We start from the raw sequence: 138521 nt of genomic DNA on the forward strand, positions 1-138521 counted from the left end.
AGAATGCCCTGCGCTGTAGCCCACTTCCTGCTTTTGGAGCGGTCTCCAGTCCGCTTGGTGTTCACATTCAAACCGAACCTGAGTTCACTTCAACCGAACCCAGACTGAGGACCAGAGGTCAGAGGTCGACTAGCATTCACACCTGACCAACCGGACTGGAGTCGGATTGAAGCGGACTCAACAGGCCCGGTGGGAATAATCCACCCTCAACTGTCCAGACATTTGCTGTAATTTTTTAAAATCCATTTTTAAGCTATAAACACAAAAGTTTCCCATAAATTATCTTGAGGAATGAAGTTCAGAGCTGAAAGTTTAGTTAGCAAGCTAAGTACTTCGCTCTATAAATATTTAATGAGCAAGTTAACAATTTAGCTTTAAATATTTAGCTAGCTCAACACAAGAGCTAGTAACTAGCAAGCTACATATTTAGTTAGCAAGCAAAATATATACTTAAATATTTGAGCTAAATATTAAGCTACATATAAATAGTTAAATATTTAGTTAGCAAGCTTGATTATTTCTATTAATATTTAGAGAGGAACCTAAATATTTAGCTTCAAACTAGATATTTAGCTGCGGCTAATATTTAGTTAGCTTTGAGCTAGCTAAATATTTTGTCTTTGACGATTTAAATAACCCAAATTATTGCAGTTGATTTTTGACCTGGCAGCTTTAGAAATGTCTCCTCTTTCTGCCTCCTGCCTCTGAACTGTGTTGGATAAATGAGCTTTAAAAATAAAAAGCAGTGAAGTGGAAGGAAACATCTCAGGTCGACTCTTTGCTCAAAGCAGAAATAAACAGACACCAGCAGCTGTTGGTTTATATTTATTTGGAAACAACATTTCTTTCACTTCTACTGCGACTCTTTGTTGCACCTCGGATCATAACATGATAGTCGTTTTAATTCCACAGAACACCGTCACAAGAGACACCCCTCTAAATGCACGTTTACCTTTTTTATATCCTTTTTTCTGTATAGTTGTCATTCATATGCAATGACTTGTGCTTTGATAAGAGAAAGAGACATCATTGTTGTCATGATACATGAGAGGGAGAATCAAAATAGAAAAAGAAGTCGTACGAAGAGGATATACTGGTTGAATACACACTGATACAGAATACAGACACTCACATTGCAGCCTGCCCGACTCGGCCCAAACGGTCCAGAACTCAAAAAAAACTCGCGCCTCTTTAACCACAACTGCTCCCTTCTTCTCCTGATTCTAGTTTTTTGTAAGTACACCATTGTTGCCTTGCAACAAATTCACTCCCTGCTGGTGAAGCAGAGTTTGGCTGAAGTATTGCTTGAAAAACGGGGCTGTGCAGCAGAGCAGTGCAGGATTATTACTGCTGAAGTTTTCAGATTCAGTCACCAAGAAACAAACGACGGATCAGGAGGAAAAAATAAGGTGCATCGTCAGAACGGCTGCAGGTTGAAGTTGGAAGAGGCGCGTTGCTGCTGCAGACGTCCCGGCGTGTTTGTGACTGGAATGTTTGGTTGTTTCCTGTTTGGATGCCAACAGCTGCAGAGCGAGGAGCGCATCACACAAACGTCATTCAGTTCATGCGCCGAGCAAATCGCCAAAATAAAAGCTTCAAACCAGAGCTGCACGATACGTCCAACCACAACCTCACTGTCAAAATTAAACACAAGTTCAGCTTTTTGTGAACATTTTCTGCACCCACAGCAGCAACAGAGTATTTTTCTCTCCAACAGAAATGAATTTTAAAAGTACATGTTGATGTAAGTTTGGAGTTAAAATAATAATTTCCATCTTTTGGTCAGAAACAATCACCGGCCCAGAGGCCGAGTTCAGCATTATTACTGGGCCTGTTTTTAGCGTTAGCATGTTAGCATGTTGTTACACTGAAGCTGGAGTACACAGAGACAGCTTTTATTTTGAAGGTTTATCAGTTTAGTCTGTTAATAATGTGGAATCGCAATTTTCTATCATCTGTCTGATAAAAACTCGAGTCGTATTTTGAAGGGCTAACAATCCTGTTCCATTATTTGTTAGCTAACTTAATACATTAATCGCACCCCTTTTATTTTGAAAATCAGATATTAGCTTCTGGCTTCTTTCTGTGATATTTTGACTTTTATTTTGTAGAGCTTTATTTTGAAAAGCCAACATGGTCACTTTTTCAGGCCTGATTTAATTCCAGGACCAAATCTGATACAAAGTGTCTGTAAACCAGATCCAGGTTTGATTTTGGGATTTTTCTTCAATCAAAACTGATTTTGATTCTTTAAAAATATCTGCAAGGAATTTTGGAAATAAATTATCTGTATGACTGTAAGTGGGAGTGTTTGTTACTTCCCAGACTAACTGATGAGCTTTAATTCGACACGCTGAGTAGAAGAAACACTGCCACCTGCAGGTGGGAGTTAGCATCACTTAAACTCAATGTTTTTCTTATTTTTAAAGAAAATTTGCAATAAACTCACAAACATTGTTCATTTCAAGGTGAACTTCTGCAATCGCTGGACTGAAACTTTATTTTGGAAGTCCTTGTTGCTAACTCTTATGAGTTACGAAGCACATTGCTCTTTTTTTCAAATTCTGCATGTTTGATGCAAAACTTAACGGATTTCAGCAACAAACTGCTGAAAATATGTAACAGAATAATTTCAATAACGTCACTCCTGCGTGTTGTTCTGCCATCGTGCAGCTCTACTTCAACGTTTAAGTAAAAACTGAAAGTCAAGCAGCGCCAGGCGAAAAGCAGCAAAAATGTACAAGCAAACTACAACAATGAAACTCTAGATGCTAAGTGCAGATATAGTCGTGTGGGATCCATATACTGTATGCATTCATATGCAGGGTAAATATTGGAATACATCTTCAGTCTCACTCTGACTGTATAAATACATAGAAAGCCGTAGTTCAGTGTTCACATCCTCGCCTCATGTAAGCGAAACCCCATGCTGTACATAAAAAAGGAATCCACCACATTTAAGAAAAAATGTACAATTTATGAAACATGGTAACAATAAATAGTATTATAGAATCACTGCTGTACACAAAAAAGCATTTTTTTTATTTCACTCATATAAAAATATGTTTTAGTGCAACCGTACGTAATGGTAATATCCAGAACTTCACATCAACGTTTATTAAGGTGTCCGAAAAATTAAAAAGAGGAAACAGGAGGAGGTTGCATTTCTTACAAAGCTGATATGCAAAAGAAGAGGAGATGCTGTCATATTTACATTTACCTTCCTGCATCCAGAAGCCGAGGCGCTGAAGGAAAGGCACCAGGAAGTCCGGCTGCAGGCCGGGTTACGCGCCGCAGCGTCTTTAAACGTCCAGGCAGGTCGACCTTTGACCCCAAGAGAGAAGCGCTCCGCTGAACAAAGTGTGCAAAAGTCCCACTTCCTCTCTCCGCTCCTGTACTTCCTGTTTCCAGAAACCAAAGCTCCGCCCCCTCGGTTTCAGGACGCGTCCTTCTTCTCCGCCTCCTTTTCGTCCGTCGCCACCCGGGAGTCGGGCGCCGGGCTGGGAGGAAGAGGAGCGGGCGAGGAAGAGGAGGAAGGCCGGAGCTCAAGGCCGCTAAAGTGCTGAATGGCGGGCGGATGCGGGGAGGAGCAGCGCTGCTGCTGCTGCTGATGGGAGTCAGGACACGACGCTGAGGAAGCCAAAGCCGCTCTTCCTCCTTCCACACACTGCGGGTCGAGGCAGAGCGAGGCGATGGCCTTGGTGCAGGTGTGGATGCTCTCTTCCTGCTCCAGCCTGACTCCGCCTACTTCGTCTCTGACTCCGCCCCCCTCCAGCCTCTCCCCTCCTCGCCGCCCCCTCTCGGCGGCGGGCGGCGCCCCCTGCTGGCCCAGCGGCGTGGTGGCGGACGTCGGGACGGAGTGGACCATCTGGATTCCTCCGATGGGAATCATCGGGAACGGCGAACGCACCTGAGGAACAAACGGAAACTTCAAACATTACTGATGTGTTGAAACGGGTTAAAGGTCAAAACCTGTTGGGGAACATCTTTGGAAAAACTGGACCAATAAAATACAAAACTTTTATTTTGAAAAGTTACCAAGAGCTTTATTTTGAAATTCACTGCTTCCTGCCTGGATTAGATCCATTTTGGTTTGTTCACACCAAACGCGTCCGACGCTTCACATTTTGCTTTTCATCGAGCGTCTGGTTTACGTTCACGGTCCGCGGGGAGGAGCGGCGCGGCGAGGGCGCGGTGAGGCAAGGGAGGGGCGAGGGCGCGGTGAGGCGAGGGCACGGCAAGGCGAGGCGAGGGCGTGGTGAGGCGAGGGCGCGGCGAGGCGAGGTGAGGGCGCGGTGAGGCGAGGGCGCGGCGAGGCAAGGGCGCGGCAAGGCGAGGCGAGGGCGCGGTGAGGTGAGGGCGCGGTGAGGTGAGGCAGATGTCTCAGCCCTGGCTGTTGTTTTCTGTTGGATGCGTTGGACGCTCCAAAGAGTTTGAGTCGCGCCGCAGCGGGTCGGGACGCGCCGCCACATGGACTTTGACGGTAAACCAGACGCTCAAAACGTTGGAAACGCTCCATTCGTCACATGGAACCTCGTTATGCAAAAATCTATCCAATGAAAAGTTGGATAAATTTTTATTATGAAAGAGTTTTATTTTGAAAATAATGCATGAGCTTTATTTTGAAGGGCTCTTGTCACTTAAATTCTCTAATGAAAAAACAACTTTTAAAATAATTTAACAATAATTTAAACTATTTGATAGTTTAAATTATTATACTCTAAAAATTATCTTTAAGCTTTATTTTGAAAGCGTGTCATTCAGTTTTACTTCCTGTACTCATGTGGAACCTACTTTTATTTTGAAGCAGGTGTATAGATTTTATTTTGAAAAACCATCATTGTTCATTGTTTCCTGGCTGATTCGAATCCAATTATGTGAAATCTTGTTGGCAAAAGAAAACTATGAAATATTGAGGATTTTATTTTGGAAATGTTCATCAACTTTATTTTGAAAGGGCTAATTGTTGCCTTTATTGATGCTGAATTAAGTACATGGAGGAATTAGGAACTCCAGACTGAAGGGGAAATACCTGGAGTTGTGAGTGGGTTGGAAGATGGCTGAACAGAACCTGGTGAGGCGGGCCGGACTGGAAGCACCGGGCAGAACCGTGGTCCCGTTCAGATGGTGACGAAGAACCGGGACGGAGATCCTGAAACCAGACAAACAACCTTCAGCCTTCCTGAGCGTTTCCTCCGGACGGACAGCTAAAGACTTCCTGAGGTCAGTCAGTAAAGCTTCAGGTGAAAAGCTAATGGCTAATGGCTAACGGCAGAGCCACGGAGTTTGGGCTGAAACGTGATTCTGTCTGCAGCTGCAGCCGGGTTTGAAGAGAAACTCTTAAGAGGAAAACCAGCCGCCTTATTAACCACATCACAGCCGGCCAGGATCCCGTTACCAGGCGGCCGCTCCGTCTCCCATCATCCTCCGCTCTGACACTCCGTCTGAGCCAGACTTCATTCCCTCACCGTCTCTAAACGTTTCCGTCGCCAGATGGTTTCGTGTTCTGCTCTTTGTCCTTCGCACTTCATTCACACGCCGCAGTTAAGAAACTTCAGCTCAGGATTTTATCCTTTAAGGTTTTTAAGCCTTTAGGTTTAAAGTCTTAAGCTTCAGGTTCCTACAGTCACTGAACGCATCACGACTGAACCAACAACTCGCTCTACCGTCTTTCAGGGTGCAGAAAAGTAGATTTGGAAGGAGAAAGCCCAGAGTTTATTTGTACAAAAATATTTTAAAATGTTGCAATTCTTTTCATTTCTCAATATTGCGTTTAAAAATCCCAATAAAATGTACGGACATCAGAGGCTGCAGAAGGAATATTCCTCCAAGCCACCAGATATCCTAACCAGAAAAATCATCTGGACTGTTTCTTGTCTGTTTAAAGTAAAAGCAATAAAAGAAAAATCTGATTACAAAAATGCCAAATACAAAAAGTTAAAAGCTCACAGTGGCAGCAAGGAGAATATATTTCCTCTTGAGAAACAAAATGTTGATGAAACATCTTCAAACCGGATTGTCACAGAGATCATTGACCATCTCAAGATCTTAGCCGGGTCTTTGTGAGGTTTTCCAAGGGCTTAGCTGTCTTGGTAAAGTTTTTGTAAGGTCCTAGCAGGCCGTTGGGGAGGTCTTTGAGGCTTTAATGTGCTAAAGCATGTGATGCAGTGCAGTGGGGTGCAGACAGCTGTGACCACGCAGAGTGAATCCATTTCCAGGTCAGGGCGGTTTATCGTACTGTGTGCCTGGGCGACGTTTGGTCATTTGAAGCAAAGCTTCAACCCATTCTTACAGGAGACTTCAGTCGTTTATCAATCGTCTCATTTGGGTTTTAGTTGGGTGTCTTCCTTGGTTTAGTCTGGTTGTCTTTACAGGAGAACTAACAGTTATTTAAGACTCAGCGCGAAGCAACCAAGACCGGAGTCAGCCAGGACGTCTGAGGTCAGGGTTCGCAGCTGGGGAAGGGTTCAGAGTTCAGGATCAGTTCCTTGCTAAGTGGAGAACTTCAAGTAACAGGATGGATAGAAAACTGAAGCTCTTGATTTCCTACCAACCCTGAAGAGATTTGGGTAATGACCCAAAGAAGATCTGGAGATACAAACGGCTGAAATTCATCCGCGATGTGACGTCTAACTCTCTAACGTTCGCTGCTAATAATCTGCTGGAAACTGGAGTTGGTTTGTTGTGTCTAAAGAAAATAAGTTCAAATGATTCTGTGGTTCAAGGCTAAGAAATCCAAACATGTCCAACGTTTCTCAAACTTGACAATCGGCGCATTAAAGCTAAAGTAAAACATTTTACTTAAAAAAATTCATAAAGAGAAAAATCTCATTATTACCTTTTCCATCTCTGCAGTGGTGCTGCGCCGCCCCAGAGGGAAATCTCCCTGAGCCGCCACCCCCATCTGATGATTGGCCCTCGGGCTCCGGGCCCCGCTGTGAGGACTGAATCAGAAAAACAATCAGACACTTTAAAGGAACATTCATGACTCAACCAGCCAGAATCACATCAATCTAAATCAATACATGCAGTCTGAATGTAGTCAACTATTACATCCATGGTTTAACATTACAGCGTTTACTGAAGGTTACAGGGAGAAACATCCAGAAGAGCTTCAACTCTTCTGGATGTTCAAAAGTCTCTCAGAACCAAGCAGGACCGGAAAAAACCTTCAGAGAAACCAGTTCTGGGGACAACGACAACCAGAACCAATCGACAACGTCTGATCGACCGATGGACAACGTCAACCAATCAACGGTAGACTTTCGGCCATGTGAACCAGGAGTAAAAGAACAAAACCCAATTCTGCTGGGTAACTGCTGTGGAAAAAGTCTTGGAAACTGGCTGGGCTACGTCAACCAGAACCAATCAACCAATCAAAACCAGACTTTCGGGCTTTAAGGTCAGATTGATTCCATCTGGTCAATAATGAGGTAAACATGTTCATTAGGAAGGCATAAAGTTTTCTGTCCTTCTTTGTTTCTTTTAATTCCTAGATAACTTGAGGAAGTTTGTTTGGTGGCCATCTTGACTTTCTTTTAGATATATTTGATGCATAATGCCTCGTTAGTCTATGGAGACAGACACTGATCAATCTTAGATGGTCTGAATTTGTCATAAGCATAAATTATGAAGCTTCAACAGAAACACAGCTGCTGGCTGTCGGAGCTCACCTTTGATGGTAGAGGCCTCGGCGGGGGGACAGTGGCCGGATCATGCCCCGGTGGCGCCCTCGCGGTGAAAGGTCTCTCTTGTAGTCCCTTCCTCCTGGAGACGTTGGGCGTGAGAGAGGGGAGAGCACCGAGAGGTGGCCCCGCCGCGGGGACAGGTCCCGGCGGTATCCTCCCACCCCCAGGTCCCTCTTGGGGGAGACGTGGCGCAGTGGGGAGATGTCCCGCCGAGGGGACAGGTAATGGCAGGTGGAGGGGGACGACGACGGGGAGCCGGGGGACGGGCAGCCGGAGAGGTCCAGGCCGGGCGAGGAGAGGCGGGAGGAGGGCGAGGAGAAGTCCGGAGAAGGGACGGGGAGGTCTTCGTCCATGGAGGAGGAGGGCGGAGCCAGCAGTCGGCTCCGCTCCGCACCTCGATGATGCTCCGCCGGGGCGCGCTCCGGGAGCAGAGCCTGCGGCGTGATCTGGATGCTCGGCACGGTGGTGAAGTACCCGAACAGAGGCGGCCTGCTGGAGTGGCCCAGGAGGTCCGGCGGCCCCTGGTGGGGAAGCTGAGGGGCGCCATGGGCGGCGGCCACAGCTGTGATGGACATCGCCGGCAGGGCGTATGGCTGCGGGCTGGTGGAGCGCGAACGCGTCTTCGGCGTGGAGTCGCCGTCGTAGTCGTCCTCGTCGTCATCTTCGTCGTCCACCTCGTCGCCGTCGTCCTCGCCGCCGTCCGACTCGTCGGCGTCGGAGAACTGATGGTCGGCCACCACGCCTCTGGAGACTTTTTCTGACGACCTCTGACCTTCCTCTCCAAGTTCTTCAAGGTGGAGACATGGAACCAGAAGGAAAGAGGGAAACCGAGGGAGGAATGAAAACAAATGTTTGCATTTAAACGTGCTGAAAGTTTATGTTACATAAAACACCTCTCAGGGCTCGTTCCCACAGTTTTAAACCAATAAAACTCAAAACTATAAAAGCTGTTGGAGTCAGAAGAATCTCTCAACACTTTGGTTTTTTCACCAGACGGATTCCAGCCAAACAACGGCGAAGCTAAAATCCGACTTTATTGAAGAACAAAGCCAGCAGCGAGGCTGAAACTGGATAACCCTGGAAAACAGTGACCCCTGAGTTAGCTTTCTGAACGACGCAGAGCTCTGAATCAGACAAATCCTGTGACTCACCCAGTGGACGTCTGCAGCTCGCCCGTCCCAAAAACCCACTGTGCATGTGTGGGAACGCGTCCCAATTAAACACCGAGCCAAAACACACAGCAGGGGTCACCTGAAATAAAATTTCATTTGGTGGTCTGCATGGTGGGAAATTACAATGAGCTACCAGTCCCACGCTGATTAAATACGGCAGAAACGGCTCGCTCCGCGGCGCCGACCTGAACAGCGCTGCTCAAACACCTGCTCACAGCCAGAGAAGCTGTCTGGCTTTTTAATGCTCACTCCAGGATTTCAGTCCAGGATTTCACTCCAGGATTTGAGATTTTTTCCATTCAAAATTTGTCATTCTGTGGTTCAACATTGGAAACATTAGAGGTAATTTCCCCCACTCTCATGGAGAACAGAGGGAAATGTGCCTTTTGTTACTCACCATATTGATCAGGCTAAGGCAACAAGTTGGTAAAGTAAGAGACACTGCCACCTACAGGCGGGGGTCAGCAGTCACTTAAATCCAATTCCTAAAATTATGCATTAGTGTGAAAAAATGTGATGATCTGCTGATTTTCTGTGATCATGGAGTTGCAGAAAATTCAGTTCCCACATTTCTGACGGTAACACTCCAGTCCAGTAGGTGGCAGTAATTGCCCTAAAGTACTGCTGCATTTTCAGTGTATCGTATCATCTTAATCCAAAACATGTGCAACACTAACTCAGCATTTATCAGAAGCTAATGCTAAAGCGCTATGCCAGCATGGCATTCAGCAGAAGCTAACGCTAATGCACTGTTCCGAAAGGTCTTTTAGCATAAGCTAATGCTAGCGCGCTAACCCCAATTCAGATCATATCTTCCCTTGATAGACTCGGACCCCAGAGCCCCAGTTTAATCATTGCTAGATAATGTATTTATCTTGTTCTCTAAGGGGTATCAGAGTAAAGACAAATGTATAAAATGTTTTAGAATAACCCAGCTTTCATGTCTTTCCTGTTTTACCCCATTTGGGTTTTTCTGCCACATATTTAAAAAACATTTCTTCTTCTAATGGGACGAAATGAGGAAAAGTTTAAGGTGTATGAATACTTTTGCTGTTACTGTAAAAACTGAACAGGATGTAAAAATAATCAGACTAATTTCCAGTTTCATTATCAAGTCACGGGAAGATTAACGGAGGAGCGAACGCCGCTCATCTGTTCAGAAACTGTCAGCGCCGGGAGGGACGGCTGATGAAAATGTATTATTTCTTAATATTTAATGAGGAATCCGATTAACTCGCTCCTTTTTCCTTTGCTTGCCGTCGTGGCGTCTAAGTTAAGTTTCTTTGTTCATCTGAAGATTTTCTACCTCCGTCGTCGGCCTCGCCGTCTTCTACTGACGACATGGAGACTCCCAACTCCAAACACTTCTTCATATGAGCCTTGGACTTCATGTGCTTCGTCAGATTTCCTGAAAAACACAGACAGTAATCCCAAATTACCGACTCCGTCTACTGGTCTTACTGGAAACCAGAGCTAGTCTGGCTGGAAAAGCAGGGAACCTGGGCTGCAATGGAAAAAGACCGCAGTTATAATTTAGGAATGGCACATTTCGTAATCTGATAAGAAAATGACGCAGCTCGGTCTGAACTCGGTCCGGTTCACTGAGCGGTTTGAAAATCCATCAGCCAGACTTTTCATCTGAACTGAAGTCACACCATGAAGACGACAAAAAGCCTTGCAGTCGTTCACCGAACGGCGAGCAAAAGGAAAAACACCTGGCGACGTTTTCCACCAACAAATCATCAAACCAGAAACAGTTCAGGGTCAAATCACAAAATTGACCAGAAATCATTTCTAAAGACAAAATGGATGGTTAGGTCTGTCGCGATAAACAATAAATCAATTAATTGCATGATAAATTAAATTTATTGATTGCATTTTAATTTAATTTATCGGTTTCATCGTTTCTTCCTGCCTTTTTCTCTTCCTGTTGATGATGAATGGATGAAAAAAGACTCGACTCTCCGCTGACCCTCCCTTCTCATTTCCTGAGCGTAACGGAGGAGGGAACTTTATCTAAATTTAATGATTATCGAAGGGTAATACAGACTTCATAATCTGCACTCTTCTGGTTGAATATAGTTTTTATTTCCACTTTGGTTTTATGTTAAGTTTTTATCCATGTGGATTTTTTTCTTAGACTGAGAGTCCATTTTATTTTTGTTTTTGGTTGTTTTGTTCCAGTGTTAAATGTTGTTTTCAAAATAAAGTGTATCTATTTTTGGCAGGAAATCCCTTGGATTATTATGTTATTACCATAACATCAGTTTAAAATGGTCTTCAAACAATATTATTGTTTATCGCAATCATTTCTGAGACAATTAATTGCTCAGCAAAGTTTGAGCCTCTGGTGACAGGCCTAAAAATGGTTGGATTCATGTTGGATGTGCGGTTGGATGTACAGCTCGATGTGCGGCTGGACGAACCTTTGGTTTTGAAGGCGAAGTTGCAGAACTTGCAGACGTACGGCCGGACGTCGGTGTGCGTCCGGATGTGTTTCTTCAGCATGCTGGGCTTCTTGCAGCGGATGCCGCATTCCTCGCAGATGTACTTCCCCCGGCCGCGGCCGCGCACGTACACGTAGTCCTCGTTGGATTTATACCTGCAGGAAACATCGGCAGAACAGGTGAGCCACACGTTTATATTCATGCTTTTATTGTGAAGGGCTGAAGACAGTTTAAACAGCAGCTCCATTTCCTGTTTGTTTTTGTTTTTTACAGATTTAGCGTTAGCAGAACTATTCTTTATGATTATTGTTTCAGAGTTAGTGAAGCTAACTTTTAGCTACCGTTGCCTACCTCTGCTGGTTGCCATGGAAACCACTGCCTTGTCACTCAGGTTACAATGAGTTTGTATGTCGATGTTAATCATTACTGTTGCAGTTTAGTTTTAACTGGATAAAAAATTTACTGCACTAATCACAAACATCACTTTGGCTAACGCTAATACAGTACACCAAACAGAAGTTCATAGAAGCTAATGCTAACATGCTAATCAAACCATGCTGGTCCTCAACAAAGCAAAATGCTCTACAATATGTTATATCGCCCCCAACAGGATCAAATCTGTTATTACACACTTCTCTGAACGGTCTGCACTTAGTAATGTTAAAAACTAATTTCAGGGAAGCTAAGTGCACTAAATCTTTCCAAAGCTAGCAAAAACATGGACGCACTAATTGTTAGCGCGTTAGCATAAGTACTGGTTATTACTAATAAACTATAAACACTCATGCCATAAAATTTCATATTTTGTGAATTGATTCATTTTTATATCCGTTTTTTCCTCCATCAGTCACATGATGGTCAGTCATCGGTGCAGAAACCCCGCCCACCCGGTGCAGCAGTTCCATGCCGGGTGACGAATGGAGCGCACCCACAGAACAGGAGACGATGATCCTGATGAGTCTCAACGAGTTGAAAATTAATTTAAAGTATTTTGAACAGATTTTGGAAGCTAATGTTTATTGTCCATCTGTGCAGATGATGTCGTTATAAGTTTCAGTCAGAAAGTGTAAAACCAGGAGTTTATGCTTCATCTTTTAGTCATATGGACTAAAAGCAATTTTGTTTTAAGATGCAGTGAATATTGTCTTTATGTTAAGATAATAAGCGTTTCCCCCAGAGCGTCACTCAGGTTGATTTTGAGAGAGCTGTGAAAATGGCCGCCTCATGGCGTCGCTTCCTGTCCCGTCTGCAGCAGCTGGAGGTCGCAGCGGGGTCAGAGCTATCGAACATCAAGCGCTCCGTCTGCAGGAAAATACCTCAGGACGGCGGTCTGAGCGGAGACGTTTACACAGCTGTGGCCGGTTATGAAAATGAATTATGAGGATTATTTCATCCTGTTTTATGCGCAGCAGTCTGGAAGATCATGAAGCTGATTCGCTTTGAAAGCAGCTGAAACGTTCAGGTTCCTCTGGGACGTTTCAGCTTCAGGATCAACACTGTAAAACATTACCAAGCTTTTCCTGCCGCAACTCCAAACTAAAGCCTTGATCTGCCCTAAAAACCCATTTCAGGACGAATAACATCAGAATTATGCAACTTTAATCACCATGTGATGCATAAAGAAACATTCTGGGCTCATATGTTTAAAAAGAAAACATCTGTTGGTTTTTCCCACTGAGTATTAAAAATGTTTTTCTATTTCTGAAAAGTGTTTTAGTAGCTAAACGTTGAGACATAAACATCCTTCATGTTTCTCTTTTTACATTTCAACCTGAAATAAAGTTTGTTTTTATTATCTTTGTTAAAAATAATGAATGAAACAAATAAATATAACTATATCATTAAATTAATTAATTTTTATTTTAAAAATATTTATTTTATTTGTCATTTTTATTTCATTATTTACTTATGTAATCAAATGTCTCTATTTCCTTAAACCAACAGAGAGGTGAGGATCATGTTGACAATTAACAAGCTGCAAATATTGTTTTTGTCTTAGAAAAGCTAAGAAATGCTGCAGCTGTTGATGTTAAAACTCTAATGATGGAGAGATCCCACTGCATGTCACCATAAACTGCAGCAGAGTTATGAGCGCTGACGTTCGGTCTGACTGACGCTGCTGATGAGCTTAGCAGGCTCAGATTCTGGCCACAGACGGAGCTCAGAGTCAGACGGAGAAGAGAAGTCGTCTGTTTTTACACCTCAGCGGATCTTTCTCTCTAATCACGATGAAACCGATCAGATCGCGGTTCAATCGGAGGTTATTGGTTCAGTTCTGTTCAGCTGAAAACCAGCAGACTGCTGCGGTTTAGGGCCGCCATTTTCTCAGGCATTTCCACATTTATGCTAACATGCTAATGTGCTAATACTACAGCTAATATTTTAGCTTAGCACTTTGCTACCTTTGGTAGCGTTTAGCTAAACAAAGCGCTAATTTACTAGCTGTTTGACATATTGGTTGACAAATTCTTAACAGTTTAGAACCAAAACTTCAAGAAGTTAGATATTTAAACACATGCTCTTATTTTGAAGTGGGTGAAGAATGTTTATGCTGCAGTTTCCTCTCCTTTTGTTTTCTTTATTTTCTAAAGAATCTGCATTAAGAAAATGTTAATAAACGAACAAATAAGGTTATTGAAGAATTCAACATTGACATGACCAACCAGGGTGTTAGTTGAACAAATTCAAACTAGTGTTTATGTTAGTGCTCTAGCATTAGCACAGTTAGCCTGTCAGTTAGCGGTGGCTACCACTGTTTGTTTCTATGCAGCTGCAGATCTAACAGATGGACCTTTTTGTGTCAAAATCCATATTTTAAACATTAAACAAATAAATTAATACCTTATAAACGACTTTATTTGTTCTTCAGCTGAACATGGCCAGCCTGACAACTCTGTAGGTTGAAATGAGGACAAAGTGGGTTGGAAATAAAATACCCCATTTAAACTCGAGACTTTTATTTTGGAGAGAATAGGAGAGATTTATTTAGATTAGTTTGTAATCTAAACTGTGAAATGCTTTTATTTTATGTTGATATTTTCTACATTTTACTTTGAAAAGACAACATACTCCATTTTTCAGTCCTGGTTTAGTTGCATTAGTAAACAGAATCTTTGACCTTTATTTTGAAGAGTCAACATCCCATTTTGTTAAAACCAGCTTTGAACTAAGGAGAATCTGAACCTACCCGCCCTCGAAGATCTTGATGCGGGTCGGTTCGGCAGCTGGCTGCTTGACAGAGACTTCCTTCTCCACCTGCTCTTCCTTTGAGCGGTCCCATGACGCCACGCCCTTCATCTTCCTCCCAAAATGGCTGACGTCCACTGGCATCAGCTCCGGCTTCAGCTGCAGAGAAAAGGCGAGAGCTGCAGGTTTCTGCTGGCCCGTCTCCATGGCAGCGAGACGAAGACCGCAGGACGTACCTGATCAAACCTCAGCTTCCAGGCCACGGAGGACACCAGCTTCCCAGAGCTGGACGGCGCTATGGCGGCTACGGTGTACATCAGGTCAGTGTTGGTCCTCTGCTTGGACCGGAGCAGAGACAGCGCGGCCTTGGTGCTGAGGTGCAGTGGGTTCGGGTTGTACGAGCTGACGCACCATGAGCTGTAGACGGAGCTGTGGGCGGCGGCCGGGGTGCTGTTGGGTTTGGTGTAGCTCCGGAAGCACCAGCTAACGCGGCTCATGGTGCGCAGGCTGGGGAACTGGAACAGCTGCTGGGCTCCGGTCTCTACAAAGAGCTGCGGCGTTGTGGGTTGCTTCTTGGCGTCTTCGGCGTCGTTAGAGGAGAGCATGGGCTCCGGGCTGGAGCCGCACCGCGGCGGCGCTTCGTCCACGTCCAGCTCCTCCGGGGAGTCCCGCCCACCTGGAACCGGGGAGCGATCCGTGATGATCTGGAGAGGCGGAGTGAAGCTCTCCACACGCGGCACGTCGGACAGGTGAGGAGCTGGAGATCGGACGGGAATGGCGATCTTGGCTGCGACGGGGAAGTCGCTGATTGGAGGAGAAGAAGACATCCGTTCAGAATCGTCAACGGACTCTTCAGTCTTCAATCCTCTTCCTTGTTTCTTGGAAGTGTGCTCGGCTCCGCTCAGCTCCACGGCTCCCATCTCTTTGACTATCTGGCCGTACATCCGTTCCTCCTTCACCCGTTTCTGCTGCTTCGTCTCAAAGAAGCGCTCCAGGGAGCTGGTCGGTGAAAGCATGCGTTTGCTGGCCACCATGTTGGATGCCGAGGCGTCGGTAGTGGATATGGTTCCTGATGTTAGCGACAGCGGGATGCCCGTGTTCACCTGTTGCTCCGGCGGTGGAAACCGCAACCCGGCAACGTCAACCTGCCCCAGGAGGAGGGACAGGTTGAATCCGGCTCCGCTCATCCCTCCTCCCACTCCGCCCGCTGGCTTTCCAATGTTCACAAGCGGAGGAGACATATTGGGGGTCCCGCTGCCGTCCGAGTCCAAAGCCTGCACTCCGCAACCGTAAGAAGCCATCAGCTGGCTAACGCTGGTGTACATAGCGTTGCCAAACGATGGCACGTTGGTTTGGATCCTGACAGGAACCAATAATCCGGGCAGCGAGGCCTGGGATCCAGGGTTCTGCGTGGCAAACACAGGCTGGACCTGAGGCAGCAGCAGGGCGGCGGTGGAGCCAGGCAGGGAGTGTTTGGAGGAGAGCGGGCCCAGGCTCTGCTGCTGCTGGGTCCGGCCGGAGATGGAGGAAGAGTAAATCTGTGAGCCGTCCTGTTTTCCGTCGTACGTCTGCGGATGTCCGGCCAGGCTGCCCTGGGATCGGATGTGCAGCTTCAGGAGTTGCTGTTGAGCCTGGAGGGTCTGCTGTTGCCTCTGTTCGGACTCCTGGCTCCAGAACAGACCCGGCTGGGAGATGGAGATCAGCGGGGCGGCGTTCTGGTACTGGTGGGGTAAATCCTTACTCATCACCTCCAGGCCTGGATGTTCTCCTTCAGATGAGGAGCTCTGGGCCTGGAGGCGATGCTGCTGCGACCTGCATGACAAAACATGGACAATCATTCGTCAAGGAGCCACTAGCATGAAGTAAATCATTCTGGAAAATCCATTCTGTAGATATTCTCACCTTCCATAGATGGGTTCATCTTGCAGGCTGTCTTCACTGATGCTCTGCTGGAGGCTGTGCTGGTGGAACTGCTGGTGGGATCCTAACCCTGTCATCACAACGTAACCAAGTTTTAAATAAAGGAAAAGAATGGCGAGGAGTTCACTTCCCCTGAATCAGAACCTTGTCTGGCTGCAGGTCTTCTGCTGTCTGCCTCTACCTGCTAACAACGTCTAAACATTTTGCCGGTTCTTCTTTCATCAGTTTCTTCCTGCGCTGTCGTCCACTTCCTGCTGTTAGAGCGGTCTCCAGTCCGCTCGGCACTCACATTCAAACTGAATCAGAGTTCACTTGAACTGAACCCAGAATGAGGTTTGGAGGACCAGAGGTCAGAGGTCAATTAGCATTCACACCTCACCAACAGAACTGGACTCTCTAGACAAACGGACTGGAGTCGGCTCAAACAGGGCCGGTGAGAATGGTTACATAAAGCTGGACGACTAATTAGCTTACCTTTGAAACCTCTTGGTTGCACTGGAATTTATTTAAGGGTAGCAGAATATAGGAGCTAGATACTTCTGCATACAACACTTTTCATATTCTTCCATTTCACCATTAGTCACTACTTTGTACTGGTCCATAGCATATCATCCTAGTAAAACCTTGAAGTTTGTTTTGTGGAGTATTAACAGATGAAGACTCTTCATGTGGCCATATTGGATCTGCTTCTAAAATTTAACATGTAAAAATGGGTTTAAGCCAAATTTCTGAGCTTCTATTGGTCCAAGTGACATGACAAGCCCAGCAAAATGTACGTTGCTGCGAGATTTGTTTGAGGATTAATTAGTGGAAAATACTTGCGTATGTAATGTGGGACCGATACAAGGCTCACCTCCGGTACTGCTGGCAGGCCTCTTGGTTCTGCTGGGCAGATCGATGCTGCTGTGTGGAGAACCTGTTGGGCTGGCCCATATGCCATGCTCCAGATTCTCCTGCTTGATTGAAATTTCAGGTGCGACTGCTTCCTGGAGGACTGTTTCTGGATAAACACTCAGCGAAGCCTGTCAAATGTGCAAAAAGGCTTTAAGCAAACCAGCTCACAATTAAAACAGATTATATTTAGATACTTGGATAAATCACTGAGGCCACCGGCCCTGCAACTCTTAGGTCCATCAATGCACCTGAATTAGCTAACAGGACTTTATAGAACGTGAGAGAATGATGAGGTAAGTCATTAGTCATTTAATTCAGCTGTATTGGACCTGGGACACGTCAGACAGTTGCAGGAGTTGCACAGTTTGACCCCCATGACCTAAATGTTACCGGTGAAACAGTAAAGGTTTGATGTTCAGTTGTCATTCAGTTTGAGATTCCAACAAAGAAAAAGTCAAGAGCTAGTTTGACTCTACCTGTCGAACCAGATATCCGCGTCTCCGTTCCTTCATTGCCGATACGCTGGTGTACATCTCGCCTTGCCTTGAGGAAGGCAAGTTTCCATAATCAAAAGATTTGCTGCGCATTTCCGGTAACTCTGTGGGCAACGTGCACGGCGCCTGCTCAGATGAAGATCTCCTCATCTCCCTCTGCTGATGGTGGCTGGAATAGCCACTACCCGGGACGGTCAGAAACTCTGACTGCTTTGCTCCACCAGAGGTCATAGAATCATCCTGAAGCACACAGAGAGAAGATCAAGAACCTCTCCTTAGGGATATTCTGGATTTTGTTTGGCAGCACTTGGAATCAAGCCAGAGGTCCAGGATCAGATCCGGAACCAGTGGTACACTGGTTCAGACCTCACCTGATTAACTGGGACTCCCTTATGTCTATTAGCAAAACAAATACATGCGGTGTTACACAAGGCTCCATTCTCCACCAACCTTTATACAATATCTTTATTCTCCCCACAGCTGAGATTACACAGTGCTAAAATATCTCCTGCATATCTATGCTGATGAACCACAATGTCAACATATCTGTGTCACCAGCTGACCACAGTCCCCCACAGGCACTGAATGTGTGCATCGTATTAAATGGATGGCACAACAAAACAAAAGAGTTGTTTTCTGACTCAAAACTAACTTTTAGCACCCACATTAAGTCAGTGCCTACTGTATGAAGGGTGCAACACAAATAAACTTGGTTTCTGCATATACCAGAAAATATAGCCCTAGTCAAAGTAGGTACCTGTTTAGTTGGTGAGACAGACTTGGGACCCTCATCTCTGTCGAAGGACATGGAGAGAGAGGACGAGTGGGACAAGTTACTCTCTTGACTGGGACTTCGGGAAAGGCTGGTGCAGGTCGACTCAAAGCTCGATTCCCCAGACGAGTGCTCCATGTCTGCAAGACGCAGCCTCTTCTTCTTGGGAGGCAGCTTCTCTGTTGGCATCTGAGACAGCGTGTCGCTCCTCTGTGGCAGCTGGAACTCCTCAACATGCTGCTGCTGCCTCTCAGGCTCCTTGGAGGCAGGAACTTCGGTGTCCTTCTCTGGCTTGTCTGGCTCCTCTGTCACCCTGATCTCAGGGACTTGGATGTTAGGTTGTCGTACCAGTCTCTGTGAGTTGGGATATGGTTGGCCAGGTGAGGCTGCAGCTGAAGAAGCTGAAAGAGGAGCTAGCTCACAGGAAGCTTGCTGATCCATGCTGTCAGACTTGAGAAGAGCAGATTCAGGACTCAAAGCATCTTCAAAGATGTCATTGTCAGACTGCTCTGAGTATTGACTGGATGGGACCTTATCTGCTGACTGGTAACCCGTTTGGTCAAATGACTCTGACTTCTCAAAGGAATTTGGACGAGACACTATGCCAGTATGTTGGATAACTGAACCGCGCGTTGCCTTCCTGCATTCCAAGTCAGGAACTAGCGCAATGTCCTCAGAGCACATGCTGGGACATGTATCAAAGCTGTCAGACTGGCTGTGGGCACTATGAAGAGAGCCTTTGCCTATTGGTGTGGCTCTTGACCCATCAAAACTACCTTGTTTAAACTCATAGTCCCCCATCATCTCAACTGAGCCACTGCAGCTACTGTCACAGTGCCCAGGACTGTCCTCATCATCCCCAACACTCTTCTCTTTCCGCCTTTTCCTCGTAGCTATTTCTGACATGCTGACCTTCGTACCATACGGGCTGTAAGCAATGTTCTCTGGGACTCCCGGGCTACGCTCACTGATCTTCATACCCAGAGATGAGACAAAATTTTTGGCCATGTGTCCGTAACCCTCGGCCTCTCCAATGTGGGCGTCATTGCCCGACTGTTCGAATGCACCCTGTCGTCTGAGTCTGGGGTGACCTGGTGGGTAGAACACATCATCCGGTGCCACCATGTTATCAAAGGAAACACTGCCTCGAATCCCCGGAGGGGCACTGAGGTTAGGAGGAGATGGAGTTGGCATGGAGTTACTCCTTATAAGAGTCCCAGAATCTGATGGTGGCTCCAAAAGTCCTGTACTGCTTTGGCAGGGGCCAGTTGGATACTGCTTGGCTTCTCCACACATTGGAATGTTTCTTGTAAAGGAAACAGGATCCTCCACAATCTTCCCCATGTCTGAAAGAGTCCCTGCCTGCTTTAAGGTTGCCAGGGTATTGGGGTCTGCCCCAACTAAATTTACCGTGATTGACTGTCTCGACCTGGAGTTGGGTCGGTTGTACCAAGTCCGACCAAACATAATCTCTTCATATGTCTTGACGTTAGTATTGGGAGTGCCTATTTGCAGCTCGGCACTGTCAAAGGGTGAAAAGTAGCCTGAGTCTGTGCTGCCTTTGCTATGAGGACTGAGGAGGTTAAGGGACTGGGTCATGCCGGGATCTGAGTTCTGCCCTTCCTTATCAATCAACCTCAGGGCCAAGCGCTGTTTGGCATTGGGGGAGTCATCTAGCGAACGTGCTCTCCCACCTGCCTGTGAACCCAACATGCGATGAGAGCCTTTTATGTCATGAAATGGGGGACACTCCATCCCAGTAGGTGGAACTCCCCCAGGCTTGGGGAAAATGAGGATAGGCACTTTCATTGATCCGATGGGGAGCTCCTCAGCCGAGTCTGCATATGCTGGTTCTGCACTACCTACAACAACAAATAAGGACACAGCAAAAACACAAGATTATAATTAGATTTTCATAACAAATGTAGAAAACTGAAAGGTTTTTGAACCAAATTTGTTTGATTCCTTTTAATTTGAGAGTTGTGTTGTAGAGAATTTACCTCCATTCTTGTCTGCTTCAAAGGAGATTTGTGGGATGGGACTGTCTTTATCCATCAACATAGTGGAGGTCTCAACACCCTCCTCATCTGTGTCCGTACTCTGCTCTCCGTCTGAGGGCACCTCTGCCTCACCAGCTGGGGATGCCTGATCCGTGTCTCCACTGGGGGCCACAGATGGCTCAGATGAAAACGGCACCAGTCCAGCTTTAATGGCGTGAGCGTGGGACTTGCGGTGCTTGTAAAGGTTGCTTTTGGTTTTAAAGGAAAAGCCGCAGGGTATGCATGGATATGGCCGCTCTCCGGTATGCGATCGGATGTGCTTCTTCAGTACACTGGGCTTGGCGCATGCTCGATTACAGTAGGGACAGAGGTACTTCCCAGGCTTTTTTGGCTTTTGCTCTTTTTTGCTGTAGCCCTCCTCCCCAGGCTCAGATCCGGAGTGGGAGTACTGTCCAAACGAGCTTGGTAAACTAGGAGATTTTTGCCTGGGAAACCTCCCTGCCCCATGTGGATGAGTATGGCCTGGATGTCCTACAGGGTATAAGTCATCTGAGGGCAACTGACCAACAAACGGCCAGGCGTGCGGCTCCAGGCCAGGCTGTGGTTTAGCTCCAGAGACGAAGCGCTCAGATTGGGGATGCTGAGGGTACGGCTGGGCCAAATGGAAGTACCCCCTTTGAAAACCTTGTGCAAAAGGTCCTTGGGGGTCTTGGGATGGTGAACCCCCTATTGCCCCAACTGCAGAAGATCCGGATAGCATCTTTGCAGAATTGCCTGGTATCCCATACTTCTGATGGGGCGCTGATCCTCCCGTTGCCCCACAGGGCAAACTCTCTCGATGTTTCACTTCTGGATCAGAAAAAGTGCTCTGTTTTGTGTTTGCAGTAGGCTCAGATGCCCACTTTCTCTCCAGAGGTGCTTTCTCCTTCACGATTTCCTTGGTCAAGCATTTTTGCCCATGGGCAGCTGCTTCCTGGGCCTCCATTTCTTTGAATCTCCTCTTCAGTTTAGTGAGAGAGGAAAGGAGGGATAGTTCAGAGGGAAGGTACCGAAGGGTTTAAAAGGTCCCAGTGCAGCCGAGCATGTTAACTGAACCTTGGAGGGTTGCTAACACGTCTAAACAAACGGAAACAGAGAATCCATCTCTGAACAAGGCTGATTGGAGAGTCTGGGGGTAATTAAAGGGTGAGATGCACACTGCCTTTTCACATGCTGTATTCTCAACAACTTTGTTGTGCATTGCTCTTCATTCCCAATCACAGCAGAATCCTTCAGCAATCTGTAGACGACAAAAGAAAAACAGCAATTAAGAACAGAAATGTTTGAAGTTATGACAAGCTGCTAAGTCAAACACAGCAAAGGGAAAAAACTGTTTGAAAATGGAAAAAACGATGCATAAGCAATATTTTTAACATTCCCCAAGAATCTTTTTTCTTGTTGTTTGGCCAGACATAAAATTTGGTCTTAATATTATGTAACAAGGTAGCCGTTCGCGGTAGGATTTTACAGTGACGATGAAGCGTTGAGGCAGAGTCAGGTGGAAAACAGCAGTTGTTTTATTCTTCACATCACATCAACCAACCAACTTCACAGGTGAAAACTGCAGTCTTAAATAGTCCCAGCTGTGACGGATCAAACCACCTTTAATTCACAGGGGAATCTCAATTCATCAATATCCAGTTATTTAATTAAAATACCTTTTACTAAATATAAACATTTCTATTTACTTTTTATAAATATTTTATGTTTTATCATTACACCAGATGAAACACCACAAAACCCATAAACAATTCCCCCCCCACACACTTTTCAATGGCCTCTCCCAGAGACTATATATGGTGTCTGGACCCCCGGGGCAGCATTTGTCCAAACACCCTGGAGAGGACACAGAAAAGACAGGTGAGTCACTCTACATTAGCACTCCACACCCAACAGATTATGCACAACACATTTGCTCAGTTTTACCCACTAGTAGCTCATTGCTCTGCGTAACAATTATCCTCCCTCCACAGGCAACCACCTCACTCGTCAATGAGGAGCAGCTGTGCAGAGCCCAGAACAAAAGGCTACACGCTAATGTCTAAAAATACTCAATAAATACAATTAAAACTTCTTGTGTGCAAATTGTTACTGATGTGCAAATCTATGATTAAAGTGCAGTGCTAAATAAAGTGCTTGTTAATAAAGTGCAAAAATATTTTAAAATGCAATACAGTGATTTCAGTAAAATAGTCCCAGTAATGAAGATCTCTTCATTACATTTCCTCCCTCCTCTCTTAAAAGCACAGTACCTCAGTCCTCTGACACTCTGGATAAACAGTCAGCAACCACATTAGACTTCCCTGGCTTGTACTGGACTGTGAAGTCAAATGGCTGCAGTGACAAGTACCATCCAGCGATACGGGCGTTGGCATCCCTCATTCGTCTCAACCACTGGAGGGCACGATGGTCCGTCTCTAGAATAAAGTGATGTCCCAAAAGATAATACCTCAGGGCCTCAATAGCCCACTTCATGGCCAAGCACTCCTTTTCCACTGTTGAATATCTTGTCTCCCTGTCAAGCAGCTTTCGACTCAGAAACACCACAGGTCTTCTTTCACCGTCCACCTCTTGTAGAAGGACAGCTCCAAGTCCCACTCCCGAAGCATCTGTTTGTAAGATGAATGGCTTAGTGAAGTCTGGTGTGTGCAAAACAGGATGAGTACATACCGCTTGCTTGAGATCTTTGAAGGCTCGATCACAATCTTCTGTCCAGCACACTTTGTTGGGGGCTGCACCCTTTGTTAGATGGTTCAGTACAGCTGCTCGTTCGGCAAAAGAAGGTATGAATTTCCGGTACCAGCCCACCAAACCAAGAAATCCTCTCACCTTCTTCTTTGTAGTTGGAACCGGGAAGGAATGGATTGCGTCCATCTTCCCCACTTGAGGCTTTATTTTCCCAAATCCAATGACAAAACCTAAGTACTCCACCTCTCTCTGGGCTACATTACACTTCTTTGGGTTAACCGTCAGTCCAGCCAGCCTGATGCGGTGTAGGACCTCCTGCAGGTGAATCAGATGCTCCTCCCAGGACTGGCTATACACCACAACATCGTCTAAATATGCTGCAGAAAATGCTGAAACATCTCTCAGTACATGATCCATCAAACGTTGGAATGTTGCTGGCGCACCCTGTAGCCCAAATGGCATGACTCTAAATTGGTACATACCAAAAGGAGTTTTAAAGGCGGTCAGCTCTCTTGCCTCTGGTGCCAACGCCACTTGCCAGTATCCTTTGCACAGATCCAGCGTTGTGATGTAGCTTGCTGAACCGACTTTCTCCAGTAGGTCGTCCACCCTGGGCATCGGGTACGGGTCAAAGTTGGACACAGCATTTAAATATCTAAAATCTATGCAAAATCTCAGGGAGCCATCTTTCTTCGGTACCAACACAATCGGGCTGCACCACTCACTACTAGACTCTTCAATTATACCCAAATCCCGCATCAGCTTTATTTCTTTTTCCAGTACTGGAACCAACCGCTCTGGTATGCGATAGCTCTTTTGACGACTCGGTGCATCTTCTTTCAGCCGAATCTTGTGTTGAACCAGTGATGTAAATCCTGGAACTTCTTGAAAGAGCTGAGGGTCCAAGAGAGGTTTGATTTTGTCCTGCTTAGTAGGGGACAGATGAGAAATGTCAACCAAAGCACAGTCTGACATGCTTGTTGGAAAAAATTTTTCAGTCACCTCCTCATCCTCAACTGCTCTCACAAATAACTCCTGGTGCACAGGCTCCTGTCGGCTGTGGAACTCTTTCAACAAGTTGACATGAAAGGTCTGATGCTTTTTAGCTCTTTCCGGCATGTACAGTTCATAAACCACTTTACTCACTTGTTTGGTGATCTCATATGGTCCATGCCATTTTGTCAGCAGCTTGTTGTCGCTGGTAGGAAGCAGTAACAGAACCTTCTGTCCTGGCAAGAAGACTCTGTCTCTGGCCTTCTGATCGTACCATGTCTTTTGATGTTGTTGAGCTGCTTTCATGTTGTCCTGTGCAAAAGATGCCATTTCCTGCAAACGCTCTCTCATGTTGATGACGTATGCTGCAATGTTTTCCCCCTCTGGCTTAGCGTCTTCCCAACAGTCCTTCAGTAGATCCAGCGGACCTCTCACTTGACGCCCATACAATAGTTCGAAGGGTGAGAAACCTGTGGACACTTGTGGTACCTCGCGGTAAGCAAATAACAGGTACGGCAGCCATTGGTCCCAGTCAGCACCTGTGTCAGAGACAAACTTGCGCAGCATATTTTTGAGAGTCTGATTATATCTTTCCACTAGCCCGTCCGTTTGGGGGTGGTAAGGGGTGGTCTTAAGTCCCTTAATTCCTAATAATTTATAAACCTGCTGCAATAGTTTGGACAAAAAGTTTGTCCCACAATCTGTGAGAATTTCTCTTGGTATTCCTACTCTAGAGAAAAACTGCAGGAGACAATTAGCAACATGTCGGGCTTTAATGGATCTGAGAGGAAAAGCTTCAGGGTACCGTGTAGCATAGTCACAAATCACCAATATATAACGGTAACCTGTCGAGCTCCTTTCTAATGGGCCCACAATATCCATGCCGAGCCTTTCAAAAGGTGTTTCAATAATTGGCAGCGGTTGTAGCCGGGCTCGTGCTACTCCTCTGCCTGAAGTCAACTGACATTTTTCACAGGAACTACAAAATTTAGAAATCTGGGTATACATTCCTGGCCAAACAAACCGGCTACTGATTCTACTCAGCGTTTTATGAAAAGCCATATGACCTGCCCACGGAATTGAGTGGCCCAGCTCCATAACTTTGTGCCTGAACTGTTGTGGAAGGGCTAATGTTTCACACTGTCCCTTCTTCTGATATAAAATACCTCCTTTGATTATGTACACCGCATCTTCCAGGAAGTCTAACCGGCGCTGATTAGTTCCTCCCAATCCAGTTACTTTTTCAAACCAAGGTTTTAAAGTAGGATCATCTCTCTGTAGTGCACCCAAATCTGAGGGAATGTCAAACTCAAACAAGTTATTTGGCTTAGACAACTGTTCTATCCCTTCATCACCTGAGCCTTTGAATTTCTCCCTTCTTTTCTGAGCTTTTGACTTTTTAGTTTTTCCTAGCCTTGTTTCCAGAGACTCCCCAAAAAAGGGCAGCTCTTCCAACACCTCCTTTGAACTTTGAGCTCTTGTGACTACATTGCAAGGTTTCAATGGTTCTACTGGTGTATCAGATGTAGGACATAAATCCCCTTCATCTCTGTTGGTAAGCACTTGGGGTTCATAGTCTGACTGGTGAATAAGGTCAAAGAGAGTGGGAATATCATTACCAAGTATAACTGAGTATGGCAAAGAGGGAACTACAGCTACTTGTACCAGGTATGTTTGACCTCCCACTGTCAAATACACCTCAGCACTAGGGTAGACATGTTCATCTCCATGTACACAGCTTATTTTAACCCCCACCCCACTTAGCTTTTCTTCTGAGAGTAAGCTAGCACGCACTAGAGACTGGAAGCACCCAGAATCAAGCAAAGCTTCTTCTTTCTGCCCATTAACTAGAACAGAAACAGTGCACACTTTCTTTTCTACAGCCTCAATAGCTGGTCTTGGAACTGAACACAAAAGTGATGGCTTTGATTTAAGGGTGGGGCAGAAGTGTTGTGTATGGCCAAAGTTATTACAGTTGTAACATCTAATATCTTTGACTGAAGACTTGGGAAATGACTTTTTAACATTGGGAGGTCTTTGGGAAGGGAACTGCTTTGAACTAGAAACATTTCTAGTCTGACTTTGACCAGAGCCCTGTTCACCCCCAGTGGACTTACTTGATAGGGCATAGTGAGTCTCTCGGCCAAAATAGGTGCTCTTGCTCCCCTTCCTGGCTGATGTGAAGACCTCCGCAAGAGTAGCTGCTTCTTTTGCCGTCTTCGGGTCACGCTCACGTATCCAGATCTCCAACTCTGGATTAACCATTCTTAGAAACTGCTCCAGAATTATCTGCTCAGATATTTCTTGCACAGTAGATTTATCAGGTTTAATCCATCTTGAAAACAAGTCTTTCAATCGCACATAAAGTTCACGCGGCGTCTCACCTGGTTCAATCTTCAGGCATCTGAAGCGGCGTCGATAAGTGTCAGCAGTGATTTCATATTTTGCCAGAATTGCCTCTTTCACGTTGTCATAGTTCTCAGAGTCAGCCATATCCATTAGAACATAGGCTGTGCGGGCCTTGCCTGTCAGCAGAGGAACAAGACGGACCGCCCACTCATCTCTAGACCAACGACACACCTGGGCCATCCTCTCGAACGTCATCAGAAAATGCTCAATGTCGTCATCCGTGGATAAGGGAAGAAATCTTGGTTCAATTATGGACCTGGAACCATGAGCTACCTGGACATCACCACCATCTGATTCTTCTTCATGTGCTTCAGCTGTTGTGGGTTGAACATGTGCTTCTGATACATCAGGTCTTTCAAGTACAGCATGCACTTGAAGCTGCATTTGTTGAAATTGATGCTGTATGCTTTTCCACCTTTGCTCCTGGCGGGAAAAATCTTTATCAATCTTCAGGTCTCTAGCCGTTTGAGACCGCATAATAGCTTTCACCAACACTGTCAGTTCCTCCAACTTATCTTCAGGGTTGGTCGCTGCCATGGTCACCATTTCAGAGGAAGCTCCAGCTCCTTCATCAGGCTCTCCCTCTTGGCCTAGCTTTTTACCACCTCCGGTCATCATCTTCTCACTGTGGCATGAATGGCACACTTCTGACACCACTTGTAACAAGGTAGCCGTTCGCGGTAGGATTTTACAGTGACGATGAAGCGTTGAGGCAGAGTCAGGTGGAAAACAGCAGTTGTTTTATTCTTCACATCACATCAACCAACCAACTTCACAGGTGAAAACTGCAGTCTTAAATAGTCCCAGCTGTGACGGATCAAACCACCTTTAATTCACAGGGGAATCTCAATTCATCAATATCCAGTTATTTAATTAAAATACCTTTTACTAAATATAAACATTTCTATTTACTTTTTATAAATATTTTATGTTTTATCATTACACCAGATGAAACACCACAAAACCCATAAACAATTCCCCCCCCACACACTTTTCAATGGCCTCTCCCAGAGACTATATATGGTGTCTGGACCCCCGGGGCAGCATTTGTCCAAACACCCTGGAGAGGACACAGAAAAGACAGGTGAGTCACTCTACATTAGCACTCCACACCCAACAGATTATGCACAACACATTTGCTCAGTTTTACCCACTAGTAGCTCATTGCTCTGCGTAACAATTATCCTCCCTCCACAGGCAACCACCTCACTCGTCAATGAGGAGCAGCTGTGCAGAGCCCAGAACAAAAGGCTACACGCTAATGTCTAAAAATACTCAATAAATACAATTAAAACTTCTTGTGTGCAAATTGTTACTGATGTGCAAATCTATGATTAAAGTGCAGTGCTAAATAAAGTGCTTGTTAATAAAGTGCAAAAATATTTTAAAATGCAATACAGTGATTTCAGTAAAATAGTCCCAGTAATGAAGATCTCTTCATTACATATTATTATCAAAGTTTTTTTTTTTACCCCTCCAGGGGGTCTTTTGTGGGCTCTAGTGTCCCTTATATGATAGTAGGCTGACAGGAAACGGGGAAGGAGATGGGGGAAGACATGCGGCAAATGTCGTCGGGTCCGGGAGTCGAACCCGCGACGGCCGCGTCGAGGACTCAAGGCCTCCAAATGCGGGTCGCGCTAACCACTACGCCACCACGGCACGCCCTTATTATCAAAGTTTTATGGAGACCAACAGCATCAAAGGGCACTAAAAACACATAAACGATGCAAACACCAAAACACACAAACACTAAAAACCAAATGCAACAGGAAAGAGCTGCAAGTGAAAAAGTGCTGCAACTGCAGACAACTCGCTTCACAAAATGGAAGTCCTCCAGACCACTAGGGGGAGTCGACCAGCAAATCATACAGGGCCAGAGCCTCAGGAAGAATGGAAGGAAGTACGTGCAAGAAAGAGAAAGTGTGTCATATTGATAAGTATTATATAACAGCATCAGATTTACGTAGTTAATATTAGCTCCTCCAGACTCCCCCTGGTGGTCTGGAGGACTTCTGTTTTGTTTAACAAGTTTCATACTCACTGTTGTTTTTGCTATTTTTGACATTTTTCCTTTTGATTCTGTTTTTCTTTTATAAGTGTGAAACTTTTTCAGAGTTAGCAAAAACACTAAAGCGCTAAGCTAAAATGAGCTATTAGCACATTAGCAGAAAAACTGGAAAGAAACGATAACAGAAACACAAATCTGTAGGGGTACAAATACTTTTTCATAGAAATAAACCAAACCCTGCACATGTGTTCAGTGATTGGTGCAGTTCCACGTTTTTATTTTACTCAGATGTTTTTATTGATTTTTCTGTAATGAGTTTAGTTAACAGATGACACAGAGTTGTAATAAATCATGTTTACAGTGTAAATATTTGGAATAAATACCAGATTTTCTTGCTGCTGAACTTCTCTGCGTCTTCAAAAGGTTTTCAATTTTCTCAGTGAAAACCTGCAGATAGAAAAAATCTCATTAGTTTCAATCGATCATCAGAACTCAATAACCAAACAGCAGCAGGTTTATTACTGTGGCATCGTTTGCTTTGCTCAGAGACAGTGAGTGTGAACTGGATGCCTGATGTACAGAAATAACCGTTCCTGATTGCTCTGTTGGTTCCTAACGCTGGAATCCATCTGTTGTTTTTGCCTTTTCCTTTTCCCCCCACCTTCCCTCCTCCTTTCACTCGGTGAGTCACCGGTGAAAAGCAAACCCACGCTGTTCCTAAAAAGACACAAAAGCTTATAAATAGAGTTGTGGAAGTGACGTTCAAGTGTCATAATGCATGTAGGCGTCCGAAAGGCCGAGCCGAAGATCAGCCATCAGCGCTAGCACCTTTTCCTTCCTCAGAGCCGAACACAAACACAGCAGACAAACACAGGCGCACATGTAGAGACACAGCCTGCAGGCTTTGCTGCAGCCGACAGTGTGTGTGTGTGTGTGTGTGTTTCCGTTGTTTAACGTTTCTTAACCACACCAACACCTGACAGCATAAGAAGAACAAACTGCAGAGCGCACGTAAACATCCCTGCTGAAGCTGCAGTTTTGCTTTGCATTTCCTCATCGGAGGGTTTGAACAGCCTCCCTCACACTCTTATTGCAACACACACACACATACACACACACTGCTCGTAAGGAGGACTTGGTGACGTGTGTGTGTGTGTGTCTTGGGGCCCAAAGTGAGATCTATAAATAGCACCTGAGAAAACATACTTTATTCTTAGCAGCAGGAACGTTAAATTTGGGCAACCTTACACTTTTCAGATGTACTCTACACACACACACGCCTACACACACACATACACACAGCAGAAACACACACATACACACAGCAGAAACACACACACACACGCCTACACACACACATACATACTGTCTCCGGCTTGGATCATGTTTTTATGTTTTCCATGGTGTTAACGGTGAAGGAATGCTGAACCTACAAAACAAACTCTGTTGGCGAAATGAACCAAGATAACCGCTGAAGGTCCAGAACCAGAACCAGAACCAGAGGTCCATTCAGGCTGAGGAGGCGATGTCAGTGACGTTAGATGAGATGAACTTGATGAACTCATTAACAGTTAAAAAAACATTTTTCATCTTCAGTTTTCAGAAACAGAAATGTGTCAATAAACTCTGAAATCTTTGGAGTTTGACGTCGTTATCGATTAGTAATGTCTGATCCAGAAGCTTCTGTCACCCAACTTTCAGATTTCCAACACACCTGAACGTCTCATCAGCAGAGCCACATGAAACCTTTAGATGAAGGAAAACTGATGCAAGTTTCCAAAAACATCAAGAGATTGTTCGATAGATCCGACTGGGTCGCAGCCAGGATTGGACTAGACCAAATCTGTCTTCTGAGGAACAGATTCCAGCGCTGAAACCAAAGATCCAGAGGGGATCAATCAGTTCGGTTCACAAAAGAATCAGAATGACTAAAGTTCAGAACTGATATAAAATATCCATTAAATAGAAAAATAAAAGAAGCCTGTTCTCCGTCGGTCTCCATTTTGAATCCTGACGTCACCAAGCCGTCGGTACCGGAGCTAAAACAGAGGAAAAGGAAAGACAACCGGTTCCGTCTTCATTTAAATGAATTCATTTAAATCTTTTATGCTCCTTTAGTTTTTACTGATTCCTGAGAAAACAATCTGAACTTGAACTTCACCGGGTTCAAAGTTCACCAAATGCAGACGGAGAACTTCAGGAAAGGCGTAAAAACGGTGATATTCATCAAATCCACGGTCTGATTTCTGTCACTCAGCCGACAAATGAATGAGAGGAATTATTACACCAATTTTTCACTAAATAATTACAAGAACTGCTGATGCCATCGTTCACATTGGAGGCTTCCTTCAAAAAACAAATGGAGTGAAAAAGAAACTTTTATGATTCAGGAGATCAGCAGAATCTGTCACACACTGGAGCAGAAATCATAAATAATGGCTTTAAACTAAAAATCGATTTGGAATCGAATCATGAATAGACCTGTTATAAAAACTAATTTATCTGGACAACAAATCATCCCAGAAGTTATCGTGATAAACAATAATATTGTTGTCTTGAAACCATTTTCCAGCAATATAATGATTATAATGGAATAATACATTTTAAAATATCGATATGTTCTGATGAACATTCATCACTGGAACTGGAAGACTTAAAATATTCAAAATAACTAAAGAAAACAACAAATAAAATTAATGATGACGTCTGGAAACAAAAGCAGCAGAATGAAAACTTTTACCATCCAGAAAGAGAAAAACAATAAATCACGCAAATGAAAGAGTTTGTTGTAATTTATCATGTGATTAACTGATTTAATGATTATTGTGACAGAGGCGTCTCCCTGCCAAGTCTTGTAAATGTTGAATTATGCAACCTCCACTGCTGATCTGATCCATAAATGTTGATTCAGAGGCAGATTGGAGCTTTTCTGTTTCCAGCCAATCGGGTCGCTCCAACATGAGCTCTCTCTGGTTTCTATAGAATATTCTTAGGAGGAACTGAATCATGTTTCATTGTTTTTGGTTTCATAATGAAACTTGTGAATGGCCCGGCCTGCAGAGCGAGTGGGAGTGTGCAGTCAGTGAACGGCTTACATAAAGCGTTCTTACGTTGGGCCTGGCCCGGTTCCTGGCGTAGGAAGAGACCCGGCCGCCGGCTGCGTGTTTGCATGCATGTTTGTGGCCAGGTGTGGGCGGTGTGTGTGTGTGTGTGTGTAGGCTGGCAGAGGGCAGCAGGAGACGCTCCAGTTGTAGGCAGGTCAATGCAGAACTCTCACTCTCAGGTAAAAATACTCACAGCAGTTTTAAATAAGCCGTTATTTAACGGAGGGAAACAGAAACAGATTTATTCCACTCTGTTTTCTGTCCATCTGCAGGAGAATTGATTTGACCTTTGAACTCTGGTGTCTACAGGTATCTGATCTGATCAGGAAGTTCCCAAACAAACACACCTGACCCAATCTGGATGTTTTCTGTTCACATAAAAACCCAACATTTCTCTTCAGTTTGCATCTTATCTCCAGTTTTTAGAAACTACAGGAAGTTTATGATGCATAAACTCAACAGAATGTAACAAAATATGAAACTTTTCAGTGAGAACATCCGACGCTTGCAGAGATTTTCCTTTAAGTTTGCAAAAATTAGCATCAACAGTCAACAAATACACTGCAATACCAGTCAGATCATAAAGGTTAGCTGTGCTAATGCTAAAGCACCAAACATTAGGTCATCAGTTCTGCTAACGCTAAACTGCTAAACCGATACAAAATTTGGCAGAAGCTAATGCTAAAACGCTACACCAACATGGTTGTTAGCAGAAGCTAATGCTAAATTCAACCATGTTGAAACCCAACATGGCTAAAAAGTTAGCTCTGCTATTAGCGCATCATTGTTCTTATTTTATGTAATAAATGCTTACAGAAGTTTGAAAATAACAACATATGATTATTTTTAGATTCCAATAAATATAGCACTGTAAGTGACACATAAGGTGAATAATTATAATAATAATCTGTTTCTATCATAACTGAACATGGATCTCTGCTGTATAAATAAAGAATAGTCGAGTTAAGTTCCATCCTGCAGGAACTCCGAGGTTGTTGCATAAATCAGTCGATGCAAAGCGGCAACATGAGATTCAGCAGAACGGAGGCGCTTGCAGGTATGTACAAGTACCCTTGTAAATGCCCTGAGCCTGGAGGCATGAGCGCTGCGTGGGCACGGCCAGAACAAAGGCGCTGTGTGTGCAGAGGAGTGTGTGGGAGGCAGCGCGGTCCTGAGGGCTCCAGGAGCGCCGACGCTCCTTCCTCACTTCCACACGGCTGAATGATGGTCGACACACAGCAAATCCCCTCCGTCCTCGACTCGCTAACAGAGAACGATCCCTGAGCTGTGACTAGCCGTGCCGTTAGTGTTAGCAACCGGCCTGAGCTGCTGTGTGTGTCTGGACCAGAACACCTGGATTTCCTGTTGCACCAAGCAAAGTGGGAACATCTTTTGTGTGCAATCTGTGTGTCGTCTGCATAACGGAGCATATTTATTCCATGTTTCCTGATGACATCACCGTAGACCTGAAACCGAGCCCTGAGGAACGCCGAGATGGATTTAAATATCCTGGACTGAGATAAAAAATGTACAGACTTCTGGACTCATGTCTCAGGCCCAACGACTGATGGACTTATAATTAGAAATTCATTACATCCTCAGAATAGAGACGCAAAATTAAGAGAAAAAAAGTCAAATAATGACAAAATGCTTTGTAATTATTTTTTGTTTAGTTCTCATAAAATTACAATATTCTCATATTATTTCAACTTTATACTCGTAATATCTGAATTTTATTCTCGTTATGTTACAACTTTTTCTTGTAATACAACATTACGTTTTCATTGTGTTGATTTTATTGTCTTACAATTATTGCTGTTATGCTGTGTCTTTTTTATAAACAATCATTGGTAGTTTGGCCTCAACGCTCCATCAAACATAATAACAGACAATCAAATGGATAAAATTCAGTAAATAAATGGAGTTCAGATGAGAAATGAAACGGAAACAAAGAGCGAAAAGCTGAAGAATCCAAACCATAAAAGCAGCAGAGAAACCAGAAGGAACGGCGGAGTGTGGGACAATTCAGGTGAAACACCTGGACCTGTTCAGGAATGAGGAGCAGCTGCTGAAGAGAAACGTCCTGCCAGCTGGTGTCAGGTGCTCCTCACACACACACACACGGACACACACACGCTCAGACACAAAGGCCGGTCTCGTGTTTCTGAGCGAGGCATTCTTTGGGTGGTCAGACGCTCAGTAAATTATTTAAACATGTTACTGATGGTTTCCATTCAGTGATTAACCGCTTTGTACCGCCAGAGAGCGAGCCGGGCCAAGCCAGGGCAGCTGGCAGGGTGTGTGTGTGTGTGTGTGTGTGTGTGTGTCAGAGCCAATCACTGACACACACACACGTCCAATAAAAGCTTTGTTTTACCTGGAGGGACACAGAAGTTATTGGAACAATAAGTCTGGCTGCAGTGAGCGCATCGGGAAGAGCGCCACCTGCTGACGTCATTCAGCCGCCCTCCGTCCAGCGCTTCGCTCCGAAACCAGGCTGGTCCGGTTTGATGAGACCGGGTCACAAACCGGTCTCATCATGATAAGACCAGGATCCGCTCTGAAAAGAGCCCGAGATCCAGATCAGGTCGGATCGGTTCGGTTTGATCCGGTCCAGACTGGGATTGGTCCGGTCCAAGATGAGACTGAGATGTCTAATGTGTTCTACATATCATATATTAAAATAGCCAACATGTGACCAAAATTATAAAAGTTATTTCTAGTTTTGAGTTTGTGGCTTTTTAGCAACTGAGGAATGAAACTGAGTAAAAACCAACGAGTGCCCAAAAACAAAAATTCAATTTGTAAAACAGATTTCATATTGCACTAATTTTGCTGTATTTGAAATACTGTAAAGATGAAAAAGTAATGGTTGTTAAAAAAGTTTTGTTTCAGCATCAATAAAATAATCACCAGACTGAAAATTTGTTTTATTCAATAAACGCCTAGCGTTGCTAATTAGCATCACAGGCAGATTCAAATTAGTGATAACTGTGATGTTTGAAATAATAATCACTGATTAAAATCACATCTGACTAACATTAAAAACACAAATACTTTTACAGCTGGATGTAAATTCAGCCATTAAAGTGTTAAAATGTTTCTTTGTGTTCAAAAAGTTACATTAAATTTCATTTCTACCTGCCTTCCTACAGCTGGACGGCGTTCCCCACGGCTCAGTGTTTGGTTTCCAACCAGAACAAGCTGTCCTGTGGTGACGTCATCAGGACATATTGCATGAATGTCAACAGTTGTGCAGATGACACACAGCTTTCTGTGCTGGTGACTCAGGAGCGTTTCCATCTCAGCAGCACATGAAACATCGAGACCTTGAGAAATCTGTTCAAGGAGTTCAACTCACATTGCATAACAAACATTTTTTTCCCGTTTCATCATATTTTCCATCTATCCATAAAAAGTAGAGCGAGCTTTGGAAGTCTGGGTCAGAGCAAACGTTTTGAATTTTGACTGAAGATCAGCCAAAGTCCAAAGACAACGTTAGAAAAAAAACGTTCAGTTTTAAACGATTACAAGAAATTCTCCGAGGCTGAAGGGAAAAATTATAAAACAAATCAAGACCTGAAGGCCAGGAGTCTGATTAATGAAGTAAGGTAGAAAGCATGGTGTGTGTGTGTGTGTGTGTGTGTGTGTGTGTGTGTGTGTGTGTGTGTGTGTGTGTGTGTGTGTGTGTGTGTGTGTGTGTGTGTGTGTGTGTGTGTGAGATCCGGCCGTCTGCAGGTTCCTGCATATTAAACCTAAAGCATTTAACGGCCTTCTCGGTGCCAGGCCAAATAAAGCGCTGGGCCAATTCCCCCCCGCCGAGACTTTCAGAAATAAAAATAAACTTGGTCAGCAGTTAGATCACAATACCTGCTTTCTTTTTTAGAAAAAGCTGTGTGTAAATTCTGCTGGGATCACATCTGAGAGCTAATTGGATCCAGAACCGTCCCTCCTGTCTGCCGGCGTGCCCTGGAGCAAGACTGCTGGAGGCCAGCAGGAAGCCAAACCAGCGAAGAAACATCTCAAACTGGGAGCTTCGGGGGAAACGTCGCTTCCTGTTTGGCTGAAATCTGCAGGAATATTCCTCCCACTTCTCCTCCGCTTCTATTCCTGCCGCTCTTCCTACGTTTCCCAGAGCGCCGTGGGGGAAGCGTGGAGCGGCGCGCCGTCACCTCCGGGTGATCCGTGTAGGCGGTCGGACAGCTTCCAGCCCCAACGCCGAGCGGCTACCGATCCTGCTGCCTGCTTCAAAAACGCTCAGATTGTTTTTCAGCCGCTGCGAGAAGTCGGTCGTAAACGAAGCTTTTTACACTTTGGACAATTTTCTGCTAAAAGCCACATTAAATCTAAAAGGATTAAAAGCACCGTAAATCAGCTTAGTGCTTTTAGTTGCACTTAAATGTCTACAAATGAATCAGAAAAAATAAAACATCTCAGTAGACTTTATTATATTAGTTAGTTTAAAAAAACGATGCATGAGATTAGATTGGCAGAATCAGAGCTAGGAATGAAGATCTGTGCAGAACTAATCAGCTGATTTCCTAAAGCTAAACGGTTTTGATGCTGCAGAAACGAGTAAAACCAGAAAAATCAGATCTGTGGAATCAGAAGTCCAGGAAATGATCAAACACGAGGATTCCCACCAAAAGGCGACAGGAAGTCCCGCCCCCACTTCCTGCTGGAGCTGCAGGAGGAACCGGAGGAACTCCCAAAAGGTTTTCCCTCTCTGCGATCTTTTATCAGAACTTCCTCCCTCTGTCAGCGGGGGGTGCTGCTGAGACCACTCTTACATCCGATCAGGACCAGAGCTCCGACTGACCCAGGATCCTCCCCAGAACCAGCTGGAGGGAAACACCGGCAGAGGATTCCTGGAAGAACGCTGAGCTTCCTTTGCATGTTTCTTCCTCACGTCTGTCAGTCTGACATCACGACGGACACGAGACAATGGACTCTATGCACACACACACACACACACACACACACACACACACACACACACACACACACACACACACACACACACACAGTTTTACAGCAACTCCGCTGTAAACTATGCTCATGGATGTGTGTGTGTGTGTATGTTTGTTTATACTCTATAATGGGCTCAAATGTTCCACTTTCACCCACAACCCGAGGTCCTTGTGGAAGTGAGGACATTTTTTTAGCTGTGCTAGCTGCTAGCTACGTTTAGCGGTGAAATCCAAGTTTGACTTTTTCATGTCAGTCTGATCTTTTCACCAACAAAAAATTTCATTTGTGCCCCTTCCACATGTGACATGAACCGATGTTTGGTTTTCTTCCATCCAGTTTCTGTTTTTTTCTTCTCAATTTTTCAATGAAATCAGGAAAAACAACAACTTCCACCTCCATGATCAGGATGGAGGAAATTCTGACAGGGATCCTGCGGCCATGTGATCATGGAGGAACAGAAAGTTGTTAGCATGGAAGATAAGGTGTAATACTCTAGAATCTGAGCTAGGGGGAGCTGTAGATAACGAATAAAAGTGGTCCAATAACACAGCCTTGAGGAACTCCACATGTGATTGTTTGCTCTTAAATATTGTATTTATTGACAAACTTTGTGTAGTTAAGTCATTTTAACCTCGTCTGTATAACCTTTGTTTCTAGCTGAACAAATTGAGCGTCGCACGTAATAATTACGATTATTTCACTGAAAAAAACATCCGATCTGTTCCACTTCCATAAGCGGAATTAAATCCGATAGTTTTCAAATCATCTGCAGTCTTAACGGCCATGTCAGTGTTGTTTACAAACATAATTCATTTTACTTGCCGTTTTGTTTATTTAAAATGTCTTTCAGTTCCAGAGGTAAATATTCATCAGAATTTAAAATTTATTGATCTTTCAAAATGCGTTGTCTTATTATTATTATGCTTATTATTATACTGTTATGTTACTGGAAAATGGTCCCAAAATAACAATATGATCGTTTATCACAATAACTTCTGCGACAATTTATATTTGTTATTGTGACAGAGCGCTCCGGCGGCCATCTTTACTGCCGTAAACAGAGCGCTGCGGCGGCCATCTTTACTGCCGTAAACAGAGCGCTGCGGCGGCCATCTTTACTGCCGTAAACAGATCGCTGCGGCGGCCATCTTTACTGCCGTAAACAGAGCGCTGCGGCGGCCATCTTTACTGCCGTAAACAGAGCGCTGCGGCGGCCATCTTTACTGCCGTAAACAGAGCGCTGTGGCGGCCATCTTTACTGCCATAAACCATTCACTCAGAAGCCTAATGTGATCACATTTAATTACTGACATGAACAACGACGCAGACAAAACTCAGATTTTAGCAAAAGAAAATCGCAATTAGGCATCAAGACCTGCTGTGCTAGCATAGCTTTAGCTTTAGCTAAAGGAGGAGGAATGCAGTAACTGACATGAATGTAAAGTCCTCAGTAGGATGGCAGAGTGTGTGTGTGTGTTGAATATAGCGAGTGTGTGGAAGGCGGCAGCAGCGCCGGCAGGTTGCAGAAACAGGAAGTGGGCGTGTGGGAGCAGGAAGTTTTTGGGGTACCGAGGTTAGAGTTTCTCTGACGGAAATCCTCCAAATTTAGCTCCTGTGACGGAAGACGAGTGTAAATCTGTGATCTGTTGCTTCACACGCATCCGCTTTTACATTTAAATGCTAACCTGCGGCTTTCAACGGAGCAGCTTTCCTTTTTTTTTACTCATATTTGCCAACTGCAAGTTTAACTCACAGCAGATTCTGGTGAATAAAATGGGAGGATGGCTTTCCGTAGATTAATAAATCAGGATTTTAAATAGGAAAAAGCCATTTTCGGTTCATCATCGTTCCTGTCGTTCTGTTTGGACCCAGGAAGTGATTTTAGCCAAATTTCTTGATGCTTTACTGTATTTTCAAACTTACTGGCTTTTTTAAATAGTTGTGAAAATATTTTCTTCATTAATTTAATTCAAAAAGCAGAAATCTGTAATATATTCATATATATTCATCATTTATTTCTGCATATTTTTGAGGATTACAGCTTACAGTCAAATTCAGTTTCTCTCTTTTTAAAAATTGGGTAGGGTGGGTTAGGGCTGATTTATCCCAATTATTATCTAAGCAGCTTCAAAGAGTCATCATGGGTGGAAGACCTCCAGTAGCAGTCCGTACTCCAACAAAACAGAAGAGGCCTCTGACTGAAGACTTGCTGTATCATGCTAGTTTCATGCTAACATGCTAGCTCAACACACCCCAGCTGCTGATCCGTCTCCTTTGTTTTTGCTGCTCCTCTGGTTGGGGATGTTGGAGTAGGGGATAAGCAGCAGCCTGAATCATTTTAATGATGTGAAACTCTGAATTTGTCGGGTTTACTGAGCTTAAATTTATTTTTTTCTGCCAAAGATCTTCTATTATAACAGAAGAAATGTTTTAACTTCTTGTTTTTCTTTCTGAATCCACAGGATTCAGGGTCAAAGGTCAGGTGTTTCTGAGATGCTAATCACTTGGGGATTATGACAGTTTGAACTTTTTCTAAACTAATGTAGTTTTCCTGAATTATACATTAAAATGTTTTCAGGTTTTCTTTAAGTAAATCTCCTGAAACTTTTTTTCTCCGCTGCATGTTTCAGTTTGGAGTCTGGGAGCCGTTATGTAACAGATCAGAGTGGCTTTAAACGCATCACCAGAGGAGACCCTGAAGGGCTCCTAACAACCACCTCTGATGACACACACACACACACACACCAGCCTGTGGTTAGCATGGAAACATGATGTGACAGCGTTAGCTAAGCGGTTCCATGTTCTCCTACAGAGGATCCACTGCAGCAACACACTTTTCTTTTCCACCACAGACTCACGTTTCCGTTTGTTAGAGGGAAAACGGCAGAAAGAGGGATGGAGAAGGAGGAGAAGTGAGGAAGGAGGGATGAAGGAGGGATGAAGAGGGGAGTCGGCGTCATGTTGGTGTAAATTTCCAGTGGAAATCAGAAGCTGGTCATATTTTCCACAGAGCTGCTGGGCCTTGAAACCATTACTGAGATCGCCCCCCGTGCATGAGCGTGTGTGTGGTGTGTGTGTGTATGTGGGGCGGGGGGTGTGGTGTGTGTGTGTGTATTCCAGGAGCTTCATTACATTTTCCACAACAGCTTGCAAAATGCAGCAGGAAGCTGAGTTTGTATTTTAGCCAGTAAAATCCTCAGATACCGTTACACCTGGTCGCATCACATCCTGCCGCAAAACACCAAATATGGTCAGCTGGCCAACCACCAGGGCTGGATGGTTTTGTGGAAGGAAAAAAACTCGGAAGTGGGGATTCTGGGAAACCCTCGTCTAGACTCAAGGTTTCCCACCAGAAGACTGGAGAACCTTCATCCAAACTTTAACTAAGCCGTAGAAACAGCATCAGCACAAAAAGCTCAACATTTATTAAAATACTCAGAATAAACGGAAACAAACGGGACGGAATATTCTGTTCTGTTCCAGACCGGACCTGACACTATACAGCAACCAGACCCACCAGCTGTCTGACTGACCTGGACTCTTAAAATGAAACGTGAGTACAGAAATGGTGCTTTTATTTTGAAGGAGCTTTTTCCTCTGAATGCTGGACTCTGTTCATCAAAAATGTCTATTATGGTTGTGGACAAAATGGTGCAATGCTGAAAAACGTCCCTGAAGACGAGAGAAGAAAACTCAGGAAGAGCAGCCGAAGAGAAAAAAGAGGCAAAAGCAGAGAACATAGATGGAAGAAAAGGATCTTTAAATAAACCGACAGATTAAATAACTTTATAAGCGAAACGCCTCCAACACCAGAGCACAGGAAGAGCCTCTCGTACTGAGTTCCACGTTTTTAGAGTCGCTGTGGGCCGGAGGCGCCGAGTGAGAGCGGAGCGGCGCCGACGCATCCAACACTCATCCCTCCAACGCCGCGCTGCGTCCTGACAGAGACCAGGAGGGGCGGCCCGAAGCCAAGCAAACACGTAGAGAAACACGCAGAAACACGCAAAGAAACGCACACAAAAAAGACTAAATATGCAGAAAAAAATCTGAAAAACAAAAAATTCATAAAAACTCATAAAAACGCAGAACGTTTTGGTCTAAAACAAACAATGAGCTCCAGAGAAAAACAAATAACTTAAAAGATTCTGCCAGGAAATTAAGTAAAAAATTTTACTCATGGATGAAAACTGGAAATGTTTAAAAAAGAAAAATAAATTTTAAAAGATTCTGTTTATTCTGAATCAGCTCCCAACATGGGAAAAACAAGAGAACATGCCTCTGAAGAAGAAACAATGAGCCACCAGGTTTCCATGACGACCACCAGATTCTTCCTACCATCACAAACATCAACATGTGTAGCAATGAGCTTCAGTCCGATCAGAACCAGAACCTCCAGCTGGTTCTGATCCAATCAGCAGATTAAAAATCAATCAATGTTCGTCAATAACTGATTTATTCATTTAAACTGAAACGAGGGAAGAGAAACGGATCAACTTTTAACTTATTAACTAAAAATGTAAATAAAATCTGAGTGAAGCAAGTATGAAGATTTATTTTGATTTCTGGTAAAATTACAGTAAAAGTAGAGAAAAATTGGAGAAATGAGTCAAATTTAGAGGAAGTAAAACAGTTTATCAGCGAGTTTAAAGAAAATGGATGAAGAACGAAGGAGAAACTCTCCTCTTCCTCTCCTGCAGCGGAGCAGCAGTGTGTGTTTAGGTGTGTGTGTGCGAGCTGCAGTTTATTCCTGACACAATGGGGGCGGCCGGCTGAATGACTACTGTCCCAAACACCCGTTACTCACACACACACACACACTCGGTACCCGCCCCCGCGCCGTTACATCCGCAGCGCAGCCGGCAGGTGGGAGGTGTGGGTCTGCGCGTCTGCAGCGCCGCCGTGACGAACATCGCAACACGAAGCGATCCTCCAGCAGCACAGATGGCAGCAGCACAAAGAAAACCACAAACTCACCCAAAAACCGGAGCAGCTTCAGCTCAGAGGCAGCAGGAGATGCTACAGCGTGCAGCCTGCTGCAGCCTGCAACCTGCTGCAGTGTGCAGCCTGCTGCAGCCTGCAACCTGCTGCAGCCTGCAGTATGCAGCATCTCCTGCAGCCTGCTGCAGCAGGCAGCCTCCTGCTGCCTCTCTCCTGGTTTCTCCTGAACAGATTCTCCGTCTGCATCCTGCACTTCTGAGCGCAGGCCTCAACACGCCACCCAGACATCACGGGTCATGACACCCCGTCTCCATGGAAACCAGGTGTTTACAGTCAATACAGTACCGGTGGACGCTTGGCTGCAGCAGCTGCGAGGGAATCTGATGAGGACGGAGAAAACGATGGCGGGAAAAAGTCGGAGAATTTCTGCTTCCAGGAAACGAAAAACCAAACAGAAAAACATTCCTGACGTCACGCAGCAGAAAACCGGGAAACTAACGGTGAAAATCCGGGAAACACGTCCAGTTCTGATCCGCAGAGCTCAGACTCATCCAGAACCAAAAGATGAAACATCATTCAGGACAGGGTGTTCAAAGGGCGGCCCGGGGGCCCTCTGTGGCCCCCTGAAGCATTCTGTGGCCCCTCAACCTCAATGCAACTCGATTCAAATTCAAAATGACTTTATTGATCCCAGAGAGAAACTAAATGTTGTAACTTAATAATTGAAATTCTTCAGGGTTGTTGCAGCAAAGATCTCCTGTAGCAGTCAGTGTTCCAAACACAGGAACAACAAACTCCAAAGAGTCAGAAACTGTCTGCTGAACTTTTTAATGTCTTGCATCTAAAATTATTTACATTTTTACGTTAGTTTATTTTTGAGCAGATAAACTTAAAAATGTTTGTTTTAAAAACTTTTTGAGGTTTGAAATCTCTGATTTAGAGGAAGTAAATCCATATCTGCAGCCAGTCTCTGACTGGTCTAAAGGTTTCCAGGTTTGATGAATATTTTCACGTGTTTATAAAATTTTCAACGCAGCAGAAAAATATGTTACATCTGAGACTGGAGTCGTCAATTAAACTTTAGATCTAAATCATTAAATATCAACATAAATAAAAGCTTTAAAGCTACATTTAAAGTCAGACGTATTAAACCATGGTATAAAACTGTTTCAGGAGCGTTCACCTGGAAACCTGCAGGGCGCCAATATGGCAAACCTTTATGTATATAAACGGAGGCAGAGGGCCGAGAGCTCAGCCTTGGGGAACGCCAGGAATAATAATCATAACAGACGAGAAACGATTCCACTCATCTTTGCTTTTTCTGTCCAGAATGGAGGAAATATTCCAAAGGAGGCAGAAAGTTATTTTTGGAAGGATAATTTCCTTCTGGTAAACGGAGCCGCTGTCAGCCGGGCCCGGTCCGGCTCGGCCCGGTTCTGCAGGAAGCCAGGAAGCTGATTTGCATGGCTGCAGCTGATGCACACTTCCTCTTCGGTCTGTAGCTGCTCTGTTCGTCCTGCTGCTCATTTGACTAACATTTCCAAACTTTTCAGCTTTCAGCCACACAATAACCAGCAGCATCAAATATTTACATAAATGCTTAAATAATCAACATTTCTGGAATATTCATATGAAAATGGGAGATTAATACTCTTCAGCAACCAGGAGCAACGAATGATGAGAGCTGCAGAGTAATTCGCCAATTTAGATTTGGTTTTATAATTTGGAGAATTTAAGGATTAAATTCATCAATAACTGAATTTAAAATTAAAAGTCTAAACGCATATGGAGCTCCGCTATTATGGGCTGAAGCTTTACGATCAAATTTTTAATTGGCAGTTCGTGTCTAGGCTGGAAAAAATATATTAAAAAAAAATTCAATAAAGAAGGAAAAAAATAAAGGAAAAGATTTTTTATTTTAGGCTGTGATGTTTGATATGTGGACTGTCCTACTGCGTTTCAGTGATTCACTGCAAACGGCTCTTTATTCCTCTGTATTTCTCTCCATTTCTCTATATTTCTCTGCGTTTCTCTTTATTTCTCTCCATTTCTCTGTATTTCTCTCCATTTCTCTATATTTCTCTCCATTTCTCTGTATTTCTCTCCATTTCTCTATATTTCTCTCCGTTTCTCTGTATTTCTCTCCGTTTCTCTGTATTTCTCTCCATTTCTCTATATTTCTCTCCATTTCTCTGTATTTCTCTCCATTTCTCTATATTTCTCTCCGTTTCTCTGTATTTCTCTCCGTTTCTCTGTATTTCTCTCCATTTCTCTATATTTCTCTCCATTTCTCTATATTTCTCTCCGTTTCTCTGTATTTCTCTCCGTTTCTCTGTATTTCTCTCCATTTCTCTATATTTCTCTCCGTTTCTCTGCGTTCAGCCGCAGGTGAAGCTCATTTCAAACATCGGCTCGTTTAAACAGATCTGATAAAAATTAAGTTGCTACAAAATGACATTTTCATCGACAGCATCAGTTATTAGAGGAAAAACATTTTATTTCATATCTACTGTAAACGTTTCTGCTGCTGGCAGCGTAGATATATCAGAGATAGATGCAGTTCCTCCAGATTAAAAATGATTCTCATATTTTCATGAGATGTGAATCAGAAGGAATTTAAAATAAATGGCGTTTTGTTTGAAGCATCAGAATAATGAGTTTTATTTTGAAGGGAATCGTTGCGGCTCAGTTTTGGAGTCAGACAGGAAACGTTTTCTGGACCTCGGTTCGCCTCTGAGGGTTACCATGGAAACAGAGGACGGCGCCGTCAGCAGCACCTGCTCCCCCTCCGCGCCTCGCCACCCCGTTTCTTATTCCTGCCCCGTCTCTCCTCTCCCTCTAATTACGGTTTGGACCTGCAGAGTTTTTCCTTCCTGAACTTTCTCCAGGTTCGGTCAGTAAACCTGCTGCTGCTTTGCATCGCGCTTTGCATTTCCTCGCCGGATTGTTTGCATGTGAGCAGCTGGAGCCCTCGGTTCTGGGTCGGGTCGGCGCTGAGCTCTGGTCTGGGTCGGGTCTGGTTGCCGTGGTAACTCAGGCCCTGGACTCGGTGCGTGGCGGTAACGGGTCAGTTGTTTTGTCCACTCAGACCAAGACGTTCGTCACTCAGATGGAGGGAAGCCGGGATCTTTGGGTTTCGGATCAGAAACAGAACCCGGATGTTAATGAAGGTGAAACCCAGATGAAGTCGACCCGTGTGAAGAAACGCTTCCTTTCCTCGGTCCATTCAGTCCCTCAGCCGCCAGTTTCGCCCTGAAACCTGCAGCCTGGATTCAGTGACTGAAGCCACAGAATAATTCATGAATATTCACTTTCTCCTGGAGCTGATTTCTAGTTTCTAGTTTTCTCGACCGTTTCGGTTGAACTTTTCCCTCTCTTCCTCATCGTTCCCGTTTCCTCTCCTGTTCCTCCTGATTCGGATCATTCTTCACCTTTTCCCATTTAAAGTTACGTTTCTGTCAGCCGGAGACTTAATTAATCACACGACTCATTAACGAAGTCTCCCCTCCGCTGTTAATTAATCAGCTTTCTGCCTTAATGAACAGTCTAAACTCGTTAAACCTGTTTCACTCTTAATTAGCCGTTAGCTCCGGGGCCTCGCGCCGCGACAGCCTATTAGGCTGCGCGAGCCGCGATGGCGGCGCCGTGGGTGTGTGTGTGGACCAGGGTTTTCAGATTACCTCGCCCTAATGGGGCTGCTCAAATATTTATGGGCAGGAAGCCGAACGGGAGAATGATAGCGCTCAGGGAGACAGCAGACGCCGCGCTGCCTTCAAGTGCGGCTCGTAACTTCCGGAGTTACGGAAGCCCAAAGGCTCTTCCTGCACCGGGCGGACACGAACGAGTCATTAAGGCCCAAACGCCTCCGAGGTTCTGCTGTGGCCCGGTCCAAACCAGAACCAGGACCAGAGCCAGAACATTTCTTTTCCTTCTTTGTCTCTTTCCTTCCAGGAACTCAGCCTTCTTGCGCTCAAACTCACTTTTCCCATCTCATCCTTTCTGAAGCTCACAATGAACAGAACCTACCCTACTAGTCTCCTACCCTCCTAGTCTCCAGGTCGTCTTCAGGCACTGGGTTGCTGTCCTGTGATTGGCTGAATCTTCATCTAAAGTTAATAATACTTTAGATGAAATACTAAAAGTTGTTATTTTAGTTATAAAAGTTTGGAATGAATCATTTCCTCAGTCAGAATAGTTACAGAAAAAGTGCAAAGTATTAAAAACAGTTTTTCAGGTGCAGGTGATGTTTTGTTGCGTCAGACAGGTGAGCCGGTCTGACTGTGTGATGACGGAGGAACTCCCTGATGAGCCGTTACCTCCAGGTGCAGAAGATCCCAGTTCTGAGTGCAGCGCCTCCTCCAGGCGTCAGGAGGAAACCGGAGCGTGGCGTCGCGGTGACTGCGGCTACGCTAACGAGGTTCTGCAGTGTTTTTGGTGAGGCATGTTGGAGGACACAGCGAGGAATCACCTTTAGTCACGTGATGCTAACGTTAGCATGTTCAGGATTAGCGACCAGAGCCGAGCTGCAGGCTAGCTTAATGACAGCCTCTGCTTTTAGTGCAAATCTCAGTAAAAATAGAGATGTTTTTGTAAATATCTCTAGAAATAACAGCTTGTTGTTTTTAAGTGAGGGAAGATGTTGTTTCAACAGTGGGCAGCAACATGTTGGGGAGGGGCATATATTACACATCTGGACACAACATGGGTCATTCTGATACGTTCTCTGGCGTCTCATTAAGCGGACATTACACCGCAGGAACGTCCGCTGACAGAGGAGCTACGTTCTGGTTTAGCACACTCAGCTTCCTGTTTTCATTTTTTAACGTAAATTTTTATTTATTTATAAACTTTCAGTTGAATGAAGTTCAGCATCTGTGCTGAAGTTTTTGGTTATCGACTGTTAGGAATTCTTCAAGTAATTAGACGGTTATATTCCTGGGGTTCTGATGAGCCAGAACCGAGACCCCGCCTCCTGCATCAGGTGCTGCCGGCCCGGTCCGTTTGGACCGTGGCAGGACTCCCTCTCTACGCGGCACATCTGGCAGGATGTTTCCGTCCTGCAGCTGCTTCTCTTTAAGCTTTAATCCCGAACACATCGGCCCATAAACCCGGCGGTTCTTCCGGTCCTGCAGGTTGTGAATACCTCCACAGGTGTGACCGTACGGAACGTCCCGACCCATTTACAGAACACAGCGAGGCGGCGGCACTGCTGATTGGCTTCACTCAAACAGCTGACTCGCAGTTTGATTCAAGTGAGTCAGTGGTGGATTCTGGGAAGGGGCTGGGTAGAGATGACCAGCACTGATGGGAAATACATCAAAACACACACACACACACACACACACACACGCCTTCAGTGGTCATGCATTTTATTGCTCTGGCAACGCTGCAGTGACAGTCAAGCCAGCGACGAAGACTTGAGTTTAAACTGAAGAGACGAAAACAAAGCTTCTCAGATTTCAGAATAAAAGCATGGAAACTCAACGACTGGACATTTTTTAGCCTCTGAATAAAACCTGGGCAGGTTAGCACATTCTCCATTCACACACACTCTGGAAAACCTCCACAGTCTGAATGTAATCATCATTTAAAGACTTCTGCTGCTTTCATGATCACCATAATTCATCCAGACGGCTCCTGCTGCGATTACTTCTTCAACCTATCTGTACCTCGTCTCCTCTGACTCAAACTGCTGCATGTTTTACGGTTTTATATCACAAATATCCTCCTTACTTAATGGAAAAATGAAACCACACAGTTACAGGCGCAGGCTGATGTGGTTTTGGTGGTAAGGGATTATTATGGGATTATTACAGGCTGAAATGAACACCATAAAATCACTTTCTCTAACTTTTAGGACTCAGATGCTGTTTATAGATTTGTTTCTACACAGTTACAGTCAAAATGATCAGCAACAATCTGGGTTATTTAGTCATTTAGTTACTCATGTTTCAAAGCCATACTTTCATTTTTCATTCATTCATAAATTTCATAGTTTAAATTAATATGTAAATGTTTGGCTTACAAACTAAACAGTTAGGAAGCTGAATACATGGACTGAGCCCAAATATTTAACTTGTTAGCTTAGTACTTAACTAGCAAGCTAAATATTTAATTTGCAAAAGAAATATTTATCTCCAAACTAAATAGTTTATTTAGCTAAACACGTAGTTTACTTGTTTCTTATAAGTTTTTACATAGTCGCAAGCTAAAGGTTTAGCTTGGAGCTAAATTTTTACCGTATTTTCCGGACTATGGAGCGCACCCACGAAGTTTTTAAAAAACCTGGAAACTTACATATATAAGCCGCTGGTATCTCCGCCGCTCTCGGTGTTTCACAAGGACAAAGCAGAGGGCTGCGTCCTTAATGCCACACCTTCAACTTAAAAGCTGCATCATATGAACTTCTTCGTGTTGTTTCCATGATGAGGGGAATGAGTTTGAGAACATTTCTCAGTCGTGGTTGCTGCTAGCATGAGCTTGTTCTAAATGAAAAGCAGTACTTTCTTCTTTGATTTCCAATTTTGACTTCCAATGATTCACTTCCTGCTAAAGAGCGCCCCCTGGTGGTTGAAGAAAAATCCACAGAAAAGCCGCACCGGCTACAAGCCGCCTGGTTCAAAACGTGGGAGAAAGGTAACGGCTTAAAATACGGTAGTTTGCATGTTTAGCTCCAAACTAAACACTTAGTTAGCAGTTTTTACATGTAGTTGCAATTACTTTGCATGCAGTTGTTAGCTAAATAATTAGCATGGAGCTAAATATTTATTGTGTAAACTGAAAGCTAAATGTTTAGCTAGCAACTACGTGCAAGCTAATGGCAAACAAGCTAAATATTTAGCTGGCTAGCTACGTTTGGAGCTAAATGTTTTAAAGAGATGCTAAATCTGTCAAACTTCACGTTTGGACAAGTTTTGCCCCTAAATATTATGAAAACGTTTCTTGTAACCATACCTGCCAAGTTTTGGACTTGACAACAGGAAATGTTGCGAACAGGTGCTACTGTGAGAGCGGGGCCGGGAGGGGAGCACGGCGGGAGAGGGAGGTGAAATACGGTAGTTTCCCGGAAAAAACGGGAGGCTTCACAGGTATGGTTATAACCAGATATCGGTCCTGAATTTATTTCCACTCTCTTCCGTAGTTTGACGCCCCTGTAGGGGAAGAGTCGCCACATTTCTGGGCAGATCGAGGGGAAACTCCCGGAAGCTGTGACCCTGAACAGCAGGTCGGAGGTCCATTTTTATTGGCCGTCGGTCTGCGCTCGGCTGGCGGTAACGGGCCGCTGAAAGCAGCGGCTCGTCTCCCTCTGACAGCCGGTGGTTCTCTGTCCCTGGCCCGGTTCTCACAGCCCGACAGCTAGCTTCGTTTTTAGCTTTGAGCAGCTAGAAAAATAACGAGTCTGTTTATCATATGTTCATTGAAAATACTATAGAAAAAAATATGATAGATATAAATATTTTTGCTGCATATCATTCCAATATCTTCTTATTTGTGAATTAGTTTCAAATAAAGGTGTCCAAACTGAGGGGCACAGGCCATTTGTGGCCCCTAGATTGATATTGTTTGGCCCCACAGACTCCAGTTCAGTGGCCAGCAGGTGGTTAATGCTGATTAATTAGAGCAGAATTAATTGGTTGATTAATTTAATTGGAGTAAATATCCTATTTTAAATAATGGCGCACTCTCTTATTTTATTTTCCAATCAGTGAATTTAACCACTGAGAGACAATACAAGATCTTTCTATTCTACTTTTTTCTTTTATTACAAACATCAAAATCTTTTTACACTGAAAAAGATTTGTCTTTTAATAACCGCTTTTTTCACGGTAAATATGATCAAACCTAATTTATTTATTTATTAAACTTGGATAAATACTGAAACATTTTAAATAAATCCTGCTGTTATTACTGACTATTCTGTTAGTTTTCCAAACCAGATGCCTTTTTTTTAATCAGGCAAAGTGCAGAACCGGGTCAGAACATCTGAACTAGAACACCGACCCAGGCCTGGTCCATCAGAACCAACAGAGTAATAATAAAAATGGATCTGATGAAGACGAGAAGCAGAACAGAACCAACTAGAACCGCTTGGATCAGAACCGGATCCAGAAAGGAAGAAATGAGAGAAAATGTGAAAAAATTCAAATAGAAAGAAAATTATTCATCAGAACATTTTATCGAATCAAAGCGATTCAAGATCAGGAACTAAAATAAAACCATCCAACCGTTTATCCAACCTTTCATTAATCCATCAGTACCTAAACCCTGTATAGGTGTCCTCCAGATGCCTGAAGGACCCGATTAGTCAGGTTGTAACTGAAAGCTTCTGGCTCTAATTTAGTGTTTCACTGAAACGAATCCTCTCTATTTTTATCTGAGTGAGGAACATTCCTGCAGCGTTGGTTCATGTTGAAATGCAGACCGAAGGGAACACCCCCCATGTCCCTAATGCCCCCCATGCCTCCACCCCCTAATACCCCTGACTGCCCCCGCTCCGGCCATCTGGGGGCATCCACAGGGCAAAACGTGGTAAAGTCAGGATTACTCCTAAAACGGTCGATGTGTTTGAACAGTTTGACTTAATGTCACATTCCTGGCTCTGTGTGCTGACCCAACAGGACCCAGAACCAATCCAGAACCAGAACCGCTGCTACACGGTGACTACGGCAGGCTGGACTCACCTGCTGCTTCCCGCCCGGCGGCGCCGTTAGTCCCAACAGGAAGTGTCCTTATGGCGCCATCCTGTCAGAAAACAGAAATTCATTTTCAGCTTCAGATGAAAACTGAAATGATTCAACCAGGAATTTTTTTTAGACGTTAGAAAACAAAAAGTTTCCCCTGAGGAAGAAAGCAGCAGCTAAATGTTAGCAGGCGGGTATTTCCATCGGTAAAATGAGTCTTTACAGGCTTTTTGTGAATACGCTGTGTAATTATGGATCATTATTTTTACACATTCATTCTGTCGATGTATTTGTGTTTCTGCTCAGGATGCAGACGAGGAAGTGGCAGGCAGAGGTGTGAAGTGCAGCGCCGCTTCGCTTTCATTCATTTACTGTTTACCATCAGTAAACAGGTGAAAATATATATTAAATAAATATTAAAATCTCCAAAAATCACAAACGTAACAACAGCAAAGTAACATAAACTAATGTAAAGTAACAACCGATCTATAACAAGTAAAGCAACAATAAAAATTGCAAAGTAAAATAAAGTAAAAGAAACTGCAAAGTAACCCAAACCACGGTACCAAGTAAAGCGTCGCTAAGCAACGGATCCAGTAAAATTAAGTTTAGTAGAGATAATCAGAGAGAAATGCAAACTAACAAAGAGCAACATGGCGTAAAATAAAACTAAACTTAACATGATGTACCAAGCTGTAAATAAATGTAATAAAGTGAAAAATATTCAGATTTAATATGTAGAATCTTATAGTTTCAGCTCAAAATGTCATCAGAGAAAAAACATTATTATTATCCACAGATTGAAGCGATCAGCTGATCAATCCAGCTGCTGGATTATATTCTAATCAATCAATAAAGTCTATTATTATTATTTATTATTATTAATAATAATAATATTATTATTATTTAGTATTATTAATATTAGTAATATTATTTAGTATTATTAATGCCTGCCATAACAGCAAAGGCATAAACCTACAATCAAAATAGGAAATTAGGTTTTTCAAACAGTTTTCAAAATAAAATTCTATCAATACATTTGACTTCTTGCATGTTCCACATAAACCATTGACATTTCAAAATAAAAGCATTTAATATTTTATTGCTTACACAGAAGGGGTTTATGTGACAAATTAAACAAAGAATCAAAGATGATTGTCAGCTTTTCAAAATAAATTAGCAAGATACCCTTCAAAACAAAATTACTTTAACTTATTTATTTTACAAGTCTAAAATTTGATTGAGTAGATTATTGCAGGCTCTAGGTTGAAAATGAAAATAAAATCATATTTATTTTGATTTGAAAAATTACAAAGTTCAAATGTGCCCTTCAAAATAAAAGTCTAAATCGTTCCTATCATTGATTCTTAAATAAATAGCTCTAAATTCACAAACTGAAAGGGATTATGTTGCCCTAAATTGAGATTGTGTTGCCTTTTCACAATAAAAGCATGTTATAAATAATTTAATGATTGAAATATTTTATGATAAAATGAAATAAATTAATAAAATAAAACTTTCTTCAAAGTAAAAGTTTGCAAATGGTGGATTACAGCAAACTGAGGTTCCATGTTACTACTGGATCCAAACCAGAGAGGAAGAGGAGATTCTGTTGGCCTTTCAAAATAAAACTCTCAGGTTAGGTTACAGAAGACTGAAGTATGTTCAGCCTGAAGAAAAACGGTTCTGCTTGTCGTCACTTGATTCAACAACAAACGGGTCAGAACACGTGACGACACCAAACAGAACCAAACCCAACAGAACCGTACCGAACCGAACTGGGCTCACAGGCGGATTTTTCCGAGCCGTCCTCCTGATCCAGTCCGCCAAGAGTGAGGCAAGAAAAAACCGTGACTCTGTTTTTCTTCTTCATGTCTGTCAGGGAGCGCGCACACACACACACACACACACACACACACACACACACCCAGTGTGTTTCCATCCCGGCTGTTTCCACAGAGGAAAATCGTCCGTCCAGCTGCGGCTCCCAGATCCTTTTATTACATTTTTCCAAACAAACATCTCTGCTTGTTCCGCGTCGCAACGTGACACAAGCTGTTTTATTGTTATTAAAATAATCGCTGCCCGTCAAAGCAACGCAGGCCTCAAACTGCTGGCAACGCAGAAAACAACTGGAACTTTCAAAATAAAACCATCCGAATGGAAATAAACCTCAGATGTCATCTTCAAAATAAAAGTCTAAATGTTACATAGTTTGTGATTTCTTGAATAAATTGAAACAAACATTACTACAGAAAAAGGGATTCTGTTGCCTTTTCAAAATAAAAGCCTGTTCAGACTTTTGCAAATGTTTATAGCCCTTCAAAATAAAGCTCACACATTCTCTTTAAAAAAGGTTGAAAGGATTCTGTTGGGTTTTCAAAATAAAGCTGGTTCCAGTTTCTAAAAATATCAGTTTTTATTTTTATTGTTATAAATTATCTGTTAATATTTAATTTATCAATAAATGTTAGCTGACGTAACATCAGCCTTAAGTTTTGACTGTCTTGTTATTAAATCGCCGATGGCTTTCCGTAGCTGTTTGGCCTCCAGGCAGGAAATCAGCTGCATGAAAACATGAGGCTCACGAAGAGGAGACATCGCCGCCCCGAAGGCAAAAACACGGAGCTGCTTCGGTTCCACAAGCTCAACAATTCATCAGAAAAATCAGCCGTTAATCTCAGACCTTAATGCTGCAAGACTCAGCAGAGAGGAGCTTCTGGAGCTGAACCAAACGTTTGGAAAACCTAAACACCTTAAACGCACCGTCCACACTGTGAAGCACAGTAGTGGCAGCATCATGCTGTTGGACAGGGAAACTAAATCCAGAACAATCCCGGAAGGAAACCTGCAGGAGACGGGGGTGGAGTTTCACCTTTAATCAGGACAAACAGCCTAAACATGCAGCTGGATGGCCTAGTCAAAGCCCAGACCAAAATTAAACTGAGAATCTGTAGCGAGATTTGAAAACTTTCAACTTCAGTCTGTAGATGTTAAAATAAACAAAGACAAGCAACCAGAGCCGGGTCTAGTCAAAGTTCTGACTCAGGGTCTGAACACGAACACGCCACACTTTTCAGATTTTACTTTGCTTAAAAAGGAAATGAATCTTTTAAATTTCTGACGAGACAGAAAGTGAAAAGGTTTATGAAAGTGTGAAAATATTTTGTTGTTTTGAAAAATAAAGTTGTGAATGAAAGCTAAAAATGAAAACAACGTTGAATCAGGTTAAAGTTGAATCGGGTTTAAAGTTGAACCGGGTTTAAAGTTGAACCGGGTTTAAAGTTGAATCGGGTTTTAAAGTTGAATCGGGTTTAAAGTTGAACCGGGTTTAAAGTTGAATCGGGTTTTAAAGTTGAATCGGGTTTGAAGTTGAATCGGGTTTTAAAGTGCAGCTTCCAGTCGGTTTACTGAGCCGGGATGAAACGAGGTCAACATCTGGAAGACATGGCTGCAGGGGGGGAACATCCAGCGCAGCACTCTGGTGGTTCTGGACTGGGAACCAGCTGGAACCGTTCGGACTCTGGGAGGCTAGCGGCTTCCCGGCCCGCGCCCGGCCCGGCCCGCGCCCGGCCCGGCGCCGCATCGATGTGGGAAAACAAAGACGCAAAGCAGTCGTCCCTTTTTTCCATCATGCTGGGAATCCAAACGGGGAACGATGGCTTCCTTCCCTTCACCTTTAGTGGATCCAGCTCTTCCTGCTTCACAGCTTTTTCCAGCTGCGTCTCAATTTCCAAGACTTAAAACAATAAACCGACCACGTAATTAAATAACCACAAAGTCAACCCATCCACTGCAAAACAACAAAAAGCAGGAAATGCACTGATTTTAGGAGCCAGGCTATAAAACGAGACATTACAGCAAAGTCAAACACGCTACGATGACGTCCTGAACGCTCATCTGGTCAACATTCACCCAGTCAACACAAAACCAGTAAAACCGACCAGTAGCAGAGATTCCAGCCTGGGACTCGGATCCTGCTGCACATCAGCAGCAGGAGGACGGAGTTCAAGCAGCAGCCATTGGACTGGAAACCATCAGGTTACGTAACGAGCCAGCAGGAGGCGCTCATTTAATCACCAGTAAGAAACTCACCAGTTAGCATGTCAGTGGGCCCCATACGTGGGCCAGGGTCCCAGCTGGACCTCACATTACCAGAAAAACATCCAGGACCCATAGGGTCACTTTCTGGGCTAAGAGTTTAGCTTATCTCCTTCCCTTATGGGGCCCATTTATAAATGCTGAGTTGGATTAAACCTGTAGCTAAAAAGCTAACTGCGTAATTAACTGAAGCTAACGCTAAAATGCTATTCTCACATGGTATTTAGGAAGCTAACACTGTAGCATTATTGAAACATATTTTTCTGAAGCTAATGCTAAAGTGCTATACCAACATGGTATTTAACTGAAGCTAATGCTAAAGCATTATTCAAACATAGTATTTAGAGGAAGCTAACGCTAAGGGGCTTTATTTTGAAAGGCCAACAGAATCACTTTTCTCATGTTGTGTAATAATTTACCACAAGAAAGCTAAAGACTTATTTCAAGAGAAAGTAGAGCCCTTATTTTGAAGGGCTTAACATAAAACATAACCAGGAGTAAAACATTTTGTGAGGCACAACTGGAAAAAACAATAAATAAATAAAATCAGCTTTTAACTGAGCGATGTTAAAAACCGATTAAATATTAAGTCTGAAGGGGCCCCATAAGATGGTCTGCCCAGGGCCTCATGTGACCCGGGGTCGCCTCTGCGCCCAGAAGCCGTTTGGTTCGCAGGCCGAGCCGCTCGTTATGAAGCACGGAGAGGCGGCCGCTCCGGGCCCAGACGCACTCAGACCCGACTGCAGAGGAATTTCCTTCTTTCTATAAACTGATAATGGCGTCGCAGCGGGAGCGGAAAAACCCCGAGTGACTGACGAGCCTCGGCGCCGCCAGCGAGCGCCGCTCCCCTGATCCATGCAGGCTCACCACCTGATGGAGGCCGGAGAGGAACCGGAAAACACGCAGGTCACCGGGGTCAACCGGCAGCTAGGGTCAACCGACAACCAGAGGTCAACCGACACCTGGAGGTCCTGCGGCGGGGCGAGCGAGTGTGAAGCTGCACAGCGAGGTTAACTGATGCGGCGTGGAGAGGTGAGTGAGGAAGAGAAGAGACAGGATGAAGAAACTCCATGGAAACCAGAACAGGAAGTAGAAACACAGCAGGAGGAAGAGGAGATCAAAAATGTATTCATCCATCTCTGCTCTTCCTTTTCTTCCTATTTTTCATCCCTCCATCACAGATCTCTCTCTCTCCAGCAAACAAACAGGCTGTGATCTGCTGCCGCTACCTGCTGAGGGTGTGTGTGTCGGTGTGTGTTTTTTAGTGTGTGTGTTTTGTTGTGTGTGTGTGTTTTTTTTAGTGTGTGTGTGTGCTGGTCCTGGCAGCGGCAGCAGCACAGACGGTGTGTCGGGTTTATACCTGCAGAGAGGCGACATGAACGCAGAGCGAGGAGTAAAGATGGACGTCCAGGTGATTCAGCCACCTGGACGCTCGCTGCACTTCAAAACTGAATTTATTCACCAGTTTGATTTTAAAATAAAATCTGACTCATTCATGCAATAATTCAGATGTTTATCGGTTCATTCTTACAGCCAACTAAAAACTAATAAAAACAGCATCTTTCTACATCACAGTTCTTCCTTCTACTCAACCTTCCACTTACTGTTGCAAACATGTTGACAGAAAGTTGAGTGGAAGAAAAAGATGCACAAACTGATACTGTTCATCTGATCAGGGATCAGTTGCTGTTGACTTAAAAACTGAAACAATTTCAGTTGAATTTAGCCTCTAAAAACAAAAATGGATTTTTATCACAAGATGGAAGGTTCACTGCTGCTGCAGGAGGAAGAGGAGGAAGATGATGATGATAAATCATTTTCCTAAAGATGCAAATTAGAGACGGGGCAGGAAAAAAACTGAAATGGACAAGAATGTTAAAGTTTCTGCTAAAAGTCGGCCTGGACCTGCAGAGGCTGGTGGACAAAGCAGCAAAACATCAAAACACACACACACACACCCCTACACACACACTAAAACACACACACACACCAGTATTAGGGAAGCACATTTCACTGTCTGAGAATTTGTGAATGGAAAAACGTTTTTAAGGCGTTTGGCGGGACGGTAGGACGTGTCTCCCCCAGCCTGTCCTCATGTCCTCCAGCTTGTCTTCTTCTTCTGCTGCGCATCCCTCCGTGTCTCAGACACTTCCCAGTCTGCCTGTGTCACTTTATTTCTCCAGATCTGCGTTTCTCTGGAAAGTAAAGAAGGAAAACAGGAAGCATGTTTTCCACGAAGCGTCCGCCGGGAGGCTGTAAAAACTTGTTTTGGTAAATCTGAAGAGGTTTAAAGTTTCCAAACTGGATTCAATCCGGATTCAGAACCGGGAGGTTTAACGTCTTCCGGCAGACAAAGAAAGGGGAAAAGTTACCTGAGGCATCTTACAGGAAGGAGCAGCAGAGGCAACGAGGGAAGCGACACCGCTGGTGGGACGATCAGCTGAGTGTGTGCGTGTGGGTGTGTGTGTGTGTGTGCGTGTGTGTGTCCGATAATTACATCACCCCGGGGCAGAAGCAGGGAGAGACAAGAGGACTAAAACCACCCGGACAGGTCGCTGTGTGTCCGGGCAGAGACATCACCACGACAACGGTGGATGAGGACGAGGAGATCCCTCCAAAACACACACACACCATCACACACACACTCAGAGAAAATGAAAGTAGTGAGATCTGCGTACCGACCTGCCCGGCTCTCCGTCTTCATCACCCGAAAGCATTCCTCCGCTCTGCCGCTCCCTCCTTCCATCGCTGCAGCAACCGACAAACCAACCGGCCGACCCTCTCTCTCTCTCACACACACACACCAACACACACACAAGTTAAAGTCCCATAGCGTCCGACTGCTCCATTCATCCAGCGAGCCGTCCGCCGCGCTGCGTGTTTACATCTGAGTCTGCTGCCTCACTCAGCTCACTCAGCAGCAAGGCATCAGAGAGAGAGAGAGAGGGAGGTCGGAAGTGTGTGAGAGAGAGTGCGTGTGTGTGTGTGTGTGTGTGTGTGTGCGTGTGTGTGTGTGTGAGTACAGCAGAGTGGGAGCCCTAGAGAAACACTCCTCTTGCCACAGGAGTAAAGCCCAGGCGTGACGCAGAGCCAGAAATAGACGGCGGGCCCCGGTGGGGGGGCGGCGCCGGCCAACATGGCGGCACTTTTCAACGACGCAGCGGCTCAGCGAACCGCGTCCTGAACCTGAGCAGGAAGACTGTAGGCTTAATGCAGAAACATGGAAAATACAGGAAATACAGGAAACTTCAACTAGAAGTTATTATTGCAGCATGTTTCTGGCGCCCTTCCAACATGGCGCCCATGTGTAGCTGATAGGTCACACACACGGAGAGACGCTTTCAGACATGAATATCCAGAGATTCAACACAATCCAGACAAACGTTACACTGATTACTGGTGGATTTATAAAAAGTGATCTGTTTGTTGTTAAAAACATTTTAACTATTACAGTAAAAAGGATGAAACTTTAGTGAAAGTAAAGCTCTGACTGCACCTGCAGTGAGCTTTGCTTCACAATCACCTCAAGGCTGCATATATTCCTATTTTTTTCTACCACACTTTTTCCTTCCACTCAACTTTCCTTTAATAAGTTTGGAAACAGCAGCCAGCTTCTGGAGCCATCGTCTCGGAGACGTTAGTGGTTTCCTGCTGGGCGTCTGTCATCATTTCAAGAATACTGATGGAAAGTTGAGTGGAAGAAAAAAGTGTGCTTGAAAAATTGGATTCTAATTTTCTCACAAACAGAATTTTAGGTTTCTGCTCCAAACCAGAATCATCAAAAATTACAGAATTAAAAACAACCAAGGGGAAAAATGCTCTTATAATATTATACAATAGAAACTAATTCTATTTACAATATTTCTATGGCAAATAAATGTTGTCACATCAGTGATGGACACATTTTGCTAACAGTTAGCGCACTTAGCTTCCCCCGTGTTCATTTTGCCAGATGAATCCCAAAGCGCTGATTCGGATAAAGTTCGACATGTCGACGTTTTTTAAGAATTCTTCAAACGTTTAGATCCATGCTTTTATTTTGAAGTGAATAAGGATTTAAGGTTAGCATAGCTAACATTTTAGCTAGCTGCGTTTGTTACTGAGTGAAAACTTCTAAATCTTGTCTGGAGACATTTGAACAGAAACGTTTCGTCTTCTGGCCACAGCATCACGTTTTACAACCAGGCGCTGATTGAACTGATGGGTCATAAAACATCTTCCTAAATCTGGGATTAAACCAAGAAGTATAAAACCAACGACTGATCAGTGAGCCTCGGCTCACAGAGCAGCTGAATGTTTCAGTATCTTCTTCATCTTAGTACATAAATAAACATGGCTCCTGCAGCTCGCTGTAAACGTGCAAAATGAGGACCCGCAGGCCTGCAGTGAACTTTGACCTGTTGCTCTAGACTCTAGAGCACATGTGTCAAACTCCAGTCCTGGAGGGCCGCTGTCCTGCAACTTTTAGATGTGCCTCTGCTGCACCACACCTGAATAGAATAATTAGGTCATTAGCAAGGCTGTGGAGAACTGATCTACACAAGGAGGAGGTAATTAAGACATTTCCTTCCAGCATTTCGTACCTGTGGCACATCTAAAAACTGCAGGACAGCGGCCCTCGAGGACTGGAGTTTGACACCCCTGCTCTAGAGCATTACTAACTTCAGTGTATTCCATGAGCAGCCGGCCGGCCTCAGTCTGTTTGTGCTGCGGACATCAGAATGTTTGCAGAGCGCAGCGATTCTCCGCCGCAGCGCAAACGATGCATCGCCACAAACACAGGCAACGCAGCGAGTTATGAACTATGAAGAGATTGAAACAAAACACTGGAGCTGGAGGGGGCGGGGCTTAGCAGACACCGATATGAGGGGGCGGGGCTTGTGGGAATAAACTTGGTACCGGAAGACCCGAGGCCGGGATTGGAGCCCAGAACCTTGCATCAGAGCTAAAGCGATGCTAATAACTGGAACCGAATCCCAGGTTTGCAGCTGAATTCACAGTTTGTGTCGACGCCTGCGGCTCAGCCCGATGGAAAGTTTCCCTCGGTGTCACTGAAGAGACCGATGATGGCGGCTCGGCGGCCCTTCAGGCCCGTCGGGCCTCCCGGATGACGCCGCAGTCTGAGGCTCCAAACATTCGCTGTTATTTTTGGCCTCGTTTGTGTTTTTCTCCAACTATTTACACAGCTTTCTGCTGCCTGAGGGCCGGGGAGAATTGGGGGGCCCATGGGGCCTGGGGCCCGCTGCCCAGAGGGCCCAGCGGGTCCAGTTCTGGTTCTGGAACCGGGAGACAAGCAGAGCCGTTTCCCGGTTCCCATGGAAACCAATCCTGATTCATTTACAACAAAAACAGCGACTTCAGGTTTCTCTGTTTTCCAACTGTCCCTGAAGTTCCTGCTGCATTCACTGAACCTCAAAAAATGAAACTCTTCACATCTCATCGATCGGCTCAGAGAGTTAATATGGAAATATTTTAATTCTGAATTATGTTTTTTCATCTGCAGGTTGGTGAACGACACCAGGAAACCAGGAACACACACACACACACACCTGTCTGAGCGCCCGTATCTCAGGAAGTGGAGCAGAGAAAATGCGGGATTATTATTATTTTAAAAAAATAATTTTAGTAATTACAAAATCTATTTTTTCAATTTAATCAGATGTGAGTGTTTATAATGACTGTAGCAAAAAATAAAGTAAAACTAATATAAAATATTTAATTGTGCATTTAAAAAATATTGACACTGTATAATAGTTCTGCTGATCCGGTTCCGTTGATCCATGTTTTTCTCCTGCAGATTATTCATCTAAATATCGGCCCAATAAATCTGCACCGAGCCGCACGAGGAGAGAGAAACCAGGTTAGCCTGGGAGCCACGGGGAGACCCAGCAGAGCGTTACGCAACTGAGCCATACCAACACACACACACACACACACACACACACACACACACACACACACACACACAGGCCAGCTGTCTGTTTTCCTCTCCGTCGGACCGGTCTGGTCATTCCAGAACCGTTCCTGCCAGGTGTGCAAGTCGGTTTGGACCAGGAATCTAAACTCTGGTGGAACATGTTGACATATTAGCAGCAGCTGATTGGTCTGTTCCCCTCAGAAACCCAAACGCCTCTGAAGTTCTCACAGAAAAGAACCAATCAAAGCACAAACTTCTGAATTTAATGAAGTAAAGAAACCTGGACATATTTAACACGTTCAAAGAGCTAAAATGAAGGAAAAGAAACGCTTTCAGTTAGGAAACCTGCAAACGTTCCTCATGTTGCACTTTTCCAGAATAAAGTATCGTTCAGAGCAACTGAAGAAGAAGAAATGCACAAAGTTCCTCCTCAGGTGAGATCCAGGTCAGAACGGGACTGGAACGGAGAAAACTACGGGAAGCCGGAATGGACACTTAAAATGAGGATCCATCCCTCCGTTTTGTTTTGCATTTCTGCTAGCTTGGAGCGCACCTAGCTTCCCCAAATTCATCTTGCTGGATAACTTCCAATACGATAATTTACTAAACTGTTTTGTAAAATTTAATTCAATCAAAGTTTAATATCAATGTTGAAGTTTTTGTTGCTGATTGTTAAGAATTATTCAAGTAAACAAAATGTTGATATAGCATTAGCTTCTGCTAAATAGTGTTTTAGCATTAGCAGAACTAATGTTTATGATTAGCGTGTTAGCGTTAGCCCACTGGTCTGAGCTATTTTTAGCTTCTCAAGCTGCATTTTCTTTTTCTGATCCATGAAAAACAAGCATAAATTAGTGAATTTTCAGTGAAACTGAACCTTGATGAGACGAGGCTCCATAACGATGAATGTTGATCATGATGTGTTTCTCTTCAGCGTCTCGGCTAACAGCTACGTTAGCGGTGGAAGCCCATCTAGTTGGACCAGTTGAAGTTTCTGTTCTGTTTCGGTCCAGCTGTCATCCTGCCCCCCATTCCCCTCCCCGCCCCCCACCCCTCCCTCTTACCCCCCTCGCCCCCCCGTGGGGTTTCATGTTGCCGGTGGCAACCGTTTCCCCGTCATGCACACACTCCGGAGGCTCGGCTTACATGAGGAGCCGGGCCACATTATTAGAAGTCCTGTATTGTGTATCGGAGGCTTCCCAAGCATAACAAGGACACACACACACACACACACAGCAGCGTGTGAGCGGGCCGAGCCGAGGCCAGGCCCTCATTAGAGCCTCGGCCTCCAGCACACAGCAGTGGTCGGCTGAGCCGGCGCGAGCAAACAGCGGCTGACGTCGGCTCTGAAAGGTCAGCGTAAACTTCCTGGAGTGCAGCATGCGGCTGTTTGCCCCAAACTAATCCTTATTAACGATAACGAGTCAAAGCGCAAAACACAGAGCCGGTTATTACATAACAGCAACATGAAATCAACACGCCTCTGGCATGCTAACATCGCTAACGACAGAAACAAATAAAGATCATTTTGGTCAATGGATGACATTTCATGACAAAAGCAAAAACAAAAATTAAACAGTATTTTGTATTTTCCATTTTATAGCATAATCAAGTAACTATGTTGCCTTCAGTTGTTATAAAAATGATTTTTATAGAAAATATGACTTGATTTCAAAATTTGTCATCTTGAAATTGGGCCTTTGTCTCTTTAAGAAGCTCCTGCTCTTTCTGAAGCTCCGCCTCCAGGAAGTCACAACATGGCTCCTAAATGTTTTTGTTATCAAAAACCTATAAACTTAGTCATTTATTTTAAAGTATCTTTACCATAGTTTAGCTTCATGTTGCAAGACTCTACTTACACCATAATAATAATAATAATAATAATAATAATAATAATAATAATAATAATAATAAAGCTAGAGCTACAAATAAAACATTAGCTCTGCTATTAGCATGTTAGCATAAATGCGCTCACCACTACATTTCCCTTTGTGTGAACGTACACGCTCCCTTTAGCTGCAGTAACACCCAAAAATAAAATATTTCTATTCTAGTTTTATTCCAGATCTTCTTAGTTTCTTCATTTGTTTCACAAAACTGCTGATTAAAAAGTTAAACAAACCTGCAGCTTGCATGTGATCAGATCAGATGTGTATCAATTTCAGCTTTAATTAATATGAGTGTTTCTATGTACATGCAGCAGATTTTTACTTTACTGCTGCCTCTGCTGTCATTTCTGTCAGAAACCGTATCTACCCCGTCTGTCTGACTCCCTGCATCTAATTCTGTCTGCTAGCTCAGCGCTGCGGCGGTACAGGACGTCGTCCAGCCCAGGCTTGCCCCACCGCCATAAGATCCTGCGGGGGCTTCCCAGCAGAGGCCAGCTGGACGTAAACGTCTCCAGTTTAGAGTTACACCAGCGGAGCGAACCAGCAGGCATGCAGAGCCTCTGATGAAGAGCTGAGTGACGGCACAGCGCAGTCAGTCAGACGGCTAACGTTTCTACTGTCCTTACTGGATCACAGGCTGTTTTCACACCAGTCAACTCAGTTCTACTGGAACCAGAACTCCATCATCTGCTCCACCTCCAGCTGCTGTGGTTCTCTGAGTCAAACCAACATATTCCCCTCCTGGCCTGTGGGGGCGCTGCACCAAGAACCACTGAAGGAAACGACACAAAAACCTCTGAAGACCTCATTTCAGCCAATCAGAACAGAGGAACATAAACGGAGCTCCTGGATTGGCAGCTTTGCAAGCAGCGTCCAGCAGCGTTACTTCAGCTTCCCGACGTGTTTTATCTTGAGATTATTTTAGATATTCTACATAAAAACAAAACAAAACCAACTTTCCACAGGAAAATCTACAGCCCACAAAGCTGAAAACTATTAAAAACTATTATGGATCTATAAGTTTTATCTGACAAACATGTGAAAAAGTCAGTTTGGATCCAAAACTTAAACTTTGTTTGAGACATAAAAAAATATTGATGAATCTAAAAGCCAATCAGGATTTTCTGAGGTTGGGTGAATATTTTTGACTCCTGGTGTTTCTCCCTCTCAGTGGAAGGGAAGGAGCTGCCAGAGCGGCTTTCTGTGTCAGTCAGTCAGCCGCTCGTTAACTAATTAGTGAGCTCGTTTATCTCATTAAGGCCTGATTGATCTGCAGCTGATGGCTGGCAGCCCTGAGAGTCTGCTGCACGTCAGCGGGAGGAAGCTAATCGATATTAGCAACGCGGGGAAGAGTTTAACTGTTACGCAATCTCATTATGAGCCTGAGAACACAGGGGGTGGGGAATGTGTGTGTGTGTGTTCTCTCGATGTACTTTACACCAATGTCATCACAAGGGCAGCGTTCCTGTTGATGTCTCACTCCGTCACTTTTATCTGTCACTTGTCTTCAAATATTTACACACAAATGCGACTTTTCTGCTGAATTGTGCAACAAACTGCGCTCAACCCTTTCGAAGAAACTTTCTCGACATTTTGTCTGTCATGTGGTTGCGTGTCTCTGCGCATACGGGGACAGACATGAACCCGCTAACACTCCCAGGAACTGTTTCTGCTCTCCTCATGAAACCCAAACACTGTAATTTATCTCCATCTCTCCCCCAGCCGGCCCGAGGCTCCCCGTGGGTTTGCGGTGGGCAGAAATGTCAGAGCCGTGGATTCCAGCGCTGGGCAGAGAGGCCGGCTGCTGCTCATCCCTCAGGGCGAATCAGATGGACCGATGATCCGAGTCTCTGGACTTTAAGACGGAGCAGAAGATTTATGGCTGTTTTTCCACCTGATGATCCGGTAGACTCTGTTCGACCAAAACTTCAACATCTGCTCCGTTTTCAGTTGCTGAAACCAACCAAACCCTTTGAGCAACCTGTTCCCCTCCTGGCCTGTGGGGGCGCTGCACCAAGAACTACTGAAGGAAACGACAAAAAGCCTCTGAAGACACTGAGAGCAACTTTCTTCTTCACCGGATGGAAACAAGATGGAGGCGTCGGATTTTAGCTGTTGGAGGATTTCTCTTTAGTCTTTGGCTGAAGACCAGGAGCCATTTCTGCAGCTAGCGCTAGGCTAGCACATTAGCTTAGGTTGTATTTGCCCAGAACGCCCTGCGCTGTAGTCTCGGTAGCTAACCATGCTAAACTTTTTCCAAGTTAGCAAAAAAACTAGAGCGCTAAATATAAAACTAGCTCTGTTTTGAGCTCATTAGCGGATTAGCAGAAGTGTTCCCACCATTGCAGCCACGTAAATAAACGCTTTAGAATTTATCTAGAAAAATTAATTTAAGGGAATCTTAGTGCATTAAACATTGTTAAAGGTAGCAAATCCGCTAAACTGCTAAATGAAAGATTAGATCTGCTACTAATGCATTAGCGGACTAGCGCAAGGATTCCCATCGCTGCAGGCAAGCAAACTAGTGGTTTACAATTGATTCTGAAAACATAATTTATGGGAAGCTAAGTGCGCTAAGCAGTTTTAAAATTAGCAAAGATGCTAAAATGCTAAATGAAAAAAATAGCGTTAACAGCACATTAGCAGAAGTTTGCCTAGCACTGCCGCCAAACAAACTAGCGCTTGTGAATTTATCTACAAAAATTAATTTAGGAGATGCTAAGTGTGCTAAATGTAGCAAAAGTGCTAAACCGCTAAATGACAGATCTAAATATCACGTAGATGTCTGTGGACAGTCACGTGGTCCAACCGTCTGATGGTTCTGGAAGGAGATGGGTTCTGTGTGCTTTGACGGAAACTGAAATATGTAAACATAGAAAAGTGAAACATTTCCAACCAAGCTGCCGTTTCTCTGAGCCGAGTTATATTTAGCTCCTTCTGTGCTCCTGCAAAGGTGGCTTCATTAGTCCTGAGCATAAAACCCTCAGTGGGCCGACGGCGGGCCGGCCTGTTGCATCACAGCCTGGCTTATATAATGTGATGCATATTTGATGCTGCAGCTCAGCAGAAAGCAGCAGAAGCCCAGTGTGTTTCCTGCATTTGAGGAAATGTAGGTTATTTGGGTTCTTTTGGTGAGAGTGGGGCACCTGGGGGTCAAAGGTTACCAGGCAGAACCTGATGAATGTACAGAAACTCCAGTAGCATCGTCCGGACCTGAACTCTTATCTTAGCAGCAAACTCTGAGAGCCCAGATGGACCGAAACCGATCCTGGATGATCTGAATTCAATAACGGACTGGGTTAACGGCCTTACCCTGGATTACAGGTTCATCCACGGTACGAGTGCCAACGAGTCTCAATGAGTCCCAACAAGTCCCAATGAGTCCCAACGAGTCCCGAGTCCCAACGCGACGTAAACTAAATCAGTTTTTATCCCAGCAGGGAGATTCTGCTGCCAGAAGCAGCAACTAAAAGGTTAAAACTAAAATAAATATCATCTGTTCATCCGTTGTGGTTTTATTATTCCCAGTTGAACTTTAGTTCGTCTTCCAGCTGCAGCGCTGCGGTTCTCCAGTTCTCCAGTTCTGCGGTTCTCCAGTCCTGCGGTTCTCCAGTTCTGCGGTTCTGCGCTCCGCTGCAGGGTTTTCTGAAGCGAACCGCCTTAAGATCATTCTCTGTTATCCCACGTTTCCTGAAACTTGTTTCACTTTGATGCCAAGAATCTCTCACTCCATGAAGGAGCTTTACTGCATTTCCATTTCCTGAAAGCCGAACTCATCTGCATACATTTGCATAGATATTTCTGGCATCCCTCAAGTCAACTTTGTTCTTAAAACCCGCCGGGAATTATATGGTGGACAGCGATTACTGCTGACATTAAGGTGGTCCGACATGAAAACGCAGAGCGACTGACGGCTGCGTCTGATCCTCCCTGGCGGAGCGGCTTCTTCTCAGCGACTTGTCATCCTGTCAGCGACTCGCTGCCTGGAAAACACGCCGGCTTCACACTCTGAAAACAAACAGCCGACACATCAGAGCGACTCCTGATTTCACCTCACGCTGCTGCAGATGAAAGGCTGCAACTGGAAACTGAGTCAAAGAGCAACGACAGCAGAGACAAACGGAGTTTATTTGTTTTATTGATTTTATCTGAGGCTTATTTTGGTTTTCTGGGATGAAATTAAAGATGACAGAAAATACAAGCAATAAGAGTGAAGGAGAGAAATTACACAGAAATGATAAAAATGGGGAAATTTCATTTGTTTTGAACTGCAGGACATTTCAGTTTTGTTTACTGAATATTTGCTGCAGGTTTATAAGACTAACTAGTTTATGAACTTAAATTTAACTTTATATAATTTAAGTTACAAACATTTAGGAGTCCACATTACAGAAACATTCAGATAAAGCTTTAAAAAAAACTGATTTCTTTATCATTTCAAAATGATGAATCCCTTAAACTTTTGATTGGTTAGTTTGTTTCCAAGATAATATCTGTAACCATTAACAAATATTTTTACTTTTTTATTGTCCTCAGTCGTCTTTTAGAAAGGAACGTAACAGGAAAAGCAAAAACGAAAGAATGAAGTGAAACGAGTTGGGAAACGAGACTGGAGGAGAAATCGGGGGAAGTATTGAATCCAGAGAGGAGGGATGAGAGCGAGCGAAGGAAAAAACAGGAGGAAGGAGCGGCTGAAAGGACGGAGGAGCTGGAAAACAGGACAAGAGGATGAAAAACAGAGGAAAAGAGACACTCAGAGAGAAAAAGAAAAAAATGACAAGAAAATCTCAACGTTGAGTAAAAATCTATCAAGTAACAAAAGTTGTAGTCGGGATTGAAGGACAGCTAAAGGTGAAAGTTGACAGCAACAAAATTTGCGTTGCCGCCCGCGTGTCACATCTCTGTGTAAGAGTTTGAACTTTGACCTCATTTCCCAGGAAATGAACGGAGATTTAAAGAATATTTAAATCAATGAGTTTCCTTTAAATATATAAAACCTGGAAAACTGAGAATGTTTGGTTTGAAATAATAAAAGTTTTGATATGGGCATCTGTCCAGGGCACCATCAGTAAGGGGCGGGGAGATCAAACATCTTCTGTTCCCTGGATGTGGCGTTAGCTTCTGTTAGCTTCACCTGATTCCTGTCACAGAATCTTTTGTTTTTTTTGCTCCAGTTCCAAGATTATAGTTTCTGTTATTTGAAAGTGCAATGAGAGGAAAGTAGGTAACGAGAGGGAAGACAAAGGTCACCAGGCCGGGAATCGAACCTGCGACGGCCGCGCAGAGGACTGAGGCCTCCTGATGTGGGTTGTGCTCCACCGCTGCTCCACCGCTGCTCCACCACAACATCCCATAATCTGCTTCATTTTAACGGTTTGGAGGCGACAGGAGGAGGGTGCAGATTTATATTTTATACTTCAAAGTTAAACTTATTGATTAATCAGATTAATCACAGTGTGATTAATCTGATTACATTTTTTAATTGATGGACAGCGTTAATAAAAACCTTAAAAAGTTACATTTTAAACATGAAAACCTAAAACCCTCCTGCATCAGTCATCTCTGCTTCACAACAGATTTATTTCCACCGTCTGAAGGCGCTAACGCCGTTAGCATGTGCTAATCCCATCTCCCTTGACTGACAGGAAGCACGAGATGCTAGCCAGCTGCGCTAGCCTTAAGATTTAATGCTCTGAGAGTGAGCTAGCGTGGAGCTAATCGCTCCTAAAGCTCTGCATCTGGGGTTAGCTAGCTAATCCGAGCGACTGCAGGAACAACCTCAATCCGACGTTTTCACAAATATGTCAAACGCAGAAAGTGCATCGTGGGATTAAGATTAAACTGCTGCAGAGAGAAGAGATTTCAGGAGCAGCTGGAGCATTTAGCTGCGGCTAACAGCAGTGCTGAGGTAAACGTCAGGTTTTTATGTAAGAAACTGAGAGACATCGAGTTTCTCTGACTCTCCAGCAGCTTCCTGTGTGAAGACAGGAAATTATGTCATGCTGGTCGGGTCAGAAATATCTGAGTAGCGATTATCTCTGAGTGCTTCACATCCAGGCACCTGCTGCTCTCTTTCTTCCTCTCCATCCCCAAAAATCACAGGCTTCAAACCGACCCGTCCTCCTCTTCCTCCTCCTCCTCCTTCCGTCCCTCATGTTTATAGAGGAAGGGCAGGAAGGGCAGGAAGGGCAGGAAGCCACGGGGCGACACGCCACCTGTTCCCCAACGGGTTGGGAGGAAGAGGAAGGCCGCGAGAGACGAAGGAGCCGCAAGTCGAAACATGAGAGCAAAACGGATCTGGAGCGAGAAGTTAAGAGACTAAAACCAGGAGCAGGAAAAGAACTGGGAATGATGGCAAGAATGGGAAACACTGGGATATATAAAACATGACAGAACAATAAACACAGAAAATAAAGAAGAGAAAAAGATTTCTACACCTTCAAACCTCAACTCTCATTACAACAATAATCACTTTTCTGCTTTTATGCTGTTTCTGATTCGGCATCATCTGCCAAACGTCAAATTATTTTGGAAAAAGATCAAAGACGAGTTGCTAAGAAATGGATATTTTTCATCACTGATCCAGAAGGAAAGCATCTAATTTTAAAATTCCCAGTTATAGGAACACGAGTCTTTCTTTCTAAACACTCGCTACGTTTAATCGTTTAAATAAAAGCTGATTTAATCTCTACTAAGGTTTGTTTTATTTAACATTTTCCATTTTGAGAAAATTATAAACCTGATTAAAAATAAAAACTCTCCATTTATATCACCACCTATGGATGGATAACATCTGTACTGAACTGCAGTTGGGGCCAAACACACTCAGCCTAAGGGCCACAAACGGCCCCCGGGCCACACTTTGGACATCAAAACCTCAGTTAGTTTTAGATCATCATTGATTTTAGTCCATATTTGAACTTTTCTTCATTATTCCTCTGTAACGCAGCGTTTCTGTTTTCGTCATTGAAATGCTTTGAGCTGAAACGAGCGGCTCTGATCAAAAAGACTGAAGATATGGGGGCCAAGAACTGACCCCTGAGGGACACCGTACGTTACCAAACCAACCTGAGAGACACTGACACTGAAATGAGACTCAAGTCCATGACTGGAGTTCAGTCCTGACGTCTGAAAACAGAAAAACGACGGAAAGACTGAAACCAGACACTGGAGAAAAATGTTAAAGTCAAAACAAAAGTTTAAAGACCCTGAAAAAGCCACAAGAACGGCCAACGAAGATTTAAACGGATCTAAAGTCAGACAGTTGTGGGAAAATGGAAGAAAAAATGAAGATCTTCTCATGCAGCCAGAGAGTCAGAGGTCTGACACATGAGCAGACTAATGCATGTGCAAATGCAGAAATGCACACACTCATCCACAGCTTCACCTCGCATGCACACCTACAGAGCATGAGCAGGAAGTGAGCAGGAAGTGAACAGGAAGTGAGCAGGCTGCAGCAGCAAGGAGGTTATTTGCATGAGGAATGATGCGGAAGCAAAACCAAAACTCTTTATTGCACCGCACTGTACTCAGAACCACGATGCACACACACACACCCTCACACACACACACAGAGAGTGACACACACACACACTCTGCTTTCCATCCCATTTGAATGCACAAACAAAGAGCCAGTGGACTCTGGTTGCTTAGAGGAAACGGGAACCAAACTAACTGCTGCTGTTTCGGCAACATTCACATCCCTCAGTGCTATTCAAAGTCTGCTGCTCTGTTATCTCACTCCGTGACTGAACACACACACACACACACACACACACACACACACACACACACGCACACACACACACACACACACGCTCCTCTTCATCAGTACTTCAGATCATAATTCCCGGTTTTATGCCTTGCACTCGCTCTTCATGCGATGCTGTCAAGGGCGCAGCGTGCACCGCTTGTACCAAGCTGTGGTCGCCATGGCAACAGGACACACACACACTTCCTCTTCACCTCAAGGCTTTTTTCTGCCGTCTCCGTCAGAGCGAACGCGTGTCTGCTACCAGAGGAAGCGAGCGTGTGAATGTTCCCAGTCATTTCCCTGTCCGCCCGTTAACCCAGCAGAGACCCGTCTAATTATTTTGTTCGCACCACTTTTGTTTTGTGTTCAGCGGACCAACAGCGGTTACCATGGCAGCCGCGTCTCCATCTGCTTCTTATGTTTTTCCCGTTTCATTCCGATTATTTATTTAACGGGTTCGGAGTTGTTCTGAGCTGTTTATGATCCAGAAAACAGCATCTTGATGTTCAGCCCCATTTCTAGAGTTTACTGCCAAAACAGCGCTGCTTTTTACTGCAGCTTTGGTTCTTTGTGGTCGGATAACTACATAATTGAACAATTTGTCTCGTATTGAAGTTTGGGTCAGTCTGAATACAGAGTACAGTTTGAACTGAAGACCCTCGCTCTGTTTAACATCGCCTGGTTTGAGCAGGATAAAACTAAAAGTCCCATAAGCAGCAGAACCTGACAGGTTTCACTTCTGGTTGATTTTCCGCCTGATAGTCCAGGAGACTCGGTTCGATTGAGGTCCAAACCAACCAAATCCTTTGAGCAACCTGTTCCCCTCCTGGCCTGTGGGGGCGCTGCACCGACAACCACTGAAGGAAACGACACAAAAACCTCTGAAGACACTGAGAGCAACTTCCTGTTTCACCAGATGGAAACAAGATGGAGGCGTCAGATTTTAGTGTTGGAGGATTTCTCTTTAGTCTTTGACTGAAGACCAGGAGCCATTTCTGCTGCTAGCGCTAGGCTAGCACGTTAGCTTTGGTTGGATTTACACAGAATGCCCTGCGCTGTAGTCCACTGCCTGCTTTTGTAGCCGTCTCTGGTCCACTTGGCGTTCACATTCAAACCGAACCCAGACCGAGGTTTGGAGGACCAGAGGTCAGAGGTCAGTTAGAGTTCACACCTCACCAACCGAACCGGTTAAACAGCAGGGTCAGATCATCTTTATGAGTTATTATTATTACCAGAGACGTAGCGCTGCGTTAAAATACTTTAAAGTTAAAAGTATCGACTTAACGTCTAAATGACGTCATCAGGCAGAAAACTAAACAATTTATGAGCAAAAGACTGAAATGAAAAGAAAACATACAAACAAATAACAAGATTCCAAAATCACCAGCTTTAAGCAGAAGAAAAACTTTTCCAAATGAAATCTCTGACCAAAACGTAGAAATATAATCATTAATAACTGAGAGCAGAGTAATAAATGTCTGACATTCTACCGTTTTAAATATTATTCAATAGTTTTCAAATTTACCCCAAAAATTTATTTTTAGATTAAAATTATGGAAAGAAAAATAATTTCACCGCTTTAATGCAGATAAACAAAATAAACAGCTGGAGGTTTTCCCATCACTTTCTGTAACAGGAACCATCCAGATGTTTTCCACATCAGGAAAGTTTTTCTAGCATCTCAGCCAGGAACCCGGCGGGAACACCGGGGGCCGGAGCGTCGCAGCGCAGACCGCTGGAGCACCGGGTCCCGAAGCGCCGGGGGCCAAGGCGCCGGAGGCCCAGAGCGCCGGGGCCCAGAGCGCCGGGGCCCGAAGCACCGGGGCCCAGAGTGCCGGGGGCCGAAGCGCCGGGGGCCAGAGTGCCGGGGGCCGAAGCGCCGGGGGCCAGAGTGCCGGGGGCCGAAGCGCCGGGGGCCCGAGGCCCCAGTGACCGGCTCCTTAAAGGATTCAGAGCATGGCTGGGAAAACTTTCCATCTTAGAGGGAAGGTTTGTCATTTACACGTTCAGCTGTGGTCACACCTCTGATAACGAAGCCAGGCGGTTGTCAAGGCAACCAGCCAGGAGAAAACGAGCGAACGGTTAAATAAACGCCTCGTCTGACTAAAGCATCTGCCATTTTAAATCCCAGTCATGGCTGTTGGTAAAGCTCCTGTAACATTCTCTCTCCTGGCAAATCGTGGCATCATTTCTCAGATTTAATCCAACTGTGGGTTTGAAATAGAGAGCAGATTTTATCCTGGGCATTCAGAGAAAACAAAACCCTGCTGACGTCTGGATCAGCTGATTCTGGCTCCCAGAACGTCCCAAAGAACCAGAAGGACGAGCAGCCAGCAGGTCTTCCTGCTGTGACTGAGGATCTTACCTTCAGCAGCCGTTTTGTCCTGCAGCTCAAACATCCGAGTCTGAAAACACAGAAAGAAACAAAGTTAGCAGTTTGTCCAAACAGTCACAATGATTAGTACATTTAGTTACTGAGCGTTAAATGGTAAAGAGCTAAATGGAAACTAGCTCCACTGTTAGCATAAGAGTGTTTCACCACAATCTGTCTCAGAGCTACAGATGCTCTTCATGCGACTCGTTTTAATCTAGTAAATTAGTTTGAGACGAGCGGCGGAGAAAAAGCCACAGATGAGGAATTAGGTTGGTCTGTGGCTGCCAGGGCCGGCCTGAGGCAGAAGCAGACTTTGCGGCTGCACAGTTTGAACTCAACCAGAAAAGCATCAAAGTTTCAAGAATTTCATTTCCACTCAACAGATCAGTGAGAATTAATAACAATATGAATCATAACATTTTAATTCAACGCTGCGTTTCTAATTAACTGTAAAACAAGTTGATCCAGAACGAACCGTGTGAAACGGGCCCCAGCAGAACTCAGCCCAGGGCCCCAGAGTGCCTGGGGCCGCCTCTGCATGACCATTAAAAACACAATTATTATTTATGTTTATGTTTATTTGGCCCAGGTGATAAAAATCTGAAATCACATCTTCAGTGTTTGATGTTGTGTGGGTGACCTCTGACCCCGTCGTCTGCAGCAGATGGAGGGATTCAGTTTTTCTTCCCGAGACTCGTTTTCTGTTTCCGTTTGTTTTGCTCGTGTTTCATCCTTTGAAGTTTTCTGTCTGTTTTCTTGTTGGGAATAAATGGAAATGAAGAAACTCCAAACCTTCAGGTTTTCACTTCCTCGTGACCAAAAGAGTTTTTCACTTATGAACATGAAATGATCCAGAGACACAAACATGCAACATTTCAGTTCTGTGTCAAAGCAAAACCTGTGAGTGAAAATGAGAGTTCAGACTCGGCAGCAGTTCTGGATCAGGTTTCATATTCGTGGGTTGCATCGATTCGTAGTTTTCATTTTCAGTGTCGGCACCAAATAGCGGCTGCAGATTCTCAGTGAGTCACTGGAAGCTGCTGCTGGCGGCGCGGCATCAGGAAACTTTGTTCAGTTATGAGTTATGATGTCAGATATGTAACAGGTTGGAGCAAACGGACAGAGAAACGTCCCGGAAACAGAAAAACGTCCGGAAACAGAAAAACGTCCGGAAACAGAAAAACGTCCGGAAACAGAGAAACGTCCGGAAACAGAGAAACGTCCGGAAACAGAAAAACGTCCGGAAACAGAAAAACGTCCGGAAACAGATAAACGTCCGGAAACAGATAAACGTCCGGAAACAGATAAACTTCCGGAAACAGAGAAACGTCCGGAAACAGAGAAACGTCCGGAAACAGAAAAACGTCCGGAAACAGAGAAACGTCCGGAAACAGAAAAACGTCCGGAAACAGAGAAACGTCCGGAAACAGAAAAACGTCCGGAAACAGCAAAACGTCCGGAAACAGAGAAACGTCCGGAAACAGAGAAACATCCCGGAAACAGAGAAACGTCCGGAAACAGAAAAACGTCCGGAAACAGAAAAACGTCCCGGAAACAGAGAAACGTCCCGGAAACAGAAAAACGTCCGGAAACAGAAAAACGTCCGGAAACAGAGAAACGTCCGGAAACAGAGAAACGTCCGGAAACAGAGAAACATCCCGGAAACAGAGAAACGTCCGGAAACAGAGAAACGTCCGGAAACAGAAAAACGTCTGGAAACAGAGAAACGTCCCTCCAGCTGGATGGCTGAGCCAGAGACCAACAGGCAGCAGAGAGAAAGTTTGGGAAGCTGAGGAACGGAGTGGTTTGGGTTTCTGAAGATGATCCGGTCGTGACGCAGCGGAGCCTTAGTCAGCATCCTGCAGGAGGAAAACCCGGAGTCGGTTGAGTCATTTGGGATTTCCTGGTTACAAAACTCTGAATTAGCTCCACCGTCTGAGGCAGGAAGCTGAACACAGAGGCTGAGAAACGAGGCCAGAAAAGGTTTCCTTCGTTTTCTACACCTTCATCATCCTCAGCTCATGTTTCCTGTGTCCAGCCTGATCTCCTTCCCTCCTGCAGGAGAACCTGGACTGACGGACCCGGAGGAACCGCTCCGCCTGGCTTCAGCCGGGCCGGGTTCGCTCCCAGTTTGCTCCCAGTTTGTTCCCAGTTTGCTCTGGGTTTCGCTCCCAGTTTGCTCTCAGTTCGTTCCCAGTTTGCTCCCAGTTTGTTCCCAGTTTGCTCCGGGTTTCGCTCCCAGTTTGCTCCTAGTCCGCTCCCAGTTCGTTCCCAGTTCGCTCCCAGTTTGCTCCCAGTTCGTTCCCAGTTTGCTTCGGGTTTCGCTCCCTGTTTGCTCCTAGTTCGCTCCCAGTTTACTCCCAGTTCGTTCCCAGTTTGCTCCGGGTTTCGCTCCCAGTTTGCTCCCAGTTCGTTCCCAGTTTGCTCCGGGTTTCGTTCCCAGTTTGCTCCCAGTTCGTTCCCAGTTTGCTCTGGGTTTCGCTCCCAGTTTGCTCCCAGTTCGCTCCCAGTTTGCTCCCAGTTCGTTCCCAGTTTGCTCCGGGTTTCGCTCCCAGTTTGCTCCGGGTTTCGTTCCCAGTTTGCTCCGGGTTTCGCTCCCAGTTTGCTCCCAGTTCGTTCCCAGTTTGCTCCGGGTTAAATGGAAGCAGCTGAATCCAGATGTTTGCGCCGCTGCAGGTTCTCTCTGCAAACGCCGGCGCTGTTTGTCCGGACGACCCGCCCCGAGGAGTCTGGACCGCTGCCATGGCAACAAACTGGGCGGACTGGGCAGACTGGGACAACGTCTCACCTCTGTTTGACTTAAACACCCAAAGCGACAAATCAAATAAGACCATCGTTCCAGTCGGCCATGTTGGAGGACAGCAGCTGAATATCCAGATGAAAACGGTTTGAGCTCATATTTATTCTTAGTGAGTTTCCTCAGTTTGTTGTGTGGAAAATAATTTTCTTCTCTAATTTGCATCAACATAACTGAGATTGGCAGAAAATCTGGTGAGGTTTTATATTTTGGGATTATTTTAATTACGTTAAACCTAAATAAAGAAAAATCTGTCACTTTGTTTCCTTGTGTTATTAATCTCATAATAAATTTTTTGCTATTTAATTTTCATATTTTTATTTCTGGTTTTGTTTTCTTCCACCAGGTAAATATTCAAACATTTTCCATTTATGTGACAGAAAACATCAAAGTTTTGATTCATATTTTTTACGTCTTTACTCAACAAAGAGAATCAAAATGTAACTTCAGCATTTTTCCTACAAACAAAACAAATACAGATTTAATAACATTTAGAAGATTAAATGGAGAAAATGAAACTGGAAAAATAAGATAATAAATATCAGGACAGAGGAAAGGCTGGTTGCTCTTTGGTGAAGAAGTTGCTGGATTTATTGCTGGTCACTGTTTTGCTGCTGATTTGCCATAAGTTGGTTTTGAATTTTAAAAAGTTGCTACATTTATTATAAGTAACTTTTTCATATAAAAAACTCAAACTTGTCGCAAATCACTCTTTATGTTTTTTAAAAGTAGCTAGCTGTATCACTAGCCACTTGCTGATTTGTCATTAGTTTGTTTTTAGTTTTGAAAAGTTGCTACATTTATTGCTGGTTGTTTTTTTACTTTTAAAAAGTCACTAGGTTTGTTGTTAATTGTTTTTGATGTTTAAGAAACTTCCTAGTTTTGTCACTTTTCTAAAAAAAAGTTGCTACAAATGTTGCTAGTTGCGTTTTGGTAAAGAAGTCACTATAGCAGCCGCTGCACACCTGGCCACGCCCCTCACTGCTCTTGGCTCCGCCCACCTTGGTGGCACTGTGGGCGGAGCTTAAGCTTCCACAGGTTTTACACAAAGGTTTGGGGATTTAGCTTGGTCTTTAAAACTCGACATGTTGGCAGCAGCAGCGTTCAGGCTGAAAGACGAGTCCGTCCGTCAAACTCTGGACCCAAACAGAACCGGCCCGGATCCCAAACAGAACCGACCCAGATCCACACCTGATTACCGTCATCAGGCCTGCTGGCAACTCCGCCTGCGGGGATCCTCGGCCGTAGAGGAGCTGGATGTAAACGCCAGCAGGAAGCGACGCAGAAACCGGCGGCGCTCCCTGCTGAGGAGAATTTTATCAGAGCAGACAAACCATAAATCACGCAAATGGAAATGACTGAGGTTGTTTTAATTTATCATGAGATTAATCGATTTATTGCCTTTTGTGACAGGATCAAGACGTTCCGTCTTTACTGAGCGTCTGACGATGATCGACGCCCCCTGGTGGCGTGGAGGACAAACGTTTTTGGAGTTTGTAGCGTTTTCGTTTTTTTCTGTTTCTGATTTTCTGTTGCATTGTTGTTGTTTTGTCATTTGGAGTTTGCAGCATGTTTGCACCTGCAGGCCACCGTAGTTTTCAGCAAAATCAGAAAATATAAACAAAGTTTAATTTTTTATTTATTGCTGAGGTTAAGTGTGAAGATCTGGGAAATACTCAAAATAACATTCAAAGCAAAGCAAACACCGCAGCAGAAATTATTTGGACATAATTTGGTCCAGATCCAAACCGGAATGTGAGGCAGAGCCGGGATAACCAGAACCAGAACCAAAGGAATTCTGCTGAAGTGAACCGAATCAAATCCACGTTTTCCCCTCTGATAATCTCTCCATATTTATTGATTATTTATTTATTCATTCAGGAATTAAAGGATAGCAATCATTTTGTGTCTGAACCTTTGACCTCTGAGGACGAAACGTTTTCCTTCACTAAAAAAACAACAACTGATCCAACTTGAAGAAATGAGTTAACTTGTCTAAATAAATCAAATTATGTTTCTGTGAATATGTTGGGTTTGTAAAGTTATCGAGTTAAAAACTATAAATAAGTTGAGTTTGACAACTTAGTTAAATGAATTTTTTAAAGTTGTTTCAGGTCTCAGCAGTAGGAGGCGCCGCCTGCAGACTTACACTGTAAAACATTAACAGCTAAAATTTGGTTTATTTAACTTCAGAGAAAAACAAAGTGGGAGTTCAGTTTTCATCGTTTCATTCTGACATTTACAAATGTAACAAACTAAACACTGAATACACACAATAAATATTTAGTTTGTAAACTAAATATTTAGTTTACTAGCTAGTAACATTTAACTAGTACATAGTATTTACTACTAGCTAAATATTTAGTAACCAGATATTTTAAAGTGAATATTTAATTTAAAAAATAAATATTAAGTTTGGAAAATAAATATTTTTATTTAGCTTACTAAGAAAATATTTAGGTTGCTAGATTCATATTTAGTTAGTAAACTAAATATTTAATTTGGAAAATATATATTTTGTTAGCTCAATAAATATTTAATTTTGAGCTAAATATTTAGTTTGAACACTAAATATTTTGTTAGACAACTAAATCTTTATCTAAATATTTATCTTGTGGACTAAACATTTAATTTGAAAGTTCAATGTTTAGTCTGTAAACTAAATATCCAGCATTTAGTTTGGAATGTATGAATAACATGGTGAAAACTTTATGTCAGGCGAAATAAACTAAATGATCGCATCATTTAGTTTTTATTGTGTAACTTCGCAGCAGCGGTCGCTGCTCGCAGCCTCCCCGGCCGGGGCCCCTCTCTGTACGGCAACACGTCATGGAACATTCCCGGAACCAGCCAGCACACCACCCACCGTCCCTCCTGCCTCTCTCTCTCTCACACACACACGCACCCCCACACACGCACACACACACACACACACACGCATGTCTGCATGCTCAGGAGGGAGGAAGGCGCGATGAGAGGAGATAAAGTTCCTCCCATCGGCAGGAGAAACTCCCGCAGCAACTGGAGCCGCGGCGGAGCGGGAAGCAGCTGCAGCTGCTGGAGAATCTGAGGAATGTCACTTTGATGTGAAACGAGGAAATACCGAGCAGAGAGCGGCGGGGTCAGCCTGCAGCCCGGACTCCTCACAGTCAAACTGAAACTCACTGAAGCTGCTCTGCGATTCACAGCTTCCTCTTAAAGCGACAGTTCCCTCTTTCGACGGCAGAACCGCCTCGAACCTGAACGGACCGGGCTCAGTTTATACTACAGACACATTCATCTGGAGTTAAAGCGCCTTGCCCAGGGGCACATCGGCAGGAGACAGGAGGAACTGAACCTCCTGCCACTGAGGCACAGGAAAACAACTCAGATCATTTGTCCTTAAAACGAATAAAATGTGATTTTATTAATCAGGTTCAGTTTTAAAACCACATGAATCAGACGAGTCAAACCCAAAACTAACCTCCACCTCCAAAAAACAAACTGTTCATCAGAATTCACTGCTAGCTCAAAAGCTAGCTGTGCTAACCCTAAATCACTGACCAGAACCACTGGTTCTGCTAACGCTATGCCAGCACAATACTTAGCGAAGCTAACGCTAACATGCTATAGCAGCACAATACTTAGCAAAGCTAACGCTAACATGCTATAGCAGCACAATAGCAGAAGCTAAAGCTACCAAACAGCTGGAAAATCTTTATTCCGTTTATAGAAATACAAAATAATAAAAATGATTTCACCCACTGGGTCAGAACCGGGTTCAGCTGAAAATATGTAAATATTTTAAAAACATCAAAAACATAACCTTTATTTATATGAGAACATCAAACATAAATTTAAAGCTCCAAACGCCACAAACCATAACAGAATCAGATTATTCTGATCTGTGATCAGCTCAACAAATAAACCGAATACATTCAGACAAACGCATCGTTTTCTGGCTCAAGAAACCCTGGAGGTCAAAGGTCAGCTGTGGGTCATTTTAATTTTCTACCATTTCAGATTCTTCTGGATCGTCTGAAATTGATTTTCACAGCAGTTTATTCATAATGTTGAACATAAAAGCATTAAAAGGTTTTAATTCTGTTATTGACGTTTCTTTCTGCTTTCTGAGGTTCTGATCGGGTCCAGACATCAGAACCAGAGTCATCAATAAAAATCAGTTTTCAATCAGATTTCTTCACTAATCACTGAACGTGAAGTTTAAATATTCAGCCACAAGCTGAGATCCTGAACCTGGGAAGGTCATGAACTTTGAACTTTGAACCTGAAATTAATATTACTTTAGTTTGTTTGCACTCAAAATGTTAAAATTTTTAAGTCAGAATAAGGAATTTAAACATTGTAATAAAAACATAAACACTGAAACTGTTTCACCAGGTTTTGATCTACAGGGTCAAAGGTCAAAGGTCGCAGACAAAGCAAAGAAATCTGGTTCAGTTCCTGAAATGGACCAGCAGGAATCACTGGAGTCAATCAGGAAATAAACTGGGATATTAATAATAAAGTCAAACTGATGTCAGAGGTCAGAGGTCAAACTCAGGACCTAAAGGTTCTGATAGCTTCAGTATCAGTCATGGCTTTTTGCACTTTTCCATATCTCCAGGATTTGTTTGTGGCGTGTTCTGATTTCTGCTGGCTGAACTGTTTAGTGCGGCTGGACAGTTTTCCCCAGGAAACAGCGGAATGGCCCTTTAAAGCAGACAGGCTTCAATCAGACACCAACTTCAACAGCGCGACTAAAATCACACCTTTCACTTTTCAAAGCTTGACCTCCTCCAGCATGACCTCTGCCCCCCCCCCCCCCCCCCCCCCCGACCCCCCCACCACCACCCTGCTGCCGCCAAGCCGCTTTGGCTGCTGTGAATTCCTCAGGATGTTACGCAACCCGGGTAATCTGCATGCAGTGAAACGCTGCCCGGGGTATTCCCCCTGCACAGCGCTGCCCTTCCAGGCTAAACTGGTCAGAAAGCGGCGCGGATCGGCTGGCATGGCGCACAAACAGCCGCTCTGCCTCCGCGTTGTGCGTAAAACCCGTCCGGGCAGGTTTGGTTGCTTACCTTCAGCCTGCGCGGAATGACAACAGCAGCAGCCCGCTGACAGTGGAGCCGATCCCGGAACGAGCCCTGGCGGCTCTCCGACAGCAGAAGATGGTTGGTAAAAATCCACAGCGGGCGCAGAAAACAGCGGAGCCGCACAGGAGAGGCGAAGGTTCCGCGTAAAACCAAAGAAAAATGTCCGAAATCCGTTTTTAAAAGGTTTGGTTTCCGAGCAGAGCGGAGCTGCCGGAGCTGCTCTGCTGCAGACAGACACTCAGTGATCTGGCTGTGTTGTGAGCCTCTAGTTGTGTGTGTGTGAGTGAGTGTGTGTGTGTGTCGGGGCGAAATCAGGAGACACACACGCACACACTCTGCTCACACGGGGGTTATTCCAAGCGCCACTTCCCAGAATAGCAGCAGAGAGGAGAGAGAGACTGAGCTGCGGACCGAGAGAGAGAGAGAGAGAGAGGGGGGGGGGGGGGGGGGGTGCACGTGCGCGTGCATGGCCGTGTGTGTCTGAGTGTGTGTTTGTGACGTCATCGGATCCCCCAACGCGCAACCAGGGCAGAGGGAGGGGGGAGGAGGGGCAGTGGCCGAGGAGGAGGCTCTGTCTGCCGGTGCAGAGAGCAGGATTCCCCGGTCACCTCCGGAGGCCGAGCCGCCGCTTCCCGGTTCTTCCCTCCAGCTGCTGCTTCACTCAGCATTAAACACGTTATCTAACAGTTTATGGTTTTAAAAAATAATACAGAAAACTATCATTCAGATCCATTATAGGGGAAGTTAAAATCCCATCTGCATCACTTGGTCAAATTCAGTTAAATTTTACATTTCAGATTATTTAAATATGAAAATACAGAAAAGATCATTACTAAAGAAGCTAGGCGCTATATCCAAGCATCAGTGGACAATTTAGTGGAAGGAAGACATGTATCAGAATATGCATAAATAGCTGTTGGAAGATTTTAAGCTTTAAGTTTAGGGGAGATTCACAGGTTGAGTTACAGAAAAACAAAAACGGAGTTAAAAGGCAAATAAAATGGAATAAAATGTGGTTAAAAATCTGAATCAGCTGGAAACTGTAAGATCAGGATAAATTACATCCCTGAAAGCATCAGAATGAATGATAAAGAATCAGGATTATAATATGATCAGATGGTTTGATGAGTTTCTGACGTTTGGGTCAGAATTTGGTGTAACATGAAGTCATGACTCCACTAAGCAGCTTACTGCGGTTTTAAGGCTGGTGGTGGCAGCATCATGATGTGGAATATTACTGTCAGACACGTTGGGTCTCTTGGTGTCACCTGAGCCTCATCTGCACTCTGGTGGCAGGACGACGCTCCAAACCCCAAACCAAAACGGTTTGACATGTTGGTCCTGAAAAACTGAAGAAATGATTAATCCACGTTCAGAGATGGATCACAATAATCTGGCTGCTAGTTTAATAACAATAATCTGGCTGCTAGTTTAATAACAATAATCTGGCTGCTAGCTTAATAACAATAATCTGGCTGCTAGCTTAATAACAATAATCTGGCTGCTAGCTTAATAACAATAATCTGGCTGCTAGTTTAATAACAATAATCTGGTTGCTAGTTTAATAACAATAATCTGGCTGCTAGCTTAATAACAATAATCTGGCTGCTAGTTTAATAACAATAATCTGGTTGCTAGTTTAATAACAATAATCTGGCTGCTAGCTTAATAACAATAATCTGGCTGCTAGCTTAATAACAATGATCTGGCTGCTAGCTTAATAACAATAATCTGGCTGCTAGTTTAATAACAATAATCTGGCTGCTAGCTTAATAACAATAATCTGGCTGCTAGCTTAATAACAATAATCTGTCTGCTCACTTAATAACAATAATCTGTCTGCTATCTTAATAACAATAATCTGGCTGCTAGCTTAATAACAATAATCTGGCTGCTAGTTTAATAACAATAATCTGGCTGCTAGCTTAATAACAATAATCTGGCTGCTCATTTAATAACAATAATCTGGCTGCTATCTTAATAACAATAATCTGGCTGCTAGCTTAATAACAATAATCTGGCTGCTAGCTTAATAACAATAATCTGGTTGCTCATTTAATAACAATAATCTGGCTGCTAGCTTAATAACAATAATCTGGCTGCTAGTTTAATAACAATAATCTGTCTGCTCACTTAATAACAATAATCTGGTTGCTCATTTAATAACAATAATCTGGCTGCTAGCTTAATAACAATAATCTGGCTGCTAGCTTAATAACAATAATCTGTCTGCTCACTTAATAACAATAATCTGTCTGCTATCTTAATAACAATAATCTGGCTGCTAGCTTAATAACAATAATCTGGCTGCTAGTTTAATAACAATAATCTGGCTGCTAGCTTAATAACAATAATCTGGCTGCTCATTTAATAACAATAATCTGGCTGCTATCTTAATAACAATAATCTGGCTGCTAGCTTAATAACAATAATCTGGCTGCTAGCTTAATAACAATAATCTGGTTGCTCATTTAATAACAATAATCTGGCTGCTAGTTTAATAACAATGATCTGGCTGCTAGCTTAATAACAATAATCTGGCTGCTAGTTTAATAACAATAATCTGGCTGCTAGCTTAATAACAATAATCTGGCTGCTAGCTTAATAACAATAATCTGTCTGCTCACTTAATAACAATAATCTGGCTGCTAGTTTAATAACAATAATCTGGCTGCTAGCTTAATAACAATAATCTGGCTGCTCATTTAATAACAATAATCTGGCTGCTAGCTTAATAACAATAATCTGGCTGCTAGTTTAATAACAATAATCTGGCTGCTAGCTTAATAACAATAATCTGGCTGCTCATTTAATAACAATAATCTGGCTGCTAGCTTAATAACAATAATCTGGCTGCTAGTTTAATAACAATAATCTGGCTGCCAGTTTAAACAGCCTCTGTTTAGAGCAGTTCGGTCACTGGGTCGGTTTTATTTTCTCTATTTATTAAAACACGACCCGATTCTTGTCAGACTATTTATACTCAGATATTTGGTGATGTTGTGGTTATTTTTAAATCAGCTAAAGCTGCTGAGTAAGCATCTTGTGCTCTTTCTTCTGCTTTTTCAGAAGTTCAGCTGTTAGCAGTTTAAACTGCCTGCAGTGTTGGTGCTCACTTCTGCTAATATGCTAATAGCAGAGCTAATTTCTAGCAGAGCTAGCTTTGCCTAAATTAGTTTTTCCTGATAAATTTTATTTTTACTTTTCTGCTTGTAAACATTCAGTCCAACATCTGTCATGAAGTTTTATTTATCTCCTATTAAAAATTATTATTGCTTTAGCATTAGCTTCCACTAAATACCGTGTTAGCATAGCGCTTTATCGTTAGCAGAACTATTGTTTCTGATGACTGCTTTAGTGTTAGCGCAGCTAGCTGTTTAGTTAGGGTTACTACCTTGGGGTAAAAGTTTAAGTTGGCAGTTTGTGGCTGTAATTCACACTGAGTTGTTGAAAATGTTCATTAATGCAGAATAATTTGTGCTGTGATATGAAGCCCGAGTTTATTGTCCTGTTCTGCCTGGAAACAGATGATGCTCTGACCTGGAAGCCGTCCATCCCTCCTGCCTCTCGCTCAGACATCCGTCTGCTCTGTTTCTCTCTGAGCCGGTCAGCCGTAAGTGGATTAGCGTCCGCCGCCTCCCATAGGAGGATCACGGAGATGTGACCTCACCACGAGTGACCCTCGGCGTCCCCATAGCGACGCCGTGGCAACGCAACACTATGGCAACGGAGTGGAGCAACCTCTGATTCAACACTTTGCATCTGCTTTTCATGTTCCCGCCTGCAGCGGCTTCCTGGGAGCTGCAGAGATGAAAAATATGAATCATTAGAAAGTGATTTGATCTCCTGAACTGCTTCAAGAAAAATAAATCTTTAAGTGACTCATTCTGTAACGCTTCACGGAGCTGCTTTTCATTCCTTTATAACAACAGAGCCAGGGAAAAGCTAAACTGTTCATATCTGTGAGCTTTATTTTGAAAGGTCATTTGTTCTGGTCTGGTTCAGATCTCTAATCTGTCTTACAAAACATGAGTTTTATTTTGAAGGGCTGGCTAGGTTAACTTAGTAGTGCAGAACAGCTATGACATATTAAAGCTTTTATTTTGAAAAAAACAGTGTATCTTTCCACAACTATTTTTGTTCCGATGTGGAACTTTACTTTGAAAAGCCAACATGCTCCAGTAGTAATGCTGAACTTGCTTTAGGACTTTTCTATTTATTAAGTATTTTATTTTGAAAGCTAGAAGGAAGACTTGTTCACTGGCAGGTTTAGGTTTTCACTCATGTCAACAAAACTAACAGGGTTAGGAAAGGAGATATATCAGCAGTCGCCTTAAAGAAGGGTCAAAGGTCATCTCCAAACCACCTAAAGTCCAGACAGGAAAACGTCCCAACGTCAGAGAAATGACTTCCCTCTCAGGCTCTACAGGCCTCAGTTAGCAGGTCAAAGGTGAAAGGTCATGACACTGAACCAATATGGCTGTTTTGGACAGTTGAAGGAGAAACTCCTGTTCTCTCTGGAAACAAGATGGCGGCCGCAGCTGATCAGGAACGCGGCCGTTATTCAAAGCCCTCTGACTCTTAAAGGAAGGTTTCTGTGAGGGAGGATTTGGTGGCCAGATTGAGCTTCTGACAAAGCAACTGGAGTTGCTGCAACTGGAGTTGCGCCAATCCCAGTTGTTGAGTCACAATCAGACGGGAACTCCTGATCCTCCCAGTTCACGGCTCACTGACGATGTACAGTAAAGAAAAACAAGCTGAACGAAGAACCTGCTGAGTGGCAGGAGGAGAGCAGTCTGTAGCAACACACACACACACACACACACACACACACACACACACACACACATACACACAGCGTTGCCTCGAGCTTTTGTCCTACAGTCAAACTGTAACATGGTTGCAGTTTTACAAGACAAAGCAGTGCTGTGACAGCTGACTGATTACTAATGCTTACTCATTCAAACACACACACACACACACACACACACGCGCACACCACACACGCACACACACGCGCGTGCACGAGTCACACCTTAACTCCCACAGAGGGACAGGAAGCCGCTGGTTGACACACATTCCTGGACCCCGGCCCAGTCAGAGGACCTGCTGCAGGCTGTGATTCCTGCGTTAATCTGACCCGTTTTCAGGTGTGGTCCAGGTGTTACGTAAAGGTGTGAGGGCAAAGGTCAAATCGGATGACATAACGGCTGAAAGAGGAACATATGTGGGAGAGTTCAGGATGAATGAAGAGAGGTGATCAAATTTTACCTCCTTATTGTTGCTGAAACATTATTTACCCTTTGGGAGTCGAATGAACCGGAACGTTCTGGTGGTTTGGGGTGAAACAGCGCCACCTACCGGCGGTCAGTATACTGACCTCATGATTTACCAGCAGCTCTACGGGCCATTGCTGCTAGTCACTGAAATAACATTATTTAGACAAAAATGTGGATTCATTTGTTCAAAATCATAGTTCCACCACATTATTCATTCATTTATTAATGTCACAGTTTCAAACTAAATATTTAATTAACAAGTTAAATCTTTAATTTAGCTAAATATTATCTAAATATTTATAAGCTAGATTTTTAGATAAATATTTACTTTGGAACTAAATATTTAGTTTCAGGCTAAATATTTAACTTGCTAACTATTTACCATTTACATATTTAGTTTGAGTCTAAATTCTTTGCTAACTACATTTTTAGCTTGAGGCTAAATATTTAACTTGCTAACTATTTAGCATTTAGATATTTAGTTTGAGTCTAAATTCTTTGCTAACTACATTTTTAGCTTGAGGCTAAATATTTAGCTTGCTAACAAAATATTAAGCTCCTAAGCATTTTGCTAAAAAGAGAAACATTTTGTTATGAAGCTAAATGTTGAGTTTGTTAAGTAAATATTTAGCTAAAAACGAAATACTTAGCTAGCAGGCTAAATATTTATATCTACACTAAATATTAAGTTTGCTAAATATATGAAGCTAAATATTTAACCTGTTTGCTAAATATTGGTCTCCAAACTAAATACTTAGTTAAATACAGTAAGCAAAATATTTAGCAGACATTTAGCTAAGAGCAAATGTTTCATTAGCAAGTTACTTTTGTGTCTCCTAACTAAATATTAAGCTAAGTATCTGAAAGTAATAATTTAGCTTGCTAAATAAACATTTTTTGCTCCAAACATTTACTTAGCAAGCTAATAATTTAGCTACTTCCGAGCTAAAGCTTGCTAGCTGTAAAAATGTGTATTACATTCATTATTATAAAGTATCTAAAGTGTCAAATTTATTTATGTCATCAAAGAAAAGCTTGGAATATTATTCCAGTGTTATTATTCAGATGCAATAAGAATCCATATCAAGATTATTGAAAGTAGCCTTCATCGTAACAATTTCCCGCCCCCTGACATCATCATCATCATCAACACGGAAGCAGCGGAGACCCGGGGGGGCAGGAGAGGTGCAGGGAGACGGAGAGGACAGAAACATCCAGCTAAAGAGCCAGCAGAGACAGACAGGAGGACAGACAGACGGGCCGGTGTCTGGGGGAACAGCGGGACACTGAGACGCATCGACGGGAACATCATGGCGCTGATCCCCTCTCAGGTCCTGCGGGTCGCCATCCTGCTGTCCTACTTCTCCATCCTCTGCCACTACAAAGCGCTGGACATGCCGGCGCACCAGACCTACGGAGGCAGCTGGAAGTTCCTCACCTTCATCGACCTGGTCAGGCTCTCCATTATTATTATTATTATTATTATTATCATCACTGGAGCATGCGCAGAGGCGCTGCTGCAGGATGATCAAAGGATCATGTTTCTCTCTTTGTTCGGCTGTACGGGGAAGGGGGCGGGGAGCTAACTGGATCAGAACCGAGCCTTATGGTGCGGGTTGAAGCTCTGAAACGGTTCTGGAGTCGCGTTGGAAGCGACCACCGCGGCTCTGCAGAGGTCAATGTGCTGCCTGCGGCTGAACCGGAACAGGTGTTGGACTTTAAAATGCAACCTGTCATAAACAACTTCCTGTGAGCGGGAGCGCGCCGCGCGCACTTTACAGCTCTGAAACAGGATCAATACGAAAACATCTTTTAACGTTTAGCATCCAGAGAACTATTATACTCACTAACTTCACGTTTATTACCACTTAATATGTTTAAATAATCAGATATTGAATAAAATGCAACAAAGCTGGCAGATTAATATGTTTATAAATCAGTCAAAACGAACAGCGGAAATGTGGGTTATTTAGCCTGTTGTAAGAGGAAGAAATTTAATCAATCATATTTTTACCACGTTATTTATTCATTTATAAATGTCACAGTTTCACACTTAATATTTAATTTGCGAACAAAATATCTGAGGATAAATATTTAGCTAGCGCAGTAGCTTTCACGCGACCACCGTGACCATATTTAGCTAGCTGAATATTTAGCTAGGAAGCTAAATTTAGGCGGGAATCTAAATATTTTGTTAAAAGCTAAATATGAAAGCGAAATATTCCAAACTAACTATTTAGTTAGCAAACTAAATATCTGAGGCTAAATATTTAGCTTGCTTACTAACTACCTAGCTCTAAACTAAATAGTTAGCTAGCAAGTTAAATATTTCATTAGCAAGCAAAATACTTAGCTTCGAACTAAAATTTAAACTTGCTGTGTAAATATTTAATTTGAAACTGTGACATTTGTAAATTACTGAATGACATGGTGAAAGTATTAATATTCTTTTCTTTTATTACAGGCTAAATAACCCGAAATATTGCTGTTAATGTTTGTTGGTGTAACTTTACAAATGGTACACCAGTGATTAGATATATTTATCTAATATATTTATCCTTCAAATAGTTTATAGTCACCCTTCCAGGCTGCAGCTGATGCTAGCAGTATTTATGGTTGCTGTCAGTCATCTCTGTAACCATAGAAACCCTGACTGAGCGGTTAGCAGCAGCAGCCCGCATATTAGCCTTCAAAAGCCTGTTATGGATGCCGTTGTGAAATCTATATAAGGAGTGAAGGGACCAAACACTCAGCGCCCATTCAGGGAGAACAATGCAGCCATACAGACAGACGGAGAGCGGCTGAGGCTCCACCAACAACCGGTTTCTGTTGGAAAAACAAACTGACCTTCAGAGTCTCATCTGGTTCTTCAAATCTAAGATAATTTTATATGATTGCTGCTTCCAGCCTCCAGGTCTGTTTAGTCAGATAAACACAGAATCCTCCGTTCTGATTGAAGCGTCCAGAGAAAGAAATTCAGATTTTACTGCAGCAGCATCTCACACGGGGAACTTCAGAAAAGTCTAAACTTTAATTTGACTTCATTGAATCAGTGAAGAAAAGAAATCAATCTAGGGATCAATATTTACCAATAGTGTTTATATTTCATATATTTCCATACCCCTTTAGCACCATTTAAAATGGCCAGTGGTAAGCACTCTTTCTGAGAACACTTCCTGTTAGATGCTAATAGCATCACTAATTGCTGCTTAGCACCTTTGCTAACTTTGAAAAAATGTAGCGCTCTCAGATTTCCCTGAGTTCATCTTTTTTTGAACACTTCCAGTTATTTGCTAACCGCGGAGTTAACTTTTAGCTTAACGCCGAAGCACTTTAGCTAACTCTGGAAATGTTTAGCGTACTGTGCTTAGCTCTGCGGTGGCTTCCCTGGTGAATAACAAACGGGGCAATGTGCCCAACTAGCTCAGCAAACGGGCTAGCGTCAATTAGGATTGTGGAAAATGAAGTGAGTTGACATGAGAAACGTAGGCAGTCGACTGCTTTTCTGAGTATGTGGGAGCAGTTTCATAAGTTTTTCAGGTGGAGAGCTTTGGCTCACCCACAGCTCCATCCTCACATCCGCTGGGTGACACGTTAGATTCCCACAGGGAGGAGGAGGAGGGGGAGGGGCGCAGGCCTCCTCTCCAGAGGTCACATCCATCTCTGTGGACATACGGTATCGACGGCGGTGTTTCATTACATGATGGAGGTTACACCCTGAGCTGCTTCTCTCGTCGCCGTCCAGCTGCTGCGTCTGATGGCTGTGCTTCCTCCTGTAGGTGATCCAGGCCGTGTTCTTCGGGCTGTGCGTCCTGATCGACGTGTCCAGTCTGCTGACCAAAGGAGCCGACAGCAGGGAGCAGGAGCGCCAGCTGAAGAAGCTGATCGGCCTGAGGGACTGGATGATGGCGGTGCTGGCGTTCCCCGTTGGAGCGGTGAGGACGCCATCTTGACCCGTTTCTTCCATTTATTTAGAAATTTCAGGCAGTTTTCCATAAATCATCCAGTTATTTGTTGGAAACGACCATTTTTAACCTCTTATCCATCATGTTGGGTCATTAATCAGGTTGTACTGTAAAGTATTTGATTGGTAATTAAATGTGTACACAAATAATCAGTGTCATATCTGTCAACAAATGAAGCAGCAGGAAAATTAGTAAAAGGGAAAAACTCTACATTTCAGAAAAAATAAACAGTATTCCTTACTGCATGAGGTCAAAAAGAAACTCTAGGTATTTTTTGGTTTCTAAAGGTTAAAAATTAACTCTAGTAACTAATAATGATGCAAAAATGATCCTTGTATGAGGAGCTTTAGTTGTATGACTTTTCCTACCTAAACATGGTAAAAAGCTGATCAACAGCTCCAGAATTTCTCTGCCTACTTAAAACATTTAGTGGTTGAGATCAAGGAAGATAACGCTAATGCTAACGAGATGCTAATACCTTCCTCTGCATTACAAGAAAAGCTCTGGACCAGAAAACTGACCAACCGAAGGAAGTTGTTTTGAGAAAAATCATTTTCTAAAGATGTTAAATCTAATTTAATTATTGAAAATAAGCAGAATTAGGAGTTTAAGAACCCAAACAGTTTGAAAACGTTTAAAGGAGACGTGGAAGCGGGTTGTTGGGCCTCCTGCTGAGAGCAGAAAGGTGCCGTTCAGGCCACAACAGGAGGGTTTGGGTTCACACAGGTAACTCCATCCCAGCTGCAGAACAAGTCCTGGCCTCCGTCCAACAGCAGAGGCTTCCCGGAACCGGCTGATGGTGCCTTCAGGGGCGTGGGACAAAAGGCTGCTGTGACACATGGATGAGGTTCCTGTTCACTAACTCACCTCATCACTAACTGACAGGATCAGCTTACGTGTGGCGTTCCCCAAGGCGGCTTTCATGGCCCAGTTCTTCTTCTGCTGCTGGAAGATTGGTTCCCATCTTTTAAAGACACAGTACATTATTCCTTCTTGTTCAGCTGATTGTTTCTACATGGGTTAATAAACATGAAGCCTAATTATTAACAGCAGCTGCAGTTAGACAGTAAGAATGACTTTACTGAATGTGTTGGAATGCCGAGGGTTCCCGGTTCAAATCCCAGAGGGTCTTTCTGCATAAAGGCTGTCTCCATCCAACCAACCAACCAACTGTCTGTCCATCCAACCATCCATCCAACCAACCAACCGTCCATCCAACTGTCCATCCAACCATATGGACGATATTCTCTGATCTTCTTCTCTGACTGGTTGGTTTATGTCTAGTTTTTCTTTCTTCTTGTTTCTCACTTTGTGTTTTCCTCCTTCCAGTTTGTCGTGTTCACATTCTGGACTCTCTACCTCTACGACAGAGAGCTGGTCTACCCAAAGCTGCTGGATAACTTCATTCCTCAGTGGCTCAACCACGGCATGGTGAGTGGGTTTGTTTCTCTGCTCAGGCTGCAGCTTTGATGACAAACTTTAATCAGTTCCATGATCAATAAAGTCAAAATCAATCAGTTTCCTGATTATCCTGAAATTTAAATTTCTAAGACCTAAAGTTGTTGTTGGGATTGAAAGTTTGGAAAGAATTCTGGAAAACAGTCCCACAGCATAATCCTGCCTCCACCAACCTGTCATAATTGACATGAACCAATCAGGCACGACTGATTACCGCAGCATGCCTTACACCAGACCAGTTTCCATGGAAACCCTCTCCACGAAGCTCTCTGTGCTTCACCAACATGGTGTTTAATGGAAGCTAGCGATAAATACTGAGGTGCTATTCATGGCAGATAATGCTAACGCGCTAACTTCATCCATGTCGATACCCTGTGGCAATAGCACAACACGGTATGTCGCCCTCAACAGGGGAGATTCGTCATTACACACCTGCTTGTACGGTTTGTTTCCTGTAGAGCTGCAGGTGAACATGGCCAGAGGAAGTGGAACTGCTGCACTGACAGTACACTTCAAAATAAGAGCATACAGATGTTGAACTTTATTCAACCAAAAGTTTACAAAACAACCAAATAAATTAGTGCTTCAGAATTTCTCTGAAAAAATGAATTTGGGTAAGCTCAGTCGCTGAACAAACTTCACAACAAATTAGCTCCACAATTAGCAGATTTGCTCACCACTGTCAAGAGGAAAGTTGGAGAAATACTTCAAGTCTTTAACAATATTATCAAACAGCATAATTACTCCTCCAGACTCCCCCTGGTGGTCTGGAGGACTTTGGTTTTGCAGAGTTTCATACTTGCTGTTGTTTTTGCTGCATTTCTTCTGTGGTTGCAACTTCGCTTGTTTGCATTTCGTTTTTGTTTTTTAGATTTTGCATCGTTTGTTTTCATGAACGGATCAGAACACCTGAATTCAGGGATTTTGACCCGATTATTTTGATTGATTATTTAGAATTTAGGCTACTTCATTTTGGAGTTCACGGAGTCAGAGTGTTTGTTTTATTGGTTAAAATCTTTCTGGATCTCAGTTCTGCATGGCAGATCATGTAAAGCGAAACTCTCTGGCATCATTACTCATGTCAGTGGATCATGAGCTGCAGAAACCAGATGATAACCGTTATCAGTGCAGGTCCACCTCTGGATTTAAATAGCAGCTTTGATTCCCCATCAGGAGGAAGTAGGTTTAGTCAAATGTTTGGACGGGGAGCAGACGCGGCGCATCGAGGCTCCTGACTGATAACCGGCGGCGGCGAGGTGCTTCAATCAGCAGGTTAGATCATCTGAACATTTCTCCAGCAGCCTCTGATACGCAAAATGTTCCCGTGGCGCTTCCGGCTGCCGATCCTCGGAGAAGTGAGAGCGGTGTGTGTGTGTGTGTGTGTGTGTGTGTGTGAGACAGAGCGAGAGAGATGAGGTCATCCCTTCAATGTTTCCCAAATCCAAAGAAACAAAAGCAACGTAATGTAGCAGAGCTGTTGCTATGAAGCTCAACAACTGCAGCACCGCTGAGGCCTTTGTGCAACACACACACGAAGCGAGAGCAGGTTGGGGTGTGTGTGTGTTGTAAATATTTTGTGGTATACCATGGTGTCGGACTTGTTTGTTTATCCCTGCTACCACGGTAACCATGTGGCCAGCGAAGGAGGGAGGAGTTGAGTGAATTCAGCTGGAGGCAGAAAGACTCAATGATTTAATAATAATGTCATCTCAGGCATAATTGTTCAGTAAACATGTGGTGAGATGATGTCACTAACTGTCTGCATTCATTGACACATTTATGAAAAGGTTCAAAGCAGGACGAGTTCCTCCGAGGGAAGAAAAGCAGCAATTTTACGGATAATTTTGGTTTTTATTCGCTCTTCAGTGGAAGGACCATCATAATGTAAAACCCAGTTAAACCATAAAGTTTATGAACAAAACAATTCCGGGTCAAAATAAGTAAGTTTAAGAACATTTAACTCAGTTATTTTATTAGATAACATGGGTAAATAAAGTACCTCTTCATGTTGTGGGCAACAATAATTAAAAATACAGTTTTACTAAAACCAAAGCATTCAGCGACTCAGCTAATGCTACACTGCTACAGTATGTCAACATGATAAAAGGCAGAAGCTAATGCTAACACGCTACGCCAACATATTTAGATTAAGCTAATGCTAAAGGATTATATCATGTTAGTTCCAGAAGGGCTGCACAGTGGAGCAGTTGGTAGCTCTGTTGCCTTGCAGCAAGAAGGTTCTAGGTTCGATTCCCGGCCCAGTTTGCATGGTGGGTTCTGTCCGGTGCTCCTCCCACAGCCCAGAAACATAACTGTTAGGTTAATAACCTAACAGTTTACCTTTTCATAAATGTGTCAATGAATTAACCGTTAATTGGTCTCTAAATTCTTCCTGTGTGTGTGTTGCCCTGCCCAGACTGTCTACCTGTCCAGGTGACTCCGCCTCTTGCCTGGACCGTAGATGGAGAGGCAGCTGCTCCTCCTGACCCACTGGGGACAAGATGTTAGAAAGTAGATGGATGTTAGTTTCAGAAACTCACATCAGGACTAACTTCAGTTCTGCTCCAGCTTCATGTCGCAGTTCTAAGTTCACAGAACAGCCAGCTAAATTAGTGGTTTAAGATTATAGAGAAAAATTTATTTAGGGAATCTAACTGTGCAAAACATTTTCAAAGTTATCAAAATACTAAATTAAAAGTTAGTTCTGTTAATTATGGATGGGCTGACGAGATTCTGCCAAAGTATAAAAACCTTCGGACCGTTTGTGAATTATTGGCCGATTTGATGCAGATTTTCCTTCCTTGATTCATGTTAATGAATCTGAAGAGAAAAAGTGAAGAAAGCTGAAGAGCAACGTCCCTCAGCGCCTCGTCGGGCGCGGCGCGGTCCGCTCCACTCCACTGTGTTTGGTTTCCAGGAGAATCATAACAAAAGTTCTGCTCTGGGTTTAGTTTCTGGTTACATCAATGACGGGATGAACTCCGGGTCCAAAAGCATGAAGCTCTCAGTACATGACACACACACACACACACACACACGTAGAGGTTTCTCTGTTAGCTGCACTGCCTAATGACTTCATCAGAGGAAAATTAAAGTTCTGGAGTCCAAACGGAGCATCAGAACCAGAACCAGGTGGAGTTTTCAGGTGATGGAGGAGTTATGAGATCAGAAGGGTTTAAAGATCCGAGTCCTGCTTCCGGTATTCCAGACAACACGGATCTGGACCCGATCGCTGCTGATTCAGCGGTTTCAGGAAAATGTTTGACCTCTGAGGTCAGGAGAGGAGACGGGGTCCCTGTCCCGGTTCTGGCCCAAACCACTGGCTGAACCTTCAAGGCTCAGAGGATTTCTCTGGGAGGGAAATTTCATTAAAAAATATAAATTAGTCATTACATTTCATTCTATTATATTTATTTAATATGTAAAATAAACTTAGAACATCTAGTTATTAAATAAATGGTTTAAATTAAAACAAAAATAACTAATAATTCACATTGAAAACATTTAAAACACAATGAATAAAATAAGAAAAATTATTAAACAATTCATTTAAATTCAAACTAAATAAATAATAAAGTGAGTCGTAATAACATTCAATATAAATAAAATTAAAATATTGTAAGTTTAGTGATTCTCTGCATTAGGCTCTGCAGACTGAAGCCCCACTATTTCACTGTTGGATCAGTGATTTGATTGGTTCTTGTTCTTTGTGACGTCATCAGGCTTTAATGTAGGCAACCAAACCTGGTTCTGTAGAACCTGTTCTGATGTTCTGCTCCATGTTTCTCTCCAGCACACCACCGTTCTTCCCTTCATCATCATCGAGATGCGGACCACCCACCACAATTACCCCCGTCGGTCCTGGGGGCTGGCTGCCGTCTGCCTGTTCGGCGTCGGATACATTCTCTGGTAACGGGTCACTCCAGAACATTCCTCCAGAACATCCGCTGGTTCTGCTGCGTCTTACAGATGACGTGTTGAAGTCCAGATTTGTTGGTAAACCCTGGTTCTGGCCTTCCAGGACATGTTGGGTCCACCAGGTGACCGGTGTCTGGGTTTACCCGGTCCTTGAACGCATCACGCCGCTGGCTCGGGTCGCTTTCTTCAGCGCCATGACGGCCGTGATCTGCATCATGTACGTCCTGGGAGAGATCCTCAATGGATACATCTGGGACCACACACACACAGGTACACGCATCCCTACACACACACACAGGTACACACATCCCTACACACACACACAGGTACACACACACACAGGTAGACACATCCCTACACACACACACAGGTACACACACACACAGGTAGACACATCCCTACACACACACACAGGTACACACATACGGGTACACACACACAGGTACACACACATCGTGTTGGAGATGTTTGGGTCGTTGTTGTCCTCATTTTTCCAAGTGTCCTGATGATGATTGTCAGTTTTCACAAAAACTTTGCCTCTTCCTCTCAGAAAAGGTCAAAGGTGAGTGACCTCCTCTGCCTCCATAGCCGCTTTGCGGACCGAGCCGAAGCCAGAACCACCGGACCTCGCTGGACCGGCAGCAGACCAGCTGAGGAGCAGAACCTGTAATCATCAGTGACCCTTTGAGTCGGACGACGATGAATCCTCTGTTGTTTTTGTTTGTGTCTTCGTGTCGTTTTGCTCTGAATGTTCGGCTGCAGAAAGCCGAGCTGCATGAGTTCTGGGAGGAAACCCAAACAGCTTCTCACCAGCCGGAACCGACGGTTCCAGCAGAACAAATCATCCTCCATCTCATCGTCACACTACATTTCTGGAGGAAACTTGTGGTTGTTTTAAGGTGCAAATAAAGCTTGAACAAATCTGCAGCGTGGCTCTTTACTGGTTCCAGCGGTTCGGCTCAAACTGGGTCAGATTTCCCTCTGCTGGAGCTCGGTAGCATCAGAACGAGATAGAAACATAAATACAACCTTCACTGCTTCCTGTCTGCTGCTCGACTGGGAGGCGTAAGGTCCACACACACACACACTGCTCGTTAACAGCTCTGTGTGTGTGTGTGTCTCCTCATTAACACGCCGAGGTGACACATTCAGACATTATTTTAATATATTCTGTTCTACTTTCATTAGCATCAATTTCCATGTTTTAGATGCTTTGAACAATAAAACACTTAAATAAAAAATTTAAATAAAAAGTCTGAAAAATCCGATCAGATGTTTGAGGTCAGAGATCCAAAGCAGCTTCAGGATTTATTTTCCTCAAAACTCCAGTTTCACTCAGTTAAACTGCTCCCCCTGCTGGCCGACTGATAGAACAACAACGAAATGAAACGTTGATCCAAAATATAAACAGGTTTTATTAATTAGAAAAAATAACAATACAACACGTAAATAAATATTAAAACTGAGCTGAAGCTTTCTGCAGGTCAGTCCTTCCTGGTTTTGGGTTTCGGGGCTGAAAATAAAAAGAGATTTAAGATTGAAAAGAATCAATAAATAAAATGAAACATAAAAGTGAATTAAAAGCAAAAGAAAAAATCTAGAAAAATAGAAAGTTTGTTTTATTCACCGTTTGGATTCTCCTGTTTGTAGAAAGTTTTCAGCATCTCAACAGCTTCCTCTGCTCTGTGACCTGGAACACACTGAACACACACACACACGAAGGCACACGCTGTCAGACAAAACACAACGCTCACATCCTGAGCATTTCCAGACTTTTTCCATCCTTCATGTTAAACTAGGAAGGAATGAAGGGAACCAGGAAAGGAAGGAAAGAAGATAAAGTAAGGACAAAACGAAGGGAAGATGGAAAGGAGAATTCAAGACGGTGCCATAGTCAAAGTCTGGAAACACAAACGTAAAGACCAAGAAGTGACCCTGCAGGTCAACCTGGGGTCAGAGGTGAAGTGTGACGCTGACCCTGAAGGTCGTCCCGGTGTCAGGAAGCTCAGCAGAGGAGACGTCCAGAACCGAGCCGCAGCCTCCAAATCGCTCGTTGCTGCAGCCGTAGACGACCAGAGGGACGTCTGAAGAGTCAAGGACCAACACACACTCACACACACCGACACACACACTCACACACCAGGATACTCATGAGGCGCAGGGCTGCGGCGCACATCACGCACGGCTCCACCGTCACATACAGCACCGTTCGCTCGCACACGCCCCTCACGTCCAGGTTGCCACGGCGACACCAGTCCAGCAGCTGGTCCAAGGCGACCATCTCAGCGTGACGCGTCGCCTGAGGGCATTTCACACACAGGAGTGTTGTCACGGCGACCCCAGATCCGCCTCCATCTTCCAGAGGAGGAGAAGAAGAAAAGGTTTCCTACGTTTTTGGTCTCGTTGACCTCGTTCCGGCCCTTCCCCACCACTTCCTGTCTGTGGACCAGCAGGCATCCGACCGGAACCTCGCCGCCCTGCAGAGCCTCTCTGGCCTGCATGCAACGACAAACTCAGTCAAAGTCGGTCACACAGCTGAAAAACGTGTAAACAAACAGAAACACATCTAGATTCAAACTTGAATCTAGATGTGTATTTTTCATTTTATGTGGTTCTAAATGTTTGTTTTTAATATTAATAAATGTTGAATACATTTTAAAATATGTATCTCATTCCTCCCCCAAAATAATTTAAATCCCAGATTTATCAGGACCTTCCTAATCAAAGTTCTACTGCTGAAATATTTTTATTTTTATAATTTTCATCATTAATTAACTACCCTTTTTAATGATTAAATATCATATAAACTTAGCAATTTTCACTGTTAAATATCTCAAACTCACCATTTCAAAAGCTCTCGACATCCACTTCTTCATTTCTTCATCACTTACAGAAAACCCGGCCTCTAACACGGCTTTACGGCCCTCTTCTGTTGCCATGGTTACTAATGCCGTCTCACGTCACTCCACGGTGACAGACTGTCGGTTAAAAAGCAGCATTTATTTACTGTTTTTATGCTTTTCACGGCAACTTTCTGAGCTCCACGCTGACAGTCGGGGAGGATAATATCGGACGGACCGTATCCACGACGCTCTCTTACGTTAAACTGACGTCTTGACGTAAAATCTGAACCGGAAATAGGAGAAGTGGTGTGCAAAATAATATAACAGACGTAGGTGGTGGAGTAACTCTTAATGTGTTTCAGCTTTAACGGCTTATAAACCAGCAGAAGTTCAAATAAACACTTTCACTTTATTCCTATTTTTTAATTTCATGAAATAACCCGAATTATTGCTACTAATAATTTACTGCGTAACTTCACAAATGGCAACGTTCAATCTCTTTGTGCACAGACTACAAAAGTCAAGAGACACAATAGTTTTTTTAGCTAACTTTTTTTTACGTCGTTCTCAGATTTAAATTCCGAACTCAAATCTAGGTTTGTTTAATTTGAATTAAGTTTAAAATGTATCACATTATTGGGTTTTATTTTGAAATTCCACACCGGATGTTTTGCCTAGGCTTTGGTTAGCGTAGCTCTGAAGTTTTAGCATGCAGACTCCGAGCTGCAGTCCGGCTGACGTGTGTGAAATAAGGAGCAGAGGCTGAAACCACAAAGAGGTTTTAGTTTCTAAACTTTTAGCCGTTTGAAGATGTTTTCATCTGTCTGGAATTTTATCAAACGACATAAGAAGAAATTTATTTTCACCGGAGCTGTGGTCGGAGGTGGGTGCTGACTGATCCAGGCTAGCAGCAGCTACAAACCAGACTCCGATCATTTAAGCTTTGAAAAAGATTTAGTTTGATATTATAGGAGAGTAAAAGCCCGGACTGATATGTTTTTATAAATATCATACTTTATGTTGAATTCGGCCTAAGAAGTTCTTTCAGATGTCATTGTTTCTTGCATTTTTAACTGAAAATATATTTAAGTAAATTAAAAACTGACATTTTTAGAAGGTAATCCTATGTAGTGAGTTAATAGCACTTAATTTAATTCAGTTTAGAAACACATTATTTCTAAAGAAAATAAATTTAAACCAGATAAAAATAGAACAAGTTGTTGTGGATGCTGATGCTGTATCTCCTGTAGCAGTCAGTGTTGCAACAAGTCTGAAGATGCTTCTGACCATTGCTGTATGGCTGTCATTAGAGATGATATTCCACAGTAACATCTCCTGGATGGACACATCAACTCTGCTAATCCACCTCCTTTGCTTTTGCTACTATTAATATCTCTGATCGAGTGTTTGCCCCTCAGAATATAGAATACTACAACATGTCTAACACAACTTTATAATTCTGTCTCACCAAACAAAACCACTTCCATTAGTCCAGAATATCAGTGGACGAGTCAGTTTTGTTTTTGTTTTGCCTCTTCATACAAACTTTGTTCTGTTTGCTGGTCGCCTGCCAGGAGTTTACCTGCTCGGTAAATATGCCCAGAAGAAGATCAAGGAGGTCCAGGAGAAGGAGGCGAGCGAGTACATAGCCCAGGCCAGAAGGCAGTTCCACTTCGAGAGCAACCAGAGAACCTGCAACATGACGGGTCAGAACTCCAGATTATTTTAAACGAGGAAAGGATTCAGGAACATGGAGAAGAATTCACCGTTTTTGTGTTTTCCAGTTCTGTCGATGCTTCCTCCGCTCAGAGAGGCTATCGTCACTCAGCTCAACTCCGAGAGTCTGACAGTGATGCTGAAAACAAAGTAAGAGTCACAGCAGATCACCAGTGGCTAGCACTGCTAACTAAATAGCTAGCTGCACTAAAGCTGCAGCGCTAATGTTAAACATTAGTTCTTCTAATGCTTTTTATGTTTATAGCTTGCTGCTGTATGTTTCTTGTTTGAAATGAAGTTATAGGAGGGAAAAGAATATAAACAGAACTGCTGTTTCCCCTCCTTCAAAATAAGAGCATGAATATAAATGTTCCACTACTTGCAGAATTGTTACCAGTTGATAACCAAAACCTCAACAGCAATATTCAACTGAAAGTTTAGTAAATTAAAGCTTTTGAAAATATCCAAGAAAAGATTAATTTAGGGGAATTTAAGTTCGTTAAACATAGTTTCTCTTTTTCTAGCAAAACGTCTATAGCATTTAGCTAAAAATTAGCTGTTATGGGCGTGCCGTGGTGGCGGAGGGGTTAGCGCGACCCACATTCAGAGGCAACGTGGCCTCGACGCAGCCGTCACGGGTTCGACTCCCGGACCCGACGACGTTTACCTCATGTCTTTCCACCTCTCCTTCCTCTTTCCTGTCAGCCTACTTTGAAAAAGGGACACTAGAGCCCACAAAAAGACCCCTTGCAGGGAGATTTAAAAATATATATATTAGCATGCTAGTGGAAGTTTAGCCTCCGCTGCTGATCGCTCATCCGCACTTCTGAGTTTACTGGTAAGCAACGCTGCGGCTGCAGCCAGAAATGATTCATTTCCCTTCTTTCTTTCTTCTGACAGACCGGCCAACAAGCTGGAGATCTGGGAAGATTTAAAGATCATCAGTAAGAGTTTGAAACGTTTCTCCTGGCGTAAAGCCGAGGTGTTTGATCCTGACATGGTGTGTGTTCCTCAGGCTTCACCCGGACCGTCGTGGCCGTCTACAGCACCTGCATGCTGGTGGTTCTCCTCAGGGTGCAGCTCAACATCATCGGGGGATACCTGTACCTGGACAACTCTGTGGGAAAGAGCGCAGCAGTGAGGAGGGCCAGCTATCAGGCAGCTAGCAGCAAGAGCTATTAGCTTAGCGCTTTGATTTGTCCCACAGGAATTTTTCACTTCAGGGAGTTTAAAGGAGAAACTTCATGTTTGTTGTCCCTCAGAGTCCTCTGACGCCTCCGGACGTCCAGCAGCAGTACCTGTCCAGCATCCAGCATCTCCTAGGAGACGGTAGGGAGTATCCACCCCGGTCTCTGTCCTTTGTATGTCCTCTGATCCATCCATGTGTCTCTCCAGGGCTGACGGAGCTGATCTCCAGGGTGAAGACGGCAGTGCAGAGCTCCCTGGGCGGGTAAACGTCTCTGTCTCTCACCGTCTCTGAGACGGCCCCTGATGTCCTCCAGTCTGTCCCCTGATGTCCTGCTCTCTGTGTCCAGGGTGTCTCTGAAGCAGAGTCTGTCCCTGCTGGAGCTGGAGCAGCAGCTGATCTGGATCCGAGCCGAGGTGGACTCTGGACGCCCGCTGTCCTCCTACATGCTGGCGGATGATGAGGACGTCCTCGCCGACCAGGTGGCCACTTTTATTTTGAAAAAGCGACAAGCAACAAATCTAGTGACTTTTTCTCAGAGCCTGTCTTTCCTGAGCTTTTATAGATATGAAACATTTGAACATGTAGGATTAAAGTCGTCCGCTCTGCTGAGGACGGAGTCCAATCAGGAGCCTCGTTCTCACTCTCTGGTTTCTCCCCTGCAGGCGTGCGGCTTAACGGAGAACGACCTGGTGACCATCAGACTGCTGAACGAGACCAGAGACATGCTGGACAGGTGGGCGAGTCCGGCGGCGCTAATGCTAACGTTAATGCTAACGCTAACCGCCTGCTGTGTTTCTGTCTTCAGTCCAGATCTGAGCAAAGTTCTCAGCGCCTGTCTGAACCGCGGCTTCTCTCGTCTCCTTGACAACCTGGCCGAGTTCTTCCGGCTTCCTGTCAGTGACTCCGCCCCCAACTGCGCCCCCGACAGGTCAGAACCGGACAGACCGCGGATGTCTGGACAACACCAAAACCACAGGAACGACCTTAGAGAAGCAACCGTTGCTGCTCTGGGAACAGTTATAAATATGGTTTAAAGTCAGATTCTGTAGAGACTTTATGAGCAGTCAGTATCTTCCAGAGCTTTGAATCAGTTTTTGGCTTCAGGGATTAAAGCTGCAGCTGAAGGGAAAGGTTTGGTTCTCTGGTTTTCTCTTCCAGCCTGTCTGCCGTCAGCCTGCCGCTGGCCAAGATCATCCCCATCATCAACGGTCAGATCAACTCCGTCTGTAGTGAGACTCCCAGCCACTTTGTTCAGGTAGGTCCGACGCCAGTGGTTCTGCGGAAACCCGTCACTGTTGTGGGTCGATCGGCCGGATCCGGGTGGCTTGGGTTCCGCCGGCAGGCTGGGGTCCGGACCGGTTCTGTTCTGGTAATGGGACGTTTTCTCTGCAGGACCTGCTGCTGAACGACCAGGTGAAGGAGTTTGCCGCCATCGTGTACGAGACGTTCAGCACGCCGCAGGAGCTGCAGAAGTGATCTGTGAGGAAGAGGAGGAAACGAGTCGGTGATGAAGACGCCGGTCCGTCCTCCGTCTGATGCCTCTGCGGCGTCCAGCCGGACATTCCTGTCCTCTCTGCTGGAGGACACTGAGGCTGCTGGGAGCAGTGGATCCTGGGAAGTGGAGTCTTTCTGCTGCGTTCACAGCTGATGAATCTCCCACGCCGAACCCTTCTGGGACGATTTTAGGCTGTTTTCTGGGTTCTGCGTTCGTTATGGATCCAGATGTTGCTGCTGAAGGTTTTAGACCTTCTGAAGATTAAAACACATTTAATAAAACATCTAAATTAAACATGGAAACTACATTTCACTCCTTCTGTTGCTCTTGGATGTGTAAATTCTGCCGCCTGCAGTTCACCTCATGGCCAGAAAGGGGCAGTCTACTCCACCCTTATTGTTGATCAGAAACCTGAGGAAATAGAAAGCCGTTTTCATTTATCATGAGAAAATGAGCTTATTGTTACTATTTGTGTATGTGATTGTCAAAATTATCAGAATAATTAAGTTAATAAATAATCCTTAGTTGCAGTCCTAGATCAAATTAACTTTATGGAGTGGCTTAGTCAAAGCCTGGACTTAAATCCAGGTCAGATGCAGTAGCATGCCTTTAAACAGGCCGTTCCTGATGTGTCTTCATTAAACCAAATCTGGAAGCAGAAAGGGTCAAAGTTCATCCACATGAGGAGACGTAGTGATCTGGGGTGTGAATACTTTCTCACAGCTCTGGAGATGAACCTGAGCTCTAGTTTCAGTCAGAGTGAGACATCATTAAATCGGTTTCTCTAGAATCACAGAATAAATCCGTACTGCTGCTGCGTCAGCAGGGGGCGCTGTGCTGCAGCTCCTGACCTGCTGGATGGAGATGAGGAAGAGGAGCTGATGAAGGGTGAATAAAACTGAAGGAAAACAAGCTGGAGGCCTCGTCTGTTTCCAGGATTTTCTGGAGAAACTGGGAGGCAGCGCTCCGCCCGCCCTCTCATTTAGGAAATATTAGGAAATATTTATTTTTCCACAGAAGCTGAAATTTTTCCTGCAGATTCCTGGAATCCAGATTTTCCTCCTCAGCTGAACTTCCACCAGATCTTCTGATGTTTCGGCTCTGCAAACATTTACGGCAGAGAGACCAGATTCCATCGCTGTAGGCGTTCCTCCAGGCCGTGTTCCTGTTCTCTGATGTTCTGTGGAAGTTATTCAGTTTGGGGCAGAAAAAGGCGGGGCTGGAACCTGCAACCCTCCGCCGGGACGCGACCGAACAAGTTCAACATGAACTGGAAACAAACAGCCGGTTAGCCGCGGGCTAAAGGGAATTCAAAGCACACAGAAACATGTTCAGAGAAACTCCCAGTTCATTTGATCCAGTTAGAAAAACCCAACAGGAAGTCATTAATGTTTTATGGTTTCCTGCTTCATCCTCACTCAAACCCAAGACTCAAACTTTCTGGCTTTGGTTTAATTTCTAAGCATTCCTGATTATTTTAGCCTCATTTCTGCACTTCTCCTGGTTTCCTCCAGTCCAGTCAATGTCTTCATAAACCTTGTTGGTCACTGAGGACTGAACAGAAGCATGAAAGTTGAGTGGAAGGAAAACGTGCACCAGTAATGGCCTTGAGCGAGTTTGAGAGAATTTAACAAGAAATGGACTGAATCTGGAGCAAGAGCATCTGAATTCTACTTATGGGATCAGCTGTCTGACCTGGACTGAACCAGAACCAGAACCGGACTGTTGCTCAGTAGCTTGAAGCTCCCGTCTCTGAAAGTAAATCTGGCGTTTCATTTGGACATAAGAGTCTGGAATTAGAGCTTTAGGATCCAGTCTGATGATCTGGGCCGCCATGTCGTCCTCTGGTTCTGGACCGATGGGTCCTGAAGTCCATCAGAACATTTTCACCGGCTTCCTTCTGCTGACATTTCCAGTGGTGAGCGTGACTAACCAGGAAGTTAGCTACGCTAACCCTAAAGTGCTAATCAAAAGCATTAGTTCTGCTAAAGCGTTTACCAAAGTGGCATTTAGCAAAAGCTAATTATAAAGAGCTAAAGCAAAACAGTATTTACCAGTAGCTAATGCTAAGATGCTATACAAACATGATATTTAGCATAAACTAATGCTAAACCTGTATTTCAACACAATATTTAGCAGTAGCTAATGCTAAAGTCATACACCAACCTGGTATGTAGCCAAAGCTAATGCAAAAGCACTAATTTCAAAAAAATTTATTCATTGTACTGCAAAAACAGTACAAATTAGCTCTGCTGTTAGCAAACCTGGTACTGACCCAAAGAAACCATTAGCTGGTCCAATAACTGTGGTGGTTCTGGTTGGTCAGTAAACGGGCCAGACCAGAACCGCATAGAGGATCTATGGAGAACCGCTAAGAGGAAGACGAGAGACACCAGAACCAGTGATGAAGATGACCTGAATGCTGCCATCAGAGGAACCTGGGCTTCCAGAACCTCAGCAGAACCTCAGGTTTATCTCAGTGATGCAGACAGAGAAATGTCTCGACTCAAAAATCTCATTTAGACAATTTTCCTGGTAAATACGACGTTTATAATGCAGATTTCCACCAGCGCGGATCTCCAGAACTTCTCTCAACACTCTGAAGCTCATCAGCTTGACGTCAGATTTATGTCCGAGTGGAGCATCCTCCGGTTTGTTGAACCAGACCAGGGCAAAGAGTCATTATTTGTGATTCTTTGGGGGAACGTGTCAGAGCCCTGAAGCAGAACCCTGTGGGACTCCGTTACTGATCCTCGGTGTCAGGTCCAGACCGCTGGGTGGTTCTGGTCTTGGTTTTCATTATTAGCAGCTTCCTCATCTCACTGCAGATCAAACATGAAAAGTGAGATCTGCGCTGAAAGTGAGGATGAGGAGCAGAGAGGCGGCGTCATCACTTTCATTCTGACTGCAGCACAAAGCTACAGGTACAGATGTTTCTGCAACCTGAGCCGTCGCTTCCTTCCTGGTTGACGATGACTCAACATGACCTCATCTTTTCAACCAGCTGGTCGTCTTGTGGAGATTCAGAGAACTTTGTCCTTAAATGAGAAAGCTGGCAGGAATCAGTGACTCGGAGGCAATGATTTAATAAATGGTGTTGAACATTTTGGGATGTTTTTGTCTTTTAATCCTGCAGCTGAATCAGAATCTCCACCATGACACAATAGTTTCTGTCCGCAGGGTCCAAATGACCCGGAGTGTTGCTCACGCTGCTGACCGCATGAGAAATGAGAGCAAAGAGCTGCGGTCAAAACCTGATGACACGACGGATTATCCACACGTTGCGTACAGAACCAGAATCAAAGCTTCAGAACCATTTCTCTGTTTCTGTGTAACAGGAAATAAGACGAAACTTCTCCTGTTTCTGGTCAGTTAGCTTTTAGAGAAGTTATTATTACTTCCAATTCCTCCAGGTTTACGTACGCTAACTCAGCTGCAACATCTGGGGAAGGGTTTTAAGGCGACACCGCTAACACTTCCTGTGTGACACCACCCAAAAATCAAAGAATAAAAATAAAAAATAAATATTCAGCTGGCAAACTTTAACAAGCTAAAGGTCATCATAAATGTTTAACTACAAACAACAGAGAATTTATTTCTGTTAGTTAGCAAGCTAAATATTTAGCTACCAACTAAATATGTAGTTGAAACTAAACATTTAGCTGGCTAACTTAAGCTAGCCCAAGTTACAAAAGCCAACTTAAGCTAACTAATATATACTGTAGTTTTACTCCAAACTACAGTATATATTTATATTGTAAACTAACTATTTAGTTAGAGCTACATATTCAGCTTGCCAACATTAGGAAGCTAAACATTTAGTTCCAAACTATACACTTAGGTTTAACCTGAATATTTAGTTAGCAAGTAAATATTTGCTGTAAATATTTAGCTTACTAACTTTAGCAAACTAAATATTTGGTTTATAAGCCAAGAATTTTCCACTAAATATCATATCAGAGAATTTTCTGATCGCAAGCAGAGCGACACGGCCCAGACTGTGAGGCAGCTGCTTGAGTAAAAACCACGAGCAGCAGAACCAGGCGGTCCAATGGGTCCAGTCAGGACCGGGCCATTGGGTCCAATCATCTGCTCCAGACAACAGACCCAGAGCGTATTGTTCTGAGCCGGGTCGGCGGGTCAGTAGGTCGGCGGTTCGGTGGGTCAGCGGGTCGGTGGGTCAGCGGTGATGCTGTAACATCTTCAGATCCAGCAGAATGGATCGAGAAACTGCTGAGTCATTCTTGCCGCCCCTAAACGCTGAGTCAGCGCCAGATGAGACGACTTTCATCTGATGGTGGAAAACAGCTGAACCGCTACATGACTTGGAGTCACTGTTGTTGTTTTCTCCTCTCAGATCCAGCTCAGTCTGAGGCCCTGATGACCTCTGACCTCTGAATGAAGCAGTGATGGAATTAGAACAGCTGCTGTTTAGATCTATTCTTCTCATGTTTTGAAGGAAAACAAATCACATGATCATTAGATGGAGAAAAAATGGCTGCCGATGATTTCATCCAGTTATTATGAGGATGATGAAGATGATGATGAAGAGGAAGATTATTTTCATGAAATAACCTTCCTTACTTCCTCTCCTTCCTTATTTGTTTGTTCCAGTCCGTTTGTCTATAAACTCCGGACCGGTTGGTGAGGTGTGAACGCTAATTGACCTCTGACCTCTGGTCCTCCAAACCTCAGTCTGGGCTCGGTTTGAATGTGAACGCCAAGCGGACCGGAGACCGCTACAAAAGCAGGAAATGGACTACAGCGCAGGGCATTCTGGGTAAATACACCCAAAGCTAACGTGCTAGCCTAGCGTTAGCAGCAGAAATGGCTCCTGGTCTTTAGCCAAAGACTAAAGAGAAATCCTCCAACCGCTAAAATCTGACGCCTCCATCTTGTTTCCATCTGGTGAAGAAGGAAGTTGCTCTAAGTGTCTTCAGAGATTTTTGTGTCGTTTCCTTCAGTGGTTCTTGGTGCAGCGCCCCCACAGGCCAGGAGGGGAACAGGTTGCTCAGAGGGTTTGGTTGGTTTGACCAACAGGAAATGGAGCAAATGTTGAAGTTTTGGTCTCTAATCAAACAGAGTCATCAGGAGGGAAAAACATGCGACTTTGGGAACGTTGAATCTCAAACAGAAACTTTGATTCTTCTGCAAATCATTTTGTCCTATCAAAGAGAAAAAATGATTTCTGCACATCTGTCTTTGATCAAACTGACTTCAGATCATTCCCATCAAGTTTTGACACTTGGTTTTTGCAGTTTCAGCTCTCACAACATTTTGCATTTCCTGAAGACATTCCTTCTGTGGATCCAGGGTTGAGTTATTTGAGCTTTTTATCTAGGATCACATTTTCAGTGCAAAAGCAGCTAGAAAGTTGCTCAAACACGGAGCATATTGCTCAAGTTGACGTCTGTAAAGAAATGCGTACAGGAAACCAGTGATTTTCCTGCCGCTTTGTTTTCATGGCTTCCCTGGAATCTGAAGGAGGCAGTTCACCAGAGTTCAGTTTCACTTTGAATTAGCAGAGCAGCTCCCACCAGCAGACGCCTTTATCTGATCCAGCACGTCTCAGGGCCGCCTGCCGACTCGGCATGTTTTCAGCAGCGTGGCGATCCCAGAGCAAAACCAGCTCCCAAACGGGAACGTTTTACCGGAACGGTCAGGGTTTCAGTCAGCCGCTGGGAGTGGAGCGACTTCCAGAGGTGAGCGGAGTGGGCGAAGGCCTCACCTGTGAAATCTGACAGGTTTTCCTGGCATAACGCCGCAGGAACAAAAAACCAAACATGACGAAACAAGAAGAACGCTGGGAGGAAGTTCAGGTTTGTTCAGATTTCTACCCAATGCAGAGCGGCTCGGGATGTTCCCGACAATCATCTGAACAACACAGGCAGCCTCACAGAAGGTCAAAGGTCAGAAGAGAAAAATGGCTGCTGACTCACAAGACCCCAAACATCCGACTCACATTTACCAGAAAACATCTGTGAAAATACTCAGAGGATTTTCCCAGAAGATCTGGAGAAAAACTGACAGCATTCCAGAACCTCAAAATCAAACCTGCTGTCAAACACGGTGGTGGCAGTATGATGATCTGGGCTGCATTGCTGCTTCAGGGCCTGGACGGCTTGCTCTCCATCAGTTTGTGACCTTAGACTCAAAATTAGATCAGAAACTCCAGTTCTGACTAAAGTAAAATGTAATAAAGGTTCTGGAATGGTCCAGTCAAAGTCTGGACCTAAATCTAATTGATTTTATGTGGAATGACTTTAAACAGGTCACACCGGGTGGAAACCCCTCCAATATCGCTAAATAAACCAATTCCAAGTCAAAGTTCAACCATAGGGACGTTAAAGACTCTTCAGCAGTTATCACTGCTGCTGAAGAGGAACGTTTAGAGCCGGTCGGTTTGGACGGACTTTTCAACCTGAATGTTTAGAGACTAGCTAAACACTCAGCTAGCACTTAGCACACAGATTGAAGGTAAATATTCAGCTAGGTGTTTATCTCATGACGATTAAGCGAGCAAGCTAACTGTTCAGCTTCAAACTGAATGCTTCCGAGCTAGCGAAATATTATTTAGCTGATATGCTATCGTCTTCCAATAAGCGGAAGTAAACTACCAAAATAAAAGCTGAGTAAACTGAATAGTTCAACTATGATGCGTCTCTGTTGTTGTAGATCCGGTGCTAACCGTCTGGGTTGCCTTTAGAATGTCGTATTTGTTTTAAGCTTAAATGATGATCAATGAAAAAGGAACAGAACCGATAATAACGAAGACCAAGCTTTTATTTTGATAGTCCACATCTGGATGACTTCATATTAGCTAAATATTTAGCTTGCTAATTAAATATTTAGCTTTAAGCTGTGACACGTTATGAATAAATGAACAACATGGCGGACCGTCGGTGGGACCTGATGACTCACCGCAGTGACATCAGCTCTGATTTCCCTCCTCGCTCCGATCCTCCATTTTCTCTCCTCTCATCTCTCTGCCGCCTCATCGCTTCCGAACCCGCTGGTTCTGATCCGTCACTGTTTGTGTCTGAATTATTGATCCCGTAGTGTGCTGGACTCTGATTGGCTGCGGACCGTCTGGCCTCATTAGCTGATAGTCCAGGCCGCAGCTGATTGGACGGAAGGGGAGAAGGCTCATTCGGGATTCATGGTGATGAAGGCTGAGGTCACTGCTGATCAGAGGTGATGATGTCATCTCCCCCGGGCTCTCCCATTGGCCCAGATGGATGCAGCTGTTCAGACAGATGAGTCTGACCCTCCATCATGGCATCCTCAGCTAAACAGGAAATTAGTTTAACTGTAACAAAGGACTGAAGGTCGCCCCCTGCTGCTGTGATGTGATAACACAGGATTACCAGAAAACGCCCAACTTTGACCTTTGACCTCTGAAGGAAGCCTCCGCACGGCTGGAAAACTTTGGAAAATTATGAAATTATGTTAAAGGAGTTCTCTGGGAAGACATGAAACAAGAAATGAAAAAAAAATGTTTTTCCTCTTTCATCCATCCATCCAACATTTACTTAAATCTAATTTTAGACACAAATCGTTGTCATTTTTTACAGTTATTTAGGAGCCATTTTGGTTCTATCTAGGAAGAAATAGATAAATTACTTTTGGTGCAGTTCATACATTGTTTCACTAGATGGCACCATGGGTCACATTTGGGGGGTGAATCAAAATTTCACTAACATTTTTAAAAAACTTTGTATGTTAATTTAACCAAATACATAAATTAGGACAGATTTATAGTTTTGTTTTGTCCAGTTTTGTCCTTTTCCTGTATTTTGTTCTACTGACTCCAATTTTACACACATTATTTAATACATGAAACTGTTTGATTTCTATTGTTATGAGTCCTAAACTATCAGTTGAAACACAAAAGAAACCGACATCATGTTGTCACAACTTTAATCACAAAAACAAGAATAAATCAGAATCAGTAATGTTGCCAATTCCTGTAAACTCAGATAATTTCACACAAAACAAAGATTTTTTTACAGAACAGAGTGGTGAAGGAGTTTATTTAAAAATACAAGTTATGAATACAGAATATATCTATGGACAACTTTAAAAGAACCAAGAAACCAATGAAATATAAAATGAAAACAGAGGATTAAATTTATATCTAAAATAAACACAATCCAGTTAGACGGAAAAACATTAATAAAATACATAAAATCATGTTTTACCATCCAAAAATAACTCGTTTTATGAACATTATTTGACTAAATGTTGAACATTATTTCATCTATAAATATGAAAATAACATAAATAAGAATAAAAGTTAAATGAATTTAAACCAATTAAATATAAATATGTATGTAAAAGTACGAACTGCAGCTGCTGAAAAACTTTCCATTAATGATGATGAGTTTCATGAAGCTGAGCTGATCTTGCATCATATCTGTGCAAAAGTCCTGAGTCATCGGATTCTCATCCATCATCTCTGAAGCTTTTTCTTTTTCAGTCAAACCAGAACTTTTTCCCCACTATTGTTGCTTCTCGCACAAACCTGAGCCTGGTTGAAGACTTCTGCACAGTGTCGAGTCTGAAAAGCGAACAATGAAACTACAGATTAACCCTAAAAAACCCAGATTACATCATTAGAGCTGAAGTTTCCCGGTGACAGAGCAAAACCTGCCGCTCACGTTTCCATCGGGGACGGATCCGAAGTGATGAAACGAGCCGCCAGCCGTCAGGCGGCCGGTCACGTGACCCGCAGCCGAACCGGAAGGAGGAAACCTGCAGAAAAACACGGCTGGGAAAACCGAGAGCTCAGGCGGAGCTGAGTCACGGCGAGCAGAGAGTCAACAGACAACATGGCCGCCGCTGGAGCAGGAATATAGCTGGACCGAGGTTGACCTTTAACCCCAGAGGGACAGTAAACAATAGTTGGAGTTATTTCGCCTGTCATTAGAGGAAAAATATGTAAATTTTTCAAAGTGATATTTTCACCATGTTATTTATTCCTTTATAAATGTCAAAGTTTCAAACTGGATATTTAGTTAGTAAAATTTCACCTAGTTAGCAAACTAAATATTTATGTTGAAGCTAAATATTTGGCTTAGAAACTAAATATTTAGTGAGGAACTTAGCTTCAAACAAAACATTTACTTAGCCATCTTTATAATAATTTTAAAGCTGTATATTAGCTAGCTATCCAAATATTTAGTTCAGAAACTAAATAATTAGCTCCAACCTAAGTATTTTGTTAACAAACTAAATATTTAGTCCCATAAATATTCAGTGAGCAAGCTAATTGCTTAGATACAAACTAGATGATTAGTTGGCAATCTATTTAGTGTGAACTAAATATTTAGCTATGTCAGAGCTAAATATTTTGTTTCTAAACAAACTTTGGTTTCTAAACTAAATATTTAGCATCAACTCAAATGCTGCATTTGGGTTGAGCAATAAATGATTTAGCTAGTTTGTTACTAATTACATAATTAGCTAGCTCAGAGCTAAATATTCAGCTAATATTTAAATTCACTTACCCATAAATGGACTATCAAAATAAAAGCTGGATTGAGGCTGAATTGGAAAAGGCTCATCCTTTGTTGATGAAGAAAAGAGGAAAAGAAACAATGAAAAAGACGACTCAGCTTTTATTTTGGTAGTCCGATTTTGGTTATCAGCCAGTGAATTTGCATATTATCTAAATATTTAGCATGTTTACTGAATATTTAGTTTGAAACTGTGAAATTTCTAAATGAAAATCATGGTGAAAACCCCCATGGTTCCTAAATAATCCAGATTATTGCTGTTAATCTGTGACTGTGTAACTTTACACACGCGGCCAGCAGCTGCCGCCCGGTTTCTGCATACCCAGCATGGCAGTGATGTAGTAACACGCCTCCCACCTCATTCATACCAAACAAGCACCATGATGAGGATAAATAAAGATGGATGCTGGTTCTGGTCTAAAATAGAGCGTGTGTGAGCGGCCCGGTTTACACATGAGCCGAAGATAGCAGCGCTGACAATGACGCGACGCTCCAGCTGGGAAAGACGAGACCTCAGCGAGGAGGGGGATCCCAACATGAGCTTCTCATTTAAACACCAAATGTTTCCTACTTATTTACTGTAACTTTGCTGTGAATGTTGTCGTTTAATGGGAATTTAAAATACATTACTTCCAAAATTTTTTAAAGTTTTCCAGCCTAGAGACTCGCTTGGAATCTGGAAAGTCCCTCTGTAGAAACTGAGTCAAACGTTCATTGTGAAAAGTTCCTTTGACCTTTATTTTGAAAGGCCAACAAAGTCACAGTATAAGCAGATTTTATGTTAAAATTATGATGTTTCCATTTCTGATTTTATGCCTCGTTTCATCAGTTTGTTACATGTTGGATCCATGTTGAATTTTAAAAATATACAAAAAATGAATTAAATCAAATGAATCAGAAATCTGGGAAGGCGGAGCATCTTCAGTCAGAGGCTTCTTCAGGTTCAGGGTGGTACAGACTGCTGCAGGAGATCCTTCCTGCCGACACCTATCGCCATCTCCAGTGGCTCTTCGAAGGGTCTTGATGAGCTGCAACAACATTTAATCTTCCTTTGGGATTAATAAAGTATTTCTGAATTTGAATGAGCCTCTAGAGGTCGCTGCAGTTTCTCCTGGTTCTGCTCCTTCATCACTCCTGTTAAAAGGAAACTGTTCCTTCCCACTGTCACCACATGCTTTCTTAGGATGAGGGATTGATGCTGCGTTCAACAAGACAATCCAGTTAGCATTAAAGTAGTTAGCGGCTACCTTCTATGTAGCATTTCAGCGCTAACCATGAGACTTTACTCTTCCAGAAGTCCAACATGGAGGCAGATGAAGAAACAAATGTTTTCTCTTTGTTGGTCTCTGTGAACTTAATGCAAATTTTCCCTTCAAATCCCACAAACTGTGCCAGATAGCTAGCCCAGCCTGCTAGCTAGGAGATTAAAAAAATTAATGGGGGAAACGATAACTAACAGGAACTGTATTGTCCGTTTATAGAACTCACTAAAACATACTGAAGGTATAGATATGATATCCTTCGTTTTCGTGTTTATTATTCTACTCAATAGACTTCTGAACTGATGTGAAATTGATTTGTTTTTACCACACAATCAGTTTACGTCAGCAGTCAGCAAATTACGGCACGCCATGCGCCTCCTGGTGGCCGGTCACAAAATGGCGGGAGAGGAAGTTGGAATAAAACGCAATCATTATCCAATCGATGAAAACATAATCACAATATAATCATTTAATCTTTTTGAATTCTGCACCTAAAAATTAACCAAAGTATGAAAAAACTAAAACTATTACTACAGATAGAAACCTAATAATATTTAGTAACTAATTAAAACGTCCAAACCCGTTAAAAACTGCTTAAAACTAACTAAATAACACAAACAAAATAAAACTAAACTGTAATAAAAAAACAAAAAACTATTATAGCCTGGATATCAGGAAATAAATAAAACTCTGTTTAGTTGTGGAAACTAAAACAAGTGATATAAGGGTTAGGGTGAATTAAGAGCTAATTCATTAAAATGTATTTATATTAGTTAGATTTGGGTATTTTAGGACTGATGGTGAATATTATTCTTTTCAAACTGAAACTGGACCAGAAAAGTTTCACTGGTAAAATCCTGGACTTCAGTCTGCAGGTTTTTAATGAACTGATATGAATAAAGTTCCTAATTTTAGTCTTAGCTGCGCCTCATCTGGCAGCAGAGATCACCAAACTGGATGAAAACAGCAACAGAAATCCTGCAGATGACCCGGGTGCTCCTGTCTGGGCGCCAGGGTGGGAAGACGACGGCAAGGGCACGACCGTGCCGTCGCCGTAGCAACAGCCTGGTAAACATAAACACGGAGGAGTTGGCCGGCGGAGCGAGGAAAGGAGGTCAGCGCCCGACCCGAGAGTTTTACTTACAGAGTTAATAATGAACGGTGAGTCAGCCTGGAGCTGCAGGCAGGAAACTGGGAGAAAACAAACCAGCAGTTTCTCCACGTCAGGAAACTGGACTGAACATCCAGAACTGGTTGTGATCACAATAACAGAACCGGGATCAGAACCGGCAGGAAAAATCTGGAGGCATGGAGTCTGGATTAGAGACAAGCAGGAAAACAATGATTATTATTATTATTATTATTATTATTATTATTATTATTATTATTATTATTATTGCATATATATGATAACAATATCAATGATAATATGATAATTACAAATAACAATAATGATAATGAAGACCTGAGTGAAACAACAGCTTCAGCAGCAGCAACTTTAGATCTAGATCTATAACTCTAGATCTATACCTCCAGATCTATAACTCTAGATCTATACCTCCAGATCTATAACTCTAGATCTATAACTCCAGATCTATAACTCTAGATCTATAACTCCAGATCTATAACTCCAGATCTATAACTCTATATATATATAACTCCAGATCTATAACTCCAGATCTATAACTCCAGATCTATAACTCTAGATCTATAACTCTAGATCTATAACTCTAGATCTATAGATCTAGATCTATAACTCTAGATATATAACTCTAGTTCTAGATCTATAACTCTAGCTCTATAACTCCAGATCGTTGCTCTTCAGGTCACATTCATCTGTTCAGTGATTTTTCTCATCCTGATATTTTTGGCTGAAATTCGAACCGTCGGTCAGAGTGAAATGAAAATCAACCCAAACGGATCGTTGTTGTTGTTATTATTTCATGGATGTGGTGAAATAATAATCATCCTCCTGCATCACTTCAATAAACCAGCCATGATCTCAACACGTCAGGTGAGAAAACATCGTTAAACGTCTGTAAATGGATTTAATTGATCTAAAAATAACTTGTTCTGTTTTTGTGTTTTTTTCCAAAACCTCCCAGAAAGTTTCGTGGAAACGGCCGGCAGGTGAGAGCGCTACCTGCCATGACATCAGCCGGTAAAAATAGATCAGACTGCTGTTGTTTGCTTAGTTACTGTCAGCGCTTCGCGTCTCCAGAGTGGGATGGAAAACCGGCTCGTCTTCATTCTCAAGCCTCCAAAAAATGTGCTGAATCAGCAGGAAACTCTCTCAGGTTTTGTTTAGGCCCTAAAATCAGAAGCAGGCTGAAGCTCAGTCAGATCAACTGGAGATTTCCTGGATTTTCTAGATTGATGTGATTTTCCGCTCTGGAAGTTTTAGTTTACGGCTGCTAGTTTTTTATTTTTTATGAAGCATTTTTTATGTTGAATTAAAAAACAATGTGATTTAAATCAGTTTTATTTGACTGGGGAACGCTGACGGTCCAGATGGTTCTGGGCTAAAAACTGATTTTCAAAATCAAAAATAAGTAAATTTTTTTGCATTTTTGATAACAAAGAAAGCACACTTCCAGTAGCCTGATGTATCAAATATGATACAAACCATTATAAAACCTGGCGCTGAAGGATTTTATTTTAAATCTGATTTTTCAGAGAATAATTTCTGGTTTCAGTTTGAAGGCTGACCTTGAACCAAACGTATCGATTTGATAGAATCCACCTGACGGCTGCAGAAATGGCTGACCATCCCTCCATACCGGACCTGAGCAGGTCAAGGCTCAGGAAAAGGGCAGCTAGCATTTCTGCAGACCCCACACATCCTGGACACAACTGGTTTAGACTTTCCCCTGGGAGGTGACAGACAGAAAACGGTTTCTCTGGTTCAGGTCAGCTGAAGGAAACCAACAGCAGCATCAGTCAGCAGTGTTCTGTTTTCCAGCAGGTTATTTTACACTTTATCACCCTAAACTAGAAACTAGGAGGTTCCCTTCATCACACTGACATCATCAGGAAGGAAACACTCAGGGCTGTAAAATATTAAAAGTAAACGCTGATTTTTTTTAGGCTCAGCTCAGACAAGGAAACACATGATAGGGTAAAAAACACCTGGCGAGGATCCAGGTCGTTAAATTTTACCTGTGAAAGTTTCCTCATCGCTGCAGCTTGGCAGGAGGAAGGACCCGCTGGAGACGGACAGCATGAAACCTTTATGAGCTTTCAGGACAAAACTGGGTCCGCGGAGCCGGAGCCGAGTCAGACTGAGCTCAGAGTCAGACCCATGTATTTTCATATTATTCTTTAATTAACACTTCTGTTCGTTTGTTCGTCTAACTGTTATATTCTTCTCCACCGCATTAGTTTGTTGTATGCTTGGCACTTGTTCAATAAAGTTTCTTGAAAACAGGAAGTAGAAATCGCAACAAAACTTAAACACAGATTTCAAACTTTATTCAACTGAAAGTTTACAAACGAGCCAAGTACATGACTGGTTAATAGAGGGGAAGCTAAAAGCGCTAAACCTTTTTGAGTTTCAAAGTTAGCAAAACCAGTAAACAAAAAACGCTATTGGTGCATTAGCAGCATATTAGCGTAAGTAGCCTATGCCTTAAAGCTGATCTGGAAAAATAATTTATGGTAACCTAAGTGCGTAAAGCATTTTCATAGTTAGCAAAAATGCTAATCTAAAATTTTGCTCCACTTCTGCTAATCTATTAGCAGATTAGCAGAAGTGTTTAAACCTCTGGCTTTGACTGCAGGACAAGCTGAAGATGGTTAAGAAGTTTATTATTCAGTATCACCATAAATCCATAAAACCTTCCAAATCCGTCGCAGAGCGACTTTATGAGAGGCGCATTATTATTTTTTCAACTAAACCAAAACATTAATAATCTCTATTTTATCTAGTTGTGAACATTTTAATGATCAGCACAATTTAGCCAAATATTCCGACTACTGTTGCATAAACTATTTATTGCAACACAGACAACAGCTTGGATGGAAAACAGCTGATAGAGTCACATCATTTCAACCTTTGACCCCTCAGTTCGAGGAAGCAGCTTAAAGAAAAATGTCTGCAATTTTCCACTTAGCGGAGTACATGAACTGATGGAGGAACATCTGCTTTAGATCATAAACTGACTGAGTGTGGAAAGGATGTTAGCAACTGAGCTAACGTTGCATCATCAGAACTTAAACACAAGCGATCTTTGTCCCCTGACCTCTGATTGTTTCCGTCCCACAGCCTGCAGTTAGCTCATCAGCCTGAACTCTGACACACAAACACATGTTTCTACCAAACAAACAGTCGGATCATCCAAGACGCTTTGGCCACAGGCGACGGCTCTTCAGGACATCAAACTCACTTTGGTTCTGCTCCAATTAAAATCACTTCCTGTTCCAGTGCAGCATAAAAAACATAAACATTAGCATGCTAACCGCTCAGGTTGCATGTGTTTCATATCTCCCATTAGCCACTTTCAAGATGGCTGCCATATCTGAGCTTTTTAAACCAGTTATTGGCATGAAATGACTTGGATGAACTTCATGTCACGTCAGATGTTTTCAACTTTGATATGTGACAGCGAGGCAGTCGTCTTGATGGTTAGCGTTAGCTCCTGCTGACTTTTTATATGGTTAGGGGTTTTACATTAGCTTATGGTCATTTGTTTATGAGCTTAGCAGTTTAGTGTTAGCCTCTGCTTATTTTTATGGATAGAATTACCTTTTGCTAATTTGTTTATGTTTATGTTAGCTTCTGATCATTTGTAAATGTGTTTAGCTGCTTAGTTTTAGCTGATTCAAGATTTTTGTTTAGCAAATTAGTGAACGGTGAAGCTAACTTTTTGGCTAGCTCTGCCCACCGCTGGTAATAACTACAAACCAACATTTAATCTCCATTTCTACTATGGCAGCCATTTTGAAAAATGTCCACCAGAAAAAGGAAACACAAAAAGAAAATATGTATTATTTGTATGGCTCAAAACACCAAACACGTTCATCTAACTGCTGAGTTAATTTTACATGAGAACCATGTAAAGGCCATCTTGAAAAGTCAAACAATTATCAGTAAAGAAAAACCTTCCTACAGCACAGCGCTTCTTCTGGTGAAACGTTGAGTCTCTTTACTTCATGAAGGCTGAAACCTGCAGTAATGGATGTGATTCATCACTTCACCTGTCAGCTTTGACCTTTCAGCGTTTGCTCCGTTGTTCCTCTCAGAACCGACTGAACCTCTATGTGTTTGTTTCCAGAGAAAAACTCAAACAGTTGGACCAGTCGGGGCAGCACACGTGAGAAATGGTGACAAAGTATTTATTGTTCTCCTGCAGACTGAACCTTTGACCCAGTTCACTTTATTCGCCGTCAGCAGGGATTTTCACCGGAAGCACCTGGTGAGGTCAGCAGCAGGTGAACCAGCTGGACCTCAGAGGGAAACATCCACAGGTGAGACGACCGGCAGAAAGACTGGTCCGAAAGAATCTGCCGCTAGGTCCCAACATTCAGAATAAATTAAAAAATTTAAATAAGATTATCATAAAAACACTTCAACATTTAATTAAACGGGAAATAAAAAAACCTAATGATCAAAAACAGGAAGAAGTAAAAAAAAAATCAAGCTGGGAACAAGGTCAGAAAAAATTAAATATTAATGTATAACTAGCAACCGCAACACTAAAAATAATAAAGAACAAGGTTCAAAAATAGAATATATAACAAAATAAACTTAGAGTTTGTTATTATTTAACTACAAAAATCAATAAAGTCCCAAATAATCCAGAAATAAAAATGATTGAAATAATAAAACATGAGCATCAAACAACATGAATATGAAAATAAAACATTAAAAAGCTCAATAATAAGAACTTATAACATCTTTGTATCATATTGAGATGAATTCAGGAACCATCAAGCCAACCGATTCCTCAGAGTCATGGGGTGAAAGGTCAAGCAGCGTCATGTGATGGGCCTTGACCTCTAGTGACCTCTGAGTTATCTCAGAACCGAGACGCCAGGATGAATCAGAACCACCTGAGCGCGAGTCACATGACCCGACGCTCTTCTTCTTACTGAATCTGCACTTTAAGTTGCATCATGTTCATGTGAAGCAAGCATGAGGCAACAGTAGAGAGGAACCGTTGGTTTGTAACCAGGAGTCGCCGCTCCTACAGAAACATGAACAAGTCAAACCTTAAATATAAAGATGGGAACAACGACAGGAAATACAAAAACAAAAGGTCAAAGGTCAAAAGGTTGGGCGAACTGTTGATGAACGAATGGCTAAAGGAAACAAATAAATGTTATCAAAAGCTTCATCCATTTTTTTGCTATAAAACAGACACAGCTAAACTCTGCAGCTGCGTTTCCACCAGATCTCACGTGAATTTTGAGCGAACTTTTAAAATGTCACAAAAAAGAAAATGCAAATTATGCGTGTTTCCTTCTGCTGGTTGGGAGCGAATCAGCCAGGCTTCACAGCATGTTGATGTTATCCATGGCTTTACTAAACAGGAAGTAGAGGCTGCTAACTAGCACGGACCAGGTTTTTTCTGGTAAGGCACAGACCCAGCAGTAGACGGCAGCGTTCACTACGCCAGAACTTTTCCTCCAAATCAGTTTCTGTCTCCTTTAGCGCTTCCAGAAAAAACGGAAACCACTTCAAGCTAAAAACGTTTCAGCAAAAAACAAGTTTGTTCTAAATTTCGTGTTTCCACGAAGTGAATTTATTTGGCCAATAAAAACGCAGCTTATGACGCAACGGAAAATAAGTAATCATAAAGCGACTATCAGCTTTTTATTATTTTGTTCAGAATGTAGGTCAGAACCAGAACCAGAACATTTCTTATAATGCTGCATGTTTTGCAGACTGAAAGGAACCAGCGCTGACTCAGCAGCTGCTCTGATCTGATCAGTTTTCTGGAAGCTGATATCGATCCTCTCACTTACGGTCGGGTCGCTGCCGTTCAGCGACACAAGCGGATTTTTACCGGAATCCGCCGAATCACTCAGACCGAAACTGCGAGAGAAATCCCACCCGGCTTCCGTAAACTGCGAGCGCGTTTCGCGAGAGAAACCCGAGGGGAGAAAGAGGAGAGGAAGAGGAGGAGGGAGGAGGAAGAGGGGATTTCCCGGATTCCCGGGATGAAGGAGAAAAACAACAACAGCAGGAGGAGCTGCAGCTTCCCGGAAAGGATGACGTCACACGAGCAGCAGGAATAATTAAGTGTTTCAGTTCATCTGAATATCATAAATAAGAACTTTCATGAAGAATAAATATAAAAAACAACATTAAATACATAAATAATAAATAAAATATAGCATTTTTACACGTTATTATTATCACACTGATGGGATTGAATTAAATTTTACTAAAAGTAAATATTATTTACATAATCTAAAGTGTTGAATTTATATCAAAGTAAACTAATTTAGCGGTATGTTGTAAATAAATAAAAACTAACTGAACTGGAGCCATTATTATTATTATAACTACAATACGACATAATTATTTACACGTTTCCTGTAGAAAATAAAGTTCACAGCTTTGAACATATTCATTTTTCTCTAGATGTTCTGTCTTATTTTAATCTTGATTGAAATAATAAATCATTTAAAAAATATTATTAATATTTGTATTTTCTGTCTGTATTAATGTACTAAAAAAATGAAACAAAGGATTAAAAAAAACAATATCTTTTACAGAAATGCAGGAGTATGAATAAAATAAAATGTTTATTATTAAGCAGATTATAAATAATAAATAAATGAATAAAGAAGATATTCTTATATTTGGCAGCATTGTTTTCACATTTATTTATAAAAATTTATGATAAAAACTCATTTATATTTAATGTAATTTGTTATATGACGGATCGTAAAAGTTTATTTGATGACAATCATATTTTTATTTGCTTATTTTATCTAAATATTTATTTATTTCCTCTGTGTAAATCTGTTTTATGATTTTTAGACATAAGGAGTTACATCTAGAGAAAATAACAGTTTCCTTAGAAATGATCTTTTATTTCATAAACTAACGTTTTCTTCCTCCCCTCCTCTTCCTCAGCCTCGTTCCCTGCAGCAGCCGATGACGTCGCCTTCATCCTTTCCGGGAAGCGGAGCCGTTCGTCCCGTTGCCGGGTTACCGGGAAGGCTCGCCCTCATCATCATCATCAGCTTTCATTTCATTAGCGGAGCGTTTCCAGCAGAACACGGCCGGTCCGATTCCCAGCCGGACCGGACCGGGCCGGAATCAGCCTGGAGGAAAACCTCAGCTAAAACTGACTTTACCCAGTTCATCTGACCCCAGGGTCAAAGGTCACATTTATTCATAAACAACAACAGCAGCTGACAAAGTTAAAGTAATAAAATAAAACAAAAAGACAGAAAGAAAGAAAAACAACAAATAAAGTCAAATATTAACAACAACTGGTGGAGGCAGCATCATGCTGTGGGACTGATTATTCTGCTGGAAGGAACATGGAAAAGACACCCAGCAGACTGGTTCTGGTTCAGATGGAACCAGTTAGCGTTCGGGCTAACAGGTTGATTAGCTAACAGCTAATTGGCTAGCAGGGTGATTAGCTAACATGCTAATATGCTAATTGGTCGGTTGACTAACGGGTAGGTTGGCTAACTGGTTGGTTAGCAACAGGTTTATTATCTAGCAGACTGGTTAGCTAGCGGGCTAGTTAGCTAGCAGGCTGGTTAGCTAACTGGCTGGTTAGCTAATAGGCTGGGTGGCTAACAGGTTGGAGGTGTGAGGAGAGAGGAAGTGACACGAGGGAAACAGGATTAGAAATGAATCAAACATTAAAAATAATTTGACATAAAAAAAGAAAAGAAAACACAATAAATAAAAGCCAACTGGAATCAGGACTGAACAGAAACAAAACAATCAGATTAAAGAAAGAAACTAAAGAACAAAATAATAAATAAACTAACAACTAAACAACCCGGATCATTTTCTTCTTTACTTCCTTTTATCCTTCCTTGTGTCCTAATCGCCTCTCTCTCTCTCTCCATCTTTTAATCTTCATTTGTCTCTGTCTTTTCTGTATTTCTTTATTTATTTTTCTTTCTGTTTTGGTTTTATTTGTTCTTTTTTCCGTTTTGTTTCTTCTTTTCTTTCCTCCGTCTTGGTGACTTTACTTCTATCTGTCCTCATATTTTTCTTTGCTCCCTTTTCTCCTTCCTGTTATTTTTTCTACTTTAAGTTTTTTTAAAGCTTCCATAATGTAAATAAATAAATCCCGCCCACATCGGAAATATTTTCCGTAATTTCAGGGAAACTTTAGTTGTGTTATTTTAAAATGAAATCCTGTTAAAACATCCTCCATCTTTCACTTTCTCTTCCACAGAGAGCCGCTGGTTTCCCAGAAGGAGAAACTTTCTGCTTTTTCCTCATAATGAAAGTGATGGAGCGGCTTTGGTTTCCTGCGACCCGCCCTGTGGGCCGCGGAGCCGGACGGGACCGCGGGAGAAAGTGCGAACTTGACTGACAGGAAGCCAGACTTTAGAGCAGGAAAAGAACCAGATGTTTCAGAACTGCTGCTGCTGCTTTATTTCAGGGCAGCAGGAAGTGAGGGTGGCGCAACAAACCGTCAAATGTCATCAGATCAGTTGAAGGAATTCTGTTCTGCTACATTCTCTGAATTCCTCTCGGTTTCCTTCTTCCCTCTGTTCACTTAATCATTTTTAATGTTTGCTTTCATCTCGTTTTCTCTTTTATCTTCAGCTTAAATAAAAGTTTAGACATTTCCACCGGTTTGCCTGCCGGGTATGGAAGACCAGAAGTGCCACAATCCAACTCATAAATCACTGATTAAATAAACATTAATCATTCATGTTTTACATGCAGAATTATTCTGAATAGTAAGTTTAACAACATAAACGTTTATAATTTTTTGACAGATTTTTGTTGAACCTACGGTACAGCGTTGCTGAAGTTTTGTGTTTTTGGGTTCATCTGAAGCAGCACTGTAAAACAAACGTCTCTAATTTACGGTAAAATCAGTATCTATATGAGAAAATTCTGGCAGCTGCCCGTATTTTACCGTAAATTAGAGGCATTTTTTTACAGTGACAATAATCTGCTTTTCTTCCAAACTGGTTCAGTTCTGAACGGCGGTGGCGTTCCTCAGGGCTCTGTCCTCAGTCTCTTTTTATTCGTTACCAATATGCTTCTTTGCTTCTGTTATGCTGCATCTTTATCCTGATACTGGTCAAATATTTAAGAATAAAATGTTTCTTAAATATTTGACTTTCCTCCTTTTTTACCCGTTTTTGTTCTTTAAAGCTTCCTGTCAGGCGGCGCTCAGAGATCGTTGTGTTTGACTCCAGTCAAATGGTGCAGAAAAACATGCAAATATCCTCACATACGAGTTAAATCTGATAAAAAAAACAGCCATAAATCAGGATTGCTGCATTAAAGGGACAAAACAAAATGTTTCCTCCTCTGGTGTTTAAATTCGCCGCAGAGCAAACGTTCGGTTCAGGAAGTGGAACTAAAACAAGAGGGAGAGAAGAAGCTGCACCGACCTGAAACCGCCAGAACCGGTTCCTGAACATAACCTAATGGACCAGAACCAGAACAACTCCTCAGATTCTCCTCTGGTCTCATTAAGCTAACGCCATGCAGAATTAAAATCAACGTCGCAGTTCAAGCTAAATATTCAGTAAATATTCAAATATTAAGTCTGAAGTTAAATATTTTGTTATTATTTTTGCTTTAAGCTAGCTCTGAAACGGTTAGCTCTGAAATGGTTAGCTCTGAAACGTTTAGCTCTGAAACGGTTAGCTCTGAAATGGTTAGCTCTGAAACGTTTAGCTCTGAAACGGTTAGCTCTGAAACGGTTAGCTCTGAAACGTTTAGCTCTGAAACGGTTAGCTCTGAAACGTTTAGCTCTGAAACGGTTAGCTCTGAAACGTTTAGCTCTGAAACGGTTAGCTCTGAAACGTTTAGCTCTGAAACGTTTAGCTCTGAAACGGTTAGCTCTGAAATGGTTAGCTCTGAAACGTTTAGCTTTGAAACGTTTAGCTTTGGAATGTTTAGCTCTGAAACGGTTAGCTCTGAAACGTTTAGCTCTGAAACGTTTAGCTCTGAAACGGTTAGCTCTGAAATGGTTAGCTCTGAAACGTTTAGCTTTGAAACGTTTAGCTTTGGAATGTTTAGCTCTGAAACGGTTAGCTCTGAAATGGTTAGCTCTGAAACGTTTAGCTTTGAAACGTTTAGCTTTGGAATGTTTAGCTCTGAAACGGTTAGCTTTGGAATGGCTAAATGTTGTGTTTTGGCTCGTTTAGAGTATTTACTTATTATGCAGAGAAAGTGTTTAGAAGACTCTCAGGCCGCCTGGAAAACTCCTGAACTCTGGACCGGATCAAGACTTAGCTTCCATCTGAAAAGTGCGGAGTGCATTTATTTTCATCCTTCTGGGTCTGCGTCTCCTCTGGCTGCAGATCTTCTGTTTTTCTGCCAGTCAGACTGGATGGAGAACATGTTAAAACATTAGTTTTCACGTCTTCCTACAAATTCTGAGCTGGTCTGGACTTTGACTAGGCCATTCTAACTCCATAAATAATTTTAACTATCCCATAATATCTCTGTCAGGGTGCAAGCTGGTCCTCTAACTGGATTCTCCTGGATTTATCTCCAGCTATGTTCCTCCAGCATAATGCTGCCACCACCATGGTCCACTAAAGAAGCTCTGGATCAGAACCAGAACCGCTGCCGTCCGATTCTGGACTCTGGCTGCTGATCAGGTGGATTTAGTCTGAAGAAACTGAATATTTGTGCCTAATTGGAGTTAAAGTCCAGTGAAAACTGAAACGTTGAGCGGCCATGTTCATGTCGGCCTGCCTGTCTGACCTTTGACCTGCAGGAACACGCGCGTGTCATCAGAGCGGGGAACGCCGTCCGGCTGATCATTAACCTTTACGGCCGCCGGAGCAGAGCCGCGACAACCCGCTTTTACGACATGTTTACCACTGGAAACGAGCCGACGCCGTTTCCATGGGAACCCAGCGGCACCAGAACCTCCAGAACCACCAGAACCACCAGAACCACTAGAACCTCCAGAACCGGCGACGGTTCACTCCTGAAGCACTGGAGATGGTTTCTGAGAAGAGGGGAAACTGAAACTTCAGATGAAACTGGAAGTTTCAGGACGACAAACCGAGGCACTGAAACGCAACATGAGACAACAGCAGATTATTCAGATTATTCAGATTATTCAGATTATTCAGATTATTCACTGAAACCAAGTTTATGCTGGAAAGTTTAACAGATTCAAGACAAAAACAAACAAAATCGACTTTTAAACTTTTTTGTGTTGATAAAGACAAAATATTTCCAGATTAAAGCTTCAGCAGTTTTGAAATTTCTGGTTAAATTCAAGATCAGGAAAATTATTTTGCTTCTGAATTAAATATTCTGTATTTCATTTTAAATATTTATTAGTTTCTATAACAGAAAATCTTTTTTTTTCTCCACATTTTAAACTGATTCAGATTAAATTTCTAAATCTGGAGTCATCAACATGTTTTAGTTATTAAAATGTCTATTATTTCTTAAAATGCTTCACCAACATCTAAGAAATCAAAGCATAAATTAATTTGTTTATGTGATTAAATTATTTTAATAACTTTTGTTCTGCAGTGAAGTAGAATAAATCCTGAATTATCTGAATATTAATTTATGTTACAACACAGTTTCTGTAACTGCTAAATTTTCTCAATAATCTGTGGATGTTGGACATGAAAACGTTTCATCAGAACCGAACCAGCAGCTCAGAACCGGATCCCAGAACCGGATCCCAGAACCGGATCCCAGGACAGGAATCCGCTCCTAACCAGCTGCTGGAAGAAAATTTTCAATTTAGAATCAGGTCTATGCTTCTATAATTTGAGAGGACTTCCTGTTTGGGAGGACTTCCTGTTTGGGAGGACTTCCTGTCCCAGCAGGAGAATCATCAGAGTAATCTGATTACTTTGAGCTAAAATAGTTACAGTCAGCAGGTTTTCTTATTAAAACACATAGAGAAGAAATTAATTGATCATTTATCGCTGCCTTCCAATCAGATGGAAACTCAGGAAACATTCATCCTTCCTCTGGTCGGGAGGAATGCTGGGAATGCTGGGAATGATGGGAATGATGGGAATGAGAAACCATGGCAACGGGGAGACGCTGAGCTGTACAAACGTCAAAGTCAGGTTTGTTTATTTATTTACTATTATTGTTAAACTCTGAGTCGGATTAAAAATATGAAAATAAGATTAGAAATTAGGTCAGAGGATGGATGACAAAAAACAGAGAGAAAAGAGGGAAGGAGAGGAGGAAGAGGAGGAAGAGGAGGAAGAGGAGGGAAGCCGCTCCTGTTATGACCGATCAGCTGCGTTGCATCATCACACAATCAGAGTCCTATAAATAGGATGATGTCATCCCCCCTCCCCTCCCTCATCTCTTTCGCTCTCTGTTTAGTAAGGCGTGACGTCACAGGCCCCGCCCCCCTCCGGGCCTTATATAAGCAGGTGATGCAACCGGAGCGGCAGAAGCGCAAGCCGCCGCGGGAAAGGAACAGCGGTTCATTTTGTCCAGCTCAACCAGAACCAGAACCAGAACCAGAACCTCGGAACTTTAACAGGTAAGGAGAGGGGGGGGGAGTGCTTCCGGTGGGGGGGGGCGGGCTGACGGAGGCTCTGTCCCGGGGAGGAGAAGCCGGGCTTCCCGGTGCGCTCCGGTCCCGGTCCCGGTTCGGGTCCGGTTCGCTTCCCGGCGCGCAGAGAAACCAAAAGCTGAAGCTGCGCGGTTTTTAATGCGCGGGTTGTAATCCGGAATAAATAAATGATCTTTATTGTTTTATATTTTTAACTGAGATTTTTGTTTCTGGTCCGACTTGTTGCTGAAATTAAGTCAAGTTGGAGATCAGCAGAAACTGAGACCAACACAATTATTATTATTATTATTATTATTATTGTTGTTGTTGTTATTAAAGTCACAAATAATTCCAAAGAGAGACCAGACTAACTGTAGCTAAATCATAAAACTATGTGGATAAAAATGAAATATGAACACTTTGAGTAAATAAAGAATTTAAGAAAATAACAACAAAAATCAGGAAGAAATAAAAAATAATTCATATAATATAAAATATAATTCTTCTTATTTAGTGCTGCAGGATAGTAAAATATTGTCGCCTCTTTGAAAATAAACTTCCTGTCAATGATTCCCTCTGACGGCTTTCCCTGCTTCCTCCTCTGGAGATTTACTGGACTGTCGTCCTTCCAGCTGATTTTCTTGTTGACCTCCAGACTTTGTTTAGTTCTGCTCTCCAGTCACGATGACTCGGCAGAAACCGGCTGGCAGCTGGACTTAAAGTTTCAGTTTGTAACTTTTCTAAACTGTTTCCAGCCTGTTGATCCAGTTTCATAGATAATCTGATAATAGATGGAGTTGTTACAGCTGCTGCACTGAAAACATCTAATCAGAGCCTGGAGGCGGGGCTAGGCGCTGTCAATCATCCTCATGTATGTGCCGCTAAATGGGCTAGTTGTGGAGAAGCAACAGCAAATCAGTGGCTATGCTAACTAGCCTAGCATTCACAACATGCTATGATTTAGCAGCGCCACACAAGATTGTGATTGACAGCGCTAAGTCCCGCCTCCTGGCTAGTTGTTTTTGCAGCGGGGGGAGGAGCCTGAGTTTGGGTTTATTTAATGTTGCTGTGTTCTGACCCGATTCCTCTGGTTCCTCAGGATGATGCTGCAGCATTCAGGTCTCTCTCTGGCCGACATCAGCTGCTCCGCCCTCGTCCCCTGCCTCTCGCCGCCCGGCTCGCTCACGCTGGGCGACTTCACCAGCTACTCGCCCATCGTGAAGGACGAGCTGCGGACGGCCATCCAGGCCAAGCGGCGGTCCAACGGGCTGAGCGCTGACGTCAGCTCGGACGGCGCCAGCTCCGGGTCGGACCGCACCGGCCTCAAGAGAGAGGTGAGTTAAAGGCCGCGCGGCGCCGCCTCCGCTGCCGCGTTCCTGAAGGTTAACGGCGTTTCTCATCCTGCAGCTGACGACCGAGGAGCACGAGAGGAGGAAGAGGAGGAGAGAGAGGAACAAGATCGCTGCTGCGAAATGTCGCAACAAGAAGAAGGAGAAAACCGAGTGTCTGCAGAAGGTAAACTCCTGCTGCAACTAACGATTAATCGATTCATCGAATACAAATTTAGAACATTCTGCAGATTTTTGATTTAAGCCATTTTTATACAGCATGAGGAATAAATCAATAGATGGAAATAAACAATTTAATTTGTTTTTAAGTAAGAAAATCAACATTTTGTTACCTAAAAGTCCCAGCAGCATCAGGTTAGTGACAGTTTGAAAGATGCAAAAAATCTGCAGAGTAAATTTACAAAAAAATTATTTTATCTGTAATTCAAAATGTTTTTGTTCAGTTTCATTAAACCGTCAGGATGTTTGTTCTGTTACCAGATCACCTGGTTTAATCTAGTTAACATTAATAAACTAGTCGATTATTCTATAATCGATTAATCGTTTCGGCCTCATTTTGATCGATTGAGTTCATTTGGTTTGACCTCTCGGCGATTAATCGATAACTGATTGCCGGTTGCCTCCTGGCTGCAGGAGTCAGAGAAGCTGGAGAGCGTCAACGCGGAGCTGAAGCAGCAGATCGAGGAGCTGAAGCAGCAGAAGCAGCAGCTGGTCTACATGCTCAACCTGCACCGGCCCACCTGCATCGTCCGCGCTCAGAACGGCCAGACGCCCGAAGACGAGCGCGACCTCTTCATCCAGCACATCAAGGACAGCGCCTTCCAGCTCCACGGCCTCACCGCCTCGTCCTCCTCCGCCGCGGCGCCGCTGGACGGCGGCGCGCTGACGCTGGACGACATTCAGTGTTCGGGTCACCTATGATGGCGGCCGGCTTCCTGCGGCAGGAAGTGAACTCTGACCTTCCAGCCGGCTGGACGGCTTCACCGTTACACTTTATGGTTCATTTAACGTTCGACACTTTGAGACAGTCTGGGCCAAGAACCGACACGAAGCACTGAAACCAAACCAACATCAGTTTTTATCGTTTGTCTATGTTTTGTACCAGTGATTTGGAGGCGATTGTCGCCCCCTGCAGGCGGCTGAGTGACTCCCACATGTGTGTGTTTATTGTATGCATAAAGATTATTTATTAGAGGAGCAGAGAATGATGTGACGTTGTAACGACACTGTTTGTCCTGTAGATCTGATATCACTGCTGCTATTTAACGCTCAGGAGCTGCACTGGCTGTAGATTTTGTACTTTTTGTTTTGAGAATAAACCTCTGAAACATAAATCAGGATGTTTGCTGATGAGAAAGGAAGAGTTATGTCCAGTAAAATCTGTTTGCATGCAGAGGAATATTTCTCTATGCAGACGACTCACTGCTGTTCCCTTAAATTAACCGAAATTTAATCTGCTACATCTTTTGCAACACAAACATCTAAAGTTATTTTTCCATAAAGATGAAGCTGCTCGAATTCAAGTGTTAATTTTTTTTTATTCTCTTGTTTTTAGCTGCATGTAAACAACAGACGCCTCTTCTTCTGACGGAACAAAATGTTTATTTTTTGAATATATTTATTTATTCAGCCCAGGGTTTGAACCTTATTTTGTAATAATCTCCTGCCTAACTTTCATTTTCTGCACTTTGAACTTTTCATCAGGTTTGTTCCTTACAGGAAAGTTTTATTCTGAAAAAATCTACAAAAACCAGATTTTAACTCAAAATAATTTCCTTACTTTCACTAATTAACTGAAGGGAAAAACTGGAGTTACTAATATGAGGACAGGTTACGTTTGTGTGACGATGTTTGTAACGTCGTCTGTGTTTTTCGTGTTTTTGCGATCATTCCTCCTCGGTTTAACGTTTCGTTTCAGTCTGAATAAAATGTAACGTTTCAGGTACGACTGCACTGCTGCTCCTCCCCTTTTGTTAAATTCTGTTTTTGATACTTTTTTACATTAAAACATGGATTATTAAACTTGTCGTTGTCATTTTTAACCCAAAGTTTGCTCTGAATATTAGAGGAAAATTGTTCAGAACATGAAACCTAAAACCTGAAAATTAAAAAATTAACTCATTACTTCAACATGCTCAATATTATGACATTGAAGTCTATTTCCTAATTGATTTAAAAATAAACAATAAAATGGAAATTTAAGCATTAATTCTAAACGGTAAAAAGTTTTCTGAAAGAGAAACATTCAGATTAAGATCTAAGCTAATTAATTTTTATAAAAGACTTTATTTAAAGAAATGATTTATGATCTAATTTTTAGTTGCAAGATCTAAAAATATATTTTAAAGTAAAATAAAGAAAATAATTTCTCTGCACTGAAAAGCCTTTTGACTGGATTACCATTTTTATTTATTTTTATTTATGATGGCAGTATAAAATATAAACAAGGAAAAACATTTTTTTATGCCTCCATAATCTTAAAATTTGAAAAGGATCAGAAATAAGAAGCAGACAAACTTACTGAACTCCCAGCTGCCCTTTGATTAATTTTTAGATTTATTTTTAATTGTTTTGTAAAGATGAAGTTTTGTGAATGGAAGGATTATTTTTCCAGATTTTTCTATTTTTGTGGTTATTTTATTGAAACCTGAGAAGTTTGAGGCCTGGAGGGAAAAACACTGAAACTTTACAGAAACCGTTTTGTTCTCGGTTCTGTTTGGATTCTGATAAACATGAACAGGATGTTAACACATGATGAAACGTCTCTTCTGAGAAGATTAAAAACTCATTAACTGTCAGGCATGACAGAAACATTTCCCAACCCAAACATGAGGAAGTGAGCAACGATCGAGTCCGGACCCGTCTGCAGCTGTCTGCGACCCGCAGGAGCCCCAGAACCGAACCGAGCCGCACCAGAGCAGACAGACACCTGGAGACCCGCTGAAGTCTCTCACAGGAAGTGACATCACAACAGGTCTGACTCCTGCCGACATTCACATTGCATTTCTTAACATGATGAAACCAGAGCGATTCAACGAGTCTCTGCATTTCATTTGTCACTTCATTCTTCCCTTCTTTTCATTTTCCAGGTTCTACATATAAATCCTGACCACAAAGGAAATATTAACCACGTAGAACTTTAATATTTTATACTTTAAAATGTTTACAAGGCACTTCAAAGTTCTTTACATCATAAAAACAAAACAGCGTCATAAATTATGGAACATAAACATTACATTTTGTCAAATGCCATCAACAAAATTGTCAATATTCATCAATAGTCAGTTATTATTAATGAAGTAGAACCAGGTGGATTCAGAGGAACTCTGAGTTTCAGCTGTTTTTATCCACTTGATTTTTCTTTAAATTTGTTGCTTTATTGGTAAAATCAATATTTTTGTGGTAAAATATTTATTTCACTTGTTGAAATAAATAACATGCGTGAGGCAGTGCAGTGCTGTGCCTCACCTCTGGGCAGTGTTGTATAGTAACGAAGTAAAAATACTTCACTAATTTACTTAAGTATATTTTGGAGTACTTCATACTTTCCTCGAGTATGAAAATTTTTGATGACTTTCACTTTTACTTCACTATATTTCCGAACTTAATCGCGTACTTTTACTCCGATACATTTTCAATGTGTGGTTTAGTTACTCGTTACAAAAAAGCGAGAGAGAGAAACAAAGTGTTTTGATCCCACCTACTGATTAGCAAGTAGCAAGTAGGCTACCGAACAAAGTCCGTAGCCTACTTGCCTGGGCTTGTTCATCACCACCAATAGGATACACCTGTTTCGCTTCTCCCATTAAACACAAAGCAAGTCTCGCAATCAGCCGCAGCCACATGGAGGAGGAGACGGAGACCACAACGACTGCAACTACGTCGGACACGGCTCCAGGGGAACCACCAGCTGGTGAAGAGAGCCCATGGCCTTATTTAAACACAATACACTCTTTCGTGGGTGTTAAAGATGCAGTTTATGTTATTCCTGCCCGAAGATGTGGAAATTCTATCTTACAAAAACTCCCCGTCCAACTTGAAGAAACACATCGAGGTAACGTCTTATGAAATGGTTATAATCCTCCTGCTTCAGTAACTATAGCTTGGTCACTAGGCACTACTGTATTGTGAAACGTTGACCATAAATGAACTTTGTTTGGCATTGTTTCAGTTCCATACGTGGTGTATTTAGATTAGGCCTAATGTTGACTGTAGCAGGCTACCTAGACTCCTCTGTTCAAGGGGGGACAGAAGCCATAGCGATAGCAATTTAGACTAAATTTAACGAATATAGGAAAGGCATGCAAGTTCAAAACCAGGTTTACAGATGCCAATAAGCTGCATTTCCCTCCCAATTCTTTTTTTCTTTTGCATAATGACCAGTTGTGTGCACCACCTACTGACTGTAGCATTGACTGGTTCACTGATTTGTGAAGTAGAGTAATCGTAACAGATCTTTTTCTTCATGTTGGCCGCATTTTCTGTACTATTTATTTTTCTCATTTTCAGCACTGACCTTACTTGAACTTAAGGCTTACAAAAACTTTGTATTTTCTGTCCTGGAGGGTATACTAAGAAGCTGGTTCAGTTGTAAAGCAGGTTAAGTTAACCTTGTGCTATAGGTAAAGCACCTAATTTTCTTAACTAAATGATGCCTGCAGGTATATCTATTAGCAGGTTTAATTTTGCCTGCACTTGGTTGGGTACATTATTTTAAGTGTATTTGACAAGTTTACCAAAATATAAAAAATGTCATTCAAACTGCATTTGCTTTGTTTTACTTTTTACTTGTACTTTTCATTACATTACTTGAGTACATCCATTTTTACAGTAATTTCCATACTTAAGTACAAGAAGTTTCAGATACTTTAAGACTTTTACTCAAGTAACATTTCAGTCAGTGACTTCGACTTTTACCAAAGTCATATTTTGGAGAGGTACTTATACTTTTACTTGACTCTGAGATTTCAGTACTTTATACAACACTGCCTCTGGGGGCGCTGTGTCACACAAACTGAGTGAGTTTGCCCACTATTCTCTTAAAATCGCCAAATATTCATGTTTATTACACGTATTTCACATATACTGACTTTCCACTGTCTGTCTAATAGATTTAGTTAATGTGAGTGGTTTGTTTAGTCTTTCTGATCCATAAATGCGCAGCAAAAATGTGCAGAATGAAACAAAACGTACCGGGCGTGACAGACAGGGGGCAGTGCTGAGCCCCACAGACACAAAGAACAGCAGGCGCTCTTCTTCTACGCTTTGAAAACACTGAAAACAATCGGAAAAATTGAGAAAATACGGTTGGAATCAAACAGTTTAAGGTCTCTCTGCTCTCTAACTTTTAAAAATGAAAATAAAATGAGAGAAAAACCAGAAGGATTTTTATTTAGGAAGATGGTGGCGAGGATTTCATCCAGACAAAAAGGTTCTTACACAATCTGCAATTTTAATCTGAAAAGAGGAAGGTCAACCAAAGCAAACATTGAAACTTAAAGACATCAAGCCTGACCTTGTATTGAATATTATTTTATTTAAAATAATACTATTCATATTAAATATAAACAGACTGTCATATTGTTTAATTGTGTAGGGCTGGAGGTGGCAGAGTTTCCAAAAGCGATACTTAAGTAACATCAGCTTTACTTCCAAATATTTTCACTCAAGTAAAAGTAAAACATACATTTCTCAAGTGAGAGTGAAAAGTATTTGGTTAAAAGTCATTCAAGTCCTGAGTAACTGATCAAGTTATCAATAAAAATTACATCAGAAGGACCAAAATACAAAGTAAGTGGAACTTTTGGTATTTTATTTACTCAGTTACATTTACTTGAGTACATTTTTAGAAAAAGTATATTTTTAGGAGTATGCTGTACTTCTATTACTATGATGTACTTGTAATTTTATTATGAAGTATTTCTTCCCTTACTTGAGTAAAATGTCTGGATTTTCTTGAAAAACAAAAGAAAAACTCACCAGACAGACAAACCAGCAGCTTCTGCTAGATTCATAAATTTTTTATTAAAAGAAACTGATTTGGTGGTGGAGGGTTTAGCGCGACCCACATTCAGAGGTGTCGCGGGTTCGACTCCCGGACGTTTACCGCATGTCTTCCCTCCACTTTTCCTGTCAGCCTACTTTGAATAAGGGACACTAGAGCCCACAAACAAAAAGAAAGGCCCCTTGTGGGGCAATAAAAAAAAAAAAAAAAGATTTGGAAAAATGTTCTTTGCGTTTTGTTATTTATTATATGTATTTTTTTTTAAATAAATCTCCTATTTTCATCATGTTATTAATTAATTTATAAATGTCACAGTTTAAACTCAATATTAATTTAGCAAGCTAAATATTTCATTAGCTATCTCAATATTTAGCGAGCTAATGTAATATTTAGCTAGCAAGGTAGATAACTGTTTACTGGACAAGCTTAAAATATTATATTTATAAATGACTGAATGACATCATAACGTTTCACCCATCAAATGGGTGAAAAATGACCAATTTTTCTGTCATCATTGCTGGTAATTTGTGACGCTGTAGCTCCTCGAACAGCAGCCTTTACATGCGTAACTTGGTGTCTTTCCATTTTAAAGCTTTTCACAGAAACGGATTCTCTCTTAAAGTGAAAGTAGAAGTAGGAAGTTTCATCACAACCTGCAGAGAACATGACACCTCATGCAGATTGGGGTCAAAGCTGCGGTTCCTGGAAGCGTAAGATGTTCGGCTGTTTCAGCTCAGGTTTCCTGTGGCGTTCAGCGGATGAACCGTCGGTCTGAGGAGGAAAATTCACCGGAAAGCGTTAAGGAGACTCAGCTGGAGGAAGGAGAGAGGAGGGAAGGAAACAAGGAAAGGAAAAAAAAAAAATTCCAGAATATTCTGGTCTGAATCCAAAAACCGTCAAATAAGCCTATTTTTGTTGTTTGTTTTTTGCCCTGATTTTCTCTTTACTAGAATCTTCCAGCGTCCTGCAGTGTGTGCTGTGTAACGTGGTGGTGTGCTGAATATGGCCCAACTAGAATCAGGCATATTCAACTTTGTCTTGGTCTGATTATCTCATCCTGTGGGTTTTTACTGACTGGGAGCGAGAACGCAGCCTGTAGCCAATCAGAAAGCGCGGTGACGTAAGAACGGAGGGGAATCCCAAACCATTGTCATGGCAACTGTGGACATCAGAGGTGATATGTGGAAATGTTTATTACTCCATGTAAAGGTCATTTTTATATATGTTTATTATATCTGGTTATGATTATTCAGTTAAAAATGTTAACTATGAAAAAACATAACTCACCTCTAGATCATAGAGCAGCAAATAGAGCGGCTGCTCCACCATCTTTTATCAGGGGAAACTCATTTTTAGATATGTGGAATGTAACTACAGAAGGTCAGAGGAAGCTGATTTTATGGTAAGACGGCTTACCGTATGGCGGAACTGCTGAGACCCGTCAGGGTTTCTGCAGTTTCCACATTCAGGCCAACACAGAAAAACTCACTGCTGTTTCTGCTGAAACTTCCCAACTTCTGGTCACTGATGTCACAAAAAGATAAATCATGATGCTGTGAAAGTAAGTACGCCCTCACAGAGTTAATGGAAATTTAAATAAATCCAACAGACACCAGACTAATTATTCACAAAATAAACACAAATAGAAATAATCCTGTTTAAATGATCACTGCTGAAGCAGCAGCGAATTATTATTACAGGTGCTTTATATTAAAATATAAAATAAAGATTTCAATTATTACATTTTGCAAACATAAATATTGATTACAGAAATAAACTGAAAATTTTCAGACAGAAATCCTGATTCACCAACAAAACACATATATTTCATTTTTTTATTTAAATTATTCATTAAAAACCAACATGAAGAATTTCCATTTACTGGAATATTAATAATGGATGATATCCATTAATAATGGACTTATATGTTACTTATACTGTATGTATCATTATTTTTAAAAAATAAATAATTTATGATATCCATTAATAATGGATATAATCCATTATTTATTAATAACTTTTTTTATTCAAATAACCATATTTGAATTAAAAAAAAACTCAACATGGTGAGATGTTATTTTAAAAATTATAAATTGAGATTTAAATGAATATATTTAACAAAAAAAATTAACCTAGATTCAATAGAAAAAAATGTCTGGAACTTATTTATTCAATAATTTTTTTATTAATCAATTAATTTATTTTTATACATTCTGATGACATTAATAAAGAATCCTGGATGTGTGATGACTCTTCGCCGCCACTAGAGGTCAGCAGAGTCCCGCCGCCTGCAAGCAGCTGATGGAGGATAAACGGCGCCCTCTGGCGGCAAGTCAGTTCATTATCTGGCAGCTGGATCCAGATGTGAAAGGTCACTGACCTCAGACTGAGCGAGCCGCGGCGTCAGGCTGCAGGCTGGGGGAGGTGAAGGAGCAATGCATGATGGGACAGAAAGGTTCATGAGCCCTGAGAGCCTCAGAGAGGAAGTTCTGCTCCTCAGAGAGAGAATCCACCTGCAGACAAAGACCACAGAAATAAATACGTCATCATAATGTCAATAATGATAAAATAGTGACAAATAAGTCAGAATAGATTATAAAATAAAGAAATCATAAATCAATAACAAGAGTAGTAAATGAGTAAAGTAATTTCCAAATAAAATATATAAATAATATCATAAATAACAAAAGGTAATAGTAATACTTGAATAAAAGATTTAGAAAACAATGCAATAAATAGATCATAATAGAGAAATAGATAATAAATAAATAACACTGATACATGAAAATATCATTTAAAAATAAAATATTAAAATCATTTGATAATATATATTACTATTTTACACTGTAAATGTAAAATATTTGATTCTTTTGGTTAATTTTAAAGCATATTTTTTATTCAAATGTTGGTAAATTTACAAAAATAAATATTTAGTCTTTATACAGAAATGTTTCCTGTCAGCCAGAATAAATGATTAGTTCAACTATTTATAATTAATGCAGAAATGAAACATTTCAGTGAAGACAGGAAGTAGTTTGTTGGCGAACAGGAAGTACCTCTCTCTTCAGCTTCCTGTTTCTTTGCTCCAGCAGCTCACAGGCCTGAAACCAGATACATTTATTGGTTTACAGTAAAAAACATCAAACATGTTCAACTTGGAGGTTTTAATTCTGCTTTGAGAAAAATAACATCTGAATGGCTGCAAACACGAGGAAACAGATCTGACTTTGACTAGGCCGCTGAACGTCTGAGCATCATAGAGCGTTTTTTTCCCTCAATATTCTTGTTTTTGGCGTTGAGAAGCAGTTGCATTCATTTTTCTCGGCCATGTGAATCTGCTTCCTGTCCTGACAGGAAGAGTCCTAAAGCGGCCAGAGGCCTGCATGTCTCAGAGGTCAGAGGTCAAAGTCTGACCTGGTGCAGCTGGTCGGCCCTCTGCGTTTGTCTCTTGCGGCTCTTCTGAGCGGCCACTCGGTTCTTCTCCCTCCTCTTCATCCTCCGGCCTTCGTCCTTCAGACCCTGAGCCAATCAGAGACCGTCAGCTCCTCCTGGCCCAGAACCATCCCGGTGCGTTTCTACGGCGACCTTACCGTCCATCCACCGCCCAGGTGAGCGGCCCGGCCCGGCTGCTGCTGCTGGCTGGACGGATCCGACATGTTGAGCGCTCGGAACGGCGATCCGGAGCAGAAGGCGGCGCGGCGCAGTCTGGACCTGCAGCGCTTTCACATCACCTTTCACTTCCCACGCTTAGCAGAAACTCCGGTTTCCAGAAGTCAGGTGACTACGGTGACCTCTGACCCCAGGTGGGACGGGTCCAGACTGCAGCAAGTCTATAGAGATCCGAGCCGGACTCCAGAACCGGGCTGATATTTTAGATTAACCTGTGAAGTGAAGTTCATCTAAACGTGAAGAAACGATGAAAACCAAAGAAAATGTTTTTTCTGCCACATCAGTGTTTAAAAAGTTTAAATATTAGAAACTGAAAAACCTGCAAAGTTTCCTGGAGCTTCAACTCAGGGGTGCACAAACTTTTGGTCACATCTTTCGAAACTGTCAAAGTGTTCAACTTAAATTCACTTTAAACAAATAATCAGATTTATACCAAACTTAAGAGTTTTGCAGTTTTTACTTTTTAAAATAATTTTTGTAAATGTGAAAAAAAAAATAATTTCTGATCAATTAAACCAGGATTTCTTTTGTCTTGGAAAATGTTTCCTTAAGGAAAGTTTTCAGTAAAAGTCACCAGATTCTGTAGAAACTAATAATTGCTGCAGCTGTCAGTGTTTCTGTTGTGTGAAGATTTATTTTCAATAAAATTTCACCCTAATTAAATATAGAAAATCTGCATCTTTTTAAAATTCAGAACAATTAAAACTTTTTTTAAATATAATTTTTTAATTATATTTTACTAATGCTAACGTTGTGCTAACCACTGTTGATAATCAGCTGAACGAACCATTCAGCTTCACCATGACGCAGAAAACATTTTTATTTTTGACTTTCATAAACAAACATGAGGAACGTAAAAAAAAAACTGGGATT

The 138521-nt window shown here is 42.8% G+C and overlaps 6 protein-coding genes and 1 long non-coding RNA gene across 13 annotated transcripts; 4 read left to right on the plus strand and 3 right to left on the minus strand.

Moving 5' to 3' along the window:
• Window positions 1-810: 810 nt before the first annotated feature.
• hivep2 (human immunodeficiency virus type I enhancer binding protein 2) lies at window positions 811-80384 on the minus strand. 4 transcript variants are annotated; one of them, XM_023348128.1, is made up of 17 exons: window positions 80296-80384; window positions 72430-72469; window positions 50405-50465; window positions 29094-29157; window positions 20574-21852; window positions 18559-20435; window positions 17784-18041; window positions 17267-17435; window positions 16396-16483; window positions 14730-16305; window positions 14495-14652; window positions 11287-11462; window positions 10167-10268; window positions 7674-8475; window positions 6839-6944; window positions 5033-5152; window positions 811-3910 (listed from the first exon to the last, which is right to left on the minus strand). In XM_023348128.1, the coding sequence occupies exons 5-17, from the start codon at window positions 21556-21558 to the stop codon at window positions 3437-3439; spliced, it is 6891 nt and encodes a 2296-aa protein (XP_023203896.1). In that variant the 5' UTR covers window positions 21559-21852; window positions 29094-29157; window positions 50405-50465; window positions 72430-72469; window positions 80296-80384; the 3' UTR covers window positions 811-3436. The 4 variants fall into 4 exon arrangements, with proteins under 4 accessions (XP_023203896.1, XP_023203895.1, XP_023203897.1 ...); XM_023348127.1 differs by lacking the exons at window positions 72430-72469; window positions 80296-80384 and adding an exon at window positions 57188-57527; XM_023348129.1 differs by lacking the exons at window positions 72430-72469; window positions 80296-80384 and adding an exon at window positions 57184-57527.
• LOC111611416 lies at window positions 80299-84195 on the plus strand. The gene is made up of 2 exons (XR_002754043.1): window positions 80299-80388; window positions 83838-84195. It is a non-coding gene; the product is annotated as an uncharacterized LOC111611416 (long non-coding RNA).
• Window positions 84196-86721: 2526 nt separating this feature from the next.
• aig1 (androgen induced 1) lies at window positions 86722-95857 on the plus strand. The gene is made up of 6 exons (XM_005815381.2): window positions 86722-87040; window positions 89369-89524; window positions 90884-90985; window positions 94806-94921; window positions 95034-95200; window positions 95481-95857. Exons 1-6 carry the CDS (start codon window positions 86900-86902, stop codon window positions 95498-95500), a joined length of 702 nt encoding a protein of 233 aa, XP_005815438.1. The 5' UTR covers window positions 86722-86899; the 3' UTR covers window positions 95501-95857.
• A 468-nt stretch (window positions 95858-96325) lies between these two features.
• adat2 (adenosine deaminase, tRNA specific 2) lies at window positions 96326-98149 on the minus strand. Its single transcript, XM_005815382.2, has 6 exons — window positions 97774-98149; window positions 97321-97425; window positions 97079-97229; window positions 96908-97014; window positions 96558-96630; window positions 96326-96443 (listed from the first exon to the last, which is right to left on the minus strand). The coding sequence occupies exons 1-6, from the start codon at window positions 97867-97869 to the stop codon at window positions 96415-96417; spliced, it is 561 nt and encodes a 186-aa protein (XP_005815439.1). The 5' UTR covers window positions 97870-98149; the 3' UTR covers window positions 96326-96414.
• Window positions 98150-98439: 290 nt separating this feature from the next.
• Window positions 98440-102467, plus strand: pex3 (peroxisomal biogenesis factor 3). 4 transcript variants are annotated; one of them, XM_023348160.1, is made up of 12 exons: window positions 98440-98656; window positions 99348-99479; window positions 99558-99639; window positions 100390-100433; window positions 100505-100647; window positions 100752-100818; window positions 100885-100939; window positions 101025-101157; window positions 101341-101411; window positions 101484-101606; window positions 101837-101933; window positions 102071-102467. In XM_023348160.1, exons 1-12 carry the CDS (start codon window positions 98584-98586, stop codon window positions 102152-102154), a joined length of 1104 nt encoding a protein of 367 aa, XP_023203928.1. In that variant the 5' UTR covers window positions 98440-98583; the 3' UTR covers window positions 102155-102467. The 4 variants fall into 4 exon arrangements, with proteins under 4 accessions (XP_023203928.1, XP_005815437.1, XP_023203927.1 ...); XM_005815380.3 differs by having other exon boundaries at window positions 100505-100626; XM_023348159.1 differs by having other exon boundaries at window positions 100752-100939.
• Window positions 102468-126507: 24040 nt separating this feature from the next.
• On the plus strand, window positions 126508-129997 carry atf3 (activating transcription factor 3). Its single transcript, XM_023347267.1, has 4 exons — window positions 126508-126614; window positions 127726-127960; window positions 128034-128141; window positions 128609-129997. The coding sequence occupies exons 2-4, from the start codon at window positions 127727-127729 to the stop codon at window positions 128894-128896; spliced, it is 630 nt and encodes a 209-aa protein (XP_023203035.1). The 5' UTR covers window positions 126508-126614; window position 127726; the 3' UTR covers window positions 128897-129997.
• A 6176-nt stretch (window positions 129998-136173) lies between these two features.
• LOC102222838 (basic leucine zipper transcriptional factor ATF-like 3) lies at window positions 136174-138515 on the minus strand. Its single transcript, XM_005816895.2, has 4 exons — window positions 137570-138515; window positions 137394-137498; window positions 137036-137080; window positions 136174-136492 (listed from the first exon to the last, which is right to left on the minus strand). Exons 1-4 carry the CDS (start codon window positions 137633-137635, stop codon window positions 136361-136363), a joined length of 348 nt encoding a protein of 115 aa, XP_005816952.1. The 5' UTR covers window positions 137636-138515; the 3' UTR covers window positions 136174-136360.
• Between the last annotated feature and the right edge of the window lie 6 nt (window positions 138516-138521).

This window comes from Xiphophorus maculatus, chromosome 15 (assembly GCF_002775205.1).
Source record: "Xiphophorus maculatus strain JP 163 A chromosome 15, X_maculatus-5.0-male, whole genome shotgun sequence".
NCBI classification, from domain to species: Eukaryota; Metazoa; Chordata; class Actinopteri; order Cyprinodontiformes; family Poeciliidae; genus Xiphophorus; species Xiphophorus maculatus.

What these genes read in the sequence shown, in the direction of transcription:
- hivep2 (XM_023348128.1), bottom strand. Translation starts at nt 21,558, where the DNA reads ATGGAGGCCCAGGAAGCAGCTGCCCATGGGCAAAAATGCTTGACCAAG. An exon ending in GCCTGCCAGCAGTACCGGAG is followed by an intron (nt 16,484 to 17,266) that starts GTGAGCCTTGTA and finishes TTGTGATGACAG; the next exon opens with GGTTAGGATCCCACCAGCAG. An exon ending in GGAAGCTGAGGTTTGATCAG is followed by an intron (nt 14,653 to 14,729) that starts GTACGTCCTGCG and finishes TTTTCTCTGCAG; the next exon opens with CTGAAGCCGGAGCTGATGCC.
- aig1 (XM_005815381.2), top strand. Translation starts at nt 86,900, where the DNA reads ATGGCGCTGATCCCCTCTCAGGTCCTGCGGGTCGCCATCCTGCTGTCC. An exon ending in TGGCGTTCCCCGTTGGAGCG is followed by an intron (nt 89,525 to 90,883) that starts GTGAGGACGCCA and finishes TCCTCCTTCCAG; the next exon opens with TTTGTCGTGTTCACATTCTG. An exon ending in GGCGTCGGATACATTCTCTG is followed by an intron (nt 94,922 to 95,033) that starts GTAACGGGTCAC and finishes CTGGCCTTCCAG; the next exon opens with GACATGTTGGGTCCACCAGG.
- adat2 (XM_005815382.2), bottom strand. Translation starts at nt 97,869, where the DNA reads ATGGCAACAGAAGAGGGCCGTAAAGCCGTGTTAGAGGCCGGGTTTTCT. An exon ending in TGTCGAGAGCTTTTGAAATG is followed by an intron (nt 97,426 to 97,773) that starts GTGAGTTTGAGA and finishes CGTTGCATGCAG; the next exon opens with GCCAGAGAGGCTCTGCAGGG. An exon ending in AGGTCAACGAGACCAAAAAC is followed by an intron (nt 97,230 to 97,320) that starts GTAGGAAACCTT and finishes AAATGCCCTCAG; the next exon opens with GCGACGCGTCACGCTGAGAT.
- pex3 (XM_023348159.1), top strand. Translation starts at nt 98,584, where the DNA reads ATGTTTTCATCTGTCTGGAATTTTATCAAACGACATAAGAAGAAATTT. An exon ending in AGGACGTCCTCGCCGACCAG is followed by an intron (nt 101,158 to 101,340) that starts GTGGCCACTTTT and finishes TCTCCCCTGCAG; the next exon opens with GCGTGCGGCTTAACGGAGAA. An exon ending in CTCCCAGCCACTTTGTTCAG is followed by an intron (nt 101,934 to 102,070) that starts GTAGGTCCGACG and finishes TTTTCTCTGCAG; the next exon opens with GACCTGCTGCTGAACGACCA.
- atf3 (XM_023347267.1), top strand. Translation starts at nt 127,727, where the DNA reads ATGATGCTGCAGCATTCAGGTCTCTCTCTGGCCGACATCAGCTGCTCC. An exon ending in GCACCGGCCTCAAGAGAGAG is followed by an intron (nt 127,961 to 128,033) that starts GTGAGTTAAAGG and finishes CTCATCCTGCAG; the next exon opens with CTGACGACCGAGGAGCACGA. An exon ending in AAACCGAGTGTCTGCAGAAG is followed by an intron (nt 128,142 to 128,608) that starts GTAAACTCCTGC and finishes TCCTGGCTGCAG; the next exon opens with GAGTCAGAGAAGCTGGAGAG.
- LOC102222838 (XM_005816895.2), bottom strand. Translation starts at nt 137,635, where the DNA reads ATGTCGGATCCGTCCAGCCAGCAGCAGCAGCCGGGCCGGGCCGCTCAC. An exon ending in ACCTGGGCGGTGGATGGACG is followed by an intron (nt 137,499 to 137,569) that starts GTAAGGTCGCCG and finishes TGATTGGCTCAG; the next exon opens with GGTCTGAAGGACGAAGGCCG. An exon ending in ACAGGAAGCTGAAGAGAGAG is followed by an intron (nt 136,493 to 137,035) that starts GTACTTCCTGTT and finishes CTTTGTCTGCAG; the next exon opens with GTGGATTCTCTCTCTGAGGA.